This window comes from Bos javanicus, chromosome 26 (genome assembly GCF_032452875.1).
Source record: "Bos javanicus breed banteng chromosome 26, ARS-OSU_banteng_1.0, whole genome shotgun sequence".
NCBI lineage: Eukaryota > Metazoa > Chordata > Mammalia > Artiodactyla > Bovidae > Bos > Bos javanicus.
Genome location: NC_083893.1, coordinates 9,202,258 through 9,308,921, shown reverse-complemented (window position 1 = coordinate 9,308,921; position 106,664 = coordinate 9,202,258). Strand labels below are relative to the sequence as shown.

Genomic DNA, 106,664 nt, shown 5'->3' with positions numbered 1-106,664 from the left:
TGTAAAGCCCAAAGGGTAGAAACTACTCAAATGTCCCTCAGCACTGGATAAAGAGGGACTTCTCTGGTGTTCCAGTGGCAAAGACTCTGCCCAATGCAGGGAGCCTGGGCTCAATCCCTGGTCAGGGATCTAGATTTCACATATAGCAACTAAGAGTTTACATGCCACAACTAAGACTAGTGCAGCCAAATAAGTAAATAAGTATTTTTAAAATAAGTTAATTAAAAAATAATAAAGAAAAAGTGATCTTTTCATATAATGGAATTTTATTTAGCCAGAAGAAGAAATGAAGTACTGATACATGCTGCAACATGGATTAACCTTGAAATGTTACGCTAAGTGAAAGAAGCCAGACTAAAAAGGCCACATATTGTATGACTCTGTTTGTATGAAATATCCAGAATAAGCAAATCTGTAGAGATAAAAAGTAGATTACTGGTTACATGTTGGAGGATGGGGGAATTAAGGAGAGATGGCCAATGAGTGCAGAGTTTCTTTAAGGAGCAATGAAATATTCTACATTTGATTTTGGTGGTGGATGTACTGCACAACTCTATAAGTATACTAAAATCCATGGAAATGTACACTTTGGGTGAATTTTATGGTATATGAATTATATTTCCAAAATTCATTTTAAAAAGAAATAAAGAAGAGATTGTCCTAAGCTTTGCTTCTGTCTCACTGTACAGCTAAACCTCCTGACTCAACAAGATTATGTCAAACTCAAGCTCAAAAAGTTGCCACCTCATCAGCTCCTCCCTCCTTGTCAGCTGGGGAAGTTCCAAGGATTTTAAGTTTCTTTCACCATGGAGTAAAACTAAATGATGAATCACCTACCCTTCTACTACAGGCAATGACAAGCCTGAATATAACTTGTTTGCTGAGTTTTTCTTATTTTCCAGGGTTTTGGTTGAATCTATAGGAATATCTTTAAAGAACTCTGTCCCATCCAATAGGAATGAGATCCTGATGCTGGGAAAGACTGAGGGCAGGGAAGAAGAGTGCGACAGAGGATGAGATGGCTGGATGGCATCATCGACTCAATGGGCATGTGTTTGAGCAAACTCTGGGAGATGGCGAAGGACAGGGAAGCCTAGCATACTGCAGTCCATGGGGATGCGAAGAGTCAGATGTGACTGAGCAACTGAACAACAAATAGAAAGGAGAGTTTATTTATGATTTTAAAATAATGCTTAGTTTATTCTCTATACCTTGAAAGTTAGCAAGGAAGAAGTTTGGTCAATCAAGGCTATGCTGCCTGCTTTTTTACAGAAGTCATGCTTCTTCCTTTGGGCTCAACTGATGTGAGATTTCTGACTACTCATCCTGGGCAAGGCTCAAGATAAAACTATAAAAACACCATCCTCAGTAAAGGGTTTGCTAAGCAAACGACATTACAAACACACTTTCAAGGACTCATGAAACCAACTTAAGAGAACAAGTTATTTTTAAAGTTCTCCAGAGGGACACAAGCAAACCAAGTATGAATGCCTCTTCCCTAGCCGGTCTCTGTCTGAAAACATAGTACAGGAACTAGGAGTTCATTCTTGTTGTAGGTACTTGAAAATATTTTAAAAAAACACACCAAAAAACAGTACCTTTTAAAACTTTTAAATAAAAAAAATATTGATAGTCTCAAAGCCATTGAGGTTCCTCTTTTCACTTATGCAGAATGACTTTTCTACTAATAACTCCAAGTCAATGAACATGGTTATTTAATATTTTTTTTTAAAAAGAGTATTTCATGCACAGGCACGGGAAGGGCTGCATGTGTAGTCGATACAAGCGTGGGTGATGGAGTCGGATTCTCTGGGTTTGATTCCTGACTCTGCCATTTGCTTAGGTACCTAACTTCTTTGTGCCTCATTTCCTCATCTAAACAAAAAAGAACAGAGCAATATTACCAGATTTATAGGTTGTCCTGAAGGTTAAGCAAGTTAATATATATGCAAAGCGCTTAGGATCGTGTCAAGGGCTACGTGCATTAGCTTCATCATCATGACTTAGCCAACTGGGCATTGGGCCTAAAACAACAAATTAATCTTAACAACTCAACCTCCCTTTTTTTTTTTTTTTTGCACTCCTTGGCAATTTGTATTTGTAAAAGAAGCCAGTAATTAGACCATGGATATGTTTAGCTAATGCTTTCTCATCAGAATTCTAATATGAAGAAGGGTGTCCATGGCCAAATAGGTTAAGGAATGGAATGGATAAGGAGGACTAAGTTTGAGAGTATTTTGTGGGTGGGAGCAGGGAAAAGTTTACAGAATTCCACAGATGATTTTTTTCTTCAATACTTACTTGGAAAAAAAGTCCTACGAATAAGTTTGAGACCTTCATATCTCCACCCTTTGGGGGATGTTTATATCTAGTGTGAATCTACCTAAATCAGCTTCTCTGAGCTTGTCATGTGACAAATGAGGTAAAATAATTGCTTCCTATTAGAATAGCTTTTAAAGATTTTTATAAATATAGTTTCACAACTCCTATTAGACACAGATGTTTTTTATGGTGCAAGTACATCTATGTTCAACTTATTAGCATTTTATTTTTGCTTCTGCTCAAAAAACATTCCCAACATGGCTGGCTCATCTTAATGGAGACAAAAATTTCGCATGCCAATGTGATCAGAGAAGTGAGTTGTGAATCCAGGTGGAAAGGGGGTAGGATGACCAGATTCTCATTTTGTTTATGGCCCACTTTGCATTTTATAATGCAGTCACATTTCAGGATGGAGTGCATATTATTGGTCTCACAATTCCTTTGGGTGCTTTCATTCACCTGTTTATTCTCTATGAAGATGGACTGAGTCAATGTTTACGTTGCAAGTCTGAAACAACACCATTCTTTTCAACTTCTTAGAAATATGGAAATATCTTTGGTTCAGAACTCAGAATATCTAAGAATGATATATTTCTTCCAGAAAGAAAAAAATTCAGTATCCTAATGCCCACCTTTGAAAGAACTGGGTGTCCTTCTCAAAGGATAGTGCAAATAAAATTACAAGGAATGCAGATGTAGGGTTAACAATTTGCCCAACAGGCAAAGAGGAATAAGTTATTTTGAAATTTCATAGATCTGAGATAGAGATCTGATGCATTGCTAGCCGTTAGAGCTGAAGTACGTTATTATTTTCAAGCCACTCAGACCATGGTGATTGAGTGAAGAGGGAGCATATATCTGGGCTGGAATCCCTGCTGAAGAGGGTGGGTCTACTTGATTATAAAAATGCATGAATGCTATAGTCAAGGCTTGCTTTATTCCAGAGCTGAGGTCAGGAACCTTTCCAATAAAGTACCAGAGGATAAATATTTTAGATTTGCAGACCATACAGTCTCTGTTGCAATCATGCCATTCTGCCATTATAGTCAAAAGCAGACCTAGACAATATATAAATGACCATGAGTGGGTTTCAGTAGAAGTACTTCAGATCAGATCAGTCGCTCAGTCATGTCCGACTCTTTGTGACCCCATGAATCACAGCACGCCAGGCCTCCCTGTCCCTCACCAACTCCCGGAGTTCACTCAGACTCACATCCATCGAGTCAGTGATGCCATCCAGCCATCTCATCCTCTGTCCTCCCCTTCTCCTCTTGCCCCCAATCCTCCCAGCATCAGAGTCTTTTCCAATGAGTCAACTCTTTGCATGAGGTGGCCAAAGTACTGGACTTTCAGCTTTAGCATCATTCCTTCCAAAGAAATCCCAGGGCTGATCTACTTTAGAATGGACTGGTTGGATCTCCTTGCAGCCCAAGGGACTCTCAAGAGTCTTCTCCAACACCACAGTTCAAAAGCATCAATTCTTCAGCTCTCAGCCTTCTTCACAGTCCAACTCTCACATCCATACATGACCACTGGAAAAACCATAGCCTTGACTAGACGGACCTTTGTTGGCAAAGGAATGTCTCTGCTTTTGAATATGCTATCTAGGTTGGTCATAACTTGCCTTCCAAGGAGTAAGTGTCTTTTAATTTCATGGCTGCAATCACCATCTGCAGTGATTTTGGAGCCCCGAAAAATAAAGTCTGACACTGTTTCCACTGTTTCCCCATCTATTTCCCATGAAGTGATGGGACCAGATGCCATGATCTTCATTTTCTGAATGTTGAGCTTTAAGCCCACTTTTTCACTCTCCACTTTAACTTTCATCAAGAGGCTTTTTAGTTTCTCTTCACTTTCTGCCATAAGGGTGGTGTCATCTGCATAGCTGAGGTTATTGATATTTCTCCTGGCAATCTGGATTCCAGCTTGTGTTTCTTCCAGTCCAGCGTTTCTCATGATGTACTCTGCATATAAATTAAACAAGCAGGCTGACAGTATACAGCCTTGACGTACTCCTTTTCCTATTTGGAACCAGTCTGTTGTTCCATGTCCAGTTCTAACTGTTGCTTCCTGACCTGCATACAAATTTCTCAAGAGGCAGATCAGGTGGTCTGGTATTCCCCTCTCTTTCAGAATTTTCCACACTTTATTGTGATCCACACAGTCAAAGGCTTTGGCATAGTCAATAAAGCAGAAAGAGATGTTTTTCTGGAACTCTCTTGCTTTTTCCATGATCCAGCAGATGTTGGCAATTCGATCTCTGGTTCCTCTGCCTTTTCTAAAACCAGCTTGAACATCAGGAAGTTCACGGTTCACATATTGCTGAAGTCTGGCTTGGAGAATTTTGAGCATTACTTTACTAGCGTGTGAGATGAGTGCAATTGTGCGGTGGTTTGAGCATTCTTTGGCATTGCCTTTCCTTGGGATTGGAATGAAAACTGACCTTTTCCAGTCCTGTGGCCACTGCTGAGTTTTCCAAATTTGCTGGCATATTGAGTGCAGCACTTTCACAGCATCATCTTTCAGGATTTGGAATAGCTCAACTGGAATTCTATCACCTCCACTAGCTTTGTTTGTAGTGATGCTTTCTAAGGCCCACTTGACTTTACATTCCAGGATGTCTGGCTCTAGGTCAGTGATCACACCGTCGTGATTATCTGGGTCATGAAGATCTTTTTTGTACAGTTCTTCTGTGTATTCTTGCCATCTCTTCTTAATATCTTCTGCTTCTGTTAGGTCCATACCATTTCTGTCCTCTATCGAGCCCATCTTTGCATGAAATGTTCCTTTGGTATCTCTGATTTTCTTGAAGAGATCTCTAGTCTTTCCCATTCTGTTGTTTTCCTCTATTTCTTAAAAGTCCTTACATATACCCAAATTTGACTCTCATATAATTTTTCACATCACAAAACGTTATTATTCTCTTGATCATTTTCAACAATTTGAGACTGTAAAAGCCATTCCTAGTTTGGCCCATACAAAAAGATACAGGCTATATTTTGCCAATTTGTAGTCTGGATTTAAGATAATAACAGTGAAAATTGTAATAATGAATATTAAACTTGAAATGAGTCATGTTTATAGCTGTTACATTGTACATAGCAGCAAAAAAAGAAAAGAAAAAAAGAAAAAACACTGAGTGAATATTCTTCCACTATTCAAAAGCTTTTATTCAACATGGAATAACAACATCATTGATGAACAAGTGACATAATGTGGCTCACATAGTGCTGAAGCTGGAAGAGGCTTCACTTTGATGAATAGAATTTGTATGAGGGTGAGAAATAGTTTAACAGTAGAGCACATACCGATCTAATGATAGTACATCTATTGAGAGAAGAGTTAGCAGATTAGAATGCAATCCCATTTCTCAGACCATGCTTAGATTAAACCCACAGGTAAAATACAAATTAAAGCATTAAAGAATTTGGCAAAAATCACAAAAGCATTCTGTGAGAATCCATTGGCTCTATGGAATCCACAATAGAGAGTATGAACATTTGATATTACTTGTAGGTTGCAACCTCCTGATAGAAGGCACAGCCCTTAGGTTCACTTGCTCAGTCGTGTCCGACTCTTTGCAACCCCATGGACTGCACACCAGGCCGTCCATCACCAAGTCGCGGAGCTTGCTCAAACTCACGTCCATCGAGTCAGTGATGCCATCCAGCAGCTCATCCTCTGTCGTCCCCTTCTCCTCCTGCCTTCAGTCTTTCCCAGCATCAGGGTCTTTTCTAATGAGTTAGTTCTTTGCATCAGGTGGCCAAAGTATTGGAGTTTCAGCTTCAGAATCAGTCCTTCCAATGAATATTCAGGACTGATTTCCTTAAGGATTGACTGGTTTGGTTTCCTTGCAATCCAAGGAACTCTCAGGAGTCTTATCCAACACCACAGTTCAAAAGCATCAATTCTTCAGCGTAGAGCCTTCTTTATACTCCAGTTCTCACATCCATACATGACTACTGGAAAAACCATAGCTTTGACTAGACAGACCATTGTTGGCAAACTAATATCTTTGCTTTGTAATATGCTGTTTAGGTTCGTCATAGCTTTTCTTCCAAGGAGCAAGTGTCTTTTGATTTCATGGCTGCAGTCACCCTCTGCAGTGATTTTGGAGCCCAAGAAAATGAAGTCTCTCACTGCTTCCACAGTTTCCACATCTATTTGCCATGAAGTGATGGGACTGGATGCCATGATCTTCACTTTTTGAATGTTGAGTTTTAAGCCAGCTTTTTCACTCTCCTCTTTCACTTACATCAAGAGGCTCTTTAGTTCTTCTTTGCTTTCTTCCATAAGGTGGTGTCATCTGCATATCTGAGGTTACCTCCATTCATCCCCAGCTTTGCACAGGGCACAGAAGCAGGTTAGAGGCAATGATAGTAGATGAAAATTCCTGAGCACTAGTGAAGAAAGTTCCAAAGTTTTGGTGAGCAGAGAGGTTCCAGGAGACTCAGAGAGATGAACTGTTAAACAAGTTCCCTCACCCGCCTTCAAGTGCAATGTGATGAGTTCCACAGGCAAAGGCTTATATTTCACAAGCAGACCCAGCCTGAGGGAAACCTGAACCAGGCCACGTTTCCTGGTGCAGTGTCACAGGAATAGCAATGACACACTGGGCAGACAGCTTCCCAAGGCATGTGGAGCCCTTGTTTGGATGGAGTTGATTGGTGTCTTGGCGGGCTGAGGTGAACGGACACTTTGCTGACATTCAGAGCTCCTGATCTGATGTCTGCTGGGTGATGCAAATGTCTCCTGGAATTTCTTTGAGATGTGCACTGGCATCAGAGGTCCTTCGTTTCCTGCTCCAGAGAACCTGATACTCTTATGACAGTTTTTCCTAGTCTGTGCTTCTATAGTGTCTGTGCTTCTTTACCTTAAACCTCTACTTCCTCGTGAATTCCATTGCTTAGTGGCAACTGCTTGATAGTTTTCCTTGGCTTGTCTTTCCACTTCTGCTGCCAATACTGAATTCCTTTCTTTCTCACACTTAAATTTTTGTCTTTCCCAAATCAGGAGCAGTTGCCTGGTTCTAGGTGTGCAGACACGTTGGACCTAAGCTTCCACATGGTCCTTCGTTCTGTTGTGAAGGTGAGCGTGGGCACAGCTCAGGGCCAACCTTATGCCCCTACACTGCTCTTGCTGCTACTAAGTCACTTCAGTTGTGTCAGACTCTGTGTGACCCCATAGACGGCAGCCCACCAGGCTCCCCCATCCCTGGGATTCTCCAGGCAAGAACACTGGAGTGGGTTGCCATTTCCTTCTCCAATGTATGAAAGTGAAAACTGAAAGTGAAGTCGCTCAGTCGTGTCCGACTTTTAGCGACCCCACGGACTGCAGCCCACCAGGCTCCTCCGTCCATGGGAGTTTCCAGGCAAAAGTACTGGAGTGGGGTGCCATTGCCTTCTCCAACACTGCTCTTAGGACAATTGATTCCCATTCATAACATCGTTTCGTCATTACAACAGGACACATGCGCATATGCTTTGATTAATCATTCCTCTTTTTTGTCTCTTTTTACCTCTAATTTTCATTTTAGTCTTCAAATAACAAAATAATATATGACTCTCAGTCAAGAGAGTGATAGCAAGGAATACTGCTAGTGATACACTTTTTATTACTACTTTTTTCTTTTTTGTACTGGCGTACAGTTGATTTACAATGTTGTGTGAATTACTGCTGTACAGCAAAGTGATTCAGTAAACATATATTGGGTTACCTAAAAAGCTCATTAGATTTTTCTGTACCATCTTGTATCTCCTCCACTAACCAGCTGAGGAAATGCCAGACTGTTTCCCAAAGTGGCTGCACCCTTTTACAGTCGCAGCAACCACGAGCGAGGGTTCCAGTTGTCTGTCTCCTTGCCGACACTTGTTATTGTTGGTTTTGTTGTAGTCATCTCAATACAAAGTGGTGTCTTACTGTAGTTTGGTGATATACTTTTGACTTAAAAAAAAAAAAAAAAGGAAAGCCATGGAATTAGAATAAAGAGCCACCAAATTTGAAATCTTTCAAAATGCACAAAAAGCCCTTCAGACTTGTTGCAGCTCACCAGCTGCTTTGTGTTCTCTAGTTAATCCTCTTTTTCTCAAACCTCAGCTTTCAAATTAAGAAAAAAAAAAAGTTATTTTTGAGTTCAGGTGTTTTTTTTTTTTTTAATTTATGCTTTGCATAAAAATATTTTCTTCAGTTTGAAAATTCCGTATGTATCAAATTTCAGGTTTCTATTGGTTAAAATTTTCTTTCGGGGCAGTGGTGAGAGGAAGCCTAACCTGGGGACCTTGACATAATATGTGACATTGTATCTATTCAAAACCATTCAAAGTTCCAAACAACTGGATAATAAATAAAACGTGGCATAGAATCATTAGCAAACTAAAAACTATCTGAGATTAGTCTTTGCTGCTGCTAACTCACTTCAGTCGTGTCTGACTCTGTGCGACCCCATAGACGGCAGCCCACCAGGCTCCCTTGTCCCTGGGATTCTCCAGGCAAGAACACTGGAGTGGGTTGCCATTTCCTTCTCTAATGCATGAAAGTGAAAAGTGAAAGTGAAGTTGCTCAGTCATGTCCGACCCTTAGCGACCCCATGGACTGCAGCCCACCAGGCTCCTCCGTCCATGGGATTTTCCAGGCAAGAGTACTGGAGTGGGGTGCCATTGCCTTCTCCGGAGTGGAAAACAAACCTGAGGGTAATTTCTGAAAATCCTACAGCATCCTCCATGTCTTTGTCTGTGGAAACAGGATTCCTTTGTTGAAGTTATACTTCAGCCCCATATTCCACCACTGATCTCATTTTGGTGGCAAGGTGGGAGAACTAGCCCTTGACTTTCCCTCAGGTCACCACCCTGACTGTTCTAGACCAGGAAGTCAGAGCTCAGTGCTGAAAAGGGATATGTGTGTGTGTGTGTATGTGTGTGAGTCGCTCAGTGTGTGTGTGTGTGTGTGTGTGTGTGTTAGTTGCTCAGTAATCTCTGACTCTTTGCAACCCCCTGAACTACAGCCTGTCAGGCTCCTCTGTCCATGGAATTCTCCAGGCAGGAATACTGGATTGGGTTGCCATTCCCATTTCCTTTTCCAGGGAATCTTCCTGACCCAGGGATCGAACCTGGGTCTCCGGCACTGCAGGAGGATTCTTTAACATCTGAGCCTCAAGGTAGCCGTGAAAAGGGATATTGAACACATATTTCTCAGAATTGAGTTTATCCAAGATCAGTCCTACATTAATATTAGAGATCACGGCTACAGATTAAATGGATATGATTTCCTGGTTTGCCAGATTTTTTGTCTGGTCATGATGACTAGATGTTAGAATTTCATTAGCCATTAAGGTAGACTCTGTACTGAAAGAACAAAATTTGGGTATTACACAGAAGCAAGAGCTCTGTGTTCAGTACTCCTGGAAGATAAAGGATATATGTTACTTCTTAAAACTCTCCTACAGAGTCTCATTATTTTTGCAGAAAAGAACAACTCTACAGAAATCATCAGTAGCAATTTCACTGACAACCTAATTAAATAAAAGGGTATAAGTTATTGTGATGTCAGATGGAGCATGAGCAGAAGAAACATATTATTTGTAATAAAATGAAATGAGCAGAATTGAAAGAAAGTTATAGGAAACAGAAATATTTCACACAGAATATCATTAAAACCACATTCCAAAGGAAGCAAAGACTTAATATGTTCTACAATAAGCTATTTAATGTAAACAGTGATAAATAATCTATGCTATGATAATTAGCAATTCTGAGGCTAGACGCATAATTACCTGAAAATTTCATGAGTTTTCCATATGTTGGAGCATTTTCAAATTTTAGAGGTAAGATTCAGATCATTTTTAATCTATACATTTAAAATGTGAAATAAGCCTGCTGCTAAGTCACTTTGGAAGTGTCCGACTCTGTGTGATGGCAGCCCACCAGGCTCCCCCGTCCCTGGGATTCTCCAGGCAAGAACACTGGAGAAATAAGCCTGCTGCTGCTGCTGCTGCTAAGTTGCTTGAGTCGTGTCCAACTCTGTGCGACCCCATAAACGTCAGCCCACCAGGCTCCCCTGCCCCTGGGATTCTCCAGGCAAAAACACTGGAGAAATAAGCCTAGGGGGTTACAATAAAAATTTCCATTAGTCTTGAACCCTGGGGTAACTCACAGGATCACAAAAAGAGCCTTCAGAAGCATGGTAGTTGAGGAAGAGTCTAAAAATTTGACCCTGTCAACTACAAATTGGCACTTGCCAGGGATGCTTGCCGGGGTTCCCCAGTGGCCCAGCAGATGTTAAGAAATACCTTTCAAATCAACTCACTGTTGTTGGCCTTCCCTGGTGGCTCAGATGGTAAAGAATCTGCCTGCAGTATAGGACATGGCTATCCACTCCAGTATTCTTGTCTGGAAAATCCCATGGACAGAGGAGCCTGGCAGGCTACAGTCCACAGGATTGCAAAGAGTTGGATACAACTGAACTGACTTAGCATGCACACACATGGGTGCTTGCCATCTGTCTCTACAAGGATTAAATAATATGCTGCTGCAGCTGCTGACCTTTAACACCTCCTGAAGGAGTTCAGGGTAGACAGCAGAAATTAGGCACTCTGTGCTCAGGGAAAAATTGGCCGCACTATTCGGATAGTTAGATATTCTCAGGAGCTGATTTTATGAGCTCAGTTCTTGTATTTCCTCATATCTCGAAAAACACTAAAATATTTCATGATGACTACTGTTCCCTGTGACTAGCAGAAGCTTCATGAGACCAGCAGAAACTTTAAGCTAGATCTCTCATTGTGTTTGAACACATGTATATCTTAGTATGTGTCTTTCTTTGTCTTTGGGTAGAATTGCTGAGGTTGATTTGTGAGTGAGCTTTACTTTAAATGGCCTAAAGAAAGGAACAAATTAAAATCAAACCATTCTAAATACAAGAGATATTAAGCTAAATGAATTTCTCAGGGAAATATCCAATATTAAATTAGTACTTAGTATCAATATTTAAGCTTGTTGATCTACTTAATATAGATGTGTCTTAAGAGTCATCAACAGAATAATCAGTGTAATACTTTCATTGTACCTGGGTTTAATATAAGCTATTAATAAATAAGATCTTATTATATCTGTTGCAAAATTGTCAGCAAGGGAAGCAACTCAATGTGAAGAAAGTTTTAAGGAAAGAAAATGTAAATTAAATAAGAGCTTTAGATAAACTCTATTAAGAATAGCTGGGGATTCCCAGGTGGCTCAGTGGTAAAGAATCTGCCTGCCAATGCAGGAGACACAAGAGGCATGGATTCGATTCTTGGATTGAGAACAACCCCTGGAGGAGGAAATGACAAAATACTCCAGCATTCTTGCCTGGAAAATCCCATGGACAGAGGAGCCTGGCAGGCTACAGTTCATAGGGTCACAAAGAGTCAGATACAACTGAGTGACTGACCAGCAGAAACATTCACAAGACCAGCAGAAACGTTCTACAAAAAATGTCTGCTTGATTCATGTAATTCCCCTTCACCAAAATCACATCTATACTGACCTTTCCCCCGTGCCTCTTCGGAGCAGTTTCTCAGAGCTATCTGAAATGTTGTCTCCTGGGCTGCGGTCCTCATTTTGTCCCAAATAAGACTTAACTCGCTACTTGCATGTTGTGTGTTTTTTAAAGCCAAAGATGCTAGGAGCTTTCCTCATTTTTTGTCATTCTCCAAGACATCAGTGCTTGGGAGTAACGTGGCCACTAGCAAGTCTGGGTTTATATACGGTGCTTTTCCTTCTGAACCGAGAAGGAAAAGACTTCCTTCCATATATCCAACAGAAAAATGCAGGAAAAGGATTGAATTGGTTCCAGGGCTGCTTTGGGGCTAAGCCTACCCTAGGTCCCATGCCTACTCTTAAGGTACAGAAGAGAACTGCTAGATCAACAAAAGCATAGGAATAGGTCTTCAATCTGACTCTAAGCCTAGGATTCTTTTGGGGTGCCCTGTACACAACTCTTTTATGGAGCTTACCCACCATCTCAGCTTGGCATCTGGTCTCATTACTTCATGGCAAATAGATGGGGAAACAATAGAAACAGTGACAGACTTCATTTTCTTGGGCTCCAAAATCACTGCAGGTGGTGACTGCAGCCATGAAAATAAAAGACGCTTGCTCCTTGGAGGAAAAACTATGGCAAACCTAGACAGGGTATTAAAAACAGAGACATTAACTTGCCAACAAAGGTCCATCTACTCAAAGCTTTGGCTTTTCCAGTAGTCATGTATGGATGTGAGAGTTGGACCACAAAGAAAGCCGAGCGCCAGAATTCCTGCCTTTGGAGAGAGAAAGAGGGACGTGGATACACCGCTTGTACCTGTTAATGTATAACATGCTATAAGGTCTAAGCATTAAGGTATTAAAGAGAAACATTGTAAACATGAAGAGAGCTCTTCAACTTATCCTATTTTTTTTTGGCCACACTGTGAGGCTTGCAGCATCTCAGTTCCCCAACCAAGGATTGAACCTGGGTCCTGGCAGTGAGAGCCCAGAATCCTAGCCACTAGGCTATGAGAGAACCCCACAACTTAACCTTCTTTAAATGCATCCATTACACTGCCTATCCCCAGAGTCACTGACCTCAAGCACAAATCAAACCATGCCATGTCCTTGCCCAAACTTTTTCATGGCTCCCTATTGTCTCTTTATGCTGCTGCTGCTGCTGCTATTGCTAAGTCCCTTCAGTCGTGTCTGACCCTGTGCGACTCCACAGACGGCAGCCCAACAGGCTCCTCTGTCCCTGGGATTCTCCAGGCAGGAACACTGGAGTGGGTTGCCACTGCCTTCTCCTGTCTCTTTATACAGGCATTCAAATCCCTTAAGATGTGATTACAAAGCTGTATTTCAAGCCTTAGTTTTCCCTAGTAACCTGTCCCAATGCACTTGATGCTGTAGACATGGCCAACTTTCACTGAGGGGTCCCCATGCGTGACTCACCATATGCCTTGGTTCACGTTGCTCCTATTTTCTAGAACGACATTCTCCCCTATCTCTACTTGTTGAAACACTACCATTTTTCAATGCCCAAATGTCACTCCCTCTGCAAAGCTTTCCAAGCCTCTCCCCACAAATCTCTCCTTCCTTCTGTTTAAGTTACACTTGCCTGTGAGGGGCCATGTGCCCCTCTGCCCTGTAACACATCAACCAGCTTTGTGCCCAGTATATGCACATAATTAAATGTTTGTGGAATAGTATTAATATTAAACATGTGAAATGGTACGAAGTTTACTAATCTAGCAGGATTGTATTAAGTTATTCTTCTTCATTATGTCATTATCTTAGCCCTTCTGTTCTTAATCCACTCTTCCTAAGTAATCAAAGAGAGTTCATTCTTGGTGTGTGGGGTGGTGGTTGTAATGAACTTCAGCTTGAAATACAGCCTTTCAACATTTACTGGCAGTGGGAAATTCCATGTTATACTTAGAGTGATTCTGGAAACTGATTTGAAATTGGACATTATTCTTTATTTCAAGGAAACATGAATAAGGCTTGTATTTAAAAAAATTTGAACTAAATAAATATGTTATGTTTTCCCTTCACACTCTCCCAACACACAGAAATATCTCTGTGTCAAGTGCAATCGTTCCCTTAACAGAACTCCATGAAATGAATCTCTAGCATCCAACTGACGAAACCATTTTGAAAAGGGCTTTAGAACAGTTTGACTCGGCGCTGAGACCTCAGGTCGAGATGAACCAAGAGAGCCTTGTCCAACTGTTGAATTGCTTTTTATGCACTTCATGCTGCCAGAAGCAGCCAAAGAATGCAGCTCAGTGTGTTTCATTACACACTGTGGGTAGCTAGTATGAGTGAGGTTGACATCAGATACTTGCCAGCGAAGAAATCTGCAGGACATTTCCTAGGCTGCCTCAAAATGGAAGATGTGCAGAAATGCAGGTATATTCAGAACGGGTGGGTTTTTAAAAGCCAGAGTTACCATTTGAAACTGTTCCAGAAAGAGGGCCACACCCACATCTCAATGAGAAGCCCAGGAACCTCTTCTCAGGGCACTTGCGCTCACCACCTCTGCTGTTTCTATGCTGCGGGCTGGAGGCTGGGTGTGGAGAGGGCTCACAGCCATCACCGTCTGTATGGCACCAAACCGTGCAGGTGAAGGCAGATCACTCTACAGATAACTGAGCTCTGGGTGATCAGGGAACCCTGTGTATCCCACAGAGGTGACAGAGAGGAAAGCCCAGGGAATTCTGGGACCAAGCAAACACGACAGACTTCACAGATTTCACAAGGCATGTGACAAGCAAGCTAGATTTGGTAGGATAAGCAAGACGTTGCTAGTGGATGGGGGCAAAGGGCAGCCCGGGCAGATAAGAGTGGTGTGTACAGAGAGGCAGAGCAGCATGAAAAACCTGCTCAGGCAAGGGAATTATTAGTGCTTCAGGGAATTGCCATGGAAACATAAAGCAGAAGGTGGTGAAGGGGCAGGAGGCAAGGCTGGTGAGAAAGGAAAGGCTGAGGTCGTAAGAGATGCAGCCAGTCACGTGGGCCAGGAGCCTCAGCCTTGCTCCACTCAATGAAAGGTACTTAAGCCATCATCTGCACGGCCAGATCTATACTTTGAAAACCTTTCTGTGGGGAAGTAGCTATCCTGACACCTTGATTTGCCCCTCCAGAACCACCCTGTCCTCCCTACTCTGTGCCCCAGGAGGTTAACCTCGGCGGACAGCATCCACAGGCTCACTTGCTGTGATTGACCAGCACCAGTGGGAAACCAAAGGGAGCAGGAGCAGGTAGGTACCGTGTTATTCAGGTTCTCCAGAGAGAACCACGCGTGCAAATACGTAATTACATATATTAATATGTGTGTATAGTTCCATATATGTATACATGTATGCATATATGTATGTTTATATATGTATATATGTATGTTATTTTATCGCCAAGTCATGTCTGACTCTTATGTGACCTCCATGGGATTTCCCAGGCAAGAATACTGGAGTGGGTTGCCATTTCCTTCTCCAGGGGATCTTCCTGACCCAGAAATTGAAGCCGTGTCTCCTGTATTGCCAGGCAGATTCTTTCCCACTGAGCCACCTAGGAAGTCCTGTTTATGTGTATGTGTGTAAATATATGCATATATATATATATATATATATATATGGAGAGAGAGAGCCTCACATAATTGTGGGGGCCAGCAAGTACAAAGTCTACAGGGCAGGCCAGCAGGCAGGAGACCTAGAGAAGACCTGTTACAATCTTGAGTCTGAGGGCAGTCTGGAGGCAGAATCCTTCTTCCTTCAGGCATCTCAGTCTTTTGCCCCCTCAAAGCCTTCAGCGGCTCAGATGAGGTCCACCTACATTATGGAGAGTTATCTGCTTTACTCAGAGTCTACAGATTTAAATTTTAATTACATCTAAACAAAGCAATACCTTCATAGCAGCATCAAGAATGCTGTTTTAGCCAGAAACAGACTCATAGACTCAGAGAATGATCTTAACGGTTGACAGGAGGAAGAATGGGGGGAAGAGATAGTCAAGGAGTTTATGATGGACATGTACACACTGCTTGAAATGGATAACCAATAAGGATCTACTGTACAGCACAGGAAACTCTGCTCAATGTTATGTGGCAGCCTCTATGGGAGGGGCGTTTGGTGGGAAAATGGATACATGTGTTTACATGGCTGAGTCCCTTTGCTGTCCACCTGAAACCACCACAACACTGTTAGCAGCCTATCAGTTCCGTTCAGTTCAGTAGCTCAGTCGTGTCCAACTCTCTGCGACCCCCTGGCAGCACGCCAGGCCTCCCTGTCCATCACCAACTCCCGGAGTTCACCCAGACTCACATCCATTGAGTCAGTGATGCCATCCAGCCATCTCATCCTCTGTCATCCCCTTCTCCTCTTGCCCCCAATCCCTCCCAGCATCAGAGTCTTTTCCAATGAGTCAACTCTTCCCATGAGGTGATCAAAGTATTGGAGTTTCAGCTTCAGCATCATTCCTTCCAAAGAAATCCCAGGGCTGATCTCCTCCACAATGGACTGGTTGGATCTCCTTGCAGTCCAAGGGACTCTCAAGTGTCCTCTCCAACACCACAGTTCAAAAGCATCAATTCTTTGGCGCTCAGCCTTCTTCACAGTATGACTCTCACATCCATACATGACCACAGGAAAAACCATAGCCTTGACTAGACGAACCGTTGTTGGCAAAGTAATGTCTCTGCTTTTGAATATGCTATCTAGGTTGGTCATAACCTTCCTTCCAAGGAGTAAGCGTCTTTTAATTTCATGGCTGCAGTCACCATCTGCAGTGATTTTGGAGCCCCGAAAAATAAAGTCTGACACTGTTTCCACTGTTTCCCCATCAATTTCCCATGAAGTGATGGGACCGGATGCCATGATCTTCGTTTTCTGAATGTTGAGCTTTAAGCCCACTTTTTCACTCTCCACTTTCACCTTCATCAAGAGGCTTTTGAGTTCCTCTTCACTTTCTGCCATAAGGGTGGTGTCATCTGCATATCTGAGGTTATTGATATTTCTCCCGGCAATCTTGATTCCAGCTTGTGCTTCTTCCAGTCCAGCGTTTCTCATGATGTACTCTGCATAGAAGTTAAATAAGCAGGGTGACAATATACAGCCTTGACGTACTCCTTTTCCTGTTTGGAACCAGTCTGTTGTTCCATGTCCAGTTCTAACTGTTGCTTCCTGACCTGCATACAAATTTCTCAAGAGGCAGATCAGGTGGTCTGGTATTCCCCTCTCTTTCAGAATTTTCCACACTTTATTGTGATCCACACAGTCAAAGGCTTTGGCATAGTCAATAAAGCAGAAAGAGATGTTTTTCTGGAACTCTCTTGCTTTTTCCATGATCCAGCAGATGTTGGCAATTTGACCTCTGGTTCCTCTGCCTTTTCTAAAACCAGCTTGAACATCGGGAAGTTCACGGTTTACATATTGCTGAAGCCTGGCTTGGAGAATTTTGAGCATTACTTTACTAGCGTGTGAGATGAGTGCAATTGTGTGGCAGTTTGAGCATTCTTTGGCATTGCCTTTCTTTGGGGTTGGAATGAAAACTGACCTTTTCCAGTCCTGCGGCCACTGCTGGGTTTTCCAAATTTGCTGGCATATTGAGTGCAGCACTTTCACAACATCATCTTTCAGGATTTGAAATAGTTCAACTGGAATTCCATCACCTCCACTAGCTTTGTTCGTAGTGATGCTTTTTAAGGCCCACTTGACTTCACATTCCAGGATGTCTGGCTCTAGGTGAGTGATCACACCATCGTGATTATCTGGGTCGTGAAGATCTTTTTTGTACAGTTCTTCTGTGTATTCTTGCCATCTCTTCTTAATATCTTCTGCTTCTGTTAGGTCCATACCATTTCTGTCATTTATCAAGCCCATCTAATTTTCTTGAAGAGATCTCTAGTCTTTCCCATTCTGTTGTTTTCCTCTATTTCTTTGCATTGATCGCTGAAGAAGGCTTTTTATCTCTTCTTGCTATTCTTTGGAACTCTGAATTCAGATACTTATATCTTTCCTTTTCTCCTTTGCTTTTCGCTTTTCTTCTTTCCACAGCTGTTTGTAAGGCCTCCCCAGACAGCCATTTTGCTTTTTTTGCATTTCTTTTCCATGGGGATGGTCTTGATCCCTGTCTCCTGTACAATGTCATGAACCTCAGTCCATAGTTCATCAGGCACTCCATCTATCAGATCTAGGCCCTTAAATCTATTTCTCACTTCCACTGTATAATCACAAGGGATTTGATTTAGGTCATACCTGAATGGTCTAGTGGTTTTCCCTACTTTTCAATTTAAATCTGAATTTGGCAATAAGGAGTTCATGATCTGCCTATACTCCAATATAAAATAAAAAGTCAAGAAAAAAAAAGACTGCTGTCTTACCAAAACCTGAGCACCATGTCCTGGCCAAGTTTTCACATGAAGTTGCTGCCTTTGCGCCTCCCCGCCAAGCAGCAGGTAAGTACTGGGTGTACTGTTCCATCTGGCTGGCGCTGACCTTCAGCTGCAGCTCCGTCCCTAACCTTGACCGGGGAGTGGGAACTGGCACCCTGTTGTTGCTAGTCCTTATCCTTTCTAAACCCTGCTCACAGCCTTGTAAACAGTCCCTTCACAGCCCATCCTCAAGGACACCTCTTCATTACTGTATTTCTCGGCTGTTAGGATCCTGACAGAGACTCTCCGTCACCTTGGGGTTCATAATGTTGCAAAGCAAACAAACAACTCGCGCCCCGCCCCCCGCCTCACCCGGGGAACGTGTGACTCAATCGGATACAAATCTTCACTGGACTGTAAATTCTGCAAGGCTGTGGATCGTTCTGTTCAGGGCTCTGTGTGCCTGTCACACAGTTTGGATGGTCAGTAATGTTAACTGAATGCATGAACAGACATGTCTCCAACTTCAGGGAAAAAAAACTTTAAAAGTTCATAGAGAAGACAGATACGAATCTATGGGCTAGAAGCCCCCAGAGAGAATCTGTTCGACAGGCATGCAAGGTTCTAAAAAATGAAAATACTAAAAATAAAGCTGCAAATGAATTCAACGAGAATAAAAGCAATTTTCTCGATAGGTCTAAAGAAAAAAAGTGTGGCCACATAGGTAGCTTTCGGATAAGGGAACATTTCTAAAAGAATATGCACAACAGAAACTTAGAAGGGGCAAGATGTAATGCTTAATTAAGGACAAATCCCCCAAGCCAATATCCCTTATCAGAAAAGTATTGGGGAGACTATAATGCAGGTTGCATGAACATATAATATTAAGTGGACAGAAGGACAATGTCAGCATGATGCTGGAACAGGAGAGAGAAAGAAGGAGGGCCAAAGGGGGATAACTCAATCACTCAAGCACCATTTTACAGTCCCCTTTCCAACAAAGTGTTCAAATGAAGTGTGAAAGGCACTTGCACTATAGAGGGGAACTTATGCTCCAGGTGGAGAAGAAAAACTAAGGATACTTGGCCATGTAAAAAGAACTCCTTTTCTCATCTCCAGGTGATGTATAAGACCAAAGGCTAAAAGAAATGGTGATGTGATTTCAGAGATGTCTTCAAACACGGTCCCTCCACCTGGAATAGCTTCTTGCCTACCTGACCTTAGCTTTCCCCCAGAGGAGATCACACCTTCCCTGAAAGTCCTTCTGGACCCTCAAGACTGCTCAGTGCCTTCCCCCTGTTCTCCCACTGTGGTCATCCTCCAAAGCCCAAGAAGGGTATCATGCTGCTTATCACTATACTCCTGGAACAGCTCTGGGCTATAATCTGCCTAATGGCAGAAGTAGATTATTTCTCTCTAGATTATCTCAGAGGTAACAGTCTCTGCGGAGACTGTTCACCACAGTCTCCCTGGTGCTCAGCCCAGTGCCAGCACTTCACTTTAAACTGTATCAACATTGTTTGTTAATCAGCTATATCCCAATACAAAATAAAAAGTTTAAAAATATATAACAAAAAATCATAGTAACAATCATAATTACTACACCTAAGATACTGTAATTGTTTCCTAAAGCTGTTGTAACAAAGTCCCACAAACTGGGTCTCACAGTGTTGTCTCAGTTCTGCACAATGGAATTCTGAAATCAAAGCGGTGACAAGACCAGTTTCCCTCTGAGCCTTGAGGGAACCCTTCTCTCTTTCCAGCTTCTGGTGGCAGCTGTCAATTCTTGGTGTTCCTTGGCTTGAGGCTGCATTACTCCAATTTTGGCCTCTGTGGTCACGTCATTCTCCCTATGTCTTTACATGGCATTTTCCTGTTCTTATCACTTCAGTCGCTCAGTCGTGTCTAATTCTTTGTGACTCCATGGACTGCAGCATGCCAGGCTTCCCTGTTCATCACCAACTCTCAGAGCTTGCTCAAACTCACGTTCATCAAGTTGGTGATGCCATCCAACCATCTCATCCTCTGTTGTCCCCTTCTCCTCCTGCCTTCAATCTTTTCCAGCATCAGGGTCTTTTCCAATAGATACCTATTATATTGAATTAGTTAATGTTAGTTTCTCAGTCATGTCTGATTCTTCGTGACCCCATAGAAGCTGGCGCCTGCCAGGCTCCTCTGTCCATGGAATCCTCTAGGCAAGAATACTGGAGTGGGTTGCCATCTCCTTCTCCAGATCTTTCCAACCAAGGGATTGAACCCGGGTCTCCTGAATTGCAGGCAGATTCTTTACCATCTGAGCCACCAGAAAGATTCACCCTAACGACTTTATCTTAAGGTTGATTGCATCTGCAAAGACTCTATTTCCAAGGGTCAGGACTTCAATATATACATATATATATATTTTGCAGGGGTGGGGAGGGGGACCCAGTTTAACCCAAAATAGATACACTGAGAACCTACCGTGTGCAGGGACTGTTCTCAGTGTTTCACATTAACTCATTTAATCTTCACAGCATCCTTGTGAGACAGGAATGACTGCCATGCCCATTTGACAGACAAAAGTAGAGGGAGGTAAAATAATTTGTCCAAGTCCAAACGTAAAATAAATGGAGGAGGCAGCACTTCTTTCCCTTCCCCTTCCTCCTGTCCTTCTCCTTCTTCTCAAGTAATTAGAGAGCTAACTTATGGGAATGACCTACGTAGCACTCCTCAAACTTTAATGTGCCTAAGAATCACTTGGGGATCTTGTAGATTTTGATTCAATAGGTCTAAGGTTTTTCCAACCAGCTTCTAGGTACTGCGGCTGATCTGCAAGCCACACTAGGATTAAGAAGAGCATTTGGTTCCCAGGTCTAGCCACAACAGAAATGATTGTTTTTTGTTTTGTTTTTTTTCAAGTACTAATTCTCAGGACTCACTTAGGACCTACAGACTCAGAATCAGAGTGGTGGGGCCTGGGAATCTATATTTTAAAGAAGGAGATTCTGAAAGATGATTCTGATGTTGAGGCAAACTGCTGGCCTAGATGAGCTAAATGTTCATTGAATCATCCCTGTTTATATTGCAGCTGAGATCAAAACATTCGAGCTAAATGATGATAATCAGGACATTTTAAACTGTTTGAAAGTGAAAAGTGAAAGTGTTAGTCGCTCAATCATGTCCCACTCTTTTCGACCCCATGGACTGGGTAGCCCACCAGGCTCCTCTGTCTGTGGAATTGTCCAGGGTTAAACTGTTTGGGGAACTATATCCCCAAAATATGTCAACCCAGAGGCAATCTCTTAGATTAGTGGTCTGACTCTGCACTAAACAAAATGCATGTGAAAAAGGACTTCCCTGGAGGCCCAGCGGTTAAGACTCTGTACTTGTAATGCAGGATGCATGGGTTTGAACTAAGATCCCACATGCCTGCCTTATGGTACGGCCGAAAAAAAAAAAAAAAAAAGATATATGTGAGTGATTTAGATGAGATCCCAGAAAATATGCTTACCAAGTTTTTATATGGTGAAAGGATGGGTGGGAAAACTAATGTGATTGCTACAAGAAAATTGACCCTATTTTCTAAGGCTAAGAAACTGAGTTAAAAATAGTGAGATGTGAAGTAGTCATAATAAGGCAAAGCTCTCCAATGGGGTTTATAAAATGATCCGTGAAAGTAAAAAATGGAGAAAACCTGGTTTGATCATTTTTTTTTTTTTTTACGTAAAAGGAACCTAGAGAGTTTAGTTGCTCACTACTTTAATATAAACCAACAGTACAATGAGACCACCAAAACATCTCAAGTGATCGTAGCCTATATTTCTAGCCTTCACAACAAAGAAGGTCACAGCTTCAGGGTTCCTGAAGAGTAGACCTATAGTACTATGTTCATGATGGGGAGCCAAGAATTAAAAATGACATTAGATTATGCTTTGGGGAGAAAGATCAGTTTGGTAACATGGGCCCTAGAGAATTGATGAAAAGAATGGATACTACCCTGAACTGCAAAAAAAGACAAAAGAAGACTTGAGTTCCATCTAAAGATACTTGGGAGCTTGCTGTCTGAAAAAGAATGACCTGTTCTATGTAGCTTCAAAGAGGAAGGTCAATGGATGAAAGTTGCAAGGAGGCAATATTTTAGTTAGCATGGGAGGAAGAACATTCTCAGACTTGATCTAATTCATAGTGAAGTGAGATGCTTGGTGAAAGATTCAACTCCATGTTCCAGAAATTGATCAAGGAGCCTGTTATAGAAGAAGATTCTTTTCACTGTTTCAAGCACTAGCTAGATGGCCTCTTAAACGCTTCCAGCTGAAAACAGTTTGGGATTTCAATAACGCGAAGAACAAGATGTAGTCATATATTATCAAGGATTTGTTTCATTTCCCAGAAGGTTTTGTTTTCTCTTCCTCTTTCTTAAAAATAGAAATAACTATGTCCAGATTTAAAACCCTTCTTTTAAGGTGGCTTGATGCTGCTCAAAATAATATCTTGGCATAAGAAGAGTATTCATTTCATTTAATATATCTTGATTATATTTCGTGTCCTACTCTTGCGACCCTGTGGACTGTAGCCCATTAGGCTCCTCTGTCCATAGGATTCTCCAGGCAAGAATACTGGAGTCTCCAGGGGATCTTCCTGACCCCAGGGATCGAACCCGCATCTCCTGCATTGCAGGCAGTCTCCTGGATTGCTGGTAAATTCTTTACCACTGAGCCACCAGGGAAGCCATATGTTGATTAAGCACTAACATTGACAATAATTAATCATGACAACAGCTAACACATATAGTCTTTGGTCTTAGCTCATGTTAGTCCATTTCACCTTAACCATAACCCAATAAACTATACAATAGTATTTTCCCTATTCCACAGATGAGGAAACTGGGTCACAAAGACAGATACTAAATAACTCCCCTGAGGTCACACAGGTAGAGAAGAGCAGAAACAGAATACAAACCCAGAGAGCCTGGCTCTAGGATTACCACTCTTAACCACTATAACGAACCATGACTTATGCTACATTATAAGATATTGTCTAAGGGCTTACTATCTATTATGCATAATTTCTAGACACCCACCATACTTTAGAGGCTCGCCAAATTGTTTCAATATCTTTTAGAATCAAAAGAAAAAAATGAAGTTGGGATTGAAGAAAATGTTTAATTATTTTTCTTACAGTGTTCATGCCCATGAAAAGGCATTGTTTAGGTAGAGGTGTAGGCCCGAAATGTGTAGGGCCCGTGAAAGGTGATATGCTGTCCTGACGGTCCTACATGTAGAAATTTTAAAAACATGTTTCTCTTTGCAGGCAGTGTTTTATTTATTTTTTCTGCCTTCTCCCACATCCTTCCATGCAATTTGCTCCTTTTTACTTAATTTTTTTTCAATAGCCTGCCACTGAGTGCAGCTTGTAGCTGGGTAAAATGCTGTGTCCCTTTCCACTTCTATCTGCCGGCCTGGAGCCTGTGTACTAGTTAAAGCTGGAAATCCTGACAGCGGGAGAAACTTTGTGCTGTTTTTCTTAGACTCTTCTGAAAGGCAAATGGCCACACTTGTGCTTTTGGAAGGACGGTGTTTTAACTTGGCCTTGTGATGAAACTGGTGTTCCTCTTTCTCTGAGGTGACATGAGGGAAGGAGAGTGATGGAGATGGAATTCAGGTGCAGGAAAAAACATGGTCAAAGGCATGAAAATAGGGAAACAGAGAAGACATTCATCCAGCAGGGGTGTAGGGGAAGATGGGTGTGCAGGACAGAAATGGTTTATTCCACCTCCTTGCTAGAAGAATTGGACTGCTAGAGAGTATGGGGGAAGGCAGTATGCGTTAGGGCAAGCACAAGACCCATTTTGTACTGGAGACAACAATTCGTCTGGAAAGGGAAAGGATTTCCATAGGGACTAATGCACAGAGCCTTGGGGGTTGGAAGGCGTCCAAACAGCTTGTTGGGAAAGGAACATTTATCCTGCCATGGTAAGTGAGACGGAGGCATGACTGCTCTTTTGCAACGCAGATGTAAAACACTTCCCGGAAATGGAAATATTAATAACACAGGCAAGGAGGAGTATCTTCAAGGGAAATTTGATCTGTTTAGGGCATTAAAGATTCGAGAAAGAGGATTTGCAGCTGTGAAAGGCCCTAGTACAGCTGAAAGTTTGAGAGCTGTCTAGAGGTTAACAACTCAAAGAATTAGAGAAGAGGAGGATTTTATAGCATGGTCTTTAAAAATCTCTATTTTTGCTGTACTCAGCTTTCCAATTTAATTAGCATATGGTCACAGAAATTCCAAGGGGGAGGTGGGGACTGGCGCTATTAGAACGTAACTAGTGCAAAAGGCAAGCATTTCTGAAAGAAACATTTTCTCGGTCGTGGTAACTGCCTTAAGAGGGGCCTCCACCCCAGCCCTGCCTCTTCAGGCTTTTACCCTTTGAAGCGCCTTCCTTGACATTTTCCAAGTCCCTTTGGAAAGGGACTGGACACCTTTCCAGTCTGGGACCTGGACACTCACTGGGCCACGTATCTGCTTTCTTCTCTGCAGAGTGTTCTCTGGCCTCTGCCCTATGCCTGTGGTGTCACCCTGATGCCCCTAGGAGCTCTGAAACTTGCACTTATGGGGGTCCTCCCAGGGGCTTGTGGCCTGGCTCCAGGTCTGGAAGAGGGGCCTGAATCATCCCTGACTAGCACCTAATTTTGTATCTTTTGCTGCTTGTCGGATTTACAGTCCTGTGTTGATGTGTGACAGTGAGCATGGAGTGATGCCAACCAGAGAAGCTCATCTGAGCCTCAGTGTTCAGGGTTTTCACTGGGGCTCCATTATGTAGACATGACTGATTGATTGACTGATCACCCACATAGTTAAACTCAGTCTCTAAACTGGCAGACATTTTCCCCACCCCCACCACCAGGGCCAATGTTGTGACTAATTTTCTTTGGTTTTTTATTATGACTGCAGCCCACATCTCAGCAGAGCCATCAGGGAATTTTGACGAATGAGATTTATTACTCACAGGTTCTGGAGGGTACATGACATGCTAGAGGGTGACACAAGGTCTTGGGTAGTGAGAGAGGGAGGGAGCACGGGCCTGGGGTTCTGTTTATTAGCATGCAAAGGTGGGGTACAGAAGGTTTCATGGGTTCACTCTTTTTTGGCAAAGTTAAGGCAGAAGAGTAAGAATAAGGTATGGGAATGGCAACCCACTCCAGTATTCTTGATACTGAACAGAGCCAGGAGGGCTACAGTCCATGGGGCCACAAAGAGTCAGACACGATTGAGCAACTCACACACACACACACACACACACACACACACACACACACACAGTGTGGGAAAGGAGAAAGAAGCAGGCCACTCAAGTTGAGGTAGGAGATAGTGGGCCTCTGGGCTGGACACCTGGTGTTTGCCAAGTGGAGTAAAGTTCACGCTTTGTTCTAACCCAGACGCTCCAAGGATAAAGCTTGTGGCAAAAGCTGAGCTCTGCTAAAACACAGAGATAAGGCGCCCACTCCTGAGGTCAAGGAAGCTTTCCCTGTCTGCACACGCTCAGGAAGGCTTCTTGGGGGTCCAAAAGGGAGGGGCACCACACCATAATAGTGTGGACATGCACCCATAGGCCGCTGCGGTGAGATCCATCTTAGCAAAAAGTTGCTCACACATCTTTGGGAGGGTCCATGGGCCAGTCAGATGTGAAGAAAGAAACAAGGTAATTGGCCAAAGGTAATCAAAGATCCGGGAGGATGATCCTATAAAAGTCATTTACATCACTTCTTTACTGCACTCCTCGTTCAGGACGCCGCACTCCTCTCTGGGTGCGTGTCTCTGTCTACCTTCTGACTTACTGCACTCCTCCTCTTTAGAGAGGATTCCCATACCCTTTCTCTCTGGTGTGTGTTTCTGTCCTGCTTCTATCTTAAGTAAACAACCTGTTTGCCTGTGTGATTTCCCCTTCATTGTACTGTGTCTCTAACAATAAACGTTGTTCTTCTTTTCTCAGTTTCTACCTCCTTGAAACTTCCTTGCTTTCAGAGACAAGAACCAGAGCCACTTGCCTCTAGCCTCTAGCTCCTGCTGGTTTGGTGGCTAAGATTCCTAGTTTTCATCCAGGTTACACAGCATTAATTCCTGGGCAAAGAACTAAGATCTCTCTTCAGAACTGCTCACTGCTCTCCCTCTGAAACCAACGTGGTCAATTACCTAGGTCACCCAGGGTTTTCTAATCAGGAATTCATGGATGTTGAGGTGGTACTCAGCTTGGTTCCTTATCTAGTTTTTTCTATAATAACTTCATCATACAGCTGGCAATATGTTTATATGAGATGAATGTCTTTGAAATTGATGCCCCTGCAACCAAAAGCTTAATGTCAGGCACTTACATTACAATCAAAAACTTTAGTATCAGGCATTTACACTACAAATGTTCTCCTTGGGTGGTGTTTTTCATCCATACTGTGGCCTGTGTACTTATCTCCCTTTGGAGAGTACTGCATACAAGTGAAAAACTATGCCATTGTATTTGTGAAAATTTACACATCAAATTTATTAGTAATAATGATACATTTGCGCAAACTGAGCGTGTAGTCAGACATTGACTATTTGATCCATATCTCCTAAATTCCTAAACAAAAACTTTAAAAATTGCCCTTAAAATACAAGAAATTATTGTAAAGAAAATATTTTAACAAACAATAGAACTTATTCTCTCCTTTTACAGAATGGAAAGCAAATTCAAGTGAGTGTACACAGTCTTTTCTTGCTGCAAAGATATATGTTTTTAAAGACATAGATCGAAGAAATTATGAGTTGGCCTCAAGAACTTGGACAATCTGCTTGCTGCCTCTTCCAAAATATTTATTTATTTTTAAAAACTTATTTTTTCATATAGATGTTTATTGTTTACATACTTTTGAGGAATCAAGTATTATAGCAACACAGATGATGAAACATTAACTGGAAAAACACTTCCAAGGAGAACAGAAGATAAGGCAATCATTAACCCCAGGAAGAGGTCACTATGGAATCTCTGCTCTTTTTATTTTTATTTCTTGATTTTTTTTTTTGAGGTGCCCTTTTCTTTCCCTCCTTTTTAAAATCTGAAGCACAGTAGATTTATAATATCATGTTAGTTGCAGGTGTACAACAGCAAAAATATTTCTTTAAATTGTGACACATATTTAAAGATAATTTCTCTGTGTTATCTTGGAGTCCACCTTCTTACAGAAATACTAGTGACTTGATCCAGATAAACTTTGTACTATATTCCTTTTTAAAATTCCTGCCTGTCCTTTGTATCTAAAATAAACAAACAAGGAGCTCACAGTCTAGTGAAGACCAAATAAACAACAACAAAGGCAAACAGAATTCGATAAGCACTCTGACCTAGCACCAAGGTTTTTATGAAGCATCCAGAGAAGAGGGAATTATTCAAATCGAGAGTCAGAAGAAAGGGCCACAGGAGAAAGTGCTATTTTAGGTTTGCTGGAAAGCTGAAAGAACTGCATGGAGAAGGCAGTTTTTACAAAGACCTGGTTTCCTAATTGATCACGCCTACAAAAGAAAGTCTGCCCTCAAACCGAGAGTAGTTAAGAATTCAAGAGACTTTTTTACCCACTGGGGAGAGTGGGACCTGGGCCAGGGAAACTTGGGTCAGATTCAGTTGGTTGAAAAGAGGTTTCCAGAAATGAGAAAATTCCAAGAATTAACTCTTAAGCTTTACTCCTATTGTTTCACAGAAACTGGAGAGTTGGGGTTTTGAGTCACATGGTATAAGTTGACCAGGAGACTGGTTTCAACTATAGGGGCAATCTATCAGTCAATCACATCTACATAACGGAGTCCCAAAAAAACTCTGAATACTTTTTTTTTGGCCACACTGTGCATCATGCAGGATCTTAGTTCCCCCATCAGAGATCAAACCCATGCCTCCTGCAGTAGAAGTGCAGAGTCTTAACTGCTGGACCGCCAGGCAAGTCCCTGAATACTTCTTAATCAATACATTGTATACCTGAAGCTTTTTCAAAAATTAGAATTTTTTAAAATCTCTGCACATGGAGACTCAGATGAACTTGTCTGGTTGACATTACTCCATGTACACTGTCACACGTCGATGCCAAGAGGATAAAGTATCCTGGCTCCAAAGGAGAGGCCAATGGGTGCTCTGCACTGGGGACCCCTCAGACTCTGCCCAGTGTGTCTCTTTGACTGATTTTAATCTATATCCTTTACTTCTAATCAATAATCATAAGAACTTTCAGTGAGTTCTCCGGGCAAGGTATTAAAAGCTCTCATAGTTGCTGCTTTTAAAAATATGAAAGAAGAATTTGCTAACCTATTTTAAAAATCTTCTAAATGAAGAGTTTTGTATATATGTGTTAAAAATGGGGGAAATGCAGTTTGTACCTATTTGTTTGCAAGAACAACTCATAGACATCAGAAAGATGGAAATTCACACTAGGTAGTCAGTTAAACATTTGGATAATCTTTAATTATGTAATTAAAAAATTATGAGTAAAAGGAGCCAATGGTGCATTTTCACCCCCCCAACTGATCTAAGAATCTTTGTGAGTTATTATTTCATCACATATATACATTAAGAACCAGGTATTGAGACATATAAACCAATGGAATAGAATTGAGAGTTAAAAAACATACATTTACATGTGTTTGTTAGCCATCTGTATGTCTTCTTTGGAGAAATGTCTATTTAGTTCTTTGGCCCATTTTTTGATTGGGTCATTTATTTTTCTGGAGTTGAGCTGTAGGAGTTGCTTGTATATTTTTGAGATTAGTTGTTTGTCAGTTGCTTCATTTGCTATTATTTTCTCCCATTCTGAAGGCTGTCTTTTCACCTTGCTGATAGTTTCCTTTGATGTGCAGAAGCTTTTAAGGTTAATTAGGTCCCATTTGTTTATTTTTGCTTTTATTTCCAATATTCTGGGAGGTGGGTCATAGAGGATCCTGCTGTGATGTATGTCAGAGAGCGTTTTGCCTATGTTCTCCTCTAGGAGTTTTATAGTTTCTGGTCTTACGTTTAGATCTTTAATCCATTTTGAATTTATTTTTGTGTATGGTGTTAGAAAGTGTTCTAGTTTCATTCTTTTACAAGTGGTTGACCAGATTTCCCAGCACCACTTGTTAAAGAGATTGTCTTTAATCCATTGTATAGTCTTGCCTCCTTTGTCAAAGATAAGGTGTCCATATGTGTGTGGATTTATCAAAGCTGTGGTACATATACACAATGGAGTATTACTCAGCCATTAAAAAGAATACATTTGAATCAGTTCTAATGAGGTGGATGAAACTGGAGCCTATTATACAGAGTGAAGTAAGCCAGAAGGAAAAACACCAATACAGTATACTAACGCATATATATGGAATTTAGAAAGATGGTAACAATAACCCTGTGAACGAGACAGCAAAAGCAACAGTGATGTATAGAACAGTCTTATGGACTCTGTAGGAGAGGGAGAGGGTGGGAAGATTTGGGAGAATGGCATTGAAACATGTAAAATATCATGTATGAAACAAGATGCCAGTCCAGGTTTGATGCACAATACTGGACGCTTGGGGCTAGTGCACTGGGACGACCCAGAGGGATGGTATGGGGAGGGAGGAGGGAGGAGGGTTCAGGATGGGGAACACATGTATACCTGTGGTGGATTCATTTTGATATTTGGCAAAACTAATACAATTATGTAAAGTTTAAAAATTAAATAAAATTAAAAAAAAATTTAGACACATTAAAAAAAAAAAAAGTACATTTACAGTCAGCTGATTTTTGACAAGCTTACCACAACAATTCAGTGAAGGAAAGAATTAGTGTTTTCAATAAATTTACTGGGACAACTAGCTATCCACATTCAGAAGATAAAGTTGAACCCCTACCACACACCATCTATAAAAATGAACTCAGTGGTTTGAAGACCTAGATATAATGGCTAAAACTATAAAAGCTTAGAGAAAAACATAAGTATAAAGCTTTGGGTCCTTGGATGAAACACTGGCTTTTTAGATATGACACCAAAAGCACATGCAACCAAAGAAATATAAAAGCTAATTGACTTCATCAAAACAAAACCTTGTGTTCTTCAAAGGCCACTATTAAGAAAAGAGAAAGGTAACCCATAAGCTTAAAAACAACTGTAAATCATATATTCAAGAAGGGTCTAGTGTCCAGAATATATAAAGAGCTTATTACTCAACAATAAAAAGATAAATAACTCAACTTAAAAATGAACAAAGACTTTGAACTGACATTTCTCCAAAGATATACAAACTACCAATATGCACATGAAAAGATGTTTAGCATCATTAGTGATTAGGGAAATGTAAATCAAAGCCACTCACATTCATTAAGATAGCTATAACAAAAAGACGAACAGTAACAAGTATTGGTGAAGGTATAGAGAAACTGGAACCCTCAATATATTGCTGGTGGGATTGTAAAACGGTGCATCCACTTTGGAAAACCATCTGGCATTTCCTCAAATCATTAAACATTAAGTTAGTACATGACCCAGCAATTCTACACCTAAGTAAATATCCAGAAAAAAAATTTTTTTTTGAAGTCTACACAGAAGCTTGTACATGAATGTTCATAGCAGCATTATTCATAATAGCCAGGAGTAGAAACAACACAAATGTGCATCAGCAAATAAAGATAATGTGGTTTATTTATACACTGCAATATTATAGACAGTCATCAAACAGAATGAAGTACTGATACATGCTACAGCATGGATGAATCTTGAAAACATTGTGCTAAGTGAAAGAATCAGACACTAGAAGCCACATATTGTAAGAATCCACGTATGTGAAATGTCCATAATAGCCAAATCCATGAAGACAGAGAATAGATTAGTGGTTGCCAGGGGTCAGGCCAGAAGGGAATGGGGTTTCTTTTTGAGTTGATGAAAATATTCTAAAATTAGATAGTGGTGATAATTCCATGACTTGCTGAGTGTGCTATAAATCACTGAATTGTATACATTAAAAGGGAGAATTTTATGATATGTGAATTATATCTCAATTTTTTTAAGATTTAAAAAATACAAATACTGTATTAATAATAAACTGGACTAATCCAAAACTTTGAACTGCAGTATCACAGAGTGACAAACTGCTTTTTTTTAAAAAAGAAAGAAGTATATTTAATCATACTGCTTTCTAGCAAAAACAGTTTGGTTTTTCTGACCGTTACTAAATTTTTAAAATTATTTATTTTTATTTTGTTTTTTGACTGCACCAGGTCGTTGTTGCTTTGCAAGGGCTTTCTCTAGCTGTGGCGAGTGGGGTTTACTCTTCGGACAGTGCGTGGACTCCTCATCGCAGCGGCTTCTCTGGCTGTGCAGCACAGGCTCTCGCCCACAGGCCTCAGCAGCTGCAGCATATGAGCTCAGTGGTCGTGCTGCAGGCGCTGAGCTTCTCCATGGCACGTGGGGTCTTTCCAGACCAGGGACTGAAACTGTGTTCCCTGCATTGGCAGGTGGATTCCTATCCACTGTACCACAAGGGAAGGCCTGTACTAAGCAAAATGTAATTTAAAAATACCTTTAAAATAGTTTAATCTTTATCTTACCCTTTAAATTTTAATTCTGGCCTATTTCATAGAGTACATAAAATAGTAGTGCAGGAGTATAAAGATAAAATTTCTAAATTATAAATATACACATATTGGATTTTTTTATTGGAGTACCATTGCTTTATGATGTTGTATTCTTTTCTGCTGTACAACAAACTGAATCAGCTATGTGTATACATATACCCACCGTCCCTCTTGAGCCCCCATCCCACCCCTCTAGGTCACCAGAGAGCAGCAAGCTGAGCTCCCTGAGCTATAGAGCAGCTTCCCACTAGCTAGCTATTTCACACATGGTGGGGTATGTATGCCAGTGCTACTCTCCCAATTCCATCCCACCCTCCCCTAATCCCCCTCCCATATGTTGGATATTAATGCACAAAGTTTTTATTGATGTGGGGCACAATCAACAAAATTATAGATCACTGCTTTGGCATCTTGTCAGATGACAGGAAAAAAAAAAAAAAACCCAGGGAAATGGATGTAAGAAAATCAGCAAGAGGTACTGACATATCAAATTTTAGTTTATATTCAGAATACCAAAGGGATTTTTATATATGATTAAAATAAAAACTAATCTGAAAGTCTCTATTGGAAAGTTCTCTGAAATTATCATTTCAAGTCATTTCAATTCTTCATCATATGGTGGTAATTTGGTATTAAGCAAATTTCCATTCTGTGTTGCTCCACAGAAGAGGGTCACACCTTATATACTGTGTACCAAAAATACATTCTTGGAGAATAATAACATTACAGTTCTTTCTTCACTCATGTCCCTGACTGCTAGCCAGGCATTGGCAAGCTTTACTGATTCAGCGGGTACCGCAGACGCTGTCTGGGCCAGCGTCCGACTTCTTTTCTCTGCTTGCCCTGGAAAAAGACAGTGGTATCCCTGTAGTCTGTGATCTGTCTCTTCAAATGTTCGCCTGACCTCATTATCCAGAGCACTCTATAAAGGTAGTCTGCTACACAGCCCCGAGTCTGTGAAGGAGCAGAAAACTGCCTTGGAAGTGACAAAGCAAAATAGAATGATCTGTCTAGCCAGGCTTGGAAAATACAGTTGCCAGGTTGTTATTGGTCTAAAGAAAACACCCGAGCAATGTGCTGGCCACCACCGTCTGTTGCTGAAACACTGCTGTGAACACTTTTATAGAAGCACCAGAAACTGAGAGGAAAGTCTGCTCCTCTGCTAGCATTCCTGCCCACTAGCTGTTCTTCAGGAAGTGCTTTGTACTTTATGAGTGATCACAAACCTCAGAGCATGGCTGCACCCATCTTCCCACATTGCCAGCTAGTTGGCCTATAAAGCACGTGTCTTTTCTTTCAGTAGGGCCACACTGTGGGAAGACTGCTCAGGTAACTTGTGTTCGAATTTCTGGTCTTCCACCTGTTGACCTTGGAGAACCACTCGACTTCTCTTATCCTTGGTATTCTTACCTGTAAAATGGAGGTGAGGACCATTACTGTGTGTGGCTGTTGTGCAGCTGAAATAAGAGAATACATCCAAAAACAGCACCGTATCTGACACAGAGTAGGTACTCAACAAGTGTTAGATTTCTTTTGTGCAAGTCAGGGGGACAGGATCTGGTGGTTCCTCCTTACTATCCCACAAGCACTATCGTGACATTGTTAATGTTGCTTAACCAATAGACAGTCATGTACACTTCTTGACAGGAAACCATAATTTTTTTTTGAATGGTATTTGAGCTTGGATTCTCTTCAAGGCAGAGCCTGAGACAAGACTAGGGTGCACGTTGCACATATTTATTTGGAAGGTGATTCCAGGGACTAGGAATGAGGGTCTGAGGAGAGTTGGGCAGAAAAGGAAGACAGGCCAATTGAAGAGTATGTTATCAAGGTCACTGCTGTGGACAATGGAGGTGGATTCCACCTGGACCTTCTACGAAGCATGCACAATGCCCCGAAGGATGAGACGCACCGTCACTTCTCTGTCAGTCCTGTGTTGCAGTGGTTAGGGCTTGTGTTAGTCCACCGCCCTTCCAAGTTATCCACGTCTGCCAGCCTATTTTTTAAAAAATACTGATTTATTTATCAGCTGCAGAGGGTCTTAGTTATAGCACAGGGTATCCTCAATCTTTGTTGTGGCACACAGGGTCTTTAGTTGAGACATATGAACTTAGTTGCAGCATGTGGGGTCTACTTCCCTGACCAGGGATTCAATTCAGACCCCTGCATTGGGAGCTGGAGTCTTAGCCACTGGACCACCAGGGGAGTCCCTCCATCAGCCTATTGAGTATACCCATGGGTCCCTTCCTGGGTGTTCATTAGAAGGACTGATGTTGAAGCTGAAACTCCAATACTTTGGATACCTGATGCAAAGAGCTGACTCATTTGAAAATACCTTGATGCTGGGAAAGATTGAGGGCAGGAGGAGAAGGGGACGACAGAGGATGAGATGGCTGGATGGCATCACTGAATCAATGGACATGCGTTTAGGTGGACTCCGGGAGTTGGTGATGGACAGGGAGGCCTGGCGTGCTGCGGTTCATGGGGTCACAAAGAGTCTGACATGACTGAGCGACTGATTGAACTGAATGGGTGCCTTCCTGTACCAAGGATTATTGGGGAGAACTGAGTCAAGGCCTGTGTGGAATGCCCATCCCAGCCAGGACTGGCTAGATAATTTGTGGGATTCCAGGGCAAAATGAAAAGGCCGGCTTCTTTGTTTAAAAATTATTGAGAATTTCAAGACACCTACAGAAGAGCACTAAACCAAGCCCTTCTAAACGAGATGTCCTGTGCAACTACCTAGGTCCCGTGCCCCATGAACCCAGCCCTGACCCCATTAGGGACAAAGCCAAGTAAATGTGAGTGGAGGCACCATTGGTGCCAGAGGCAATGTGCCAAACTTGAGAGGTTGAACTAAAATTGGTCTAAGCCCATTGTGGTGATCTCATTTCCCTTCTAGAGTGATTAGGTTAAGGATGGTCACGTCCTGGCCAATAAAACATAAGAGCGTTGAAGGATAACACCAACGGGTATTGGGTAGAGGGAAGTGAGCAAAGCAAAAGTGTTTCTCTTGCTCTTTCCTCTCTCCCTTCTGCTAGAGATGCTGTCCTGTGAGAATATAGTGCTGGAAGACGCAGCAGCCATCTTGTAGCTCTGAGGACACATTGCAGCTACTCTGAGCACTGGGTCCTTGGAAGACTCTGTTGAGTTTCTGGACCCACTCCGGAACCACTACTTTAGGACTTGCTGCTCAGTAACAATAAACATCCCATGAGTAAAGTCACAGTGGCCAGAAGCATTCCGAACTTCTGTAACTCTGAAAAATGTATCTTCTCTTTTTGTCCACACATTTCCCACATTCTCTGAAGCAGAGTAAAGGCTTAACAATAATCTGTAGACTACGCTTTGATCAAGCCAGGGCAGATGAAGAATTAATTAAAGAAGTAAGTTGTCACTTGCATTTGAATGGGTAGAGGAAAGACAGCTCTAATTTACTTTCTCTATCTGGATAATCTGCATCTTTTGCCTCTAGCTGCTTTCTAAATTTTACTTGCTGGGAAGAGTGATAAGAAAGGACATGACAGTTGACTTCTCCATGCCCTCACTGGTGGGAATTTAACCACTATGGATCTTCTTTTCTAGGGTCAAGCTGTTTAAACTTTCTAGAGAACACTGCTGTATCTGCCTGCCCTGAATTCCCTTCATCTGGTAGTGAATTCCGTGTTATCTTAGAGAACTGTCCAGACTCTTAGCCTGCATTCTTGCTACCACTTTAGAATCAAGGTACCTGACCCTCCTATGACCAAGGTCTGGGCAACTAACCCAGAGGCCAGTTGGACTTTCTCTCCAGGAAAGCTGACTCCTAAGGCAGTGCCCTGAACAGATTAATTCTTGCTGTCTAAATGTTGAGTGATCCAGGGTCCCTGTCCTTGCTGAAGCTTATCCTTAGAGTCTGTGAGCTAGCCTATATTTTTTTTCTCTCTTTACTTTCTTTTTTTTTGCCTGTTACCTGCAATTTCTACGGCACATCACCAAAGAATCAAAGACCCAAACTTCAAACCCAGAATTTAGAGGAAATGGAAACCCTAAATGTAGATAACATTATCCAGCAGTGAAATATGTATAAGTGAAATCCCTTCCTTTTACATATTCTCTCACATTAACTGAAAATCTATTTAGCAGCCTAATTGCAAAACTGGCTTCAATTATCTATCTTTCCATGTATTCATGTAATTCTGCAATGTGACTTGGTCACTCCTCCCACTAAAAGATGGAGTCTGTTTCCCCATTATTGACTATGGAATGGACTGGCTTTGTGATTTGCTTTGGACAACAGAATGTGATCAAAGCAGTGAAGCGTCTGTTCAAAGGTTAGGCCTCAAACGGCTATGCTTGCTTCTGATCGACCTCCTGTGGCCCTGTGACTGCCATGCGAACAAGCCCAGGCTAACCTCCTGTAGGATGTGAGGCCCCATGGAGCAGAACTGATGGATTCCAGCCAGGCCCATCTTAGACCAGAACGCCACTGACACTCAGCCTATGAATAAGCCAGTCCAAAAATCAGAAAAGCTGCCTACACGTCTGCAAATGCATGAGTGAGTCCATCCGCAACCGGAAGAACCATTCAGATGATTAACAACCCCCTGAGCAAAAATAAATGGTCATTGTTTTAACCCACTGAGTTTTCAGAGAGTTTTTATACAGTAATAGCTAATTGATACCACCTATAAATAAAGCCTAAGGCACTGCACTGGTATTTAACCAATTATTATGTGCTTAATAAGTACCTAGCACTGTGCTCACACATTAGTGCTTATTGAGATTCTCATGGTAATCCCATCGGTTTATTTATTTATTTGTTTGCTTATTTGTTTTAAAAATAATGAGGCCCCTCTCTACCTAGAGAGGCAAATATTTAGATAGTATGAGAACTATACTATCAAATGTTAATTAGGAAATTTATCTGGCAACAGAATTTTTTTTTTAAATTGGGCATTAGCACAGTCCATCACTTTGCCAAAATCAGAAGGAGATTCTGTTTTAACAAGGTGTTGTGAGTGATAACTGTGGATCTTGGGCCGTGATTATTCCTACCATCTTTCTCCCTTCTTTATTTAGCACATGTCTGAAAAATTGAATTGAATATTTAATCTGCCAAGGGCAAGACTTATGGTTCTAGTGAAGACTGGAGTAACTTCAGGTTTGTGAGCCAAACCACAGTGGTACAGATTCAGAAAGCTTGAGTCAGCTCTGTGATCACTTTTGGAAAATTCTAAAACTGTCTATCCATGTAGAGCCAACGTATAACAAGGGAATTTGGTAGAAACAACTAGGTTTCAATGAAGCAATTCATTTCATGGACTAGAAGGATAGATTTCAGTAATGGGTGTGTTTGATTTTTTCAGGCTTTGAAATAAATTTTTGAAAAGCTGTGTTTTAATCTGGTGCCTAAAGCCAGTAGTTGTAGAGGACAGTGGTTCATTTAAATAGATGAAAAGTAGAAATATATTTAACACAGTCCCATGATTTTTACTATACAAGGTATTTTCTAACAAAATGGAATTTTGAAATCACTGCTGCTGCTGCTACTGCTAAGTTGCTTCAGTCATGTCCGACTGTGTGACCCCATGGACTGCAGCCCACCAGGCTCCTCCGTCCATGGGATTCTCCAGGCAAGAGTACTGGAGTGGGGTGCCATTGCCTTCTCCGGTTTCCAGGTTAGCAGGTCTAAATGTTCACTCCACCTAATCAACACCAGTCTTTCCATGTTTTGTTTTCTTCCATATTTAGAAACAATTTAGCAAAACTCAAGGCTTCTCAGTGTAGCCTTAAGAAACTCAAATTACTTAGCCCTCCCAGCAAAGTTCAGGTTTCAAAATAGGATCATTAAGGGAGGAGAAGCTAAATCTCTTCCAAATCCAATTACAATTTTACCTGATTATTGATCTCAGATTCCAAATGTTAAAGACATAGTTCACTCTCACTTCTTGCAACTGGTTTTGTGTCACTCTTTAAGCTTCAGAGCAAACATAAGGATGCCAAGAGTCCTAGACATTTTGATTCTCTGTGTTTGTTGTCTTAGACTGCCTTGCTATATTTCATTTGCAAGCTTTTGATGAAGCAAAGTTTTGATCTTGATTTATGTGTCCTTAGCACTTTTTATCAAGATTGGAAAGGGAAGAGAAAAAAAAAAAATAACTTCCTAGTTTTTCTCTGGAGGAATATAATTTCTTACAAGTATTTCTAAATGGGTCAAATGCATTTTATAAATCCATTTCATTCCCAAATGCTATCTTTTGAGAAGATGTAAAATAGAATGAGAGAAGAGAATATTCTTGGTTCTCCATCCCTTAGAAGCTTCTAGTTCTTGAGACATTTATTTCAATGTAATCTATTCATAAATGTGCTTTTATTGTTTAGTATCAATGAATACTGGAAGGAGGAACTCCCCAGTGAGGATATCCTCAAAATCCTCAAGGAAACAAATTTAGATGGGAATAAAATCCACGAAACAAGAGAAAGTTTGAAACTAGGACATGCTAGAACTAGGATCAACTAGGAATGTTAAAATGCAAATATAGTATGGAGATAAAAATTGAATAGATGAGCTTCATATCAGCTTCCTTACTGCTGAAGAATGAATGGGTAAACTGGAAGGTCAAACTAAGTTTATCTCCCAGAATGAAGTTCAAAAAGATAAAGAGAATGAAAAGTTAAAGAAAAGTTCAGAGAGAACACATCTATATATTTAGTACAGTGTCAGAAGCAGAGAATAGAAGAAATAGTGAAAAGATAACATTGAAGAGATACTAGGAAGAACAACCCAAAGCTAAAGGGGAAGAAATGAGCTCTCAAATAGAAAATTCCTATCAAGTGTATGCTACTGCTAAGTTGCTTCAGTCGTGTCTCACTCTGTGTGACCCCATAGACGGCAGCCCACCAGGCTCCCCCGTCCCTGGGATTCTCCAGGCAAGAACACTGGAGTGGGTTGCCATTTCTTTCTCCAGTGCATGAAAGTGAAAAGTGAAAGTGAAGTCACTCAGTTGTGTCCAACTCTCAGCGACCCCATGGACTGCAGCCTACCAGGCTCCTCCATCTATGGGATTTCCCAGGCAAGAGTACTGGAGTGGGGTGCCATAGGATAATAATAATAACACACACCTGTAGGCATATCATGTAAAATTCCAGAGCATCAGAGATAAAGTGAACATTCTAAAAGCTATCAGAGGGAAAAGACATAATAATACAAGAAAGGAATGGCAATGAAATTATCAACAACACTGGAGATCATCAGTCAATATGCTAAAGGAAAATAATTTTGGACTCAGAATTCTATATCTAGCCAAGTGGAAAGACAAAATAGATATTTTAACACATACAAATATTTGAAAAATTTACTATCCAAAGACTCTCACTGAAAAAACTACACTAGGGTGTACTCTTGCAAGAAAAAAAAAAAAAGTGAATCTAAAGGAAGGGTGCAAAAAGTCACAGTGAGCAAATAAATCAACAAAAAATATAGTAGTGAATCAAAATGCCAGGAGCAATATCAATAACCTCAGATATGCAGATGACACCACCCTTATGGCAGAAAGTGAAGAGGAACTAAAAAGCCTCTTGATGAAAGTGAAAGAGGAGAATGAAAAAGTTGGCTTCAAGCTCAACATTCAGAAAACGAAGATCACGGCATCTGGTCCCATCACTTCATGGGAAATAGATGGGGAAACAGTGGAAACAGTGTCAGACTTTATTTTTGGGGCTCCAAGATCACTGCAGATGGTGATTGCATCCATGAAATTAAAAGATGCTTACTCTTTGGAAGGAAAGTTATGACCAACCTAGATAGCATATTCAAAAGCAGAGACATTACTTTGGCAACAAAGGTCCGTTTAGTCAAGGCTATGGTTTTTCCTGTGGTCATGTATGGATGTGAGAGTTGGACTGTGAAGAAGGCTGAGAGCCGAAGAATTGATGCTTTTGAACTGTGGTGTTGGAGAAGACTCTTGAGAGTCCCTTGGACTGCAAGGAGATCCAACCAGTCCATTCTGAAGGAGATCAGCCCTGGGATTTCTTTGGAAGGACTGATGCTAAAGCTGAAAGTCCAGTACTTTGGCCACCTCATGCGAAGAGTTGACTCATTGGAAAACTCTGATGCTGGGAGGATTGGGGGCAGGAGGAGAAGGGGAGGACAGAGGATGAGATGGCTGGATGGCATCACCGACTTGATGGACGTGAGCTTGAGTGAACTCCGGGAGTTGGTGATGGACAGGGAGGCCTGGCATGCTGCGATTCATGGGGTTGCAGAGTCGGACACGACTGAGTGACTGAACTGAACTGAAATCAAAATGAATAATGTTTTAAAAATTATGTGTTTAAAAACAAGCTGGGACCAAAATTTCAGAGAGTAGTAACATGGAAGTTGGGAAGAATAGTGTTCAGTTCAGTTCAGTCGCTCAGTCGTGTCCGACTCTTTGCGACCCCATGAATCGCAGCATGCCAGGCCTCCCTGTCCACCACCAACTCCTGGAGTTCACTCAAACTCACATCCATCGAGTTGGTGATGCCATCCAGCCATCTCATCCTCTGTCGTCCCTTTCTCCTCCTGCCCCCAATCCCTCCCAGCATCAGAGTCTTTTCCAATGAGTCAACTCTCCGCATGAAGTGGCCAGAGTATTGGACTTTCAGCTTTAGCATCAATCCTTCCAAGGAACACCCAAAGAATAGTGTAGAGAGAAATAAAAGTAAGTCAAGTGTCTTTTTTTGTTTGGAGAATAGAGATTTTGATTAAATTATGTGTTTAAATAAAGTAACCACTTACATGCACACATGCATACACATATATAAAACAGTAGAAGTGGGAAATGTGGAAAAAAGCAAATGCAGTCAACACAATAAAAGATAGGACTAGAGAAGAAGAAATGGGAAAAAAAAGAGGAGAGTCATGAGAAAAAGACTTTGCCTTAGTGACATTGTCTGAACTCCTGGAATCAGCCTTGCCTGACTCTCAATCACTCCTGGACCTCTTACTTTCTTGAGTCATTCAGTCACCCTTTTGGCTAAAATTAGATTAGATGTGTTTCTACCACGTGAATTCATCCCAAAGCATCTTAATTAATTCAGCCTTCATATTCATCACCCGTATTTTTGCTTCACTTGCCTTCCTTTTCATGCTGAATTAAATGCTCACACTTTACCACAGTGTGTTAAAATTTATTTCTGAAAACTTACAAGATATAAATAATGAAAAAAAAAATCACCCATTGCCAGATTCCTCATTCTCTGGCTTTTCAATATTTCAACTTTGCCATTCCCTAGCCCTGCAGAGAGATGCCATCTATTTTTCCATCTCAGAGTCTGGGACACACGATCTTCTGTTGGAAAAGGATTTAAAAAAAAAAAAATCAACTTCTTCCACAAAAATTAAGCAAAAATGAAACACAAGTTATGCCATTTATACAGTATTTTTATACTCAGTTTGACCTGAGATGATAACTTGGGGACAATTAAATAGCCATAAAATAAATCAACCTCAGAGAGCCGATTTCCCAGGTCTTATGTTCCTCAGAGTTCCAAGTAGAGTTTCTAATCAGTTTTATTCACATAGGAAAGTACTTCCAGTCATATTTTTCTTCCTGCTGCACTCACAGGCCAGGATTTTCTCCTGACTGTGTGCAAAATAAAAAATACCCCTTACTGGATCATTCTTTCTCTGTTTATAGAGAACCTGAAAGGGAAAGTGTTAGTTGCTCAGCAGTGTCCAACTCTTTACGACTCCATGGACTGTAGCCCACCAGGCTCCTCTGTCCATGGAATTCTCCAGGCAAGATACTGGAGTGGGTAACCATTCCCATCTCTAGGGGATCTTCCTGACCCAGGGATTGAACCCAGGTCTCCTGCACTGCAGGCAGATTCTTTACCGTCTGAGCTACCAGGGAAGCCCCTTGTGTATGAATTTATCACACTTTGTCTGTTCATCAGCTGTTAGATATATTTAGGTTGTTTCCACTTTGGGGCTATTATGAATAATGCTTCTATGAACATTCACGTATAAGTTTTGTGCAGACATACCATTCCAATTTTCAAGATGCTTTTTGAGAAACTTCCAAACTGTTCTCCAAAATTACCATACCGTCTTATAATCCTACCATAATGTGAGTTTCAGTTTCTGCACATCCTCACCTATACTTGCTATTGTCTTTTTTATTATAGCCACTTAGTGTCCGTTGTGGAGAAGGAAATGGCAACCCACTCCAGTGTTCTTGCCTGGAGAATCCCAGGGACGGGGGAGCCTGGTGGGCTGCTGTCTATGGGGTCGCATAGAGTCGGACACGACTGAAGTGACTTAGCAGTGTTTGTTAAGAGGTATTTCATTGTGGTTTTGATCTATACTACCTAATGACATGTGCTGTTGAGCATATTTCTGTGAACAATCAGACTGAAAGTAGTGTAGGCTCAGAAACAACTGGAGCCAGGGTCACAAATGCAGCCAAGACCCCCTCTCTCTTTCCTTATCACCTGCTCTGCTTTTCCTGGCAGGTGAGCTGAGTGTTTGTCTCTTTCATCAGAGACAAACTTCTTCCACATGGCTCCTGTAAGTTCCTGCCATCAGACAGGGCCTGACTCCTTTTGTCAGGAAGCTCTGATTCATCTGCCTTGGGTCAGACACTCAGGACTAGATCAGTTAATAGTGAACAGGAAATCAACACAAGACAAAAACATGGCCGCTCCCAAAGGAATCACACAACTGAAAAAGGACGCGTGGTTCTCAAGAATGCCTGTGTGTGTGCTCAGTTGCTTCAGTCGTGTCCAACTCTTTGAAACGCCATGGACTGTAGCCCACCAGGCTCCTCTGTCCATCGGATTTCCCAAGCAAGAATACTGGAGTGGGTTGCCTTTTCCTTCTCCAGAGTATCTTCTTGACCTATGGATCAAACCCATGTCTCCTGCACTGGCAGGTAGATTCTTTACCACTGAGACACAAATAGGGAAATGTTATTTCCAATAGAAAGAGGAGAAACTGATAATACAAAATACTATTTGTCCATGTCACTACTGACTTGGAAGAGCAAAAGGTACTAGATTTTTAGTCTCTAAACGTTTTATAATGGCCTTTGGTCAAAAGCCTTAAATTTTTTCCTCACCTGAACTATTGCCAAATATAAAGGAATGTATAGTTATACTCTTACTGTATATTAGTGACATTCTTGATGTTGGTTGTCTACTTAAACAGCAATATTCTGGGGCCAATGTAACATTATAACACAGCTTTTGAAGGAAATGCGATTGCAATAAATGACAGCGCTGTTCTGTTTGTATCGCAACTTTCATTGACCTCACCAAAAACGATTCTGACGAAATGAACTCACGGGTTACAGTCAGGCAGCCCGAAGGCCTGACTTCACTTTATAACATTTATTGTTTGACTCACACGACAATTTTTTTTAAGGTGAATTAGTCTCCTACACTAAAAAATCCAGAAACTTCACACAGAAATCTGAATTTTTAGCTTCTCTTGGAAAATGAAAGGCACTTCCCTTCCACTCCCATTCCTCTGCATGCATGTGGTTTGTAACCACTGATTCAATTTTTTTTCCATCTCTAGTCATCAATTGTCTCTGAGGAAGCATATATCAAGTTTCTAAGTCATAGTTACTCATGGCCTTGCTGACCTATAAGGTGATAGGACATAAATGAGGGTTTTGCTTCACAGCTGAATGAAACAAAAATCTCTTACATAGGTATTTAAAGCTTGTGATCATTTTAGTTTCAGGCTCTTGTATTACAAGAAGGAAAATTATAGAGACAACATAAATTCTCTTCACAAAATCAGGAGTCTTTGTGTTAATTCTTGGTCTTCTCTCAAAACAGACAACTCCTAGTTTTAATTACTCACTACTAGTACTCTTGCCTGGAAAATCCCATGGACGGAGGAGCCTGGTGGGCTGCAGTCCATGGGGTCGCTAAGAGTCAGGTAGGACTGAGCAACTTCACTTTCACTTTTGACTTTCATGCATTGGAGAAGGCAATGGCAACCCACTCCAGTGTTCTTGCCTGGAGAATCCCAGGGACGGGGGAGCCTGGTGGGCTGCCGTCTATGGGGTCGCACAGAGTCGGACAGGACTGAAGTGACTTAGCAGCAGCAGAGGATTATATTTATCTAATACTATTCTGTATTTTCATTATCAGTTGTCATAAACCATCTTTAGTAAATAAATGTATAGTTATAATAATATAAATATAGTTAACAATACTGTATTTCATATTTGAATGTTGCTATGAGGGTATATCTTTAAACTTCTCATCAAAAGAAAAAAGGTTTTGTTAACTATGTAAGGTGATGGATGTTAAACTAAACTGTGGTGATCACTTTGCAGTATATACAAATGTGGAATCATATGTTGTACAACTGAAATCAATATAATGTCATATGTCAATTATATCTCACAAATTAAAAAAAAAAATCTTTTTAGCTTGAAGTACTCTAAACAATTCTGGTTCTAATCTAAGGCCATCTGGTTGTCATCTTACTCTAATTGATGGCAGGAAGTTTATAATCTTGCCCTTTACCTTAGTCAACCCAATGAAAGATGGCACTCTGTGTTATTAGTATTTCAATTCAGTGTCTTAAGACTCAAGAGGCTAAGGTATTGGGCCGTCTTATCCACTGACTGCCTGAGGTAGACCATATGGGCTATGCTACCCAGATCCCTCTGAGGAACGAGTAGTTTATTCCCTCAGATGTTGGGTGTGCTGCTGGAAGATGTATTCAGCTGTCAACCCTACTGAAACTGCCTTCCTCACAGTCATGTCTTCTCCGAGGGCAGTCGACATCTGAAGAATTCTTGCTTGAGATATAAAATCCTGCCCCTCTTTTCCCATTGTGGGATATCTAAAGGACCATTCCAGCCCCAAGACTCCCAAGGCCTCCAATGGGAGTTCAGCTTCTGTTTAATCTTGCTTCTCTGCGTCTTTCCACAGGCGTTGACCTCAAGCTCCCTTTAGGAACCGTTTGCACCCTAATCTCCAGCTTGGAGCTGGCTTTGCGGAAGCTATCTTGTGAAACTGTCAGGAAGAGGCTGGCTATGAATGAGGGCAGTGCTTCAGAGAGGAAGCGAAAAAACTAGGAAGGCTGAAGCACAGGATTGCTATATGGGAGACGAGGCAAAATAGCAAGTGGGGCAAGTGTCTGAAAGCCCAGCAGGAAAGACTCCATTGATTCTCAACCAGAGCTCCCAGAGAGCAGAAACCAAGCAGTCCTGGTTATCCTTCTCCTGTTTCCTATTAAAGTACTCATGAGCACAAAGAAGATGAAAGTCACACTGGCATTACCAACTAGGAGTGCTCCCCAGCTATCTGCCAGATGTCAGGAAGGACGTTTTCATAGCAAAGCCTGGAATGAGAAGCTAGGGGGATGCACCTTAGAGGGGTTCTAAGTAGGGACAAGTGAGAAGGTGAATACGGGCAGAACTACAGACTGCTAGAGATGACTGCCCCCATGAGGGCAGAGGAATCAATCCTGAAGGTCAGACGTCCTCTCTTGTAAGGACCAGGGGATCTGTCCTTTAGAGTGAATGGATTTAGAATAAAAAGAAACCCGCAGGCTAACAAAGATGGGCTAGGTGGCTTGCCCATCCAGTCCTCCAATCTGAGATGCAAACAGAGGATTCTAACACTCACCGTTGCCCCATGATTACAGGCATTCACCAGAGCTGAATATAGTTCTCCCTTTTCAAGGATAAACAATATTTAAAATGTGGTAGGGGAAGCCCATGAAACATTATATAACATAAATGATAGAGAATTTGGCCCTTGAGGTTTTCAGAATAACATGTGTTTGGAAAATATTTCTATAGGAGACCTAATTGATTTTAAGAAACCATCAGCTTTGCACTCTGAATAAGATTAAGGAAAACATGGATGTTTGAAATAAAAGATGAACTATGAAATAGTTATAACAAACTGATTTTTTTTTAAAGGAGCTAGTTGAGATGGAATCAGAAATCAAAAACTGTATCAGATGGAACTATTGTTAAAAAAAAAAAAAAGTTAAAATATAATCACATAATTAGTCACACACTGACAGAGAAGAAAACTGAAGCAGTGATTTGGAGAATTAGCTTGAGAAGAAGGAAGCAATAGAAAAAACATAGGGAAGTAACCTATTTTTTTCTGAGTAGTGTGATTTTCATCTGTTTATTTGTTCATTGTTTTCATCTTCTTTCTACCTAAAAGATCCACTGACTGGAAATTCAGAATTTATTCTCACTGTGCTCTCACCCCCTTGATTTTATAAATATCAATCAAATGTCACTCTGTGGCATCTGTTTCCCTCACCATGCACGAAAGAGAATGTTGAACTGTTATCTTCAGAATGGCCAATCAGCAGTGCCACCCCCCTGGATATCTATTATCTTAACTCTGTGGTTCTCAGAACACTGGGAGGGAGTGTTCTCAAGGTTACTCAACATTAAAAAAAAGGAAAATGGAAATGCTGAGAGTGAAAATGTGATAAATAGGTAGGGCAGAGACTAGATAATAATTCCAGATAAAAATTATTCCTTTTGCTTATGGCAGAAAAAACCATAAGCAATAAATTAACAGAAACAGATTATGAAAAATTAATTAATTAACAGAAAACTTTGCTGATATGAAGATGTGTCACAGTGCATGGAATTCAAGAGCCCATCATATACCCAAACAAGAAAGGTAAGAAAAAAGTGAACACCTAGACATGTCCTATTAAAATTTTTAGTTTCAAAAAATTTTGAAGTGTGCTACATATAGGAGAAAGACATGATGTACAAGAAAAACTGTAAGCGTAAAATGAGAGGTATTCTTTACCTCTCATGTAGAGATGAAATCATAGACAGGAAGGAGGGCTGTAGAAAGAACAAGGGAGTCAAAGTTTGAACTATTACAGTAATTGCTTGTCACAGCAAGTCCTGGATCCAGGACTGGAGTCACACTCGCTATCTCTGGTAGTTTCTCAGGCTCCTTTGAGCTGCTCATCCTTTCCCTCTGCTCTGCCAAGAATGACTGACCTTTCACCAATGCTGTGGTCAGCTAGTACACGTTGTATCTTCACAATCAGGTTCAGTAAGGACCAGGCCACCATCAGGTTGACCATCCTGAACTCATCCATCATCACCCCTTTGAGGCACCTGATCATCTGTAGTGAGTTTTGTTTTCAGTCTGTGGCCATAAACAATCACACTAGTTTGCTATTGCTGCTATAACAAATTAGCACACACTTGGTGGCTTAAAACAACTCAACTTTATTATTTTACAGTTTTGTGGATGCTGGAAGTCTGAGATGGGTTTCACTGGGATAAATCAAGGTGTCAGGAGGTCTGAAGTCTCTTTCGAGGGCTCTATAGGAGAATCTGTTTGCCTGTTCTTTCCAGCTTCTCAAGGCTGCCCGCATCCCTTGGAACATGGCCCCCTTTCGTCTTCAAAACTAACTAACAGCAGTTGGCTGAGTTCTCATTACACTGCATCGCTCTGACCTTCCCTTCTGCCTTCTTCTTCTACATTTAAGAACTCTTGTGATTATATTGGGCCCACCTGAATAATCCAGGGTATACTCTCTTTCTTAAGGTCAATTTGTTAATAACCTCAGCTCTATCTGCTACCTTAATTCCCCTTTGCCATATGACCTAATGGGTTTTAGGAATTAAAACATAGCCATCTTTGGAGTTCCACTATTCTTTCTACTACAACAGGCTTCTCTGGTTTTGCTTCTGGCTACCTTAACTATGTGGCTTCCCAGATGGCTCAGTGGTAAAGAAACTGCCTGCCAATGCACGAGATGTGGGAGACCTGGGTTTGATCCCTGGGTCAGGAAGATCCCCTGGAGGAGGAAATGGCAACGCACTCCAGTATTCTTGCCTGAAAAATCCCATTGACAGAGGACAGGCCACAGCCCATGGGGTGGCAAAGAGTTGGACACGACTCAGTGACTGAGCACACACACCTTAACTATGCATTAGCACTTCCAGAGAAGATTGGTGATATAAAAAAGGTAAATGTTAACACTCATTAATAAGAGTTTGATGAAGGAGGGGGCAACACATGGCTAAAATATAGAACTAAGATTAAATCAGATAAAACATGTGAAATCCTCTACCCCATACTTGACCCAGAACCTTTTGATTAAGTGGAATCTGAAGTTGATACCCCAGTTCCTTTCAAAGCATGGCTCCTAGAGTTTGGTCCTTCATCCACTTTTACACAGGAGTCACTATTTCACAAAATTCTCACTACCATCTTTCTCTTCTCCTCCCCATCATCCCGAAAATATTTTTTTATTTCTCCTTTGGATACATTCAGCATGGAAAGGCTGCCATGGACACTGTGTTTGCTTTATCACTGTGGACCAAGAGTCTGTAATCTTGATCATCACTCTTCTGGATTTTCTTTTGTGCTTCTCTGGTGGCTCAGATGGTAAAGAATCTGTCTGCAATACGGGAGCCCCAGGTTCAATCCTTGGGTTGGGAAGATCCCCTGGAGAAGGGAATGGCAATCCACTCCAGTATGCTTGCCTGGAAAATCCCATGGACAAAGGAGCCTGGTGGGCTACAGTCCATTGGGTTTCACAGTCAGACACGACTGAGCGACTAACACACACAGCAATGTATCAAAGTGGTTGTCTCTCTGTGGTCCTGCCAATAAAATGTTGTCAAACTTTCGCACTTTTGTCATCTGATAGATGAGAAGTGATACCAACATAGTTATAATTTTCACGTCTCTTATTTTGAATAAGCTTGACCATCTTACCATATTTAAGGGTCATGGAAAATACATTTTAATTTCAATGTATTTGTTGCTTGTAGTATTTTCTCACTTTTTAAAGTTGGAGAGAACAGGATGGGTATGATTAGGTATGAAACCAGTTTATACTGAGCCAAAGGTAATGGCCAATATGTTTCTTAGAGAAAGATCTATGAAGCTTTACTTGAAATATTGCATGGAGGAAACTGTATTCATCAGATTTTAACACGAATTCATATAGTGAATTTCCTTACAGTATCTTGCCCTCACCAGAGTGCTCTTCTTTAGCTATGTATCAGATGCACACACAGAATTTTGTTTTGAAAAAGAAAAGAAATAGATGCTTTGACCCACTCATGGACATTTGGACCCGGAGACTCTGGAGTCCTGGTAGGTTATGTTTTTTTTGTTTTTAGTTTTCTGGAGGTATTTTTTTGTTTGTTTCTTTGAACTGAGAAGATGATTCTGTGCAGAAGAATGTACTTGTTCAATAGTTATTTATTGGGTGTCTTTCAACTGCCAGGGAATGAACTGGCTGGCAGATACAAGGAACACAACCGTGATAAAATCAGACACAGCCTCTGTCCTCAGAGACTGGAAAAATATACACCAAAGATATTGAATAGATTCACATGAAGTGTCATCAGTGCTCTGAAAGGACAGGGGGTTGAGATAGAGTAACCGGAAGGAATGCTTCTGGACAGTATGGTCAGGGATGATCTACCTGACGAGGGAACACTCAAGCTGATTTGCAGAAGCAAAATGGGCTTTGGGGCCGTGTACCTAAACTTTTAAGGGCTACCGGAAACATCCGAACAGAATTCACATAAAGTCCTTCGCTCAGTGCCTAGGTTCATAGTAAATGCCAGCTGCTATGATGATGATGCAAATGATTTTCTGTTCAGCCAGATTTTCTTCCTCTAAGGTCCATTCCTGACTGTTAGTTGCTCAGTTGTGTCCAACTCCACGATCCCATGGCCTGTAGGCTGCCAGGCTCAGCTGTCCATGGAATTCTCCAGGCCAATATACTGGAGTGGGTAGCCATTCCCTTCTCCAGGGGATCTTCCTGACCCAGGGTTCGAATCCAGGTCTCCTGCACTGCAGGCAGATTCTTTACTATCTGAGCCACTGACTAAACTGCTGCATTAAACCTTCCTTAGTGAATGCAGCCCACACACAAGTTTGCTCACCAGATGTTTACGGGACCTCTACTGTTCGTCAGGTACCACCCTCAACTCTGGGGATACACTGGTCAGGTCCACTCAGCCTTCACAGAACATATGTTACAGTAGTAAACTACATTTCTCAATTTTCTTTTCTTTTCCAGACTCAATAGGATTGCACACTCCTGGAGGGCACTGGACTTATCCTTTTTTTAATCCCTCCCCACAGTTCCTGACATAAGCTAAGTGTTTTGTAAAGTGCTAGACTCAGTGACCTTTTAGCTGGTCCAGTGTGCATCATCCTCTCAGTAGCCAAGGACTCTGAGACCTGTCAGTGCTACTAGGAGAAAGAAGAGAATAAATGTAAAGTCTGACACATGAAGGCCAAAAAACTATCTTTATACCTTGAAAAAAGGCCAACATCTCTACCACTACAGACTGCTGAAAAGTTTGAAGTTATATGGTACCAAAACTCAGATCCTGCTGGCATGGCCTTTAAACAAGTGATTGTTATAAATGTGTTGATTTTGTTACTGTTGTTAACCAACTTAAAAAAAATTTTTTTTTTCTTAAGAGAATATGTTCATTGATCCTGGAGAAGTTTCTGGATTCCTAATATGAACTAAAACCCTCCCTCCATTTTTCCCACTATTACCCCACCACCCAACCACATGTATGTGTATCTACATCTACGTAGAGTGTAACGTATTTACACACTATGTGGAGTCTATAATTTTATTCCAAATCTCCTATTTCCTCCAAGTCAGTGCTTTCCAGCATAATCTTGCAAATGATTTTCTGCTCAGCCAGATGTTCTTCCTCTAAGGTCCATTCCTGACTGTTAGTTGCTCAGTTGTGTCCAACTTTTTATGACCCCATGGCCTGCAGGCTGCCAGGCTCATCTGTCCTTTATGCCAATAACTTATTGAGTTACAGTTCATTTATTATGAGTTTGTTGTTACTACTGTTGAACACTAAGTCACGTCCAACTCTTTGCCATCCCACAGACTGCAGCACACCAGGCTCCTCTGTCCTTCACTGTCTTCCACAGTTTGCTTAATTCATGTCCATTGAGTTGGTAATGCTATCTAACCATCCTATCCTCTATCACCCCCTTCTCCTCCTGCCTTCAATCTTTCCCAGCATCAGGGCTCTTCACATCAGGTGGCCAAAGTATTGGAGCTTCAGCCTCAGCAACAGTCCTTCAGATGAATATTCAGGGTTGATTTCCTTTAGGATTGCCTGGTTTGACCTTGTAGTCCAAGGAATTCTCAAGAGTCTTCTTCAGCACCACAATTCAAAAGCATCTATTCTTCAATTATGAGTTTAATATTAAATAATACAGGATGCCCCTTTGGGTGTGAATTTCCAATAAACCACATATAATTATTTAGTGTAAGTGTATCCATGCAGTATTTGGAATATGTGTATTAATCACACTTAGTTGTATCTGATTTTTTGTGACCCCATGGACTGTAGCCTGCCAGGCTCCTCTGTCCATGGAATTCTCCAGGCAAGAAAACTGGAATGGCTTGCCATTTCCTTCTCCAGGGGAATCTTCCTGACCCAGGGATCAAACCCTGGTCTCCCGCATTCCAGGCAGATTCTTTATCAGCTGAGCCACCAGGGAAGCCCATTTGGAACATAGTTATATTAAAAAAAATTATCTGTTTTTGTATGAAATTCTAATTTCACTTGGTGCCCTGTATTTTTATTCACCAGATCAGGCAATCCTACTTGTTATAGGTCTTTACCTATGCTGTTTCTCATAACCCCTTAAAAAATTATGCAAAGTAAGAATGCTAATTTTACAAATAAGGTACCTGATATTTAGAAAGAGACAGTAATATTAACATCCTCAAGATCATACTGGCATGTGGTAGAATCAGGATGTGAAGCTAAGTGTGTTCAAACATGAAGGCCCTGTTTTCATACTTCTCAAGAAAACCAGTAATTGTCACAACCGTTTTGTCCAGAGCTGAATCAAACTCGAGTTTTATAATGTGAGATTAAGGGACATGCTTTTGCAGTTCCCAAAACACAGCTCTTCACTGTGCTGAGACTTGGCACCATCGGCCCCTTCTCACCATGTGAGTGCTGCTCAGGCTTCATGACTCAGCTCAGAGGTTACCTCACTGAGGAAGCTTCTTTGGTCATCAGAGCTGATCATTCTATGGATCTTCTCGGCACTTGTGCAGTACACTGCAATGATCTTCTTAAGGCTCTGTCTCCCTCAGAAGGCCATGAGTTTCCTGAGGTGGGCACCATGTCGTTTTTCCAGTGCCCAGCATGGAAGTAGAGCTTCAGTAAATGCCCAAAGGCTGAAGCCCAAATCCTGGGCATCCAATTTATATAAATTCTGCCTAAAGCACATATGAGATTACTGACTTGTTAGACAATGGATCTCCTGACTGTTTTTGAAAAATGACATCAGAAAATGGAGATTAGAAACTAACTTAACTGAATAATGTGAATCTTTATAGAGGCACATTTATTCACTCCGTAAGTTGTAAATGATTCTATTTGAATTGTTATAGTCCAACAGCTAAATATATGTTCATAATACAGTCTACTAAATTTCTACATTTTAAATATCTTATGAAATATATTGATAGTAATTAGACATGTCCATAAACCATTTTTCAAGACTTTAATATCTTAGTTTTCTAAGGGTGTTTTTTTCAACAACAAAAATAAATATAGCATTAGTGTAATAATAAAAGAAACTAACCTAACTGCTGCTGCTGCTGCTACTAAGTCACTTCAGTCGTGTCTGACTCTGTGTGACCCCATAGACGGCAGCCCACCAGGCTCCTCTGTCCCTGGGATTCTCCAGGCAAGAATACGGGAGTGGGTTGCCATTTTCTCCAATGCATGCATGCATGGTAAGTTGCTTCAGTCGTGTCCAACTCTGTGTGACCCCAAGGACAGCAGCCCACCAGGCTCCCCTGTTGATAGGATTCCCAGGCAAGAATACTGGAGTGGGTTGCCATTTCCTTCTCCAACCTATCTAGATATAGACAAGAAAACCGTATCTATTACTTTACTATTTAACTTGAGAAGAACCTTATCAATTACACTTTTTTTTAATGATCCTATTTTGCTGTCACCTTTGACATAGTTTTAAGCTGTTTTGTTGCACAATTATCTTGAATGGAACATCTAAGAATGAATCAGCTTTAGTTAACACTCATAAATATCTGAAAAAGCAGGAGGGAGGAGTAAAGCAAAGATTAGTCTCATTCCTAGCTTGACAAGGTTCAAATTCGTCATTTAAAAAAGCCAATTTTGTGTGAAAAATGAAGTCGTTTTACATGCTAAAGATACATGTGCTTGGCATATAAGGATGTTATTTCTTAATATATTCCCTTGAATATATTCCAGATACTTTTTAAAAAGGTCTTTTAATTGCGGTGAATATGGGGCTTCTTGATGTCATTCCTCCTTTGTGGACAGACTCAGTGATTTCCAAAGGCTCCCAATTACATTATTGAAAAGAAATACAGTACTCTTGTCCCTTGGCTGACCTGCTCGTCATCTCAAACTGAAACACATATTTAGTGCCAACAAAGTGCTACTTCATTGAGAACAGAAATACATCCATTCCCTCTGGTTTTGAGTTGGCCTAATATATCCAGGTTCTGTAGCTCTTTTTCTGAAATATTCCAGACAAGAATAATGATGGGTTGATGCCCTTTCCAAAATGATATGTAAATACTATAAAAGGCATCTATTTATACTAGTCAATAAGTGTTTTAGGAATGATAGACAAATTCAAATTTAGATAATTTCTGTTAAGACAAATAATGACCAGATCCAAATGGCAACTCTTCTTTGGCAGAAGCCCATTCGGGAAAACCTTGAATTTATTCTTTTATGCTGAGGAAGTGACTGATGCAACCTAGGGTGTGACTTCATGTACTGGACACAGCTTTATGTCACAAGGAATTCTGTCTAATGGTGGAATCCCAAACATCAACCACATAGTCTAAGCAGCATCTTGGGAGCCGAAGTGAACTCCTCCTAGGTCGATGGAGGTGAGCACACTGCTGGCTCTTCCTCTGTACACGTGGGGGAAGGAGAGAGACGCAGGTAACAGGTAAGAACACTGACTGCGGAATCAGACTGCTGGAATTTGTCTCCCAGATCTAAGGCTTCCTGACCTTGGACAAGTTTGCTCTGAGCCTCGTTTCTTCCAACTATAAAAGAGAAAATGATAACAGTTATCTACCTCATAGATTACTGTGAGGATCAGTGAGACAGGTGGATGATTCAGCTCAAGGCCCAGCAAGGTAAGTACACAATCTGTTCATGCTTTCCTGCCTGTCAGAATGATGGAAATCAGTGGAACAGTTCACTGGCACGCAGGTAGACAACGTTTCAGCTTCTGACCACAACTTCCTCTGGATTGATTTCCGTGAATAATGTAAATCATATTTGAAAGGAGCAGAGATTACAAAAAGGAAGAGATGGCAGGGACTCAGGATTTTAAATGCCTCTATTCTTTCTGTTCTTTCCCCTTGGCCTCCTTTCCACCTTAGTTTCTTGAAGGAAACAAAAACAGACGCACAAAAAACAGGTCAGGAAAATACATGTTAAAAGACTTTGGCCTAAATCCCTATACAGACGAGAGTAAGCTGAGCTGGCCTTTGGGGAAGATCTGTTTCACGTGGTAGAGGCAGGCCTAGGGCCTAAAAGCAAAGGAGCTCCTTGCAACCCTTTCCTCCCTAAGCCCATACCCAGGATTCTCTGGATCTGACTACGCTAACAGCATGGAAAGGCGGATGTGGGAAGAACGAGTAAGTCAGCAGAGAAGCAACACATTCAAGAGACCACACATCCCTCACCTGGTGCTCACCTGGTCCAGGCTTTCTCAGCAGGTGAGTGTGAGCCCCAGGATTCCTGGCCTAGATAAATACTCATTGAAGAGAGAGAAAAAGTCAGAAGATAATGTTATTCGCTCAGTCGTGTCTGACTTTTTGTGATCCTATGGACTACAGCCCACCAGGCTCCTCTATCTTTTAGATTTCCCAGGCAAGAATACTGGAGTGGGTTGCCATTTCCTTCTCCAGGGGATCTTCCAGACCGAGGGACTGAACCTGGGTCTCCATTGCAGGCAGATTCCTTACTATCTGAACCACCAGGGAAACCCTCAGAAGACAGAGCCAAGAGCAATCACCACAGCTGGCTCAGAACTTTAACTTGTTCTATTCTCCTCATTTGTAAGCTCCTATTATGTGCTGGGCACTTATTCCAGATGCTGAAACCCATGCATCCCAGTTTAGAAGTCAATGATAACCAAAAAGAGCATTCAAGCCCTAGACCCTGTGCACCTCAAACTTGCCCTTTTCCTCAGAACTTGACTCCTTCCCTTCATGTTAATGATTTTGCCCTCTACCTTGCAGCTTCCTGAGGACAGGGTGTGAAAGAGGGGAAGAGAGGGACCAGAAGACAGGTTTGAGGTTCCAGAGCTGGCAAATAACAGAGGATATCAAGAGAGGAGATATGTTTTTGATTGCTTTTCCTAGTTTCACTTTTGTCAGCATCAAGGTCAAAAGCAGTGGTCCTGCTGACCCCAGTGGGTTCTGTTCTCCCAAAGCCTCTTTAGATTTTAACTCAAGGCACAAAGTCTCAGGCCTTCCCTCTCAGTTCCAAGTTATTACAAACCTCACATTTCTGTCACTGGACTGTCCTTTGGCTCCAAATAGAAAATTAAGTTTTGATCTTGACTGGGCTTGCACCAGACCAGAAGAGATTCAGGTAGATAGTCTGTACTTGTTTGCTTTAGGAAATGATTTGCCTGCTTGACATCCCAAGCAGGAAGGTTTTCATATAAGAGTAGCTGAGACCAATAATAATCCACTCAAGTGTCATGAGCTGAAGTGAGACCAGGTTCTAGAAACAACAAAAAGATGCTCCACCAGACACTTCCTTTCCAGACCAGTCCCAGTCATCAGCTATACTATGTTGGTCCCCAAATGGAGCTGCAGAATCCATGGAAAGCTCAGGACAGACTCCACTAAATCATCATAGAGCCTGGTTTTTTTTTGAGCTGCTCCTTAAGATTCCTATTCATTTATCCCCATGATCTATAAAAAATAAATTGACTTACATTAACATGCTTATATTTTAGCTTGGGGAAATTGAAATTCCACTAACCAGGACACTTTGTATTTGAAAATAAAGAACAGAATTCAAAGAGGGTACATATCCTCCAGACTTCATGATGTAAGTGTTTTCTTGTTTTCTATCATGAACATACTCTCTCTGGAACTCTCTTCATTTCCCAGGTGAAAATAAAAAGGTGTAATGTGAAGAAGCTAAGTGACCCTCTTCAAGTCACATAGCTTGTCAGTTGTAGAGGTCACACTAGACTGCAGGACTGGGCTTCTGTCTAGGGCTTTTGTTTTGTTCTCAAACACATGACAACCTTTCTATTGTACATAGACCAAAAATATTCTAAATGAGATGGGAAATTATTTACTGGTTAAAACAAAGGATTTCAAAAGATGGAAAAAACAAACTGTGGTACAGCCATTTCTAGGAGACATGGCCTAGGAGGAAGCGCAGGCTGCAGCAGGTCAGGGACCAGGGGACAGTGGATCCAGGAGTCAGGAAGACAGTGCCTGTGCTTACGAATGGCTTGATGATATAGGAGATCCCCAAATATCATTATGAGACATGGATTTAGGCTGGGTATCTAGACTACAGCAACTGCAAAACCACTAAACAGAGGTAAGGATAGAAAGATTGAAAAAAGGAAAAAGAGGAAAAGAAGAAAAAGACATAAATAAACACAACTTCTACGCTAAAGCCAAAGACATTTCAAATGAAAAGAAATCTAATTTAGAAAAGAAAAACAAACAATAAAATCAATAACAAGAACATGAATTCATCCTGGATAAATAATTTTATGTTATAGGATGACAAAAACTTTAAAATAGATATTTAGAATACCCAAAGAGACAAACTGAAGGTTAACTTTCATTTTAAAAGAACAACAAAAGATGAAACAAAAAGAAATAAAACAGGTGAATACGAAAAATAACCACTTAGAAGTACTGGGAATTATTTTTAAGTAGTCTTGAAGTTTTTAAAAAGTAGTAATAAAATTAAAAAACAAAACAAAAAGACCTCACCATACAGGGTAAACTCTAGGCTAGATACTAGTATGGAAATTAGAAAGCAGCGAGAGGCAAAGGGTTGAAAAATATATAAAAAGGCTGTGAAGAGACCTGGAGGATCAGTTTACAGGTGAATAGATTGAAAGGGCCCAACATACATCTAACAGGAGGTTCAGAAGAGGAACTCATTATTTCTCGTAGCTCTTCCATAAATGCCCAGAAAGGGAGGAACAGCATCTCTCCCTCATTTGGCCAAGCCAGGTATATACTACCTGCACGTATCCATTCAATCAGGTTGGCAACGTGCTGTCAGTTTTTGCCCACCCCAAATGCATGCAAATGTTGCCAGAGGGCAGGATGCACTGTAACCCAGACCTCTGGAGACATTTCTGATCCATTTAATACCACCTCCTCAAGCATCCTATAAATGCAACACTAAAGCTGGAAATTTCCCCCTACAATTTGGTTTTAAACCTGACGGCTAATGCTACTAATTCAGCAGAGGAATATTCCCACTTAGTTGTTTTCAGCTCTTAAGGATCTCACCTCAATTATTTCCGATTCCTAGTGGCCTATGTTTTAGTTATGTCCTAAAACACAGGCCATTTAGTTAAGACCCCACCTCTGGGGTCTCAATTCTCCTGCAAAATAATAGTCCTCACCTTTGAATGGGGGAGCCTACAGCTCTGCACTTTAATCATGTAAAATGCAACCATTTCAATACGTTCTTCCCGTGGTTATTTTGATGTAATGGCCCGGGGGGCAGAACATGCTGTCCAGACATCCCTCCCTAAAGGCAGTGCCTTTAGTCTTACTTAGTTTCCTGCTGAGCTGTAATTCCTTTTCTGTGCTAGTACTTACAGCCCATAACAAAGCCATGTAACAACCAAGTGTTTGCTCATTTTTTTTTTTTCCACTTTTGATTTCCCACCATTTTCGTTAATATATCTAGCTATTTGCCCTTTGGAGCCTTGTCCGCGCGTCCCTGTACTCACGCAATGCCTGGCGTTCCATAAACCTAGCCAGGTCACCCTCTGTGGAAGTAGCTTGCCAGCCTGGGATTTTCCCTGTGAATAATGGGCTTTCCCCTAGCATGGCCCCTTTATTCATTCCTGCATTGTTTCCAGTTTACTGCCTGGCTTGCCAATTATTGGAGGATGGAAGGAACGCAGTGTCCACCAAACAGAAGGCATCTTGAGAACAAAATGCCAAGCAGGCAGCTCTGTGTAATCAATGAGTCATTTGACTTTACCTGTAGGGTAACTTACAGGGTGGGAAGGGATCAGGTGGATAATCCAGAGACATTCACAGCTGTACTCTGCATTATCAGGAGACCACTGGGATAATTTTATAGTTAACCTAGGATATGAGGTAGGTACTTGGAAACAGGACAAGCATTCCTAAGTCAAGATTCACGAATGGGAAACTAATCTCCTGGGCACCAGGAATTTATCAGCGAAGGTTTTCATCATTGCTTGGGGACTAACAGAGAATAGAGGCCACCTGGTCCTGTTCATTATTAAACAATACCTATTAACTATCTGATACAAAGCCCTTAATGACAGAGAAGTGGTTCACTGTACAGTATAGTACTGGGTAGGGTCAGCGGAGGGAGAAACAGTAAGGGCCCAAGATGGCATCAGTTATGCTAACAACCACAGAGGGATTAAGTTTTATCTTCAGATCCTCAGATTGGGAAATATTTTGGGGCAATATTTGTATGTAATAAGATTCTCGGTTCAGTTCAGTTCAGTCGCTCAGTCGTGTCCGACTCTTTGCGACCCCATGAACTGCAGCATGTCAGACCTCCCTGTGTATCACCAACTCCCAGAGTTCACCCAAACCCACGTCCATCGAGTCGGTGATGCCATCCAGCCATCTCATCCTCTGTCGTCCCCTTCTCCTCCTGCCCCCAATCCCTCCCAGCATCAGAGTCTTTTCCAATGAGTCAACTCTTCACATGAGGTGGCCAAAGTACTGGAGTTTCAGCTTTAGTATCATTCCTTCCAAAGAACACCCAGGGCTGATCTCCTTTAGGATGGACTGGTTGGATCTCCTTGCAGTCCAAGGGACTCTCAAGAGTCTTCTCCAACACCACAGTTCAAAAGCATCAATTCTTCAGCTCTCAGCCTTCTTCACAGTCCAACTCTCACATCCATACATGACCACTGGAAAAACCTTAGCCTTGACTAGACGGACCTTTGTTGGCAAAGTAATGTCCCTGCTTTTTATATGCTATCTAGGTTGGTCATAACTTTCCTTCCAAGGAGTAAGCGTCTTTTAATTTCATGGCTGCAATCACCATCTGCAGTGATTTTAGAGCCCCCCAAAATAAAGTCTGACACTGTTTCCACTGTTTCCCCATCTATTTCCCATGAAGTGCTGGGACCAGATGCCATGATCTTCGTTTTCTGAATGTTGAGCTTGAAGCCAACTTTTTCACTCCCCTCTTTCACTTTCATCAAGAGGCTCTTTAGTTCCTCTTCACTTTCTGCCATAAGCGTGGTGTCATCTGCATATCTGAGGTTATTGATATTTCTCCCGGCAATCTTGATTCCAGCTTGTGCTTCTTCCAGTCCAGCGTTTCTCATGATGTACTCTGCATAGAAGTTAAATAAGCAGGGTGACAATATACAGCCTTGATGTACTCCTTTTCCTATTTGGAACCAGTCTGTTGTTCCATGTCCAGTTCTAACTGTTGCTTCCTGATCTGCCGGGGTCCAGCCCTGGCTGATCCAGGGTATTCGAAGGAGAGATGGCATCGGTGATTTATTTAAATATTAATTAGAGATATAAAGACTAATAGCATGAGGATAGCTCAGTAGGAAAATTCAGTGGATAAAAGAGGCTGAGTAGCTTGGTTTACGCGGAAAATCAATATAACCTGTGACACCAGGTTAGCTCTGACCACGGAGGCCACAGGCGCCCTCTCGAACAGCGGAAGGTGCCCCACCTTAGACACCTTCTCGAGTGGGTCTTAGAAGCCCAGGCAAATAAATGGTTGCAGAGGACCTTCACGTTCCAGATGGAAACTTCAGCCGGAATATGAAAAGAAAGAATGACATGGGGAGACCAAGCTTTGGTGAGCAAGGCCAGTAGCTTTATTTTCAACAGGGGCTTTTATACCCTAAGTTGCACATAGAGGATAATAAGGGATGTGAAATCATACAAAGTCAGCAGTCTTTGATCCTTATCGAAACCAGGGTTTCTTTCCTGCAAATTTATCGTATACAAACGGTTTAAGTGATTTACATCATCTTCTGGCCAGAAGGCCTATTAACATTTTATGACTCTTGACAAAGGTTTGTCAACTGTAAGACTTATTTTTTCTAAGAGTAATTATTTTAAGGTTTGGCGCCATCCTCCGGAGGTGTTAGATAAAGTTGCATTCCTATAGGGCAGAGGTGCAGTGGGTTTACAACAAAGGAAAGAATTTATTACCTTGAGGGTCTAAAGTTGCTAACACCAAGGCCACTACTTATTTTTTCTACATACCAACTATATTAATTAATACACATTCAATGATACAATACAGGGGATGTGGAAACTTGGCAGCAAGCATTGGCTCATCAATGAAATCCTTTACTAGTTTTATTCTGACAGTTTCTAACTCTCTGAGAGGCTCTAAGCTATTTGAATATCTTAAGCTTCCCGTGCCTCTTGAGACTGAGAGACTGTAAACAATCGTATGCATAGTTGTAGGAGTCCGGGTAAACTTGTCAGGCGAGTTAGAGAGCTATCCGAGGGGTTTAGATTTAAACACTCCTAATGCCCAGGAACTTATTAACTGGAGCTGTAAATTAACTCTTTATCAGAGAGAGCGAGATGGTGGTGGGGGACAGCCCCCAATAAAGTCAGAGGTGAGAGCACAAAGCAATAAAGTAGGCAGACTCTGGTTTTTTGGGGTTAGATGCTCGAGAATATCCAGGGGGACTCCTGAGGCTCGATCCTGCCTTTGCGTATGCCGAGCCTCCTTCCTCATGACCTTTGCCATGAGTGGAGTGCCTCTCGCCGGCTCCCGGCACTGATCTGCATATAGGTTTCTCAAGAGGCAGGTCAGGTGGTCTGGTATTCCCATCTCTTGAAGAATTTTCCACAGTTTATTGTGATCCACACAGTCAAAGGCTGTGGCATAGTCAATAAAGCAGAAATAGATGTTTTTCTGAAACTCTCTTGTTTTTTCGATGATCCAGCTGATGTTGGCAATTTGATCTCTGGTTCCTCTGCCTTTTCTAAAACCGGCTTGAACATCTGGAAGTTCACGGTTCATGTATTGCTGAAGTCTGGCTTGGAGAATTTTGAGCATTACTTTACTAGCGTGTGAGATGAGTGCTATTGTGTGGTAGTTTGAGCATTCTTTGGCATTGCCTTTCTTTGGGATTGGAATGAAAACTGACCTTTTCCTGTCCTGTGGCCACTGCTGAGTTTTCCAAATTTGCTGGCATATTGAGTGCAGCACTTTCACAGCATCATCTTTGAGGATATGAAATAGCTCAACTGGAATTCCATCACCTCCACTAGCTTTGTTCATAGTGATGCTTTCTAAGGCCCAATTGACTTCATATTCCAGAATGTCTGGCTCTAGGTGAGTGATCACACCATCGTGATTATCTGGGTCGTGAAGCTCTTTTTTGTACAGTTGTTCTATGTATTCTTGCCACGTCTTCTTAACATCTTCTGCTTCTGTTAGGTCCATACCATTTCTGTTCTTTATCGAGCCCATCTTTGCATGAAATGTTCCCTTGGTATCTCTAATTTTCTTGAAGAGATCTCCAGTCTTTCCCATTCTGTTGTTTTCCTCTATTTCTTTGCATTGATCGCTGAAGAAGGCTTTCTTATCTCTTCTTGCTATTCCTTAACTCTGCATTCAGATGTTTATATCTTTCCTTTTGTCCTTTACAAGATTCTACTGACATACAACTGGTCATGTGGTGTTTGCTGTAAAACACATTGTTATTGCAATGATGGTCATTACATGATGAAGTGGGGCAGAGGCCATAAACATGGCATGACACTCGTGCAACTTGCAGCAAAGCCTTGCCTTTGTCATTCCCTAGCATTCCTCATCATGGATTTCGGCCAAAGCATCTGCCAGCTACCACTATTCAAAGTGTGCTCAATGAGCTTGGCTTTATGGACTCCAGGGATGAGTCAAGGGCATGAGGCTAAGGAACTGCTTTAAAGCAGTGGAAAGGAAAATAAGTACACAATATAATTGTAGTTACCATTATCCTGTAATTCATACAATTTAGAATCTCCAATAAGGTCTGAATGTGTTATCCTTGGAAATGCTACAAATGCAATTCTAAGGGATGGATTGTAATACAGCTACTAACCTGCCCCACCCTCCTGATTAACTCAGAAAGCCTTGTATACCAGGTGCATGGTACAGTGAGCTGAGCCTGGAGATATAAATTGATTTGTCCTGGAAATGGTTACATACAAAGCTCTGCTTAGACTTTTGTCTTCTTTCCATTTCCTGCTAAGCATACAACTTTTTTGACCTAAGCAATTATAGCTAATGGCTACAGAGAAGGACAGAGGGTGGCAGCATCTTCAAAAGCACTTTTCCCCCCAGTGGTGGGCAGTGTCAAGAGACTGAAGTGGTTTACAATCAGTTGCATTACTTAAAACAATTTGCATGCCAAAGTGCCCCAAATGAATGAAGTCAAAATTCCACTGTTACCACTGATACAGCATTTGAATAGAGCATAAAGTGTAAAACAAAACAAAACAGTACTTTCATCTTCCATTTCAATTCCCTCATCTGCAAAACAGGCTTCATACTATGAACTTCATAGTCTATAATGAAGATTAAATGGAGTAACAGGTAAAGTACTTGTATACAGTACTTGGCAGGTGTAGATATTCCCTGTACTCAAGGGCAATTGTTATTTCACACAAATGATTTATTTTATAGATAACCAGTTAACATCAAGTACATGGCTGAGTATTGAGAATTACAATGATTTTTCTCTTAAGACTAGCTTTACACATTCTGTTTGGGCAAATACAAACAAATGCATATACCTATACTGTAAAACTGTGTTAGTCACTCAGTTGTGTCTGACACTTAGTGACCCCATGGGCTGTAGCCCACCAGGCTCCTCTGTCCATGGACTTCTCCAGACAAGAATACTGGAGTGGGTTACCATTTCCTTCTCTACGGGATCTTACCAACCCAGGGATTGAAGCTGGGTCTCCCGTACTGCAAGCAGATTCTTTAACATCTGAGCCACCAGGGGAGCCTATCAATAGTAGTCCTTTTTAAATATTTAGTAACCAAAGAGCTTTTAGACCTGTCTTTAAAAAAAAAAAACAAAGTGTTTTGAAGCTCATGCAGGCCCATAGGGTAGAGAACTGTCTTCTAGTCATAATTGTTTTTTTTTAAGATCTAGGCCTAGACTTGAAAAGGAAGTTCTATTTAACTGCCTACCTCCAGCAGTGACTGAGGCAAAAACTAACATGGTTTGAAGAAGTCCCATAATGCTCTACTCCATTTCCCTTCCTAGAAAGACCTGAAGCATTGCAACCAGATCCAAGTGGATTTAGAATCCCAGCTACTTCTGATTTCCTATCTACATCTGGGAGCTTCACCCATTGTTTTTCTCGGCAAGGAAAATGCAGGTTGTTTCTCATTTCTTCAGACTTCTGCCCAAGGAGTTCAGTATTTCTCCTCAGACTCTTCTCAGTTATCTAGTACAGTAGCAATCAAAGCTGTGAAACGCAACTGTAGTTTCCCACCATGGACAGAACTTAGGAGGCTACACAACTCTACCTAAAATAGTCAAATTAGGAAACCAGGCCCTCAGCAAGTCTCCATGATGCAAAGAGTGACAGATAATTTCAAGGAGTAATGCTGCAGACGGAAGGAAAAAAAGCACTTTTTTGTCTTCCAAAGACTAGTCTAAGCTTCTCAGGAAAGCAAGGAAAAGAAAAACACTTATAAGAAAAAGAAACTAAGGGCTGCTCAAAGGAAGAGAAACTATAGCTAGAGCATGGTTGATGTTCTTCCTATCTCCAATTAGGCATGTTTGTTATCAGCAGAACTCTCTCATCTGTGTGTATTCCAAGATATGGTTCACAAGTATACATTTTTATAATTTACATCAAAGCTGGGATTTTTTTTCCAGGATAAGATTGTTCACTGAAAAAGTTTCTAAAAGCACCCAAATTATTAACGTTCAGAACCAATATTGGTAGAATGAACTCTAATGAAAAAAAACAATCAATAAATCCCAACTTAATTCTCCATATTGTTTGTTGTTGTTTAGTTGCTAAGTCATGTTTGACTCTTTTGCAACCCCACAGACTAGCCTGCCAGGCTCTTCTATTCATAGGATTTCCCAGGGAAGAACGCTAGAGTGGGTTGTCATTTCCTTCTCCAGGGGATCTTCCCGAACCGGGGATTGCACCCATGTCTCCTTACGTTGGCAGGCAGATTCTTTACCACTGGGAACCCCAATTTTCACATTAGCTACTTCATAAATGATGTAAAATATGTTAGCAAAATGTTCTCATTATATACTAGGAGTACTATTAAACGTTGAAGGCTATCATTCTAATGAATAATTATTTGTTCTGCCAGCGCAACAACAAACAAGTGTGAGCATAAACTGCTTGGGTCTAAAGAATGGCTCAGCATCTGGGAATAGTACAGGGATGGTGTTAAACTGAGGCCAGTTTTAGAAATAATACATTTAAGAATCCTTCTATCTTAAAGTGTATTACTCCAGTAATGATAAAATGAAGTTTGAACGTTAGTTAACTGCCTCCTAATCTGCCAGGTATGAAGCCCAAACTGCAATTCTTTTAACTAGAATAATATGACATCTTTTTTCCTGCTGTGGAATTTTCTCAAAAATACTCATTCCTTCTTTTTCTTCTCTCTCTCCTCACACACATACACATACACCAATTAAAAAATAGCTTAATAGACTGATGTGAAGGTGCTTAAGGGCAGGTTAAGCTGATAGGTGAGTGGAAGGAAATGCTTAAGTAAGTGACAGAAGAATAGAGAACTCAGTGATCTGTGATTCTATGAGACTTAAGAGACTGGGTAAGTTCAGGAGAAGAGCTAGATAAAAGGCAAATTACATTGTAATGCAAATATTTATTTTCAGTTTACATTTGGCAGAATAGTCCAGATTCCAAGGATCATTAATGAACTGTATGAAATACCACCTTAAAGAAATACATTCCAAAAATTTATACTTACAAATTCTGGTTTGGTTGTATGTAACTCCCAGATATTTAAGGTCATGTATCAATTCTGCAGTTTACAAAAGGAAAGCACTTAAAGATATAAAATTTGATTTTTGCCTGAAAAAAATGAAGCTCCTTTTCCTTTACAAGTTGAACTCTGCTTTCAGTGTTAAAATTAAGATCAAGATTATATACAAAGACAGTTTCAAGTGCAGGGTTATGTGCTGGAGAGCAGAAACTTCAAAATGATAAAATGACTATAAAAAAAGAGTAAAGACAAACACACTGCACACATCAAGTTGTAGACTATGAACAGAAAATGACGAATGTTCATAGGCTATTTATTAATTGACCAAAATCTCAGAACCGATAGTGATTACATTTTGGTTTAACTGAGTAAAGTGGTCACCTATCATGAATGAATTCTTGTTGGCCAAAGGTTATTTTTCAGCATTCAACTTTTTATATATCCTATCCTAGATAAGACCTTTTGCTCTTATCATAAGATTATTCAGTTTCGGGTACTTCCTAAGTGAGAATAATAGCACCAGAAAAATGTCACAGCCTCTGTAACATTAACAAAAATGGACTACACTCACCCTCTATCCTGAAATAGTTTACATACCAAAAACTACAATGATAACTATATGGTTCTACTTAACAATAAATAATAAATTAAACAATTTCTATAAAACTTCAATAGTCTACGAAAACTTCATGAATCAAATTATTTAATGTTCCAGACATCAAGTAAATTTGTTGTAAGGTCTTAAGATAACACCCTTGAAAGAAAAACTAGGCTTATTCAACTTTAACATGCTCACAGTCTGAGTTTAGTGTTTGTACATAAAAAGTACATGACTCATGAACTGATATTGTTGATTTGTGATAAATGATCAAAAAGTCTTGAAAAACAAATACAGCAATTAAATCAATTATTCAAGAATGATACGCACAATGAAGTCCTTTTTATAGAAAAGTTTAAATTCCCACAATACTATAAAATTTCAGAGTCAAGCATGCAGTAGAATGGTGAATACTGAACTTCATATGTTGGTGGTTACCTATAGGCAGGCAGTGAGGGAAAAGCATCAGGAAGACATACAAAAGTCTTCAATTCTTCTTATTTGATCTAAACCAAATGATACAATGTTAATTTTGCTAAAACAGTATGATGGGCATGAATGCTCATTATACTGTTCTCTTGTCTGCCTTAGACAAATTCCTAAAAAAAATGATTAAAATCAGACCTTTGTAGGAATAATCAGCAGTGTATTGATGCATCAGTAGTATTTATCAGCTAATCATCTATTCTGTGAACATCACTCAGTTGAAGATCAATGGCGCCGAAGAATTGATGCTTTTGAACCGTAGTGTTGGAAAAGACTCTTGAGAGTCCCTTGGACTGCAAGGAGATCCAACCAGTCCATCCTGAAGATCAGCCCTGGGATTTCTTTGGAAGGAATGATGCTAAAGCTGAAACTCCAGTACTTAGGCCATCTCATGTGAAGAGTTGACTCATTGGAAAAGACTCTGATGCTGGGAGGGATTGGGGGCAGGAGAAGGGGACGCCAGAGGATGAGATGGCTGGATGGCATCACTGACTCGATGGACTTGAGTCTCAGTGAACTCCGGGAGTTGGTGATGGACAGGGAGGCCTGGCGTGCTGCGATTCACGGGGTCGCAAAGAGTCGGACACGACTGAGTGACTGATCTGATCTGATCTGCAGATCAATGATCTCTGCATCTTCTTTTATAATTTTAATATACAGTTGTAACACTTTAGATTTTGAACAAAATGGATTTCCATTCTTAATAAGTGAAAACCTAAGAAATTTTTTATTCTTTAATTGGAGGAAAATTGCTTTACAATGTTGTGTTGGTTTCTGCCATACAACAATGCAATTCAGCCATAATTTCAAATAAATATATTTACTTTCTTCTTGAGCCTTCCTCGCCAGAAATTTTTATTGGAAGAAAATGTCCTTATATTGCCTGATTCGTCAAAGCTGCCTGAAATGCTATCCTTTTATCATCAATTACTGATTGTGTAATTAAAAGACACTTACTCCTTAGAAGGAAAGTTATGACCAACCTAGACAGCATATTAAAAAGCAGAGACATTACTTTGCCAACAAAGGTCTGTTTAGTCAAGGCTATGGTTTTTCCAGTGGTCATGTATGGATGTGAGAGTTGGACCATAAAGAAAGCTGAGTGCAGAAGAACTGATGCTTTTGAACTGTGGTGTTGGAGAAGACTCTTGAGAATCCCTTGGACTGCAAGGAGATCCAACCAGTCCATCCTAAAGGAGATCAGTCCTGGGTGTTTATTGGAAGGAATGATGCTAAAGCTGAAACTCCAATACTTTGGCCACCTGATGCAGAGAGCTGACTCATTTGAAAAGACCCTGATGCTGGGAAAGATTGAGGGCAAGAGGAGAAGGGGACGACAGAGGATGAGATGAGATGGTTGTATGACATCACCGACTCGATGGACATGAGTTTGGGTGGACTCCGGGAGTTGGTGATGGACAGGGAGGCCTGGCATGCTGCAGTTCATGGGGTCACAAAAAGTTGGACACAATTGAGCGAATGACCTGAACTGAATTGATTGTGTATCAATATGGAAAGCAGAAAAAAACTTGGTAGTAAAGTTATAAGAATTATGTTTATTATTATAGAAACTACTTTTATGATATTTGATAGAACTCACAACTATTGCTTTGAAATGGGTTCATATCTGTGAAAGGTCTTCCCTTGTGGCTCAGATGGTAAAGAATCTGCCTGTAATGTAGGAGGAGCCAGGTTCAATCCCTGGGTCGGGAAAATCCCTGGAGAAGGGAATGGCAACGCACCCCAGTATTCTTGCCTGGAGAATCCCATGGACAGAGGAGCCTGGTGGGCTACAGTCCATGAGGTCACAAAGAGTCAGACATGACTGAGTGACTAAGCAGCAGCATATGTGAAACTGAAAGCCCACCAGTATGAAGTCAGTCTTTACAAAAATAAAGAACAAAAAAGAAATTAAACCCTCAAAAGCTGTATCTCACATAACAGTAAAATATACAAATACAAGCAAAGTGACAATTTTTTAAAACACATAAAGCAATGGATTTAAGTTTGATTCTATTCTTCTGTCTTGTTGCTAATGGTCCTCTTTGTTCTTCCAGTTATATATGTGAAACAGGTATGATAATAATTAAATAATGGCCTTTCAAGACTTACTAAGAGGTTAAAGGGAATTACTAAAATCGTGTTCAAATACTTTATAAATACTCTTAACAAAGACATTTTATTATACTTTTGTCTTCCTTCAGTGAAGGTGTTCTTTTAAATCATACTGTTTCTTAATATTGTTTCAAATTCTCAACTAGAGATGTTAATTTCTTCCAAAGTGATACTCCCAGTGAATCATAATAGCTCTGATTAAGAAGAAAATACTAGAACTGTGCTACCTGAGGAAAAAATAAAGAATGGCAGCACAGCTGGTAAAGTTCCTAGACTTAGTCCAGTCGCGTTATGGATTGTCCAAATGACAAAATATTTCGTTACTCCAAAACTTCTGTGTATCATTTTGAAATCATGTTCTATCTCAGTGTGAGACTTCTTACGTAAGTAGGAAGAATTTAATTTCTGTAAATGTATGTAGTACCAGTTATCTCCGAACAGATTTCCCATGAGAGCTGCTTCAGTGAAAGATCATTTCTTACATATCCACGTCCAGACTCAAAAAGAAACATTCTTCTTTGAAAAAACAGAAATATCCAAGAAATGTTAAAGCTTTCTGTACCCAGGGACTGCCCACCTATTCCAAGCATGGAATCACTCCCTGGAGACTGCTGATGAATTAAAAATGTTTGGCAGTTACTCATAGCTCATCAGACGTGTTCACCTTTGGTAGTTCACATTCTTCACTGGTATGACAACTCTGAAGGATGTCCTTATAGTGGTTCTTCAGATCTTCATACAAAGAAACAGTTTCTTGTGAGTGAGCCAATGGTAACACTTTTTCATTCAGTAACATCTGCACTCGGAATTCTTCTTTAGGAGTCTTAGCATTTCTACAATGGTAAAGCACAAATATCAGGTTTGAAGCATAGGGTACAATGTGACCACTTCGGAACTTCCGATGCATTTGCTCCTTGTAATTGTAGGCTGTTAGGGGCTCCTTGTCTTTGAAGTAGCCCATGAGAGAAAGCAGTGGAAGAAGGGTCTCTGCATGGCCAAACTGGAGGACGACTGGAGAGGAAACTGGTTGAGAACTTAAAAGAGAAATAAAGAAAAAGATACATATAAAACATTTTCTACATACATAGCAATTTAACATAATAACCACACTTAGAATTAACACAAAACCTTCTCATCTTTTAAAAATCTTTATATAAACAACAGTATGGCTAAATTCTGTGTGGCAGAGAACTGAACTTTATGCACTAAAATTACATTTTAAAATTTTGGATCACTGCATATTGTAAATCTATCTAAAACACATACATTATTCTTTAAGCTTAAAGAGAGCTGAGTCTTTACTGCTAGATAAGGGAACTTCAAGTTGATATGGATTTCAAAACTGTATTGCCTTTCTGTGAATGAATCTGAGCACCTGGCCCTTAGTAAATACTGATTACTCTCTGGAGCTCGTCAGAATGAATTTCAAATGTTATTTCATCTTTAGGGAATTAGGACACTATTCAGTAAATTTCTTGGTTAAAACCAAGTCTGAACAGTGAATGGTAATGCATATAATTCTTCAATGTTTTATGAGACCTGACTTGGTCACCGAATGTGAGAGAGTCACAAAAAGGTAAAGACACAACCTATTCTAGCTGATAAACTATGTCTGTGGTTGGGAATGGAGTTTATACACTGCCAGAAACAATAGCTTTCAACACATGAGCTAGGTCACCTTTTTATTTTCTTTCAAGTTTTCTATGATTTTTCTCTGATAAAGACTTCTTTTAAAAGTAGCAGGAGGGCTTCCCTGGTGGCTCAGTGGTAAAGAATCGACCTGCCAATGCAGGAGACATGGGTTAGATCCCTGATCTGGGCAAGATTCCACGTGCTGCAGAGCAACAAAGTCAGTGCGTCACAACTGACCTGGAGCCCAGAAGCCACAACCACTGAGACCACATGCCACAGCTACTGAAGCCCATGTGCCCGAGGGCCTGCGCTCTGCAACAGGAGAAGCCCCATCAGTGAGAAGCCTTCATACTGCAACTAAAGACGAGTCCCTACTTGATGCAGCTTGAGAAAAGCCTGGGCAGAAAAGAAGACCTAGCTCAGCCAAAAATACATAAATAAATACTTTTTTTAAAACAGCAGCAAATGACTATTTAGCCTTTTCTCCAACTTTTATAAAAAGACTATGGCTTTTGTTCTCATTATAATTTGTAAGCCTATTCAAACAGAAAATCCAAGGAAGACAGGATATATGTATATGTGAGGCTGATTCACTTTGTTGTATAGCAGAGACTAACACAACACTGTAAAACAACTATACGCAATTAAAAAAAAAAAACTCTATTCAAACACAGTTAACCAAACATCAGGTTACAAATTTTCTGGGAGGACAGCAATATTTGCAGCAGTTTCTGAATCCTCCTGATTCCTCACATAAAAATGGATGCGGCAAATGGATAGCAGATCCAAAACCCAAGGGAAACAGTCACAACTATTTTATTTTTTTCTACCAAATCTTTGAAAGGCCACATGCACTTTACATTTACAGCAATCTCAATTCATACCACCATTTCAGGTGCTGAATAACCACATGTGGCTGGTGGCTACTGTGTGGAAAAGCAGTGGAGTAAACAGACTTACCTACATACTTGGGTTCAAAAGTCAATCAAAGAGAAAATAGGAAAAAAAAAAGATAAAAGACAAACAACAAAAACACATATGAAACAAAAAAAACGTGTGCTGGGGATAGGGGACAGACCAACAGGGCTATGTACAAATGATGACTTCAAAGTCCTATTAACTTCACACATACAAGCTACAGAAGAAATTAAATCTAGATTGCTACCCAAATTTAAGTTTTAAACCTAAGATTCCTTAGCTTTATATAAAGTGCAATAAATCCCATTTTCTCTTTTGACTGCCTACTTTCAGTCACATATTAAAATGAGCTATTTTTGAGAAGAAAGTTGAGAAAAACTGTGCTTTAAAAATCCTTATTGGGAGTTTTATGGGAAATCAAGTTTATATATAATTAGATTCACATAGGAAGCCAAATCAATACAAATAAATGACTGTCTTGTGCCATATGATGCATCTAAATTAAAGAACATATTTTACAATTTCAAGAAATTTTCAACAGGAAAAACACAATTTAAAAAATAAGTGCCCTAAATATTATCTTATTACAGATCAATCTCCATTACAAAAGGATGAAATATATTAAAAACAGTATTTTTAAAGGTCTGGTTAAATCCATAAATACAATAGTGATAAAAGATAAGGGTAACTACATATTAGAGGGTCAAAACTAACGTAGCCTTCCTCAAAACAATGTGAAAACTAAAATCATCAGCTTACTTAGAGATTAAATGTGCTTGCAGAAAATAGTAAGCAACTTATAATTCTTTGTAGGTTACATATTTTTACAATAATGCCAAATATAAAGGAGAAATGAGCACAATCTCACTCATAATTATTTTCTGCCTACCTTACCCTTTGTGCCTTAGGGTTGTACACACACAGCAGATGCTGTTGCTCCTTCAGAAAAAGAAGTTGGCTGATGTCCCTTGTATTAACACACAAAAAGCACTGGACAAAAATGGATGTGCCCAATTTTCTGCAACACAGTCATTATACTCTATGCCTTGAATTCAGTTTGCTGAGTAATAAAGAGTGTATGCAACTACATTTTTATTGTAGCACAGAAGAAAGGGAATATGTCAAAAAAATGACAACTTTTAACTTCAGAGAAGCTGTATCTAGGTCAAATGTTTAAACTCCTATGAGTAAGTAATAGCTATCTGGAACACTGCACTGAAGTTGTATGCAGATCCAATGGATACAATTTCCTAAACACTTTTTTCTTTATAGATGAACATCTCTGCCTTGCCAACCAATCTCCCCCTCTTTATCTCTCATTTCCCAGACATAATTAAAATCACTTGGCCCATTTCTAAGACACCTAATTACAAAATACAGCACTAGTTTGTATCAGGATGGTACCTGACTTCTTGTTTTTTGATAGCAATATCACCCCTTGTTGGGTGTATTACAAACAACACAAATTGTACCTATGTGTGTGGGTATGTGTGTATCATATAATCACTTGAAACAAATTACCACTTAAAGAATTATGTGTAAATCATTCCTAAATGTATGTACACAAATCTTTATTGAAAACAGAATAAGAAGGTACTTCATTGGTTTAGTCTGTGTGTTCTGTGTGCTAAGTCGATTCAGTCGTGTCTGACTCTTCGCTATCCCATTGACTATAGCCTGCCAGGCTCCTCTGTCCATGGAATTCTCCAGGCAAGAATAATGGAGTTGCCACGCCCTCCTTCAGGGGATCTTCCCAACCCAGGGATAGAACCCAGGTCTCCTGGATTGCAGGTGGATTCTTCACCATCTGAGGTACCAGGGAAGCCTTGGTTTGGTTTATATCTTTTTTAAAAATGCCAAGGAACAGTATTAAAAATCTGGCTTAGAGAAATTTTATCTCACAGAGAAAGAGCTTTTTTATTTTATAAAAAATAGAAAAGAATGCCTTATGAAACTTTGTAAAATATGCTACTATCAACATGAACATAAACTAAAACTCTAAAGTGGTTTAAAATTCTCTTTAACCACCTCCATATTTTCATACTGTTCATGGGCTTCTCACGGAGAAGGCAATGGCACCCCACTCCAGTACTCTTGCCTGGAAAATCCCATGGATGGAGGAGCCTGGTAGGCTGCAGTCCATGGAGTCGCTAAGAGTTGGACATGACTGAGCGACTTCCCTTTCACTTTTCACTTTCATGCATTGGAGAAGGAAATGGCAACCCACTCCAGTGTTCTTGCCTGGAGAATCCCAGGGACAGGGGAGCCTGGTGGGCTTCCGTCTGTGGGGTCGCACAGAGTCGGACACGACTGAAGCGACTTAGCAGCAGCAGCAGCATGGGGTTCTCAAGGCAAGAATACTTAAGAATTCTTGCCATTCCCTTCTCCAGTGGACAGCAATTTGTCAGAACTCTCCACCATAGTTTCATTGAGTTAGACAAGGCTGTGGTCCATGTGATCAGATAGGTTAGTTTTCTGTGATTATGGTTTTCATTCTGTCTGCCCTCTGATGGAGAAGGATAAGAGGCTTATGGAAGCTTCCTGATGGGACAGACTGACTGAGGGGGAAACTGGGTCTTGTTCTGATGGGTGGGGCCATGCTCAGTAAATCTTTAATCCAATTTTCTGTTGATGGGCTGTGTTGCCTTCCTGTTGTTTGACCTGAGGCCAAACTATGGTGGAGACAATGAAGATAATGGCAACCTCCTTCAAAAGGTACCATGCACCCACTGCTGCACTCAGTGTCCCCAACCCTGCAGCAGGCCACCACCAACCCATGCCTCTGCCAGAGACTCCTGGACACTCATGGGCAAGTCTGGGTCAGCTCTTGTGGAGCCACTGCTCCTTTCTCTTGGGTCCTGGTGCACACAAGCTTTTGTTTGTGCCCTCCAAGAGTCTGTTTCCCCAGTCCTGCATAAGTTCTGGCGGCTCTATGGTGGGGTTAATGACAACCTTTTTCAAGAGGGCTTATGCCATACCCAGGACTATTGCATCCAGAGCCCGTGCCACTGTGGCAGTCCACTACTGACCCATACCTGAGGTATGAACTCAAACACACTTCTGGCTCAGGCTCTGTGGGGTTTCTGGGTTCTGGTGCGCACAAGGTTTGTTTGAGCCCTCCAAGCATCTCTGGCAGGTATGGGATTTGATCCTAGACATGATTTCGCCCCTCCTACCATCTTGCTGGGGCTCCTCCTTTGCTCTTGGACGTGGGGTATCTTTCCTTGGTGGGATCCAACATTTGATGCTTTGAATTGATGCTTTTGAACTGCTGTGTTGGAGAAGACTCTTGAGAGTCCCTTGGACTGCAAGGAGATCCAACCAGTCCATCCTAAAGGACATCAGTCCTGGGTATTCATTGGAAGGACTGATGCTGAAGCTGAAACTCCAATACTCTGGCCACCTGATATGAAGAACTGACTCACTGGAAAAGACCCTGATGCTGAGAAAGATTGAAGACAGGAGGAGAAGGGGATGACAGAGGATGAGATGGTTGGATGGCATCACCGACTCAATGGACATGAGTTTGAGTAAACTCCGGGAGTTGGTGATGGACAAGGAAGCCTGGCATGCTGCAGTCCATGGGGTTGCAAAGAGTTGGACATGACTGAGTGACTGAACTGAACTGAACCTCCATATTTTAAACAATTCTAAAACTCTTTCTTCTTGATTTTATTTCAAAATTCAGAGCTCACAAAATTTATAGGTTGGATTTTAAGGGTAAGAAGCAGAATTTAACATTCCTAAATAAGTTACAAGATAAAAAAAAAAAAAGGTTAAGTAATTTTTCCATTAACTCAAAAAGTATTCCCAATAGATAAAAGCTCAGCATATAAATCACAAGATTCAAACAAAACTTTTTCTTCACTATTTGTTTTTCTTAGTTGGAATTCAACTTGGTAATCCTTAATGGTTCAAGTGCTAAAACTAGAATAAATATAATCCTTCATGTAATCTTCAAGGCTCCCTAAAATAGCAGAAGTAAAACATCTAACTCATAATTATGAGGTACATAATTCAAAAGAACTTACCTAATAATTTTTCAGTCCTCTTAGACCACATACTTCAAATCAAGGGCCTACTTACGGCTAAGAATGTGAGAATGCTTTTCTTCACTTATAAACAATGACTAAACAATATGTGGATCTCATATTTTGGGCTTCCCAGTGTCTCTGTGGTAAAGAATCCGCCTGCCAATGCAGAAGCCAGAGATGTGAGTTTGATCCCTGGGTTGGAAAGATCCCCTTGTGGAGGAAATGGCAACACACTCCAGTATTTCTGCCTCATGCACGTGCACGCAAGCAATATGTAAACTGATTTCTACTTTATTGTTTGAAACTCAATTGTGAAAATATCAAACTCTGGGTATAAAAAAACCTAGAACTTTCAGTTTTCAGTCTGTAAGGAGCTTAGAAACTGCCGTTCCACCCTAACAACAAAGAGCCAAACAAAATGAAAACTCAATGGTTCATCTTAGATCCATTAGAGAGGTGAGGTCACAGGTCAAACTGCTGCCCCCTAAATTGGAGAAATAGGCAGACACAGAGAACCATAATTTACAGGAGCAGAAACCTCCACAGGAACCTATGCCAGAGTCAGAAAACTTAAAACTGTAAATTGACAAATTGCTAGAGGCTTGGTGTAGACAAGTCTAAGAGTTAAAAATTTCAAGGGACCAGTCATAGGGGATGTGAACTCTGCCAGATCCTCACAGTGAACCCCCTCTAAGCTATCTGCTAGAAACTGATTTCCTTCTTTAAGTACAAGCCCAACTGCTGTTTGAAAGAACCAAAACCCCAGCTTCTTCTTAAATATATCCAAGTTTCAAGGATGCCATGGGAAATTTTCTGGGTTTTATTCCCAAGCTTATTTAAAGCAAATTTGGTTTATAATTAAGTCCAAAACACTGGCACTAGCCAGTGGGTTACAGTGTGCGTGATTATGTCTAAATGAGGGAATACAAAAGTGTGTGTGTGTGTGTGTGTGTGTGTGTGTGTGTGTGTGTGTGTGTGTCTGCCTGCCTGTCTAGGGGTTGGAGGGTTAGAAAGACCAGAAAGAACAAGAGAACACAATGCATGGGAAGACAACAGGGGAAAGAATGTGAAAAAAAAAATCACTTCTCAATTTACTCAATTCCTAATGTAAGGCCACATAATTTTGTCACAAAATTGCAGAGAGCATAAAGACTGCTACATTCCATTCTACCTGTGGTCCCATATAGTTTTCTTTGCATCATATGGCCATTCAATAAACAGAGTTGTGAGGTTCAGGATGCCATGACAGAAAGAACTAGCTTTTTACCTTTAACTAAAAACTGCAGTCTTTTGGTAGGAAGATGTAAAATTTTTTTAAAGGAGGAACTGCCAAGGCAATCAGTAATGACATGTATTCAATACTCACTCACTGCATCTATAGTTTTATAAATATTGGGGACATGAAACCATTTGAAAATCTAAAGGAATGAGATTTCATCCCAGAGAAATGCTCAAACCCATAAAAACTTGAATACAGTTTTGGGAGTTCAGACTCTACACATCCTAAGAATCCCTCTGCTGTATATTACAATCTGACATCCTGAGGAACAGTGTGTCTACAGTTCTGTTCCATATTAGCTTTTATCCCCTGTATCATGTGTATTTCAGAGAAGTCTAATAATTTTGTCCTAATGAGCTCTACATTTAAAGTATCTAAATAGATTAATTTACATTTTAAATTTACACACAACACCAAATTAAGGAAAGTGCAGATAGTTTATAATTTGCTTTGAACATTTCTATTTTTCTTGAATCATGTAGTTTCTGTTCTTTACATTCTGACTGCATACTCCAATCCTTCAACATAAGACTTCTATTAGTTACATTTCTCATATTAACTATATCCCTGACTTGTAATGATATTCTTTAGAACTTGCAGCACAAAGTCTCAAAAAAAAAAACAGAACAAAAAGGCATCTAATGTACCTTTAATTCTGCCCTATCCCTCTGATAAAAATGCATTAAATTTGAGATAACACATTTTCCAAAAAGTGACAAAACCACTTTTAAGAGAGATTCATTTTAGCTTTAAAAAATTAAAAACCCTAGAAAATGTAAACTATCAATACAAATACAGGAAAACAAATGAATAACTTAAATGAATTATATGTAGAAATACACAGTTGGAATTCTAATATTTTAGGGTTGAAATCTGGTCATGACTTCTCATTTAAGAAACAGGGAAAGGACAAGTGAATTACCTAATGTTATCTAGCAAGTAAGAATGCACTTCTCCAAATTTCAGCCCTCTTTTTACTTACTTAAGTTGGTAAGGAGATTTTTATCAAATCTTCCATTAAAAAGGAAAGTTAAGTTGAACTCTAAAATTATGTTGTTGAATGAGGTTTGATGACTATGCATGTATGCATGTGTTCAAAGTAGATTAAACATCCAGGAAAAAGTTCAACCAGAAAAACAACCAATAATTGCATGTGTTCTCCTAAATGTACTCAGCTTAGGTTTTTCTAAGCTCTTAGTTCATGTTTCACACTCAACTAATGTTACACAAAGTGTATTTTTAAACATGATCTGAGAATATCAAATAGAGCTTTAGACTCGTGTAATTCCCACAATTATGTAAGTGCACAAATAAGCAACATGAACTGCCAGAGATATGAGATGCTTTGGGAAGAAAATTACAAGGAAAAATAATTTAATCCTATTTTACATCTGATTGAAGCATCAGCTCCAATGTGTCATTTGGAAAAGTATCAAATTTGACATTTTAACACAAATACAGAATGAAATGATTCAAGTGTAAAGTTTTTTCTCAAGAAAAATACATAGAAATAACTTTGGCTTTCATCCAAGATGTAGTAACAGGGACTGGATTTACCTTCCTGCCTTAAACTACTATAAAGCCAAACAAAAGATATGAAAAGGCAGTTTCCAGATATTCAACAATAGTGAGAATAAGAGCGAGGGGAGGCAAATCCCCACAGCTCCCCCATGTTAACTGCCTAGTTTCCAGGCTGCAGCACAGGGCACGGGAACCCAAACAGAGTTATGTCAATCTTCCTGAGAAGATGAGATAGAACTGGAAATTCATGGAGGCCCAACTGAGTAGAATTTACAGGCTAGGATACCAGAGAAGAGAGATGTGCAGTGACTCCTCTCAAGATTTCAGCTAGTACTGATCAAATCACTGTCTGTGAGAAAACTATACAAATCCAGGCAAAAAGTACTGAACACAAAGAATTGGAAAGAATCCCCAAAGCTAACACAAGGCCATGAATAGTTTGTGTTCACACAAGCCATTATAGGAAAATCTCAAAATATACAGGGTACCAAACAGATGCTCAGGAGGAACTGACTCAAAAGTGTTGCAAAGTTAGCCCATAAAAGACATTATTATAAAAACAAAAAAGGCAAACCACAGTTTAGGAGAATATACTTGTAAAGTATAAATATGAGAAAGACTCTGTATCTAGAGTATACATTAAAGAACTCTTAAAGCAACAATAATAAAAATGATAAATAACCCAGTTAAAAAATGGCAAAAGATTTGAACAGACACTTAACCAAAGTAAACACATGGATGGTAAATAAGTTCAGTATCACTAGTTGTATGGCTGTTAGCATAACTGGTATTATCTTGAGCTCTTAACAGTTTTTCCTGTCTCTGCCAGGGCTGTAATGTGTAGTACTGAATCACTTCTCAGATAATCACGATGGTATGGTCACTCACTGAGAGCCAGACATCCTGGAATGTGAAGTCAAGTGGGCCTTAGGAAGCATCACTATGAACAAAGCTAGTGGAGGTGATGGAATTCCAGTTGAGCTGTTTCATATCCTCAAAGATGATGTTGTGAAAGTGCTGCACTCAATATGCCAGCAAATTCGGAAAACTCAGCAGTAGCCACAGGACTGGAAAAGGTCAGTTTTCATTCCAATCCCAAAGAAAGGCAATGCCAAAAAATGCTCAAACTACCACACAATTGCACTCATCTCACATGCTAGTAAAGTAATGCTCAAAATTCTCCAAGCTAGGCTTCAACAGTATGTGAACCGTGAACTTCCAGATGTTCAAGCTGGTTTTAGAAAAGGCAGGGGAACCAGAGACCAAACTGCCAACATCCGCTGGATCATTGAAAAACGCAAGAAAGTTCCAGAAAAACATCTATTTCTGCTTCATTGACTATGCCAAAGCCTTTGACTGTGTGGATCACAATAAACTGTGGGAAATTCTGAAAGAGATGGGAATACCAGACCACCTGACCTGCTTCTTGAGAAACCTGTATGCAGGTCAGGAAGCAACAATTTCAACTGGACATGGAACAACAGACTGGTTCCAAATAGGAAAAGGAGTACGTCAAGGCTGTATATTGTTACCCTGCTTATTTAACTTCTATGCAGAGTACATCATGAGAAAAGCTGAGCTGGACGAAGCACAAGCTGGAATCAAGACTGCCGGGAGAAATATCAATAACCTCAGATATGCAGATGACACCACCCTTATGGCAGAAAGTGAAGAACTAAAGAGCCTCTTGATGAAAGTGAAAAAGGAGAGTGAAAAAGCTGGCTTAAAGCTCAACATTCAGAAAACTAAGATCATGGCCTCTGGTCCCATCACTTCATGGCAAATAGATGGGGAAACAGTGGCTGACTATTTTTCTGGGCTCCAAAATCACTGCAGATGGTGACTGCCGCCATGAAATTAAAAGACGCTTACTCCTTGGAAGGAAAGTTATGACCAATCTAGACAGCATATTAAAAAGCAGAGACATTACTTTGTTGGCCTTTGTCAACAAAGGTCCATCTAGTCAAGGCTATGGTTTTTCCAGTGATCATGTATCGATGTGAGAGTTGGACTATAAAGAAAGCTGAGTGCAGAAGAATTGATGCTGTTGAACTGTGGTGTTGGAGAAGACTCTTGAGAATCCCTTGGACTGCAAGGAGATCCAACCAGTCCATCCTAAAGGAGATCAGTCCTGGGTGTTCATTGGAAGGACTGATGTTGAAGCTGAAACTCCAATACTTTGGCCACCTGATGCAAAGAGCTGACTCATCTGAAAAGACCCTGATGCTGGGAAAGATTGAGGGCAAGAGGAGAAGGGGACAACAGAGGATGAGATGGTTGGATGTCATCACCGACTAAATGGACATGGGTTTGGGTGGACTCCGGGAGTTGGTGATGGGCAGGGAGGCCTGGTATGCTGCGGTTCGTGGGGTCACAAAGAGTCAGACACGACTGAGTGACTGAATTGACTGACTGATTGAATCACTTCTCTGCCATTGAGGGTTTTGTCATTTAAGATATTGTTTAATAATCATGAGGACCAGGTGGCCTCAATGCTCTGTTAGTCCCCAAACAATAAAAACTTCCACTGATATATTTCCAGTGTCCAGGAGACTAGTTACCCTACCTGTTAGTCTTGACTTAGAAATATGCATCCTATATCCAAGCCTGTACCCTCATATCCTAGGTTAACTGTAAAACTGTCCCAATGCCCAATTAGCAGTGCCAAGTACAGCTGTGAATGCTTCCAGATCATTGTCTGCCTGATCCTGATCCCACCTTGTAAGTTATTCTATAATAAATCGATCCACTGATTACATGAAGCTGCCTCCTTTTGTTTCACTTTCAAGATGACTTCTCAGTTTGGTTGGCATTTTTCATTCCATCCGTCCTCCAACACTAATTTTTAGGGAAATGAAACTAAAACTACAATGAAGTGCTCCAACACACCCATGAGAATGGCTAAAATTAAAAGTATTAAATACCTACCATACCAAGTGTTGGCCAGGAAATAGAATAACTGTAACTCACACACCGGTGGGGAGAGTTTGGCAGTTTCTAAAGAAGTTAAACATGCACCTACATATGACTCAGCTATTTCATCTCTGGGTTTTGTTGTTGTTTTCAGTCATTCAGACCTGTCCGACTCACCAGGCTTCCTGGTCCTTCACTATCTCCTGTTGTTTGCTCAAACTCATGTCCATTGAGCTGGTATGCCATCCAACCATCTCGTCTTCTGTCATCCCCTTCTCCTCCTGCCCTCAATCTTTCCCAGCATCAGGGTCTTTTCCAAAGTCAGCTCTTTGCATCAGGTGGCCAGAGTACTAAAGCTCCAGCTTCAGCATCAGTCCTTCCAGTGCATTAATTATCCAAAAGAACTGAAAGCATATGTTCATACAAAGACCACAAATGTTCACAGCAGCCTTATTTGTAGTAGCCTCAAACTGTAAATGACCCAAATGCCTACCATAAAGAGAATGGATAAACAAATTGGATAAACAAATCCATTATATCCATATAATGGAACACCAAGTAAAATACTTAAAAGATGCATGTTCCTTGGAAGAAAAGCTATGATAAACCTAGCAGAGACATCACTTTGCTGACAAAACTCTGTATAGTCAAAACTATGGTTTTCTCAGTAGTCATGTGTGGATGTGAGAGCTGGATGACAAAGAAGGCTGAGCACCCAAGAACTGATGCTTTCAAACTGTGGTGCTGGAGAAGGCTGTTGACAGTCCCTTGGACAGCATGGAAATCAAACCAGTCAATCCTAAAGGAAATCAGTCCTGAATATTCACTGGAAGGACTGATGTTGAAGCTGGCCACCTGATGCGAAGAACTGACTCAGTGGAAAAGACCTTGATGCTGGGAAAGATTGAGGGCAGGAAGAGAAGGAGGCGACAGAGGATGAGATGGCTGGATGGCATCATCAACTCAATGGAAATGAGTGTGAGCAAACTCCAGGAGACAGTGAAGGACAGGGAAGCCTGGCATGCTGCAGGTCATAGAGTTGCAAAGAGTCAGACATGACTGAGCGACTGAACAACAAGTAAAATACTAAATGAAATGGAATTATTAAATTATTAATAATTTATTGTCTCATTCATTTGACTGATGTCAAATGTCTGAGTCATTTGACTGATACTCAAAACACAAATGAATCTTATAACCATTATGCTACATGAAAAGAAGCCAAACCCCTAAAAAATGTACACATATATCCTATAAGGTTCCCTCATATAAAATTCTAGAAAATACAAAATAATCTATAGTGACAGAAAGCAGATCAGTGGATCAGCCTGGGAATGAGGGGTGGGAACTATTTTACAAAGAGTCACAAAGACATTTTTGCATGCAATGGATAGTTCATTATCTTGATTATGGGGATAGTTTCATGGCTGTATAAAAACTTATCAAGTTGTGTACTTTAAATATGTGCTGTTTATTTCACATCAATTATACTTCATAAAGTTAAGTGTTAAGGGTTGATATGACCTACCTCAAAGACTCCTGCTCCCATAAAGGCTTTACCAACCCCCAACAGTTCAAATCAATTCTTCTTCAGTATTGTTTTTTACCCGTTTTAGTGCTGTTAGATAGATATGCTCCAAAATAGGACATGAGTGCCTTGAGACAATAATTTAAATGTCTTCATCTTTGGATATACCTTCCATTGCCTACATAATTAGCTGTATTGAATCTGAGTAGAAGTAAAACTAAAATCAGGGAAGCACTTAGGAGGTAACTGCTAGAATCAAAAAGAGAGACAATATTAGTTTGAGTTGAGGTGGAAGCAGTGGGGGTGAAGAAAAGTAAAAGAACCTGATGTGAAGATAAAACAACAACAACAAAATACCACATTATGGTGAGTAGATGTAGAAGGTGAGGGAGAGAGAGGCAAGAATAATACACAGGATTGCGGCTTAGATGCCTAGGAGGATAAATGACTATAAACTGTGGATATTCCTTGATTATACACTAAGCACCAACTGCATCGCAGGGGTGTTCTAGACACTGAGGACAGACCAGGGAAATAAAGTTCTAGCCATCACAGACCTACAGTCCACTGAAAGTCAAAACATGTCTTTCCAAAAGACAAATGGACAGTTGAATTTGAATTCAAAGCATAGCCAGGCTAGTTATATTAACTTTTACCTTATTTTAGCCAGTTATCTTTCAACAACTAGCACTAGAAGAGTCTGTGCTACCTAGTTAAACTCATGGAACAAGAACTTCGCAACAGTAACAAGTTCTGAGAATTTAGAATCTGCGTACACTTCTAAGAACTTCAAAAGACAAAGCTCCCTGGTTACAATGGGCTAAGTAATCGCTTGGTGCCACTATACTTTCATTTCAATACTGCCATCTTAGGTTAACACAGGGAACTACACAATCTTCAAAAGTCATACCCTTATTCAATAGAGAATGCAAAGGTTCAAAGAAGATTAATGAGAGCTATTTAATGACTGTAACATATATTTACAAGAATTAATTCACTGTAACACATATTTACAATAATTAATTCTCGTATCTGAGAGTATCCCTGACAAAACGGAAGATCTCATGAGGTAAGCAATTATACAGTTCGGAATATAAACCTTTCTTTGAAAAACTAGGAAGTGACTTACTGAATCTCAATTAAAAATAAAAATATACTAACAGACAATGGGGAATGGGAAAGTAAAATAAAATGCAGATAAATCTTACTTATTCAGTAAGTTTAACCTGCTTTTCTAACCACAGCTCTTTAAACAGCAACAGCTGTTTAAATTTGCTTAAATACTAAAGTTACTGGTTTTAACTTTAATCCCATGACTGTAGTGATGGTTTAAGAAGGAAAATAAGGTCAAGATCCTAATAAGTGTCAAGGACCATGGATCTGGAGGACTGGTTATATTTAACCAAAATGTTGATACTTATCAATTAACATTATTTACAATCTCCAATGTTTTCTGTGAAGTAAAATCACACTATAAGAATTATGTTGAAAAGTATTCAGAAACACTGAAGAATACCTTTGATTTAACATTACTATAAAAAGATAACAAAAAAAATCACAACCTGTGTACACAGTACCATCTCAATATGGGGTGGAGGAGGGATGGAGAAAGCAAAAATAGCCTCAGAACTGTAGAAATGAGTGAAGACATTTCTTCAGATAATATCAAGGATAAATATTGTTTCTGTATATATATATATACAAATACATATATAAACACACTCAGTATAAACTCTAAATGCAAATACAAAAAAGTCATTAAGTAAAATAATATTTTGATAGAACAGTTCATAAAAAATACAAATATAAAATATTCTGTTAAAATATTACTATGATACCACACTGGTGTGTGATATTAGTAGTGGAGAAGGCTATGTCTGTGAGGGAAGGGATAGAACATGGGAACTTTGTATTTCCACCCATTTTTGTTGTAAACCTAAAAGTGCTCTAAAAAATAGTTTTGGGGTTTTTAAACCTATTATTCTCTCTGTACTGAGCATATATTGGTTTTCTTGAGAAGTATCCTAAATTTTGGCACTGCTAATAAAATTGGTTAGTATCACCCTGTTTTCTGGAAAGCAATCTGACAGAAGTCTCTAAATTCAATTTTTCCCTTTACCTGTTTAAGATTTCATCTTGATGCAGTTAAACAAATTTAAAAATCCCTAATCAGTCTTTTAGTATAGAGAAAACCAGGCTGCAAAGTATCTGCCCGTTTCTTCACAATAAGTGCTAACTTTCTTTCCTTAGCTAGAAAAGGAGGCAGTGGCCAAAAAAAATTTGTCTTACAAGGTCAAGTTCTCCTTCCTTTAACTTTTCTACTGTTTTACCCAGTCTCCTACATTGCAGGCAGATTATTTCCCAACTGAACCACAAAGGAATAACCATACTGTTTTACAATCTTACATAAATAGTTATATCACAACCCATGGCTTTTTTATACATTTCTATTTTCTCTATATTGTTAAGAGTCACAAGTACAATGACTCTGTCCAGCTCATATGATACTGCCTGACATATATCACAGTAGATGTTTAAAATACTGTTGAATGAATCTTCTTTTCAATTCACTAATACAAGAGTAATCCTCCAAAAGGAGTAAAAATGTTCTCTATCCTGCTGATGGAAAGGGATTTAATTTAAGGAATGAGCTCAAGAACATGAAAACTGGAAGAGGTTAACTACTAGAAAGTATCTGTTTCTAATATTTGAATCATGGCAGCAGGGAGAGGAAAGGTATGTGAATGTCTGACAAAGACATTAAGGACATGTTTGACCAGAGAGCTCTCACATACAGTAACAATACCATATCTGTATCCTACATTATACTAAGTGTTTTATTAGAAACTATCTCACTTGATTAACAACCCTGTGAGTCAGGACAATAATTCCCCTTTTCAAAAGTGAGGAATCTGCAGCATCAATAGAGTAGAACCAGGACTCAAAACCAAATCTAAGCATCTGCCTACTACATCCCATGGCTTCCATACTACCGCATCCCATTTCATGACATCCATGACATGAAAATTAGTCTCATTAGCTTCTGAGTAGATAAAAAAACACAACTAGCTATTACCTAACATAATGGAATAGTCAGTCCATTGCAATTTTTTCCCCTGCTGTACTTCACTTGTGGGTAAGATAAGCAAAGCATAACAAAATAAACTAAACCTGGAATTTCATTTTAATATAAATCGCATACAAGGTATATGTTTAAAAAGATTCTTTTTAAACAATTTTACTTTCCCACCAAAAATGCATAAGGTTTCCAATTGCTTCACACCTTACCAACACTTAAGAAAAATTAAAAAATTTTTTTCTTATTTTAGCCAGTGAATAGGAAAAATACTTCTAGTCCTTTCCTCCTATGTTTCTCATTTCCTCTCACATTCCTAATGTTTCTGATCCCTCTGGTTACCATATGTGCAGGGTTTTTCCCACACTAGGCAACACTCTGTGACACCAGGTGGCTGTTCTACGCATTATCTCCCACAGGCTAAGGGCTCAGTCCCACGAGACTGCCCCTACTTCAGGTGCCAACTGTAAGTAGCAGGTCTTCACCTAGGTCACTCACAACTTCTATCCAATATGGCCACAGACAGAAGGCTCTCATGATCCCCTTAGGTTTAATTTGCTAGACTGGCTCACAAAGTCAGGAAAATACTAATTTGCACTTACCAGTTTACTATAAAAGGGTATCATAAAAGACACATATGAACATCCAGATGGAAAAGGAGTACAGGGAAAGGTAAGTGGGAAGGGGCACAGAGCTTCCATGTCCTTTCCAGACATGTCTCTTTCTTAACTGCTCTACTTGTTCACCACCACAGAAGTCCCGTGAACCTCGCAGGCATGACTGATCATTAACTCCATTTCCAGCCCTTCTCCCTTCTCAAGAGAACTGTGGGGAATGGTGGTGGTGATTGGGGGCAGCGGGAGGATGAGGCTGAAAATTCCAAGCTTCTAATTATGGCTTGTTATTTCCAGTGAACAACCATCATCCTGGAGCCATCCAGTCATCTCAGAACAAAAGACACTCTTACCACCTGAGACAGTACAATGGTTTCAGGAGCCCAATGTCAAGAACCCGGGGCAGAGACCAACATATTTATTTTTTTCTCTTATTTTACAGCCAACTTAGGGGTATAAGCGGTATTTCATTGTGATTTTGGAGAAAGCAATGGCAACCCACTCCAGTACTCTTGTCTGGAAACTCCCACGGACGGAGGAGCCTGACAGACTGCAGTCCACGGAGTCGCTAAGAGTCGGACACGACTGAGCGACTTCACTTTCACTTTTCACTTTCACGCATCGGAGAAGGAAATGGCAACCCACTCCAGTGTTCTTGCCTGGAGAATCCCAGGGAAGGGGAGCCTGTTGGGCTGCCATCTACGGGGTCACACTGAATCGGACACGACTGAAGCAACTTAGCAGCAGCAGCACTGTGATTTTAATATCTAACGATATTATCAGATAGTTTATTAGTATCTTTCCACATGCTTATTTCCCATCCACAGATCTTTCTTTAGTAAAGTATCTGTTCAAATTTTTGCCCCCTTTCAAAACTGGATTATGTGTCACCTTATCAGTGAGATGTAACTTTTTAAATATATTTTGGACTCAAATCCTTAATCACATATATATGGTTTGCAACTATTTTCTCCAAGTCTGTTGCTTGTCTTCTCAGTTTCCAAATAGTGCTTTTCTTTTTGAAGCACAAAGATTTTTAATTTTGATGAAGTTCATTTCTATTTTTTTTAAATGGATTATGCATGTTTCTGTATCTAAGAAGTCATTGCCTAATCCAAGATGGTGAAGACCTACTACTATGTTTTCTTCTAAAAGTTTCATAGTTTTAGCTTTTAAATCCAGGTCATTGATCCTACATTTTGTTTGTTTCTCTTTAAAAACTGTAGTACAACTATATTAGTTTCAAGTGTATAACAGTGATTCAATAGTTTTAAAGATTATACTCTAAATTATTACAAAATAATGGCTATGTTTTCCTGTGCTGCACAATATATCCTTGCTGCTTGATCCTACATTTTCTTCTAGAAGTTTTCTAATTCTAGATTTTATACAAGTCTATAATCTATTTTTCTGTATCGTGTGGGGAAGGGTCTGAGTGTCATTTTTTTTAACATATGGGTTTCCAACTGTTCCAGCACCATTTGCTGAAAGAACGCCAACACATTACCTTGGCATCTGTGCAAAAAACTGACCATATATATCAGAATTTACTTCTTGACTTGATTATATTGATCCATCTGTTTATGGCTATAATTTTATAATAAGTTTTAAAGTCAGGTATTTATTAAGTCCTTTTGCTTTTTCAAAATTGTTTTAGCTCTTCTAGAGCCTCTGCATTTCTGTATAGATTTTAGAATAAGCTTCTCAATTTCTACAAAGAGATCCACTGCAATTATGACAGGGATTGTAGTCAGTCTACAGATGATCAATCTGAATCTTCCAATCTATAAAGATAGTATATCTCTGGATTTATTTGGGTTGTCTTTAATTTCTCTCTGTAATGCTTTGTAGTTTTTAGTGTACAGAAATGCTCATTTTTAAAATACCAACAATAAATATCTTATTTAAGCTTTGAATCTGGTAACAAGTTGTAACAGCAAATTTTGCAGAAGTTATTTAGAATCTTTCAGACACAATTTTAAGTTTTCCATACCTCACATTCATCAATGAGATAAACCTTAAACAATGAAAAAACAGCAAAGGTCTGTTATCTCATAAAGTTTAAGGGTTTTAAAACATTCATAAAACCAAGTAGGAAAGAAATTAATACCTATCTCAAAGAGGGAACTTGCCTTGACTATTTTGTTTCTGCTACCAAAAAAGTGTTTGGTAGCAGAAACTAAGTACAGCTCTTTCTCCACTTATGATGGGGTTACATCTCAATAAACACTTCATTAAACTGAAAACATCCAGTCAGAAACCTACCAAACATCACAGCTTACCTTTTGTTGTACAATTGTTTAGTCATGCCTGACTCTTTGTGACCCCATGAACTGCAGCAAGCCAGGCTTCCCTGTCCTGCTATTTCCTGGAGTCTGCTCAAATCTACCCTACTTTAAATGTGTTCAAAATGCTAACATTAGCCTACAGTTGAGCAGAATCACCTAAGACAAAGCCTACTTTATAATAAAGTGCTGAATATCTCACATTAAACACTGTACTGAAAGTGAAACACAGCATGGCTGTGTGGGTCTAAAATGGTTTTAAGACTATTGGCAGTGTTTTGCTTGTGACTGAGTTACTGACTGAGAGTTGCAGCTGACTGAGAGCTGCAGCAGACTGCCGATGCCCAGCAGTATGAGCGTATCACACTGCAGAGAGCTAGCCTGGGAAAAGTACAGCTTCTACTGAATGTGTATCATTTTTGCACCATCATAAAGTCAAAAACTTTTAAGTCAAACCATCATCATAAATCATGAATTAGGAACCACGTGTACTAAATCTGGTTTTCTTCCTAACTCCCATCTAACCCACAGAAAGTTCACCAACTAAAGTCATCCACACACACACACACACACACACACACACACACAATTTCTCTCTATATCTATATGTATATAAAACTTAATACCACAAACTCAATCAAATGTATCATCTTCAGTCTTTCTGTCACAATCTTTTACTACAAGATTTTCATTTCCAACTATGAATATATAAGCTTTCATGGAGTCATATTTGTCAAACAGTTTAGATTCTATCAAAGGTTCAAATTATGAAAAGTATTTTTAAACTTTGAGAAGTATGAATGTTAAAAAGACTTTTTGATGAGAAACTCTCATTTAAAATAAAAATTTAGAAAAATTCATATCAGAAATCATGTACAATTTCACTATTTAAAATATGGCAAAAATTAGAAACTACCCAAACGCTCAGTGACAAGATGATATAAACTATGGTATTTACTTACTGAATATTGAACATCACTGAATACTGTACTCTAGTAAAAATGAATAAACTATAGTATATGTAACAACATGATAAATATTATAAATGTAATGTTGGAGGGGGAAAGAAACAATCCCAAAACACAGTAAGCATATGTCTCTAAGCAAAACTAAGCATGTCATTTGGGCACAGATACATTCATAATAAAAAAAATTTTACAGAGACTAAGGAATAATATGAACCAAATGGGGAATAGTCTGCAAAGGGGATAGGAAGTAAACAGGGCCAGGGGAGAGTGGAAAATGAAATCATGGAGAAATACATAAATAGACAAATGCAATCACTAATGCTCCAGTTCTTGGGTTGAATGGAGGGTGTACATGCTTTATAACTTACATAGGTCATCTAATTTTTTGTTAAGTATAATTATTTTTTAAAAACATAAAAGCAAAATCTATTTTTAAAAATCACCCATCATAAAACATTTTCCAGAAGCTTAATTTGGCTTTAATCCTGTTTTAAAAAGTTTTTAAAAGTTTTTACCGTTGTTTCTGTTTAACTGCTTTGTCCAAGTGCTGGAAGATATCCTGAAACAGGGTGCAGCTGGATCGACTGTTAATAGAATACCCATATCCTCTTTTCCAATATTGTTTCAGATCATTTAAATATTCTAAAACCTAAAAATAAAAATTTCAAACATCATTACATTTTTATTAATATAACAGATTTTCTGATTTAATAATGATCTCTCAGAAAAGGTTACATTGTTTAATCACTATTCTACACAAAGTACAGGAGAATCTTAGCAGTTACAAAGTTTTTATTTACATTTCAAGTATTTAAGGGTGAGACCCAGAGATTTACACTGAGACACAAACCTGAATGGGAATGTAGAGACTGACATGAAAGAGCAAGTCAGCAGTATTCACAGCCAACAATCCCAGCATCCTTGACAGTTCAGAAGAGTGGGATAAAGACAGGTGCATGCCTCCCTTCTCTTCTAAAATTATATTAAGATCATAGCAAAGATAGAAACAGAAAAAAGAAAACATAAATAGAAAAATATTCATTATAGCACAGAAAGTTGCTCACAGTGAGTCAGGAATTTTAAAGAATTTTAGGAAGGTAGAAACCAGATAGAAAATGAGTTACTTTGGTTCAAGCAACCAAAGACAGTAATAAGAACAGCAATAAAAGCAGACCAAGATTATGGGAAATTGGTACTAGAAGGAATGAATTAATATATTAAAACATTCTAAAGGAAAAACTGACAAAAGACACACATCTCTAAGACCTATTAATTCCATTTATTATAATAATCACAGAGGAACATGAGAGACAATGTACAAGAATATCTTAGAATAGCAATGCTTATAGGAACCAAAAAAAAAAAATTCTGGAAATACCTAAACTTCATTAAGAGGTAGATAATTAAACTATAAAATACACATACTATGGATACTATGAGATTATTTATAGATCTACATGAACTGATATGGAAAGATCTCCAAGACATAATGCTGAATGAGAACAGCTGGTTAAGAATAATAAATACTTGTTGGCCTCACCACAGGCAATAGATCAGACCACCAACTACTGTTAAAGTGTGCAAGCATGCTCAGTTGCTCAGTCATGTCCGACTCTTTGTGACCCTATGGACTGTAGCCCACCAAGCTCCTCTGTCCGTGGAATTATCTCCGCAAGAATACTGGAGATGCCATTTCGTCTTTCAGGGGATCTTTTCGACCTAGGAATCAAACCTGTGTCTCCTGTAGCTCCTGCACTGGCAGGTGGATTCTTTACCCCTGAGCCACCGGGGAAGCCCATTTTAGTGTGATGGGGCAATATCAGGCATTTCTGAACCTGTCATGGCCAGAGTATTCTTACTCTACTGGGTTTTTTTTATGTAACCCAGTGTATGTTGTTTAACTATTGTTGGTAAGGAGAGAAGAGCAAGATGGGGGGAAGGATGGGACACAGATATGTATAGAAGATGGTCATATGTGAGCCAGTGAAAAAGGTCTGGAACAGATCCTTCTCTTACAGCTCTCAGAGGAGACCAGGCCTGCTGACATCTTAAGTGTGGACTAGTAGTGGAATATATTAATCTTTTTTTTTCATTTTCCTAAGAAGTAATTGAAAGCTATAATTTATGCAGTTATTTTCAATGTTTGGAGCCTTATGCCTTTTACAGATCTATTAAAAATGCTGGATCTCTTTTGAGTTTTGAAATCTTGGACACATTCCATAATTTAGTTGAGATTTACTTCATTATCTGCTGAGAGTTCCAGCACCTCCTCAGAATTGTGCCAAGTCCTCAAAAATGCCCTTAGCACACAGACACTATTCAATAAATGCCAATTGTTTTGTGAATTTCTGTATTTTTGTAAAAGACATTTGTTAAAGACAAAAAGTAGAATAAATACAGTACAATACCGTTTACTACCAAAATACACACATTAAAAGATTGAAAAGTACACATTAAACTGACAAGAACGATAGATTTTCTGTGGAGACCTCTTAACTTGGAGTTGGTGATTAAGGTGGCCTTTATCTGAATGTTAAAACTTGTATTCATGTATCATTTGATCTAACACCAAAAGTGGAGGATAAAAAGTTGCAATCCAAAAGAGGTACAAGAGAAGACCATGTGGCCGACACGAGCCATTCTTCCCAGAAAAGTCCCTAGAGAAATTAAGTGCTAGCTGTAAGTTTAAAACCAAGAGCAAGGACAGGCCAGTGCCATGTACTAAAAACAAAACTCAACAAATACTAAAAGTGAAAGTGAAGTCGCTCAGTCGTGTCCAACTCTTTACTACCCCATGGACTGTAGCCTACAAAGCTCCTCTGTCCATGGGATTCTCCAGGCAAGAATACTGGAGTGGGTTGCTAAAGAGGTAATTAAATAAAAAAGTTAACAAAAGGAAAAAGTAAAAAATTTTTTAATTAAAATAAAAAGAATTAGACAAAGTTTTGCCAAATCTTTTCAAGAAATGAAACAAAAATAGTATCAGAAATGAAAAAGAAGAGGCACTCTGAAACTGACATAGGGAAAAGAATGTCAGGCAGAATGCAGCAGTCTTGCTGAGTCAAGAAGTCAGTACTCAGAGTTTAGTAAGTCTGAAGTGACTGGAATTAGAAGGTTAGAGAAGAGAGGAAGAAGCTACACAGAAAAAGAACTCCAAAAATCATGGAAGTGGCAGGGGGGAATCCCCTTGATTATGTTGCGAATGTTATGGGATTTGTAAGCTGATCAACTGCAGAGCTAGCACAAGGCTAGGAGATATTCACGTTCCAAGCAGCTTAAGTAGAGAGCTCCACAGACACCAAGAGATCCAGGATTTCAATCTGGACGCCAAAGGGTCATACTTTAACAGTAAAGACGTGTATAAGTAAAGTCTTGTGTCTGAGTTTTGTAAGGTCAGGTCTAGAACTTGAAACTCAGGAAGAATAAAGCTTCAAAAGGATCAAACTGATCCACAAGTAACTTAACTGCAGAATAAAACAAAATTCAACACTTAAAAGACAAAATCCAGGTATTCAACACCGTAACGTTCACAGTGTCCATTATCTAATAAATAATTACTAGAAATACATGAAGAAACAAGAAACATAATATTAACTAGGAGAAAAATCAGTCAATAAAAGAATCTATCTTAAGAAAAAAATCACAATTCAATACTAGAAAATGTACTAATGTAATTAACTATGCTAGAAGATTAAAGAAGAAAAAATAATCATCTTCCTAGATGTCAGAAATCCAGCACATTCTTAATTTTAAAAACAATAAACAAATAGAAAGTTTTAGTAGACAAGAAACAGAAATTTTCTTAACTTGGTAAGGATAACTACTGGTGACTATGCCAAACATATTTTATAATGAAAAACTGAACGTGCTCTTAACTAGAAAATATACAGATATATCTGCTCTCTTCTCTCAGAAATCACTCTAAAAAACAAGAATCAGAAAACGAAAGGCAAATGTTCCTTTCAAAGAAATTAGAAATCCTGAGCCACCACCATAAATGAGGACGGACTGCCAAATGCAATAAAAATCAAACACAACATCTCAGATAAAACCAGCAGAAGACAGATCCTCAAAGCACACGGTACACTTGTGGAAGTAAATCCAGCAATCCTTGCTCAAAACAATGAAGTCTAACAGGAGCCTCCCTGGACAGAGTGTAACACCATTACAGGAAACATATTGACCATCCATCTCTACATGAAGTGCACTGCAAAGAATCTCAGAGAAAAACTCTAAATTGTAAGGAACACTATTTATGTCTGAACCAATAGGCTCATCCCTATTGGCCACTTGAGAAGTAAAAGCTGAACTCATTGCAAAGATGAGTAATTAAAAAGGTGCTAGTGTCTACACAAACATACAAATTAAAAACAAGACAGCTACACAGATAAAACAGCCAGGAAAAAAGCCCACTCACCCTAGAAATTCTACAGAGCAAATGAAAACTATAATTAAATATAGTATCATGAATTCTAAAGACTTAAGAAAATAAAATAATCATTTAAAAAAAGAAAGTACAAAATGAGAAAAAAAAAGATATGTGAAGAAGCCTAAAGATAGAAATATACACTGGAACAGCTCCAAAAATAGTTTGGCTTCTACAAAGAACCCATATGAATGAAGAGGAAAGAAAGGGAATACCAATTACGTGGGCAGAAACTGTAGATGAATTACTGCCATCACCAGGTAGAGCACAGAACTTAATATATTATGAAAATTTTATAAAAGAATAGGTATTGGAAATCCATTCATCCTCTCTGAACTCTGGAAATACATTCACCCTATAAAAAGAAGAATTTGGATTATATTAGCGGGCGCAGGAGGGCCTAGAAGAGCTATTCCACGTTCAAGGTCAGGAGGGCTGGTGCTGAGGAGATACCCCTCGTCCAAGGTAAGGAGCAGCAGCTGCGCCTTGCTGGAGCAGCTGTGAAGAGATACCCCACGTGCAAGGTAAGAGAAATCCAAGTAAGACGGGAGGTGTTGCAAGAGGGCATCAGAGGGCAGACACACTAAAACCATACTCACAGAAAACAAGTCAATCTAATCACACTAGGACCACAGCCTTGTTTAACTCAATGAAACTAAGCCATGCCCTGTGGGGCCACCCAAGACAGGCGGGTCATGGTGGAGAGGTCTGACAGAATGTGGTCCACTGGAGAAGGGAACGGCAAACCACTTCAGTATTCTTGCCTTGAGAACCCCATGAACAGTATGAAAAGGCAAAATGATAGGATACTGAAAAGGAAATCCCCAGGTCAGTAGGTGCCCAATATGCTACTAGAGATCAGTGGAGAAATAACTTCAGAAAGAATGAAGGGATGGAGCCAAAGCAAAAACAATACCCAGCTGTGGATGTGACTGGTGATAGAAGCAAGGTCCGATGCTGTAAAGAGCAATATTGCATAGGAACCTGGAATGTCAGGTCCATGAATCAAGGCAAATTGGAAGTGGTCAAAAAAGAGATGGCAAGAGTGAATGTCGACATTCTAGGAATCAGCGAACTAAAATGGACTGGAATGGGTGAATTTAACTCAGATGACCATTATATCTACTACTGCGGGCAGGAATCCCTCAGAAGAAATGGAGTGGCCATCATGGTCAACAAAAGAGTCTGAAATGCAGTACTTGGATGCAATCTCAAAAATGACAGAATGATCTCTGTTTGTTTCCAAGGCAAACCATTCAATATCACAGTAATCCAAGTCTATGCCCCAACCAGTAACGCTGAAGAAGCTGAAGTTGAACAGTTCTATGAAGACCTACAAGACCTTTTAGAACTAACACCCAAAAAAGATGTCCTTTTCATTATAGGGGACTGGAATGCAAAAGTAGGAAGTCAAGAAACACCTGGAGTAACAGGCAAATTTGGCCTTGGAGTACGAAATGAAGAAGGGCAAAGACTAATAGAGTTTTGCCAAGAAAATGCACTGGTCATAGCAAACACCCTCTTCCAACAACACAAGAGAAGACTCTACAAATGGACATCACCAGATGGTCAACACCGAAATCAGATTGATTATATTCTTTGCAGCGAAAGATGGAGAAGCTCTACACAGTCAGCAAAAACAAGACGGGGAGCTGACTGTGGCTCAGACCATGAACTCCTTATTGCCAAATTCAGACTTAAATTGAAGAAAGTAGGGAAAACCACTAGACCATTCAGGTATGACCTAAATCAAATCCCTTATGATTATACAGTGGAAGTGAGAAATAGATTTAAGGGCCTAGATCTGATAGATAGAGTGCCTGATGAACTATGGAATGAGGTTTGTGACACTGTACAGGAGACAGGGATCAAGACCATCCCCATGGAAAAGAAATACAAAAAACCAAAATGGCTGTCTGGGGAGGCCTTACAAATAGCTGTGAAAAGAAGAGAAGTGAAAAGCAAAGGAGAAAAGGAAAGATATAAGCATCTGAATGCAGAGTTCCAAAGAATAGCAACAAGAGATAAGAAAGTCTTCCTCAGCCATCAATGCAAAGAAATAGAGGAAAACAACAGAATGGGAAAGACTAGAGATCTCTTCAAGAAAACTAGAGATACCAAGGGAACATTTCATGCAAAGATGGGCTCGATAAAGGACAGAAATGGTATGGACCTAACAGAAGCAGAAGATATTAAGAAGAAGTGGCAAGAATACATAGAACAACTGTACAAAAAAGAGCTTCACGACCCAGATAATCATGATGGTGTGATCACTCACCTAGAGCCAGACATCCTAGAATGTGAAGTCAAGTGGGCCTTAGAAAGCATCACTATGAACAAAGCTAGTGGAGGTGATGGAATTCCAATTGAGCTATTTCAAATCCTCAAAGATGACGCTGTGAAAGTGCTGCACTCAATATGCCAGCTAATTTGGAAAACTCAGCAGTGGCCATAGGACTGGAAAAGGTCAGTTTTCATTCCAATCCCAAAGAAAGGCAATGCCAAAGAATGCTCAAACTACCACACAATTGCACTCATTTCACATGCTAGTAAAGTAATGCTCAAAATTTTCCAAGCCAGGCTTCAGCAATACGTGAACCACGAACTTCCAGATGTTCAAGCTGGATTTAGAAAAGGCAGAGGAACTAGAGATCAAATTGCAAACATCCACTGGATCATCGAAAAAGCAAGAGAGTTCCAGAAAAAACATCTATTTATGCTTTATTGACTATGCCAAAGCCTTTGACTGTGTGGATCACAATAAACTGTGGAAAATTCTTCAAGAGATAGGAATACCAGACCACTGACCTGCCTCTTGAAAAAGTTAGAAGCAACAGTTAGAACTGGCCATGGACCAACAGACTGGTTCCAAATAGGAAAAGGAGTATGTCAAGGCTGTATATTGTCACCCTGCTTATTTAACTTATACGCAGAGTACATCATGAGAAACGCCGGGCTGGAAGAAGCACAAGCTGGAATCAAGATTGCCGGCAGAAATATCAATAACCTCAGATATGCAGATAACACCACCCTTATAGCAGAAAGTGAAGAGGAAAAAGCCTCTTGATGAAAGTGAAAGTGGAGAGTGAAAAAGCTGGCTTAATGCTCAACATTCAGAAAATGAAGATCATGGCATCTGGTCCCATCACTTCATGGGAAATAGATGGGGAAACAGTGGAAACAGTATCAGACTTTATTTTGGGGGGCTCCAAAATCACTGCAGATGGTGACTGCAGCCATGAAATTAAAAGACGCTTACTCCTTGGAAGAAAAGTTATGACCAACCTAGACAGCATATTCAAAAGCAGAGACGTTACTTTGCCAACTAAGGTCCGGCTAGTCAAGGCTATGGTTTTTCCTGTGGTCATGTATGGATGTGAGAGTTGGACTCTGAAGAAGGCTGAGCACTGAAGAATTGATGCTTTTGAACTGTGGTATTGGAGAAGACTCTTGAGAGTCCCTTGGACTGCAAGGAGATCCAACCAGTCCATTCTGAAGGAGATCAGCCCTGGGATTTCTTTGGAAGGGATGATGCTAAAGCTGAAACTCCAGTACTTTGGCCACCTCATGCGAAGAGTTGACTCATTGGAAAAGACTCTGATGCTGGGTGGGATTGGGGGCAGGAGGAGAAGGGGACGACAGAGGATGAGATGGCTGGATGGCATCACTGACTCTATGGATGTGAGTCTCAGTGAACTCCGGGAGTTGGTGATGGCCAGGGAGGCCTGGCGTGCTGTGATTCATGGCGTTGCAAAGAGTGGGACACGACTGAGTGACTGAACTGAACTGGGCTCTACAATCCTTTTCAGCAGTAAAATTTGATAATGGTTAAATAGGTTTTTAAACAGGTGGATCTAGAAATCAAATCACAATGAAGAATGTTTCCCAGAGGTTTTATGAACACAACCTATTTACAAACAGATAGGTCCTATCTGAACAATTAATCTTTGTTAAGAACATTATGAGATAGTCCAAGACACTTAATGTTCCCTACTCTTTTTTGAAAAGCTGCTTCAAATAACAACAATGAAAACCATACAAGGAAGGCAAAGAAACTCCAAAAGTAATACATACCTTTGCATCATCTATGTCAAAAACATCACACCAAGGAGATTTAACACCTTTAATTGCCAGGTCAAAGGAACAGGTGAAAAAAGCTACCTGAATTAAATCTGAGGAAAAAAGAAAGAGTAAAATTTGTGGGTTACTATTTTATGCAGTTTTCCAAAGGCTGAATATCTACAGAATGCCAAGGATTTACTACATAAATCATAGTTTGATTCTGTTAATTTTAGAGGGTTGGAAAAGGGGAGATAAAGTTATAAAAGGTTTTAATCCCCAACTTGAAAATTAGCAATAACAAGTGACATTTATTGAACAGTTATTTTAAGTACACAACAATTTATAACTATTAAGAAGAAAGTACAGAGAAGGATATAAAAAAAGAGAGAAGAAAAAGGGCAGAGTTAAGTGAGGAGTCAGGAGGAAGGTGAAACAAAGGGTCAAGAAGGAGAGAAAGAGGGAAAAATCATACTATGAGACCTGACTCTGCCACTAATTATCTTGGGTAACTCATTCTAGGCTCCCTGGATCTTGACACAAAATAGGCAAAGCATTTATCCTTTTGTTAAGCAATAGTAAAGAATATATAATTAATATATCTATAACACATAAAGCGTACCTATATTCAAAGAGAAAAAACAGAATAATCCAACAACAGAACATGGCCATGGTTTATAAAGAGGCAATTCACAGTAGGAATGAAATAACTAATAAACATGAAAGGATGTTCAACCTTACAAGTAACCAAAGAAACACAAAATAAAGCTAGATATCATTTTTCATTAATCGAATTGGTAAAAGTCAAAATGACTAATAATATCCACTATTGGATGAATTAGGGGAAATGAGCATTCTCATATATTGCTGATATAAGTTTTTCTACACTTTCAGAGAACAATTTGGTAGTATATGTCAAGATGTCAAATATTCATGCTCCTTAATCCAATAAGTCTACCTATATTTGTTTATCTTATAAACTCTCAAGTGCATAAAGCAGACTATAAGGATGTTCACTGTTGCATTATTTGAAAGAGTTAAAAACTAAGAAACACTTCAGTAGAAAAGTAATTTCCTATACAAAGAATCTGGACTGTATTAGCTTCAGCCTCTCTGACCAGTAAAACTTAATGATGGGGTAAATAATTTTTAACTAGTATTGACCTAAAAATGTATCATATATATATTTGAAATAACACAATTTAAAAAAATTACTCAGCTGCATTTCTAAATAAGAATAAATTACAAAAAATACATTCAACTTCACCTTTCTATGTAAAAACAAAGGTATTTAAATAGCTAAAGTATTTTCAAGCAGCTCTCTGTGCCAGGTACTGTGTTAATGCTTTGCATGAATAAATCTAATACAATCCTTCCAATAATCCTATGAGGCAGGCACAATTCCTATTTCTGTTTTACACAGAAAGAAACCATGACATAGTTATTAAGGAACTAGTGATGTATAAAGATCAGAGAGTTATTCAAAAGTATAACAAAGTCAAGAATCAAAAGCAAACAGTCCAATTCCAGAACCCATGATTTTAACCATTATGCTAATATTGCCTCCAAAAAGTTGCTCTCACCCAATCAGTAAAATACAAATTTGTTGTTGTTTTCAGTTGCTAAGCCGTGTCTTACTCTTCTGCAACCCCACAGACCATAGCCCACCAGGGTCTTCTGTCCATGGGATTCCCCAGGCAAGAACACTAGAGTGGGTTTCCATTTCCTTCTCCAGGGGATCTTCCCGACCCAGGGATCAAACCCATGTTTCCTGCATTGACAGGCAGATTCTTTACCACTGACTCACCAGAGAAGTCCAAAACACAAAAATCCTTGTCAATTCAGAGACTAGAAACAGTTTTTTAAAAAAAAATCTTAAACAATTTTAAATGTCCACTAACAGAATAATGGCTAGATACTGGTAGTTATATAATGTAATTCTATACATAAGTATAAATGTAGAACTAGAATTATATGCATTAAATTAAAAAAATACAAAGTTGAATTAAAATCAAATTTCAGACTAATATCATAGTTTGACATCATTCCTAGAAGTTTAAAAATCTGAAAATTATATCCCATTTAGGTACATAAATTTAAACATTAAAAACTGACATGGGATGACTTAAATGCTCAATTCATAACAACAGTTACCTGTGGGGAGAAAAGGAAAGGAATGAGATCCTGGAGAGGGCCTTGCTTGCTTGCTAAGTCACTTCAGTCGGGTCCGACTCTGTGCGACCCCATAGACAGTAGCCCACCAGGCTCCCCCGTCCCTGGGATTCTCCAGGCAAGAACACTGGAGTGGGTTGCCATTTCCTTCTCCAATGCATGAAAGTGAAAAGTGCAAGTGAAGTCGCTCAGTCGTGTCTGACTCTTAGAGACCCCATGGACTGCAGCCTACCAGGCTCCTCTGTCCACGGGATTTTCCAGGCAAGAGTACTGGAGTGGGGATGCCATTGACTTCTCCGGGAGAGGGCCTAAGGGCCCTCAATTTATTTACAGCAACTAACTGAAGCATAATTTTAAAATCTGATCAAACTAAGTTGTGGGTATATAGATACTCATTATATTACCCTTTATTATCATCTATGTACTTGAATTATTTCCCAAATAAGTAATTTTTAAAGCTCTGCAAATGACTCCAATGCATAGCCAGTTAAAGAAAGAGAAAAAACTCAATTTTAAATGCTACTAGGCATCTTCACTTTTCTGATCCTTCGGCATTCCAGGTGGTGCAGTGGTAAAGAATCTGCCTGCCAATGCACGAACTGCAGGAAACTGGGGTTTGATTTCTGGGTTGGGAAAATCCTCTGGAGGAGGGCATGGCAACCCACTCCAGTAATCCTGCCCAGAGAATTCCATGGACAGAGGAGCTTGGCGGGCTACAGTCCATGGTGTCACAAAGAGTCGGGCATGATTGAGCATGCACTCACATAAAGCATTTAGACACCAGATCAACAGATGCTAGCCTACTTAATTTGTTCCCAACATCTCCTACTTCTAGTCCTTGGAAATTTATTCACACTATAAAGAAATTACACTCTATATATAGATTGATCAGTATCTGCTATATGGATTACACATTCTTAGAAAACAGGGGACATTTTTTTATTATTTTTCTTAATTTCTCATTGCTAGGTGAGTATGTATCCTGGTTTTCCACCTGCTCTCCCAGCACAATTAATAATAGTGTTTCCTTTTACCCAGGTTGCAGAATAAATTGCAGCCAACCCATCACTGCAACAGCTTATGACAGATATGTCGGTTCACTTTCTCAAAATCTCTAGGATAAAAGCCTCAAAGGAAAAAAAAAATTACACTTCTTCTCTAGAACTTTATCCCTTTCAAACATTAACATGTACTTCTGAACTGCTTTAAAAGCTAAAGAATTTTTATATGATTTTCCATTTGTATTACTTTAGGAGGAAATAATTCAGAAAAGATAATTTCTGTTTTGTAAATAATGCTTGGGGTTGAAGCTTCACATAACTTTTCCCTCAAAAAAAAAAAAAAAAAAAAATCCAGTATATATCAAGAATTTTGTGCATTAACTTACATAAAACTCAAAGAAAAATCTGAACGCCAAAATAGTAAGCATGAGATATAAATCTTCTTGACCTAGAACACATTATTTTCTCAATGTAAAATCAATTGTGGTCCTTTAAAAGGAATAACTTTATGCTTCTGTATTATTCCATATTTACAGTTTAAAAATCACTTAAATTATTTCAGAGTTCAAATGCAACATAACAGGCACATTACCTGCATTTAAGTTGTTGACTGGCACTTGCAAAATATCTGCAACTTTTTTTAATATGTTCTGCATTTCTGGTCCAGTTTTGAAGGCTTCTACGTGATAAAGAGCAGTAGCATTCCTTTCCACTTGAGTTAAAAACTTCTCACAATGATCAAAGAACCTCATTAATTTATCATTAATTCTTGGAGGTCCACACTCCATATCTGAAAGGAGAAAAAAATACTGTGTGTATACATATGTGTGTGTATATATATACACATATATACATATATATATGTACATATACATCCATTGATAGGAATGATAATTTGAAATTATTGAAAATTTTGTTTCAAGTATAAAGAGGAACACTAAAAACCTATTCACACCTCAACATATCTGAAATAAGTAAACACACTGCTTATGAAAGACATGGGGCACAACTATCTCCCACTTGTAAAGATAGTTCACGAGAGGCTGAAAAATAGACGCTAAAAAAGACTAAAGAAACAGAGAACATCAAAGGTAAAATAAAATGTTAAGGCAATACTACACTATGAAATAAACTGAAATGAATGTTTTCTTAAAGAAAATAAAAAATGATTTGACATGAATGTCATAAGAAGTACAAAAATGTATTACATAGGTACTGTTTCTATCAGGCATAGAAAATTTGAGAAATCAAACTAAAACTTAGCAAAGATTCTAATAACAAGGTGAGAGAGAATTCAAGATAGACTCTGTTTTACTACTTTAATCCAAAGTCTAAATAAAGAGTATTTTATTTTATCAACTAACTTTCTCAAATCTATGTTACTTTACAAAAAGACTAATTTGGACAAAAACTATTGACAACAACACAAGATATATTAAAGTTTCAGATATTATGTATTTCATTGTGCTAGACGTTTCTGATTTGGTTTATTTTCTAATTGGAGCTCCTACATAACTTTCCATTAAAAATTTTATATGTTACATTATTTCCCCAATTAAGGAACAAATGCATACTAGAAAAGCATTCATAATCATGCTCAAACTACTGGGATGCCTTTTAATTTTTCTCAGTCGTATTTAAAATACACAGATTTTCAGTCATCATTTCCCCCAAAATTTACTATGACAAGAACACTGAGTACTAATAGTACATAATATTGTTTCTGTAATTAAAATGAGAAAACTATGTCTTGTTATACCGTTTTGTTTTGGATGTGTCTGTGAAAATCTATGTATGTGTATTTATTCATTTCAAATCCTGAAATGAATAATTAAGCCCACTGAATTGGCAACTGGATTACAGTTCTTAAGAAACATCTTGACTGAGAAAATAAGTCATCTTTATCATCTTTTTCTGTGGCCTCAAAATTTCCTAAGTAGATCTGGATAATTCACCCCTGCTATTATCTAATTACTGCTGTTCTTTAAACAGAAACAAAGGCATTGTTCTGTTTCTGTAAGAATACAAAATCCAATTCAGTGGCTTCCCTCCAAACCCCAGATGTACAAAACAGGCAAAACAATTGTCTGTAGATAATAATAATGCAGCTAAGCAAAAGGTTTAATCTCTGAGACTGAAAATGGTGAGGGGCAGCTTATCCTGAACTATTTTGACCCAGGGCTAGCAAAAGCTAATTCTCACAATGCCATTTAAGGGCAAAAACTCATTCATCCCTCTCAGAAGGTCCAGTAGTTCCTTTCTGGTATACACTAGTGTATACCAACATTCAGCTAACTTTAAAAAACTGTGGGAAATTTTCACTCATACTAATGGAAAAAAGTCTAGCTATTTAATTAAAAAGCACAATTCAACAAGTGACTAAACACAAGTCAGCAAAATAAGTTACCCACAGAGCAGTAACATGACAGTGTCAATGGAAGACCCCTCGGAGATGGCTGAACAGCTGAAGAGAGGATGCTATTTGAGAAATGACAAACCAGTCTACTTCTAATTTATTTTTCACTTGGGCTTTTTAAAGCTAAACGATGCCTCACCTCAACTTTGACCTTAAAGCTGATCAAGAAGTATTAACACTTACTTATCTCTCTGGCACAAAAACGTCATGTTTTCATTCTTATCCTTAAGTTATAGGACAAATAGAAGTTGTACATATAGTGCAACGGTTAAGAGATCAAGTTCTAAATCATTTTCCCTGGGTCCATACCCAGTCATCTGAAATTAGGCAAATAATTGCTTCTATGTCTCAACCTCCTCACCTGTTAAGATGGGCGAAAATGCCATCAACTTCAGAGAGCTGTTGTAAAGATTATGTGAAATAAGTGTGAGGCATGCCTGGCACACAGCAAGCATTAAGTGTTTGCTATTATTATTGTTGTTGTCTATGATTATTAAAACACTTTCTAAGGAAAAAAGCATCATTCCGGAGAAAACAGAAGGCCTGGATTCCGGGCCTGACTCTTAATCCTTAAACTAAGGAAGGACAATCAGCAAGGGATATTCTTGGGCTCAGCATCATGACCTGTGAAATAAGAACAATGCTGGATGATCTCCCAAACTTTGCAAAAGCATAAGTAATGGAATAAATTAGTAAAGTACTGCGCCATGACCATGGACCGCAGCTACAAAGAGAGGAACTCTACAGTACATGCAAGAACAAAAGAGAAAAACGCAGAGCAGTAAAGAAAATCCGAGGGCAGCTTCCTAAAATAGGTTGTAGGTCTAGAACTGGTATCTGAAAAAGTTGTTAATGAAAAAAATAAAACAACATCCAAATAGTATCAGAGGTAAAGCCTGAGGAAAAAAACTCATAGACTGTATTAAATTAAAAAAAAAAAAAAAAAAGGTGCGCCCAACTGTGGAACTCGCTGTCAGAGAGAGGAAAGGGACAAGGGTTGGTGCTCAGAGAGAGAAATTCATTTTGGGAATGGATGATCAAAAACTGCCCTGGCCTGTCTCTTTTACTACTGGATCCCCCAACGTCTACTACAGCTTCCTGTACGTAGAAGGTAACCAAATTCATCCCTGATAAAAGAATAAATGAACATCATGGATGTATGTATGAGAAGTCAAGAGCTGAACAGCCCAAAGGATGGGCGCGGGGTGGGCGGAGAAGGACGGGGAGGCTGGGGTCAGAGGGAAGTGAGGAGAGGCTGGAGTCGGGGAAGTCCAGGATCTGGGGGCGACCCAGGGTGGTCACCTGCGATGTCGGGTGGCGGTAACCCCGGGTGGTAGTGCTGCCAGAGCCCTTGCAGGAAGGCGGCGCCGCTGTCCACGCAGCGGTGCTTGGAGCTGGTGACTAGCTGCAGGCGGCCGTAGTTCTCTCGGCTGAAGAGGGCAGGGAAAAGGGAGGCCAGGCGCAGGGCCAGCTGTCGCATGTCCTGCCGCCCCTTCTCCACCAGCTGCCCGTCCATCCAGTCAGCGTACCACAGCGGCCAGTCGGCCAGCGCGGCGCCCAGGTCGCCGCGGCCGGCAGCGCGAGTCCGGCCATCCTCGGCCCCGCGGGCCTGCAGCAGCCCGTGCAGCTGCCGCAGCTTGCGGATCTGTTTGGTCGTCGGGTAGCGGGTGCCATGGCGGATGAGGGCGACCAGTTGCACCGGGGTGCAGGTCTCCTCTAACAACTCCGGGTCCCGCCGCGGCACTTCGGGGTCCGGCAGCAGCCCGGGGTTGGCATCCTCGTAGCGAGTCTTGGTGCCAAAGTAGGGGCTGAGCGCGGAAACCACACTGTTCTCCGGCTCCAGGAGGGAGCAGCGAGAGAGCGACGAGACCAGCGCCACAGCCAGGACCGCGACGGGCGTTGCGGAGACCCTGACGAGGCTGCACGGGCCGCGGGGCATGGTGCGCTGCGACCCGCGGAGGGTGACGTACCGGCTGGGTCGCCGACTTCCGGCTCCGGTGGGCAGGGGGCGGGTCTGAAGGGCGCTTCCGGCCGGTGCCCCCGGGATTCTCAGAGAGATCTCAGCACTCCGGCTCTGAAGCGGTAACCGTGGCTGGCAGAGCACCGAGAGGACAGGCGGGATGCTAGAAGGAGCCCAGTGGACTCGTGGCTCAGGTGAAGCCGGCAGAAATCTCCTAGGACTTTTGGAGATCTGTGGCTAAGGTGGAGCCTGCATCTCCTGGCCCTGGAACGTGGGCGAATTTCCTCATAGCTGGCGCCTCAGGGACTGACTCAAAGACTCCCCCACTGTTTTCATTGTCTTGGTTGTGAATGAACCCGGATTCAGGCTTAGTCTCCAAAGCTGCCAAAACAGGACACGTTTTAACAGCTGACTCTTGTGTCATCATTCTTAACATTGTACTCTGTTTTTCAAAATGTAGTTTGAACCGCTGCATCAAATCTGCCTGAAGCCTTTGATGAAAATGTAGATTCGTGGTTCCTGCCCCCAAATACCTCCTAAGCCCAAGGTTTTCCTACGTTTGCGTTGCCCTTTTACAGCAGGCAGAGAAGAACCTGGAAAGAGGCTCAGTTCTCCAGGAAATGTAATTCCTGAACTTTGGTATTGACATGGAGCGGCAAAGCTGACATCAACGAAACAGCATCCCAGAAGTACTGGCTTGATACCGAAGGTTTAGCAAGTAGAGACAGCAATCCTAACAACTCGGGAGCGTTGAGTCATGGTCCAATAGATTTACTCCATTATTAAGTATGAGCTAATCTTTGTGAAGCAAACGAGGTCTGTATTTACCACCACTTTGAGTCCAGACTCTTCCTCCCACATAATTACATTTTTGTAGGTTATTGCTCAGAATCTCACTCCAGAAGTTATAAATCTGAACAGTACCTTGGTTTCCCCACTTGTTAGTCTCTCAGTCGTGTCTGACTCTGCAATCCCATGGTCTGTAGCCTGCCAGGCTCCTCTGTTCATGGAATTCTCCAGGCAAGAATATTGGAGTGGGTTGCCATTTCCTTCTCCAGAGAATCTTCGCAGGGATCAAACCCGGGTCACTTGCATTGCAGGCAGATTCTTTACCATCTGAGCCACCAGACCCTGTCCTTTTCCACTTGAATCCTAGTTTATATGCCAGCTAGGAAAGAGTATTAAAGAAATTATGTATGCTCAGTTGCTTCAGTCGTGTCTGACTGTTGGCACCTCTGTGGACTGCAGCCTGCCAGGTTCCTCAGTCAATGGGATTCTCTAGGCAAGAATACTGGAGTGAGTTGCCATGTGCTGCTCCAGGGTGTCTTCCTGACCCTGGGATTGAACCCGTGTCTTCGGCATTGCAGGCGGATTCTTTACTGACCGAGCCACCAGGGAAGCCCAAAGAAGTCATAGAATGATCCAAATAGGAGGAAGTTTGGGTTATGTTTTTCTAAGTGTAGCTTTTCCTTCAAAGACACTTTTGGTAAGTGTCTTTTGGTAATTGCTCATGGTAAGTCCATCTCTAGCTTTATTCTTTTTATCCATAAAAGTGCCCCTCTGGTCCAGAAACAAGTACCTGTAAATGTTAAGCAGTAAGGAAAATGGTGTAAAGTCAAGAATAGATTCCAACTTGAATTCTTCAAAATTTTAAGAACCATGACA

General features: G+C 40.1%; 1 protein-coding gene across 5 annotated transcripts; it reads right to left on the bottom strand.

Moving 5' to 3' along the window:
* Window positions 1–33,488: 33,488 nt before the first annotated feature.
* MINPP1 (multiple inositol-polyphosphate phosphatase 1) lies at window positions 33,489–106,109 on the bottom strand. 5 transcript variants are annotated; one of them, XR_009733727.1, is made up of 6 exons: window positions 104,342–106,097; window positions 101,216–101,413; window positions 97,466–97,563; window positions 89,481–89,614; window positions 69,876–69,977; window positions 69,150–69,231 (listed from the first exon to the last, which is right to left on the bottom strand). XR_009733727.1 is itself a non-coding variant. In XM_061402704.1 (5 exons), exons 1-5 carry the CDS (start codon window positions 104,976–104,978, stop codon window positions 33,680–33,682), a joined length of 1,149 nt encoding a protein of 382 aa, XP_061258688.1. In that variant the 5' UTR covers window positions 104,979–106,100; the 3' UTR covers window positions 33,489–33,679. The 5 variants fall into 5 exon arrangements, 4 of the variants coding, with proteins under 4 accessions (XP_061258688.1, XP_061258687.1, XP_061258691.1 ...); XM_061402704.1 differs by lacking the exons at window positions 69,150–69,231; window positions 69,876–69,977 and adding an exon at window positions 33,489–33,761 and having other exon boundaries at window positions 104,342–106,100; XM_061402703.1 differs by lacking the exon at window positions 69,876–69,977 and having other exon boundaries at window positions 64,859–69,231; window positions 104,342–106,085.
* Window positions 106,110–106,664: the final 555 nt, after the last annotated feature.

What these genes read in the sequence shown, in the direction of transcription:
- MINPP1 (XM_061402703.1), bottom strand. Translation starts at nt 104,978, where the DNA reads ATGCCCCGCGGCCCGTGCAGCCTCGTCAGGGTCTCCGCAACGCCCGTC. An exon ending in AGTCAACAACTTAAATGCAG is followed by an intron (nt 97,564 to 101,215) that starts GTAATGTGCCTG and finishes TTTTTTCCTCAG; the next exon opens with ATTTAATTCAGGTAGCTTTT. An exon ending in GCAGTTAAACAGAAACAACG is followed by an intron (nt 69,232 to 89,480) that starts GTAAAAACTTTT and finishes TTCTCTTTTAAG; the next exon opens with TTCTCAACCAGTTTCCTCTC.